Source organism: Helianthus annuus, chromosome 16, assembly GCF_002127325.2.
Source record: "Helianthus annuus cultivar XRQ/B chromosome 16, HanXRQr2.0-SUNRISE, whole genome shotgun sequence".
Lineage (NCBI taxonomy): Eukaryota > Viridiplantae > Streptophyta > Magnoliopsida > Asterales > Asteraceae > Helianthus > Helianthus annuus.
Genome location: NC_035448.2, coordinates 87,488,545 through 87,632,723, shown reverse-complemented (window position 1 = coordinate 87,632,723; position 144,179 = coordinate 87,488,545).

The window sequence follows — 144,179 nt, the reverse complement described above, 5'->3', positions numbered from 1 at the left end:
AAGGAGATGTTTCTCAATTACTCCAGTGGTTCGACGCCATCGAGGTTACCCTTCGTCAGAGTGGGTGCCCCGAGGACCTTCAAACTACTTGCGCCACCGGAGTATTCCAATCCCGAGCACTCGATTGGTGGACCGCCGAACGCAACAAACGTGGGATCTCCGCAGCTTACGCCCTCTCATGGGACGAGCTGAAGGAACTCATGAAGGAAGAATATTGCCCTCCTCACGAAGTCCAGAAGCTAGAGAACGAATTTTGGGAAATCAAGCAAACCGAAGGTGACAATGCGAGCTATACAGCAAGGTTCAAACAGCTCAGCATAATCTGCCCAAGTCAAGTCGACACTCCGAAGAAAGCTATCGCGAAGTATATTCGTGGCTTACCAGAGTGTGTGGGTGATTTTGTCGAAGCTGCAAAACCTACTACCATCGAAGAAGCCTACCGTCTAGCCGCAGAGCTCAACAGCAAACGAGTCGTGGACGGATTCTTCTCCAAGAAGCCTGTCAAACGAGCTCATCAAGCAATCATCATCCACTCATCCGACGGTTCCGCTGGAGAATCGGTCGGTGGTTCATCTGACAGCTCCTCGGAGGATTCTTCTAAGGATTGCTCCGACAAGGTCTCCGTCAAATCATCAGGCGAATCCAAAGACGACACTGCATCAACTCAAGAAGCCCAACCGAGCCGCAAACGAAAGACCGTGAGCCCAGACTCTTCAACAACTGGACTGCCGCAACCCGAACCTCTCCGCTCAGTCCCAGTTCAGTCAAAACGTGCTTACAATGGATCTCATCCCCTGTGTTTCACATGCACGTATCATCACCCGCTAGAAGCAAAATGTCGCTATTGCGCAAATTGCAACTGGTATGGGCATTATACGTCGCAGTGCCGTACAAGACCGTAACCTGGAAGTAAGTCATCAGCAACCGCCGTCTCCGCAAGGATCCACAACAACGTTATTTTGATCCTAATGTTGTTGTAATAATCCGACTTATCGCTATCATTTCTGGAACTTATTTCATGTATCATCGTGTGTGGATTCTATTTCTCTTACAATCGAGCACTATCTAGACGCTAGCACTGTGTACTATATTATGTATTTTATCCCTATAACACTCTTAGAATGAGCTACGGTATACGTGCAAGGGACAACTAATCACGGGTGCACACGGGATTACCTTGGTCAGTGCACGGAGATCGTAGTGAAGTTCTAATGGTGCCATAACGTTTAAAAGCACGGTCAAGGGTCTTGGTCGTGTCAACAACGTGTGACACCAAAGCACGGGGCATAAGTAGTAGGGGTGACGCGGGGGTACGCTTTACCATACTACCGAAACTTCGTGAAGAAAGTGCCATAACGTTTAAGAGCACGGTCAAGGGTCTTGGTCGTGTCAACAAAGTGTGACACCAAAGCACGTGGCATAAGTAGTAGGGGTGACGCGGGGGTACGCTTTACCATACTACCGAAACTTCGTGAAGAAAGTGCCATGTGGAGTTGGACGTTATTAGACCTATTATACTATTATGGTTAATTTGACACTCTACCATCAATCACAAGGCGTAACAAAACTAAATCGCATCACTGCGAGGCTTCTCGTAAGTCCGCGTACACAAATTGCCACATCGATGAACTTAGGTAAGTTCACCCCGAAGAGCAATTGGAGCAACGCGAGACTGGTCGTAAAGTCTAGAACGCAACTCAATCGCAGTTTTGCCGAATCAATCTCGCAATCAAATCATTCGATAAGTGGCTCGAAATCGCAATCGCATCATGTGTTTGTCTAGAAATCTCTAACGCTAGTTGTTGTCAATTGTGTGAACTTCTATCAGCTGGTGTGGATCGTCTATTGTGGATTCGCTAGACGAGTATCGAGAATCACTCGCCGCCTTCCACTCTTAACGCGCCTCGCACCTAATCCACCAACTCGATACTCTTATCATGGTTCGCTATTACTTATCAATGCACGCATTCTACGTGTCATGTTAGCGCACAAGACCTCGCTTCACGAGACGAAACTAACAAGGTTGAAACATGGTGATGTTTTGACCATAATAGTTGACCTTGTGGAAAAAGGCCGTGTGGGCTAGCCTTAGTACTACTCGTGGTGTAATCAGTGCAATCAATCGTCTATCACTCGCAACGCAACAATCGTCGCTTATCAATCTGTTGAAATCTATTGTCAATCGATGTTCGAATGTTACTTGGAAGTCATCGCAGGTGGTGTAATGTAGGGTGCATGACATTGCTTCACAAGATAAAACTAATATGGAAACATGGTGTTTGTCATATTAGCAAGTCTTGTGGAAACGTGCCATGCGAACTTCGTATGGAATCGAATCGAAATCTCATTTACCCGAATCAAAATCGTGTCATTCGTTGCCCAACCAAGCATACCATATCAGCGTTGTGCAACCGGACTACTCGCACCCGCTGCCTACGCTTGGTTTGCATCCAACTTATTTCTATTCAAAACTCGGTCTAGCACCTCATCGCTAGGATCAAGGGAATCGAAATTCTATCGGTGTCTTATCGGCACGCATGACACTGCCTCATGAAACAGAGTTAATATGGGTAAAGCATGGTGGATACGCCGCTGGTACTTCCTATATATAAGTGTTTTAACCATATTAACGAACTTTTGTGGGAAGGTGCCACGTGGGGCCCGATGTAAGTTATTTTTCCATAGTATTAAGGAAAACCTATTTTTATAAAATTTTTACTAAAACCGTTGGACAAATGAAATTCCTTACAACATGGAGAAAACATTGAATCAGTTTGGCTCCGTGCCCAATGAAAATTTCATAAGTCCAATTCTTTTCTTAAAAACCTTTGCAATGACCGACAGGAATCTTCCCGAGAACGAGGGTTCGGCAGTCGAGTTCCGCTCGAACCCACGTTGTAGGAAAGTTTTCTTAAAACTTATTTTGCCACCTGATTCTTTTAAAAAATGTAAAACTCAAAACCTGTTATCAAATAACAAAACCCTCCACATAGCGCTGGTATGGACATCAAAACGGTCGACACCGCGCCATGAGGAGATTTTTCTTAATTAACTTCGGAAATTAATCGAGTATTGGTAAGTTTAAAACGCTATAAAATTGCTTTTTGTATGTGTTATCACTTCTAAGTAATCGAATCGTATGCTCTCTCTATTTTCACTCGCCAAATCTTAATCGATCGCTCGTTATCTAGACGCTATTAATCTCTACTCTCAATCGCATCAACCCTTACGACCCTACTATTGGATTAATTTCGGGACGAAATTTCCTAAAGGAGGGGATACTGTAACAACCCGCACCTTTGTGCGTTGTTACTACTCGATACACTCGTTACGCCTAGCACCGGAGATTCGGATCATAATGTAACTATATCAATTATATCGCTAAATCGAAGTATAATCGAATAATTACGCATATTCTATCATTAGTACAAACCTATTTTGCATAACACTCACGATGATGTCGAATATGGGCCTAAACTACCCTTCTCGATGAGCGTGAGGTGTCAAAATGTGAGTAATCAACGCTAACGAGGGTTATCGGGTGAGTACTATGACTCTAACCGTCATGACGATGATGGCAATATGAGTAAGTGGTGCCCCGATAATCATTGTGGCACATCACATCGAAGAACGCACTCGAAGGCACGCGTAACTCGATCACCGCACTGAGAATTGGATACATAAATACGTATATACGGCCCTTTTGTGATTAATAATAATAAATAATTTAATAATTATATAAATATATGAAAATATGGCCAAAACAATCGAAATCGCACCAAAAACGGGATCGAAAGGCTTCCGAACGGACCAGTCCAATCAATCAGACCAGTCCAATCGATCAGACCAGCCCAATCAGATGGGCCAGTCCGATCGATCGACTGGGCTGATCGATCGACTGGGCCGATCGATCGAACAGGCCGATCGATCGAGCAGGCTGCTCGATCGACTGGGCTGATCGATCGACTGGGCCAGCCGATCGACTGGGCCAGCCGATCGACTGGGCCAGCCGATCGACTGGGCCAGCCGATCGACTGGGCCAGCCGATCGACTGGGCCAGCCGATCGACTGGGCCAGCCGATCGACTGGGCCAGCCGATCCAACTGCAGTTTTGCCTTCCTTTCTCCTTCCTTGCCTATAAATACCCCTCCATTCCCTCCCAAACACTTGTGTTGCTGCTCCTAACCGACCAAGACGTTCCAGCCCTCAAATCTCTCGATTTCTTCCGATTCTTGTAAGTTTTCAACCCGAATCTTGTACTTTCTTGATCCAAATGCAATTCTCCATCTTTCTATCTTTCAAAATCTGAATTCCAACCGTGAAATCAACGGATTTGGGGTGTTCTAAGGTGATGTCACCACAAAGTTCTCCAAAGGTGATGTCATCCCATGAAGAACAACTCAGATTCGGATGATTTACATACGATTTTTCATGAATCTCAACCAAATCAGTGTTTTCCTATCAAGATGGTCATGGATCTGAGATGTTCTGACTGATTTCATCACAAGTTCTTATGAACTTCAAGGTGTTGACCTCATATCATCAAGAACAACTTAGATCTAGGGCATTTCCTAAGTAAAATCAAGGTTTTTACATCATATCTATACATAAAAATGGTAAAACCAGAACTTAGACCAATCTCCTACACATTTCTAGTGATAAAATGATCGATTTCGAGTTAAACACTGAAAAACCGACAAAAACGACCAGTTCCGACGAACGGGGTGATTCCCGGCCGATGAAACAGGTTGGAATTGACGGGATTTCAGTTGCTTAACACCTCATCGTAACGTCTCGACCCAAAACGCCGAAAAACGCTCGAAAAATCATCGAAAACAGCCGAACAGAATGGCCTAATCGATCGAACAGGCCCATTCGATCGAACAGGCCCAATCGATCGAACAGGCCCATTCGATCGAACAGGCCCATTCGATCGAACAGGCCCATTCGATCGAACAGGCCCAATCGATCGAACAGGCCCATTCGATCGAACAGGCCCATTCGATCGAACAGGCCCATTCGATCGAACAGGCCCAATCGATCGAACAGGCCCATTCGATCGAGTGGCCTGTTCGACTGGGCCAGCCCAATTTCAATTTTTATCCAATTTTAACCCAATTTTCGCCCAAGTTCACGCAATTCGACACCGTTTAACACGTAATCCAATACTCACGTAAAATGTCTGAAATCAGGACATTCTCAGGCACCGATCCATCAATCCAACCGATTACGCACTGTGAGTATACTTGACCCCTTTTATCGAATTTTGGGTGTAACATACGTTCCATAAAAACCAAACTTATCAAACGAATGATTTAATTGGACTATTTATCACTTGCGAATAACTGTTTGCATAGATATACGTGATGCCAGTACATGTATGCTAGGACTTATACTCGTGACGTCCCACCAAGACTAGTATAGTACTATTTCGCCCGACGGGGTCTAGTTATGCCATCAAGAGTCGAGCATCGAGGACTTAGCTGGTAGTATCAGTTTTGTGAGTATATATGTTGTGTATTACGTTTATGCATGTGGAAATTCGCAGCACTTTTAATCTATCACACTATCACATATCAAACCTGTATACTCGCCAATACTTTTGTATTGACAAAGTTTCAACGTATGTTGCAGGTTTAGCCGAAGTTTACAACAAATCAAGCTAGGAAGTCTAGAAACTCATCTAAAGTCTAGGTTGTCGGATTTGAATTGTTCGAGAGGACAAGAAATCTGTGATGACTTACGTGATTGTATTGTTTGTTAGTATGGGATGACAAATGTAATAAATATTATCGCAATATAGTTGTTATGGATTCTCTTGAGCAATCTGATTCGCCTAGTGCCGCGCCCCGATGATTCCGCCATCGGTTGGGGTGTGACACTGTCATTGCTCCTTTTGATCCTGTACCCATTGAGCCTGAGCACGCTCTATTTGCAGAGCATATGGATCCACCCGATGAGGAGGCTCAGCACGGTTGGATACCGGCTGACGAGGATGTTCCACCGCTTCCACCACATCACACTGAGGCACATCATACTGATTTTTCGTTTCAGATCCCACCGTTTGTACCTCCAGCAGGGCCTGGAGAGGGCTCTTCAGCCCACCCCTTTGGGCACATACCGATGCCTATGCCTTTCATGCCTCAGATGACACCTGTTCCATCTTCTGTTCATGTAGCACCATTCGATCCCACCAGCACGCCACTGCTTTGGTCATCTTCCTCACCTATGCCACCCACTGATCCATATCATCCATTCCATATGGGACATACCATAGAGGACGTCTTGATGTCCTTTGTCCATCAGCATGATTCCCATACACAGCGACTCCAGGAGCTCGAGAGAGCTCAGCTATCTTTTGGTCCATATCTTGGTCAGACATCTTCATCTTTTCAGCCTTTTCGATCATTACCTCCTGATTATGCTGCCCGACTTACGACCTTGGAGCAGCAGATTGCATCTGTTATTCGCACTCAGCAGGCGATGGAGGAGGATTGGCTTCATTTACGCCGCTTACTTTACACTCACTTTCCCCCTCCTCCACCCCCATCCGCATAGGGCTCATTGGTGCCATAGTGGTAGGCGATGGTGAGACGACCGCGATTGTGACTGCACAGCCTTTTTGGAGACCATCTGACGATACTGATTTTTGTTGATATTGTTGATGTACTAGATGTATGTGACACTGATGTGATATTGTTTTTGACAGGGGTGATGTAGCCCCTAATTGATTTGTGATTGTATGATACAGTGACGTACTGATACCCTTACCACATTATGGTCTCGATATATATAACAATCGCCGTATTCTCACCATATCTGATTCACTTGATTGTTTATTTATGTTTTGTGACATGGGATGTTGGGACATGGGATGTTGTATGTATGATATTTGCAACATGGGATGTTGGGACATGGGATGTTGTATGTATGATATTTGCAACATGGGATGTTGGGACATGGGATGTTGTGTGTATGATATTTGTGACATGGGATGTTGGGACATGGGATGTTGTGTGTGATATATAGATAACATGAGATGTTATATGCTATTATTATTACTATATACGCTTTATTATGGCCTAATCGACGTACGCATCTTTAGAAGATGGCACCAAGACGTCAACCGCAGCCGATGCCCACTACTCCTGAAGAACTACAGCAAGTTATTGCTGCCGCCATTGCTCAATATGCTGCCTCGCAAGGAGGACCAAGCGGAAGTAGCTCGAACATTAACGGCAACCAAAATCCTCCTCATGGGTGCACCTACAAACAATTCTTGGACTGTAAGCCCATAAACTTCGACGGCACAGGTGGTGCTGTTGCTTTCGTCCGCTGGGCAGAGAAGACCGAGTCCGTACTTCGCATGAGCAAGTGCGCTGTGGATCAGCAAGTCACTTACATCTCAGGGCTATTTGTGGATGGAGCCCTATCCTGGTGGAATCTACAGGTCCAGACCCTTGGCGAAGTTGCAGCTTACGCACTGACCTGGACAGAGTTGAAAGAGCTCATGCGCAAGAAGTACTGTTCTCGTGCTGAAATTCAGAGGTTAGAGACCGAATTCTGGCACCTAAAGATGGAAGGATCCAAGATAGCTGAGTATGTTCAGAGGTTCCACGATTTGTCGCACGTGGTACCCTATATGGTTACACCGGAGTTCAAAAGGATTGAACGCTTCATCTGGGGATTGGCTCCTCAGATAATCAGCATGGTGACTTCTTCCAAACCTGCAACCATCACAGAAGCCATTGATCTGAGTGTGGCTCTCACCGAAGAAGCGATTCGGTTGAACAAGTTTGATGGGGTTGAGCCCAAGAAGAAAGAGACTCATGTGGAGTCATCTGGTGGTAATAAGCGAAAGTTTTCGAATTTCAAGCAAAGCACCGGGATGGTGGTTAAGAAGGGAGAATCGAGTGCGCCAGCTCAGGATTCAGCTGGTGGTAGAAAGAAAGGGAAGAGATACATGGGTGCACATCCCAAGTGCAACTCATGCCAAAAACATCACTCTGGTCGTTGCAGCCTGAGAGTTTGTGAATCATGTGGGAAGACTGGTCATACGAAGGATTTCTGTTGGGCTAATGCTGGCCGGGGAGGCCTAGGAGGAAATGGGAATAGGAATAACCGTGGTGGTGCTGGGAGCCGCCCACAAGGAAACCAGGGAGGTGATGGGAACCGTGTTAATAATGCTAACCAAGCAGGCGCCATGAATCGGAACCAGGGAAACCATCAAGCTGGAAACAATGGTGGACACGGGCAGAGGCCCGGATGTTTCAATTGTGGAGATCAAGGGCATTACAAGAGGAATTGCCCAGAATTAACCCAGGCACGCGGAAGAGTGTTTAACATGGAAGCCAGGGAAGCGCGCCAGGATCCCAACGTTGTCACTGGTACGTTCCCTGTAAACCAACGCTATGCATCCGTTTTGTTTGATACTGGTGCCGATTATAGCTTCGTATCGCTAGAATTTAGAAACATGCTTGGTTTAGCCGCTAGTAAGTTAGATATTCCATACTCGATCGAATTAGCGAATGGGAAGTTAGTAGAAGCTAACGAAGTGATTCGAGGTTGCGTAATCGAGCTGGGAGAGCGTGAGTTTGCTCTCGATCTACTACCAGTCCAGTTGGGAAGCTTCGATGTGGTAGTAGGGATGGATTGGTTATCGAGTAACAAAGCAGAGATAGTTTGTCACGAGAAGATTATTCGTATCCTGATCGATGATGGTGAGATCATTGTTGTTCATGGGGAGAAGCGTGAGACGCCGTTAAGGATGATTAGCTGTCTGAAAGCAAGGAAGTGCTTGAGGAAAGGATGTGTTGCTTTTCTAGCACACATTGTGGATAAGAAGGCTGCTGAGCCGAAGATCGAAGACATCCCTGTCGTGAGGGAATACCCAGAAGTCTTTCCAGAAGACTTGCCTGGATTGCCGCCTCAGAGACAAGTGGAGTTTCGCATCGACTTAGTTCCAGGCGCCGCGCCTGTGGCTAAGGCACCCTACAGACTTGCTCCGTCTGAGATGCAAGAACTGTCGGCACAACTTCAAGAGTTGTTAGATAAGGGATTTATCCGACCAAGCTTCTCGCCTTGGGGAGCTCCAGTTTTGTTTGTAAAGAAGAAGGACGGTAGTTTTCGGATGTGCATTGACTATAGAGAGTTGAACAAGCTGACGATCAAGAATAGGTATCCCCTGCCAAGAATCGACGATCTGTTCGACCAGCTTCAAGGTTCAAGCTTCTATTCAAAGATCGATCTTCGATCCGGATACCATCAGCTACGGATACAGGAGGAGAGTATCCCGAAGACAGCTTTCAGAACTCGATATGGGCACTACGAGTTTCTGGTTATGCCGTTTGGTTTGACAAACGCACCTGCAGTGTTCATGGATTTGATGAACCGAGTTTGTAAGCCATACCTGGATAAGTTCGTGATCGTATTCATCGATGACATCCTGATTTATTCAAAGACGAAGGCCGAGCACGAGCAGCATCTTAGAGCCATTCTGGAGCTACTAAAGAAGGAACAATTGTACGCCAAGTTCTCTAAGTGTGAGTTTTGGCTACGTGAGGTGCAATTCCTTGGGCACGTGGTGAATGGAGATGGAATTCATGTGGACCCGACCAAAATCGAGGCGATCAAAGATTGGGAAACGCCAAAGACGCCAACCGAGATTCGGCAATTCTTGGGTTTGGCTGGCTATTATCGAAGGTTCATCGAGAACTTTTCAAAGATCGCTCAACCATTGACACTCCTCACGCAAAAGGATAAGAAGTTTGATTGGGGAATCAAACAGGATGAGGCGTTTCAGATATTGAAGGATAAGCTTTGCAACGCGCCGATCTTAGCTCTACCGGAAGGTACCGACGATTTCGTGGTATATTGCGACGCATCGCGTCAAGGATTGGGTTGTGTGTTGATGCAACGTCAAAAAGTTATTGCCTACGCGTCACGCCAACTAAAGGTGCACGAAAAGAACTATACCACTCATGATTTGGAGCTAGGCGCAGTGGTCTTTGCTTTGAAGATCTGGAGACACTACCTTTACGGTATGAAGTGTACAATTTTCACAGATCACAAGAGCCTCCAGCATATATTCAATCAGAAGGAGTTGAATATGAGGCAAAGACGATGGGTCGAGTTGTTGAACGATTACGACTGCGAGATCAAGTATCATCCAGGGAAGGCGAATGTGGTCGCTGATGCCCTAAGTCGTAAAGAGGGAATCAAGCCCATAAGGGTTAGGGCTATGGAGATGATAATTCAAACCGACCTTACCTCGCGCGTTCCTGCAGCACAGAAGGAAGCTCTCAAGGAGGGAAACCTTGAGGCAGAATATCTCCGTGGGATGGAGAAGATATTTGTGCCAAACAGGGAAGGAACGTTGTGTTTTGGGAAAAGGATTTGGGTTCCTCTGTTTGGTGGTTTAAGAGAGGTTATCTTTGATGAAGCTCACAAGTCGCGGTACTCTATCCACCCTGGAGCGGATAAGATGTACCAGGATCTCAAGGATTATTACTGGTGGCCCAGGATGAAGGGCGATGTTGCTATTTACGTGAGCAAATGTTTAACTTGCGCCAAAGTTAAGGCGGAATACCAGAAGCCTTCAGGACTTCTGCAGCAACCGAAAATTCCCCAGTGGAAGTGGGAAGAAATCTCCATGGATTTTATTACGAAGTTGCCAAGAACGCCAAAAGGCCATGACACTATCTGGGTGATAGTGGATCGCTTAACGAAGTCAGCACACTTCTTACCTATCCGCGAGAAGGATAATACAAGTAAATTGGCTGAAATCTACATGAGAGAGATTGTTACACGCCATGGAGTACCTCTCTCAATTATTTCTGATAGAGATGGGAGATTCGTATCGAGGATATGGCAATCCTTCCAGGAAGCTTTTGGCTCAAAGCTGTATATGAGCACAGCTTTTCACCCGCAGACCGACGGTCAAAGTGAGCGGACGATTCAGACGTTGGAGGACATGCTGAGAGCATGTGTGATGGATTTAGGTGGTAGCTGGGATAAACATTTACCCCTGGTTGAGTTTTCCTACAACAACAGCTACCACACCAGTATTGGTGCCGCACCATTCGAAGCTTTATATGGACGCAAGTGCAGGTCGCCGCTCTGTTGGTCTGACGCAGGTGATAGACAATTGGTAGGTCCCGATGTAGTTCAGGAAACTACAGATAAGATCGTGCAAATCCGAGATCGCATTAGTGCGGCTCGTGACCGTCAGAAGACCTACGCAGATCTGAAAAGGAAACCTCAGGAGTCTGAGGTTGGGGATATGGTTTTGTTGAAGGTATCACCCTGGAAGGGTGTGGCACGCTTTGGGAAGCGTGGGAAGTTGAATCCGCGCTACATTGGTCCTTTCAAGGTTTTGGAAAGAATTGGGACCGTAGCATACAAGTTGGATCTACCTGCCGAACTGAATAATGTTCACGATACATTTCATGTATCTAATCTGAAGAGAAGTCCAACTCAAGTTAACGTTGCCATTCCTACCGACGAAATTCATATTGATGACACGCTCCACTTCGTTGAAGAACCTGTCGAGGTCACAGATTGGAAAGTTAACAAGACCCGCCGGAGCAGTGTCAAGCTCGTCAAGGTTCGCTGGAATGCTAGACATGGTCCTGAGTTCACCTGGGAGCGTGAAGACCGAATGAAAGAGAAATACCCCCACTTATTTCCTGAGAACCCTGCTTCTACAAGCAGAATTTAAAATTTCGGGACGAAATTTATTTAACGGGGGGAGAATGTGACAACCCTCACTAAACCAGGTATCCGTACGACTTAATTAACTATTAATTGTTGCCTAATTACTGTGCTTAACTGAGATTTCTGATAAACTGCTACTTGATTGTTGATACTTGTACCTATCTTCATCATACTTTGATATTTCCGTCACTACATTATTACTTACTGAACTCTAGTGACAAACATGATGCACAAAAGCACAGTAGCACTTGAACAGATAACCTATTTGACATGCTGATATAGCCAGCATCAGGCAGACACTGCCTCTAAAGGCCTGAATGAGCCAGAAATATTTTACTACACCCATAGTGTGTGTAGGAATACAAGGGTTGTATAACTGCGTCTCTAGGAATAAGATATAGAGATTGGATGTGCCTAAAACGTACCTTAAGCACAAAACATAGCACTTTTATCTACATACTAGCTTCTAGCTAATTAATAAAGTGCCAAAACATGAGGAAATATTCCTGACACTTTGCAGAATAAATTGTGTCGCTAAAAATATTATTTACAACGCTTAAAGGATTACTTAAGCACTTTAACGGATTACTATCCGACCGAACAACCGGACTATACCCGGAACATAAAAATATTACCGGAAATATTATTGGTAATTTTCTGAGCCAGTTAGGGTCCCTGATTACCCTAACACCCGCTTTATAACGCATTAAACAACTAACGGGGTTAGTCCCTAAAGTAACCGACTTAAAGTAACTAAACTCTAACTGAACGATCAAGATCCAACCGGGTGACCCCACCCCCCTTAGGGCCGGTTTGGTCCCTTTGGAACTAGAGGGTACAAGCTTTTATTATTTTATTAGTTTCGTGGATATCTAGACGACTTGAAACCGTTGGACGATGATCTCACTTTTCTCTATAAATACACACACTCTCACACACATAGAACACACACACCACCCAACTCCACTCTCTCTCTTGCTCCCTCTCCCTCTCTCGGCCGTGAACCACCACAACCATCCATCCATTTTTCGGTTCTCGTCTTGCCATTCCAAGTGTACTCAAGTGTTGGGGATCTCGTGTTAGGAGTCGTGAAGCAAGCGGAAGTTGGAGGACCACGTTCATTTGCTTTTATCCACGCCATTTTCGCCAAAGATCTTCCCTAGCCCCGAGCTAGAGGTATAACATTTAAAACTTATTCTTGAACATATCTAAAGTGGTTAAAAGGATTTTTAACGGTTAAAAGTCGGTAACCCACCTTTTGAATCTAAAAAGTCTACTAAAACATGAAAATCGTTGGATAAAAGGTCACGTCTTGTGTAAATGTCGTAGTATTTGAATATGTTGATTGTAGAGACCCGATCTACGATGTGGTGGCTCTTATCATCGTTTAACCCGACTTTGTTAAGATCCCGAATCTTGACATACACTTGTTTCTTTTGTACAAGGGTTAAAAGGTGAAACTCCACCACACGGGAAACATGAACTTGTGTAAAAGTGTTTTGACATGAAAAATGGTATTTAAAACGAGCCGATCTACGTATGTATAAGTGGTACATTCGTAGAACCAAGTGTCGAGAAAATCATGTTTTTATATAAGTTGGATAACATGTTTACAAAGGTGATTTTTATAAACTACAAGTGTATGAACACTTGTGAAACGAAAGATCCGACAAAATAACAATTTTTATAAAAATTGTCGGGAAGTTGTAAAGAGTGATTTGTTCTAAAAACGGGGTTTTTACAAGACTAAACTATTTTATATATAGATCCACTAAATATAACGAGATCTACACAATAGTTTTAGAAAAACTACAAGTTCATGTAATATTGTGATTTTACATACTAGTCTACGAGTTTAATGTGTTGAAACTAGTTTGAAGTATCGGAAATTGATTTGGTTGATTTGAAGAAATTGTTGAAATGATTTTGTAAAAGAAAATGATACGCTTAAAAGCGTGGCCACCTCCAGTTACAGGGGAAACTCTGGCGAAATTTTCTAAAAATCTAACACTTAGAATTATTTACAAGTGTTAAACTATTTTGAGATGTTTTCAAACTATATTTCGCCATGACTTTATTTATTAAATAATCGGAGGTGGGATTTTCACAAAAACTAAACGTGATAAATATTTATTCGATAAATATATTTTTCATCACACTGTTTATGATTATTTTGTGAAAATATATAAATATTATTTTTAGAGTAAAAATAATATTTACTAACTTTGTCGAACCCAAAATAATACAAACGCTTATACGACAAACATATAAGTCACAACGGTAATTACTATTACCACTTAATCGCCAAAACGTAACTTACGCCTTATACGGAAATATTCATAAATACGGATATTGTCAACGTATTATTTTGGAAAGTATTATGCGAAGAGAAAATATATTATTTTTGAGAAAAATAATTATATTTTGGAATGAGAAATAAAATATATTAAGTGAGACTTAATATTATAAACGCACATGTATTAATTCCCCCATCCTTGGGAAGGAGATTTACTACCAAATATATACAAGGAACGGTTGTCTAACTGTTTCCCAAAAATTAAACTATGAAGCTAAAGCACGGCCATCCGTCTAATAGAATTAGCACATGTAGGTCGTTGCGCAGCAGTTGGATATTTGGATTACTTGGTATTGTGACGCACTCACTGTGAGTTCATGTCCCCCTTTTCTCTTAACTGTTTTCAGTTTTATAAACTGCGGGGGTGAAATACATGTTACTATGATTATGAATACTTGATACATGGTATGGTTAGCGTAAGGAGGGTTACTACTTAGATCATGTGAGTGGGTAGGCGCAACTTGAGGCCATTAATCCTCGTAGTAGGACCGAGGGACAGGAGCGGTAGATCTATCTGGGTGTAGCGAGCCCAGCCCCAGGTCCAGCATAACGGACCTCGGGGTGACTTAGTGCCCGACGCATAAATCCGCTAGGTTTGAGTCATCCCTACTTGCACTTCACACATATCAATGGCCTTGCAAACCATTGGTGATCTCTTTTTCCTTATTTGCTACATACCAGGTTTTTGATAAAGATAAAGGTTTATATACTCACTTTCGCATGAACTCGCTCAACATTATTGTTGATTTTTCAACTTACATGTATTTCAGGAAATTAACGATCTGGCGCGGTATGGCTTGTTTTCCGCTGCATTAGGCCCGAGGTCATCCAGGGTTCGAGGCTTGTGACTCTTTCCTGGACAAGTCACAGTCCTTGAATCATATTTATGTTAAGTTTGCATTTGTAATGTTTAGACAAGTTATGGTTGTTGGGTGTTAACCCGTTAAGACAATGTTTTACTATTTTACTTTTAATGGATGATCTTGCATATTTTTATTTCATATAGCTTTGTTATGATTAAGCTATGGTATTAAGAAGTCACACCAAATTAACCACGCTTCCGCAAAGCCAGGGTGTGACATGAGGGAACGATGCCTAATGCATTGCACCTTTCATCCCACAGCGTACCTACTTTGTAATCAATCTTCTTGAAGTTTGCGTGGACAGGCCTGAAGGCTTCTATTAATTTATCATCACGATTTTTATACTGATCTGACAACTCTTCATGTTTCTGCCTTAGTGCTTTTGCCTCATTCTCCAACACAGTACTATGCCTTTTCATTATCTCGACCTCCCTATCACGAGCCCTGTTGGCTTCTTTCAACCTTTCAATCTCTAAAGCCTATGCATTTATCTTAAGATTCTGGGCATCAACAATTGAGACTAACTTGTTGTGTGCCTCCACATCCCATGTTCGCTGCACACAATACTCTTCAATCGTTCTTGTATGCCGACCGACTATGGAACCCAATTCACTGACTTGTTCGATCAGGAATTGAATCTTTTCTGCTTCAGATAAGACAGACAAAGTTTCTGCCAGAGTCGGCCGTGAAGGCTCAGGTCCTGAGGAGCCAGACTGACCAGCCTGACTAGAAGCACCTGTTGGACCAGTAATAACAAGAGGAGGTCGGACATGTGTACCTGAGACGGGAGTTGCAGGCGGCTGTTGATCAACAGTCACCGTGCGCGTCCCAGAAGACGTCTGAGAAGAAGACATCAGCTCCAGCATCTCTGATGCAGTCAATTGATCACTAACTGGAGGTAGCTGTTGCTCTGGAGCCGTTGAATGCTGAATAGAAACAGGAATAGGAGTATCACCAGCAGTTTTCTTTGAAGCACGAATACCCTGTCTTTTTGCTTTCCTTTTTCTAATCAAACCAGGAGCGGCAGGGATATAATCCTCATCTTTGTCAGATTCTCCGGTTCTAGCTGTCTTCTCTATTCGTTCAAGACCACGGAGATTCCCGCGATTATCATAGACCTTTCGCATCCCTGGAGGAGGAGGATTATCATCCTCAGACGACGAACCATCATTACCAGAACCGCCTTCATCTTCAGAAGACGAACTACTTGCATCCACCAATCTCCTCAGCTCATCTGCCTTTCCTTTACCTTTGTCAGTCGCAACATCGCCTGACTGACTTGCAGGGCCACCATCTCCACCTGCACTACCGCCTGTCTCACCAACTACAGTACCACCAGTCTCACCAGCCGTAGAACCAACCACATTACTACGGACATCAGATTCGATGAATACACCCTGAACTTCTTCCGCAGCAACATTAACATCAACTTCAACATGTGCTGCAGCACTAGAACTGCCAGCAGATCTCTTGCTTGATGCTTTGATTCCGTGCTTAGCCCCGAGCTGCGTGTTAGCCAAAGCGATTAACCTTGGCTCTTCATCATCAGAATCACTCGCATCTCGACGCCATTTGTTGTTCTGCGGTGCCTCGTAAGTCGGAACATCGAGATGACCAATAAGCTTTCTAATTGGATCCGATTCCTTATACTTGGACATGGACTTGAAAATCAGCAGTGTACGTTCGTTCATCGGATTGACAGGTAGAACATCTGCCTCAGCCTTTGGAAGATCAGGAATCTGATCATCAATCATCATCTGCAGAAATCTAGGATATAGCCAAAACTTGGTAGATGTTCGTTGGGTTGCTGACGGGAGTGGCCTTCGAGCATTTTCTTTCAGATTGTCGAAAATATAACGTGATATGTTGAACGGCTTGTTCAGAATCAAAGCCGTAAACAATCCCGTTAATTCAATCGGCGACAGATCATATCCAGATCGTTTGTTGGTCAGGCAGTGGATGAGAATATGCAGCAAGAACTTGTATCGAAGCGGCATAAACCCTTTGTTGATCTGATTTGCAAGAACGTTATCGCTGTACCGTAGCCTCATCAGTAAGCCCCGCTGACATTGTAAATCAATAGAAGTAGAATCTTCTGGTTGATCTCCTAGTTGCAAACGTGCTCTGATGGTGTTCTCTGTGATCACCACGGGTTTCTCAGCAACTGATCCACTAATCACTTCCTTGTTATCCACTGTTTCAACCACAGCCGAATTCCAGAACTCCTTGATATGAGACTGATAAGCAGTGTGCTGTGTAGTGATGGCATAATTGATACGAGCGCGATGAAGATACTCCATTATTCCCGTGAATTCCGGACTGATCTTGCCTTCAGGTTGTAGATAAGCAGCCATGTTATGTCTAGGTTCGGACATAGCTTCAACCTCAGATTTTTCTTTCTTCGTTGGCTTTGCCCGTTCCTTCCTCACTTTCGGTGCCATTTCTGTTCATCAAAACAATGACACGTAATGAGAAGACAGTCAAGCAGACAACAAGGATTTCACACTTAGAAAAATTTCAATTTCTTGAAAAATTTCTAAGTGTTGAATCCTCGAAGGATGCCATTTAGCCATGAAGGATTGAAACATGGCTCGAAGGATGACAGACTGTTCAAAAGATGTTACTTTCCTCGAAGGATGAAATTCCTTATCGAAGGATCATCTTTCTAAAGATCATAAATTTGAAAGATATCTTGATCATTCGAAAGGTCTGATCAATCGAAGGATGAATCCTTCGATAAACTTAACATCTTTCGAGTCTCAATTCGAAAGATATTTTGCAACACATCTTTCGAAGTTAAGAATCAACATCCTTCGTGTTGATTTCCGGCAACACAGTTCATCGGAATATTTTCCAGTGGGGATTTTTAAGATTGTTTTAAGTAGGTTTCAAAACATTCAAGCATCAACATTAATCCGTTTAACTACACCAGTCTCAAAACCAACTCGAACACTAAACCCAACCCCGGATACTAATCCATACACATCCACTGATTTAAACCAAACACCCAAACAAGACTCTGTTTAAACAAAATCCAAAACCCTTGACATCAAGATTCAAACCAAACATCTGAACACAAAGAAACAGATAAAAAGAAAACCATATGATCATCAAAATCTACCATTGACCCATTTACAACATATTCACATTTCAAATTTTATCCTATCATAGAAATAAAAATTAGAAAAATAAGAACACATGATCATGTTGATGTTTGAGTCGTTGTATGTTAAGATGATTATGATTATCCTACCGTGAATGTTATATAAAAATCCTGATTTTAACTTGTTTTGATTTTGGCAGAGTTTCGGTACAATCAGAGGGTTTTGTGTGATGAAATTTTGAACAGTTATGTTGAAATGAAGAAGATGACCACTTTTTATACTCTGACCTCGAAAGTCGAACCGTCTCGAAGGATCAATGACCTTTCGAAAGATGAAAAGGTGTTTCGAAAGATCAGCTTTGGGTCGAAGGATCCATATCTGGATCGAAAGATACCAGATATTTGAAAGATCTGGATCGAAGGATACCAGATATTTGTGGGAATCCTCGAAGGATATCTTTCAACCTTATCCATCTTTCAACAAGGTCTGATCAGCTCGAAAGATCAAATTGGTCAAATCCTTCATTGACCAATTCATCTTTCGACTGAGATGATTGACTTTCATTGACTTTCATTGACCATCTGATCTTTCGAGGGCCATTGCTTTCTCGAAGGATCAGATTTCCACCAACACTTTGGATTTTGGGAATTTCCAATTCAAACCCTTCAAAAATTTAGAGGTTTTCAGAATTGACCATTTGAAAAATTGTCCGTTATGAAGTTCTGCAAAGGTTAGTTTTATGAAGTATCTCGGCTTGCCAGGTATCGGATCGAGCACCAACATCAGTTAATCAAAAATAATATTAAATTGAAAATCTTTTTGGATTTTAAGTTTTGATAAAATAAAAGACAACAATTTTAATATGCTTTGAATGTTATCAAACGACATCACCGCTAATGTCGTGCTGATATGCACCAAACGACAAAACTGTTTAAAATAAGACAATAAAACTAAGCAGTAAATAAATATGTACAAACACAACAATATTTTTGCGAGTTTCTGGCGAAGAGAATCATATCAGCTTGCGGTCTTTTGTCAAAACACATTTCCTTTTAAAATTCTTTTACAGACGCGGATAAGTATTCTACCACAATTACCGATATTGTTATCCACTTAAACTCAGCGATCAAGTGTAATCATAATACAATGAGATACATTTAAGGTATGATTTATACTTACCGACCGGTGTTCATCCACTCACGACACATTCCCGTATCAAGGTATGCACGAGAGTTCATCTTACTGGGGAGTATACCATTTATCATCCGTTTTTAACGTATATAACATGTGAACAAGTCACTTATTTGAGTTGAAAACAAGCCCTATGTGATAGAATCACTTATTGATGAGGAACTTGATTTTCGATGCATGAGGGCACAAGAGCAAGTCCGTGAACAGGTCAGTACTTCCGTACAGCAGAGAGACGAACTTGACTCCCGGATAAATGTGATATTTTATCACTTATTTTGTTTGGACATGTGATTGTTTATCACTTATTGAGGTCGAATGCAGTATGAGATATGTACACGTATGTATGGTATCATGGAAGAACTAGACTTTGTCTTTTATAGAAACAACCATGATACCCAGATGATAAATAGCATAAACCCCGAATATCTCAGAACCTCGGCAATCTATCAAACGAAATTTCGGTACCAAGACCATATGCCAATGAGCGGTTCCCACGCGGTTTTCAGTTCGTTATGTTTATATCTCCTGCATACTTTTAAATGATCGTGAGTCTACCGGTACATCATTAGTAGAGCTACTTATCATTTTCTTTTCTTTTGATTTCTAGAAACATGTTTCGACCGACCTCTGATGTAATATCATTTTCTCTTATATTACCAAGAAACTCATTTTTGATTTTCTATTGTTTTTGTGTTTTTCTGAATTTTCTCCCCCTTAGATGCAGAAAGTAAATAAATTAAAGACATATTTTTGTATTTTTGTGGTTTTTCAGTGTTTTTGTATTTTTCTTGAAACTTTCTCCCCCTAAAATTCAAAAATAAAATAAAGTAAAAACATATTTTTGGATTTTTGGTTTTAGAAAAATATTTACAAAAACGATTTCCTGATGTCGGTTACTCTTGCTTCACCTTTATGCCGTTTACCAAAAGTAAATAATCGAATCTTGATTTATCAAATGCTTTGGTAAAAAGGTCGGCACGTTGGTGATCGGTATGAATGTGAACCACATCGATAAGTCTCTTTTCAAAGCAATCACGTATGAAGTGATATTTAATATCGATGTGCTTCGTTTTTGAGTGCTGTACAGGATTTCTAGTGATCTGTAAAGCAGCTTCATTATCAACATAAATAGGAGTAGTTAGGAATTCAAAACCGTAGTCCCACATCTGTTGTTGGATCCATAGAACCTGGGAGCAGCAACTAGACGCAGCAATGTATTCCGCTTCACATGTAGATGTAGCCACACATGTCTGCTTCTTGCACTGCCAAGTGACTAGGCGATTGCCTAAGAACTGACATCCTGCTGTAGTTGATTTTCCATCTTTCTTGCAGCCGCCGAAATCAGAATCACTGTAAGCCTTGAGATCGAAGTTATCATCCTTAGGGTACCATAACCCGGTGTCAGGGCAACCCTTTAGATAACGAAAAATCCTTTTGACAGCAGCATAGTGAGAGACCTTCGGATTTGCTTGGTATCTGGCGAGAAGGCACGTTGGATACATAATGTCGGGTCTTGATGCGGTGAGATACATTAAAGATCCAATCATAGCACGATAAAGTGAAGAGTCTACAGCATCCCCGTTTTCATCCGGAGTAATCCTGTGATTCTGCGGAAGAGGAGTAGAAATTGGCTTCGAATCGGACATCTGGAACCGGCTCAAGATGTCTCCGACGTACTTGGTTTGATGGATAAAAATTCCAGATTCGGGCTGATTAACTTGCAAACCCAAGAAGAACGTCATTTCACCCATCGCACTCATCTCGAATCGATCTTGCATCACCTTTTCAAATTCCTTGCATAACATATCATCGGTAGAACCAAAGATAATGTCATCGACGTACACTTGTACCAACAGAAGATCTTCACCTTTTTCTTTGATGAAGAGGGTACAATCGATCAAACCCCGTCTAAACCCGTTGTTCAGCAGGTAGGTAGACAGTGTCTCATACCAGGCTCGAGGCGCTTGATGAAGACCATATAACGCCTTGTTAAGCAGTAAAACTCTGTCAGGATGTAATGGATCTTCAAACCCCGGTGGTTGCTCGACATATACTTCCTCTTCGACTACTCCGTGAAGAAAAGCACTTTTAACATCCATCTGGTACACCTTGAATTTCTTGAAGGATGCGTAGGCTAGAAAGATTCTAATAGCCTCCAGACGTGCAACAGCTGCATACACTTCATTGTAGTCAATACCTTCGATCTGACTGAAGCCTTGAACAACTAACCTTGCTTTGTTTCGGACAACAATCCCACGGTCGTCCTTCTTGCACTTAAACACCCAACGAGTTCCGATCTTTTTGTAGTTGTCGGGCCTATCAACCAATTTCCATACGCCCAACTTCTCGAACTGCTGAAGTTCTTCTTGCATGGCTTCCACCCAGGAATCATCTTTCAATGCCTCCTTCCAAGATCTAGGCTCTTCTTGGCTAACATAGCAGGCGAAAGACCAATCATTTTGTTGTCCCGATTCTCGTATCTCAGCATACAAGCCAGCATTTTCGTTATTTCTGATTTGATTCCTTGTCCTTACACCACTGAGAACATCACCTATAATATTCTGCTGAGGATGAATGTTATGAATTCGGGTTTCAGAAACTGGAGGAATTTCAACATTTGACCTCAAGTTATTGATATTTAAATTCCCGATATCATTCTGAAGCTGTTGAGTTGTAGAAGATGATGCATTTTCTTCTTGGATAATTGGCGCAGATACTGGATCCGTTGCTTCTGAAGTACCTTGAACCGGACGCGGTGCTTCACCATCATTTGCATCAACATACTCCTCATCTTCCGATGACAAATTGTAATCGACAGCATCATTAAACACCTCATTTGAAACGAGATTGTTGACAGAAGAAGCTGCTTGTGAATCAACAATGATTGGACGAGCTAACTGAGAGCCAGTCGCATTCTCGCTTTCAGACAACATTTGAGCAATTGCATTGTCATCATCAAATGTCGGCAGAGTCGAAAAGACCATCATAATCGAACATCCATGGATCTCCAGAAGGCTTCGGTGGATTAGAATATCTTTGAACTCTTACTTCACCCCATTCTTCAATCTTCTTGGTAGTCAGGTTCCATACTCGCAGATTAGGAGTAGCATACCCAAGGAAGTAACCTTCGATAGCTTTGGCACCAAACTTCCCGTCAGGCTCAATCATGGTACATGGTGCACCAAAAGGTTCTAGATATTCCAAGTCAGGAGTCTTCTTGTGTAGGAGTTCGAAGCACGTTGCCATGTCTTTTCACTGTGAGAACCCTGTTTAACGTGTAGCAAGCCGAGGCAACAGCTTCAGTCCAGAATCGAACTGGAAGCTGAGACTCAACCAACATGGTTCTTGCAGTCTCAATTAAGGTTCTGTTCTTTCTTTCAGCGACTCCGTTTTGTTGTGGCGTGTACCGAGAGCTGTATTCATGAAGGATTCCTTTTGCAGTGCAAAATTCATCCATAACCCTGTTTTTGAACTCGGTTCCGTTGTCGCTTCGAATTCGCCTCACCTTTAGATTATAAAGATTTTCCAACAAGGTGATCAAATTCTTTAGAATTTGTGGAGTCTCGCTCTTGTGAACCATGAAGTCAACCCATGAAAATCTTGAATAGTCATCAGTGACTACTAAGCAGAAAACCTCCCCGTGCACACTCTTGTGTTTGACTGGGCCGAAAAGGTCCATATGCAGACGTTCGAGTGGCATGTTTACAGTGTTAACCTTTTTCAATGGATGTGATTTCTTGATTTGCTTCCCTTTCTGACATGGCACACAGACATCTTGAAGTTGAAAATTCTTCATATTGACACCTCTCACCAAATTGTTTTTGACAAGGTGATTCATTTTTCTGAGGTGAATATGACCCATCCGTCTGTGCCAAGAGATCGTCTCCTTTTCAGTGGCTTTTGAAATAAAGCAAGTAACTTGTTTGGACTGAGTTATTGCTTGGCTCATATCAAGGACATACAAATCATTAACTCTTGGTGCTGATAAGAGAATCCATTCTGCGGGAATCTTGAATCCTGGCTTCAGCACATAACAACCGGCATCATCAAAATGCACGGTGAACTTCTTGTCGCAGATCTGAGAAACACTCAGGAGATTGTGATCCAACTGTTGCACATAATTGATTTTGTCGAAACTCATAATTCCATTTGAGATCATTCCCTCGCCAGTGATATACCCTCCTTTGTCTCCAGCAAACGCAACATATCCCCCTCTTATACTTCGCACATCAAAAAGAAGACGATAGTCGCCCGTCATGTGCCTGGAAGCCCCACTATCAACAATCCAATGACTATTAATAGTTCCTCCTGGAGCCGCCTGCACATGCAACTAACTTATCAGTTTGAGAGGGGGACCCAAGCCTTTGTGGACTTGGGTCGTCCTTGATCATCAAGGAAGGTGATCTCAATCACTTGATGATTAGGAAAAAGAACCTGTGGTGAACCCCCTGATTGAATTACCTGCTTTTGCTTCCAAGCTGTTTGTCGTTTACCAGTATTTGAATTTATTGTTTTAGCATTTACTGGTTTTACAGTTTCAGGTTTTACTTGTACAGGTTTTTCTTCTTTGACCTCTGATTTTAAGGCCTTTTCAATTACCTTTTGATTCTTTTGCTTTAGCTTCTTTTCCCTTTCTTTCAAGACACGTGGGTTCTGTTTCGGGGAAACTGGTCGTTTTTGGTAATTGATTTCTTGGGGAGCACTCGTTTTTCACTTCAGCTTTTGCAGGTATGGGCAATATCTTACAATATGCCTAACTGTGCCACATTCAAAACACGTTCTCCGCTCTACAAACCTCGGAGAAACATGTTGATGACCAGACGAAGAACCAGACAATGAACTTTGTGATCTAGACGTACTAGGACCTAAATCACATCCGTTGGTGTGTTGAGTGTAATTATTTTGATCATTTCGTTTTAAAATTCTAACTTGTTTTACAAAATCAACGTTAGATTTATCCTGAAATGTTTCAAGTTTGTCTGAACCAGTTGATCCAACAAAGTTCATTTTTGGTTCTTGTTTCTTAACAGGAGCTCTTTTGTTTTGCACCTTTTGTTGTTGAACCTTAGGTTGCTCAACCCTTGATTGTTGAATTTTAGGTTGTGCAGCCTTAGGTTGAGTAGCCTTAGACTGTTCAACTTTAGGTTGTTGAACCTTTGGTTGTTCAGTCTTAGGCTGCTGAACTTTAGGTGCTTGAACATTCTTGTTCTGAGCCTTCTTTCCCTGTACCTTACCCTTTCCGGAGTTGACTTGTTGTTTTCGCTCAATTGGTAGTTTTTGGTTTCTGTATTGTTTTCTAATTTGTTCACACGGAATTGGATCACATTGAGTGACTGTAACTTTGCCACTTTTGTTCCCCAAAAACTTATCAGTGCATCCTTCAAAAATTTGCTCAATTAAATCTTGATTTACATTTTTAATTGGAAAATCTTTGTTAGAGTAGATTTTGCTATCTCCTTTGAGCGTATACAACAAGTTATTCCCTTCAGAGCTAATTACAAGGGATTCCATTGCTTTTGACATTTCAGTCTTACTCGGTTTCACTGGTGGATCACACAGAATGTGATTCTCGATAGGAATATCTGTTGTGACCGAGTTAGACTGTTGTTTCACAATTTCTTCAGATTCATCGTCTGAAGAATCAGCATCCTCAATAATGGGAGGACTCTGTTCCTTAACACACGATGAATCTGTCACATTCTCAGATTCTGATTGACCCGAGGATGATGTACCAGTTGTGAACCCGAGGCCTGCTGCAAAGTCATCTAGACCGAGTGGCACAGTAGGTTCAAAATGGGGCATATCCTCGTCATCAGGCAATTTGGAGTAATTGTGATTCATTGGGGGAGGACATGATTTGAAACCAATACATTTTGCATCCCCCTTTTTCCTTTGAACGTCAATGATGTGATCCTATACATAGCGGGAATTGGAATAGCTTTCCAATTTCTGCTTAATTGTCTCACATTCACATCGAGCTGTTGCTAACTCTACCATTTGCTTTTCAATTGTGTCAATAAGATTATTGTTAGCATGTTGTTTTCGCAAAACAGCCTTTTGTAATTCTGAAACATCATGTCTTAATGACGCAATTGTTGCTTTAAATTCCTTTTCATTTCTGGTTAAAAACAAGTTAGCTTCAGTTGCTTTAGAAAGATCTACAATTAATTCTTGATTGTGTTTGTGTGTGATTTCAAACTGAATTTCCTTTTCTGCATATTCTAAACACTTTGCACATTCAATAGGAACAGAAATAGAGTCAGAATTAGTATCACATACCTGAGAAGTTTGACCTTCTACGTGAGCCATAAAGGCTGTATGAAAAGAAAAAGATCCATCTTCAGAGAAAAACTGAGCAAGCTTCTCGGAAGTTCCAGCAGATTTCTGGCAAAGAATAGATCTCCTCTTGCATAATGCTTTAGCTTCAGCCAAAAGCTCATCAACCTCCAAATCTAAAGCATCACTTGATAAATCACCAGCATCAAGTGATTCCCCATCCATGCTCCCACTATAACCCGAACTATCTTCATCTTCTGAAGATTCACCAGGAGACACGAGTTCCACTACCTTCTCAATCACTTTAGCATAGCATGCTGTTCCACCATTTCCTCCTTCTCCAAGCTGAAGGTTCCAGTTACAGATTTCATCAGCTTGAACAACCAATCCTCTGTGGGGATTAGTGTTTGTGGATCCAGATGCATTTCCTCCAACAGGAACTATTGATCTGACAGAATTGTTGTTCTGTTGCTGTTGTGGCTGTCCTTGATTCCTGAAGGGATTCTGATTTCCTTGCTTAGGTGGCTTCTGACACTCCCGCTTGAAGTGACCCTTTTCACCATAATTAAAGCAAGTGACAACATTCTTATCAAAACCATACTTGGTGTTGTTATTGCTTTCCAAGTTGGTTCTCCCCGTCCTTTCCATAAACTCCTTTGCTCTTCGAATTGCACTAGCAAGAGCCCATTTGATATCCATCATTTCAAACTCTTCTTTATCCACTTGCTGATAATCTTCATTTGTTAGATTGATATTCCCAATCTGACCTGCAACCAATCCACAATAGGCACTAACCAAGGTGTTCAACATCTCCATATGCTCCTTGGCTATTTCGACAGTGACTTTTGAAAAGTTGGAAGTGTCTAATCTGACTGTGTTCGGATTGGAAGTGGCTTGATAGTTTGCAGAGCTTCCATAAAACCCTTGCTGTTGCGGTTGTTGCTGCTGAGCTCTTGTTGGGTCTAAGAAAGACGGTGGTGTGAATTGCTGAGCTGTCTGTTGTTGTTGAGAAGAAGAATCTGGTCTTGAATACATCATCGTGTATGCTGAAGGATCAAACTGATTTGTTGTGAAAGGTCCGGTGTTTGAGATGAAAGCTGTTTGAAGCTTCGCGTGTTGAGAGGCTAGTTTTTCTCCACTGATACCTCCTACAATCCCATAGTACATCTCTGGATTTTGAGGAGTTAGTGTTCTTTTTGCCTTAAGCTTTTCTTCTACATCCTTGTTCTCCAATCTTTGAATTAACTCATAAACGGTGATTGTGTCTAGAACACCATTTTCTTTAAGAATTTCAAGAAAACTGCTCCACTTTGATGGTAAGCTATCAGCAAATCTCTTCACCATTTCTTGTGAAGTGGCAGTGACTCTAAAAGCAAACATCTCGCTCAATAAGTGATGGAATCTTGTAGATAACTCTGCCAAAGTCTCATTCTCCATACACGTGAATCCTTTAAACTCTTTCTTCAGTAATTCTTGCTTGATCTTTCTAGATTGAGCATTTCCTTCACATCGTAACGTGAGCATATCCCACAAGCTTTTAGTAGTCGTGCAGTAAACAAACTGGTGGTAAATGTCTCTGTGAAGAGCTTGTGTGAGAATCATGAATGCTTTCTTTTCTAACTCAAATTTCTTCTTATCATCATCAGACATAGTGCTGTAAGTTTCTGGATTGGATCCTGCAACTTCCAACTCATTTTCAAATGGGGTGAAGAAGCACATCCATAGATCTTGAACTTGCCCCTGAACATAAGTTCTCAGCCTTTCTTTCCACCATCCCCAATCATTGATGTGATTTAGCTTTGGCGGTTTTGTGCTTGTACCAGTTTCACTGTCGTTCTGCATTATTGCTTGAATGCTGCTGCTTTGATTTGTGACCAATGCCCATTGATTTGCAGTTATCATTGCAGCTTGAGGTGGGGCAATAGCCTGCATCCATGCAGTTTTGTTGAAATCTGACGCAGATTGCGTGGCTGATGATTGCGTAGCTGATGATTGTGGAGTCAAAGTTGTTGTAGTCCACGCGGTTGGATCCCACTGACCATTTGTTCCCATTTTTAAAAAAAATTAATATATTAAGTGAAAATTGATTTAAAATTTGAAAAACAAGTTTTTCTTTTTGAAAATTCAATGTTCACAAACTATGTTAATATGTTGAAAAGAAACAAACAGCCGAAAGATCCTGGATCGAAAGACCTGAAAAACACAACTGTTAAACTTAAATAGATAAGGATCGAAAGATAAGACTTGTTCGAAGGATCAACAGTGTTCGAAAGATCACTGTTGAATTTTGAACTATAATTTCGAAAGATTCTCCAAGACGAAGGATCCTTATCTTTCGAATAGTAACAGTAGCTCGAACAATATATCCTTCGAAAAGATTCCTTGGCTCGAAAGATAACTCACAGACTTCGAAGGATGTTCGAAGGATGAATATCTGTCGAACCTCCTTTGATCGAAAGATAGTCTTTCGACTTCGAAGGATATCTTTCGAACAGATCTGACACAGTTGACAAAAGGTGACAGGTTGGTGAAAAAGGTGATTGGTTGGTAGACAACTTTCGGCAGAAGGTATGTTCAGACCTTACCTTTTCACCAACTCAGATTTGACTAATAAAAAAATTGCCTAAAATAGAAGGTTCTTATCCAGAAACCGGTCACCGGAGTTAGCCGGAATTTTGGCCGGAAATTACCAAACCTTCCTTTAACACACCGGGTTAGTTTAGAACACGTTTTTACGTCAAGGAATCCAAGAAAAAACACTAAAAACTGTGACAACTCGAGTTTTTGACTTTCACCTTCACATTAAATGCGCATTGACTTTGACTGTTTAGTTGTTTGGATTGTAGACTTAAATTGTACGAATTGTGTGTTACTGAAATGTATTGTCATTTTTGCCTATATGTGATTATTTGCTGTGATAGATAATAATATTAGAATTATTATTATTGTTATTATCATAAATATCATAATAACATTTTGGCCGAAAGATAAAATACAGTCGAAGGACTTGAAGGACCTCGAAGGATAACCTTCGACTCGAAGACTCCGAAACATATCCTTCGACCTTGTTTCGGTCCGAAGGATCACGAAACATATCCTTCGATATGTTTCGGCCCAGTTGTTCTGTTGGGCTTGGCCCATTACTGTGATACGTATATATAAGGATGCATGTAAACTGATAGTTATTATTCTAAGAAAAACCCTAGAACACTTTTGATCTGTGACGGCAAGCTAGTAACCACAGGAGACCCTTGCGACCAAACCCTCATTTCGGTTAGTAAAATCTATTTGATTCGATCGTTCGTTTATATGCGTATGTGTTCACGTGTAGTGTGTTCTTGATTGTTGATGTAACCTGAACTGATACATGCCTGAATATTATGATTTTGAATACGATTGAATATCGATATAGATTTCACATAGGGTTTGATGATGTGTTAATGTGCGTTAACCGGTTTCGTGATACGTTTAAACTAGGTTCATGCTAGACAATGATTTCTGGATGATTGCGTTATGATTAGATGTGCTAAATGATTCTGATGTTTTGGTAATGATGATGACGGCTGTACAGATGATTAGGGTTGCTGTTCCTGTGAAAACGTAACTGATTGTGAAAACGTAACTGTTGATTGATCGAAAGATGCTTGTAGTCGAAACATAACATTGACCGAAGGATAGATATGACCGAAACATAATTAAGTTGACCGAAAGATACCTTAGGTCGAAAGATGACTGATGGTACGAAACATACCAACTAGTCCGAAAGATAACTGTGAAAACTTGTAAGTGTCGAAAGATCACTGATGTGTCGAAAGTTAACAGTGGATCGAAGGATAGTAGCAATTATAAACATCCTTCGAAGGATGGAATGTATACATGAACTATTTGACATGCCATGCTTGATGATGAATGTTTACATTTGTAATTGTGTGCACTAGCTGATGAGTAACTAGGAAATGGTACGTGTTGCGCCGATGTACAAACTGACTGTTACGTGAACATTATATTGCATGCGAATCATTGTGAACATGAACTGATTTGTTATACGTGCGTACAGTAGGACGTGATCAATTACTAGTGAGCGCATAACTTAGCATACCGAGCAAACCAAGGTGAGTTCACACTCTTACCAAGGCATGGGGTTCCCGGGGTGTTGGGAATGGGATTGAAAGGTTGATTAGATACTCTATTGACACTATGACTAGACTACCACATCACTATCCTCGGTTGTGAAGGATACCTATAGTTACGAGTAGTCTAGTGGTTAGGAAACGTGGAACACCACCACAGGAAAACGTGGAACACCACCACAGGAAAACGTGGAACACCACCACAGGAAAACGTGGAACACCACCACAGGAAAACGTGGAACACCACCACAGGAAAACGTGGAACACCACCACAGGAAAACGTGGAACACCACCACAGTAAAATATACAAACGGCCCTGTAGAGCCACCTAATACAAATGAACTTACTATTACGCATTTCCTTTATGTGAACTCGCTCAACTAGTTTGTTGATCATTCTGTTACATGCCTTGCAGATCGTTAGGTACTTGGAGCTTGCACACGGAGGAGCTGGTCGTTGTGGGGCTTGGATCGTGATCACCTTGTTAAACACTTTTGATGTCTGATACTTATTTGCTATGGGTTTTACAATAATACGCTTCCGCTAAACAATGTTAACTTACTTATGTTTTGGAAACACCTTTCATATGGAAATGGTTTGGATTATAATGTGATTACTTTTACTTTATACAATGTTCTGTATGATTGGTGGCTTGATCCTGGTCAGTCACGCTCCCAAGCGGTGATACTCCGCAGGTGGATTTTTGGGGGTGTGACAGATTGGTATCAGAGCCAGGTTATAGAGAACTTGGTTTTAATAAGGGGAAAACGTTTTTATTAAAACCAGACTATAACCAGAACAGTGCTCTCAACGATCCACAACGACGCTTCGCTCCACGTGCAAGACTCAACTTCTTAGGTAATAAGGTTTATGTTTATTGTCTACATGCTAGAATTTGCTTAGAACTTTGCTCGTAGTATGCTTACATTACCTTGCTCACAACTTGTCATAGCATGAGAATACTTATGTGCTTACACTCTTCTGTCATCGCACTATTCGCGAACCTTTCTCACTTATGTTGCCTTTGATGTGAAGATCAATGGCCGCACGAATTACCATGACTCAAGCCCAGCTAGAGGCTCTTGTTGCTGCGGCAGTTGCAGCCGCCCAAGCAGGTAGTATACCCTGCAGTATAGACACTAGGATCTTTAGATCCTACATTAATTCTCGTACTTAACTTTGCCCTATTCGTACACAATAGGTCAACCCGCTCAGCAACAACCTGGGTGCACATTCAAGAATTTCATGGACTGTCGTCCTAGCTCGTTCAGTGGCACGGAGGGGGCAGTTGGACTCCTCCACTGGTTTGAAAAGCTCGAGTCGGTTTTTGAAATGTGTGAATGCCCTGAGGCTCGCAGGGTGAAGTTCGCCACTGGCACTCTTGAAGGGATTGCGCTCACCTGGTGGAATGCGCAAGTACAGATCTTAGGGTTGGCAGCTGCTAACGCCACACCCTGGAATGAATTCAAAGAACTGATTAAGAGGGAATATTGCACAAGAGAAGACATCCACAAGTTGGAGGATGAGTTGTACAATTTGAAGATGGTGGGTTCAGAAATCGAAGCTTACACCAAGAGGTCGAATGAGTTGGCTGTGCTGTGTCCAACCATGGTAGACCCACCATACAAGCGCATTGAGTTGTATCTCAAGGGTTTGGCGCCAGAAATCCAGAGCCACGTGACGTCGGCTAACCTCAACAACATTCAAGAAATTCAGCGCCTCGCTCACCGCATCACAGATCAGGCAGTAGAACAGGGCAAGCTGCCAAAGCGTATCGGTGCTACCGCTACCACTACTGCTACTACTACACTTGCTACTCCCAGTGAAAGTAAGAGAAAATGGGAGGGGGATTCTAGCAAGGGATCAGCATCGGTACAGTCACAGTCTCAGCAGCGAAAGACGGATAGTTACCAGAGTCCCAGTCAGCACTCATCGAGCAGCCACAGACAAGGAGGGTATCGAGGAAACCTTCCAAAGTGTAACACCTGCAACAAACATCACAGTGGCCAGTGTAATAAGGTTCGTTGTCAAAGATGCCTCAAGATGGGTCATGAGGCCAAAGACTGTAGGAGTCCACGGCCTGCAAATCAGAACCAGCAACTCCCACCGCCAGCTCCACAGAACCAGCAGCAGCAACCACAGCGTGGAAACCGGGGATGTTTCCAGTGTGGGGCAGAAGGACACTACAAACGCGATTGTCCTCAGTTGAACCAGAATCAGAACCACAACAATAACCAGGGCAACGGGAACAACGACAACAACGGGGGAAACAACAATAACAATGGCAACGAGGCAAGAGGTCGAGTTTTCATGTTAGGAGGAGGAGACGCAATGAACGATATTTGAACTTATAACTTCTTTTTGGGTTTTTCATTATTATGTTTCCGCTATTCGAACAAAGTTTGGTTTGAACATCAAATGTCTTGGGTTTTATGAATTATTTTAACTACTATATTTTATGTTTGATGTGATGGATGGGTTGATATTATTGAACACACCTGCCGTATTTACGGACTTTACGAACAGGGTGCGCAAACCTTATCTTGACAAGTTCGTTATTGTCTTTATCGACGACATTCTGATCTACTCCAAGAGTCAGGAGGAGCACGAGCAACACTTACGTCTTATCTTGGAACTTATTCGAAAGGAGCAACTGTACGCAAAGTTTTCAAAATGCGACTTCTGGCTTCGTGAAGTCCACTTCTTAGGCCACGTAGTGAACAAGGATGGGATACATGTCGATCCATCCAAGGTAGATTCGATCAGAAACTGGCCTGCACCGCGTACACCGACAGAAATACGTCAATTCTTGGGTCTGGCAGGTTACTACAGACGGTTTATTAGGGACTTTTCAAAGATCACGCAACCACTTACGCTACTGACACAGAAGGGTGTTACCTATCGCTGGGGAGAGCCCCAGGAGACTGCTTTTCAGCACCTAAAGGATAGACTTTGCAGTGCACCTATCCTCTCATTGCCAGAGGGCACAGACGACTTCGTGGTTTATTGTGATGCATCCATTCGGGGACTGGGATGTGTGTTAATGCAGCGCGACAAGGTTATCGCTTACGCCTCTCGTCAACTCAAGGTTCACGAGCGCAACTACACGACGCACGATTTAGAGCTGGGAGCTGTTGTTTTCGCGCTTAAGATATGGCGACACTACCTGTACGATACCAGGTGCACGATTTACACCGATCACAGGAGTCTCGAGCATATCCTTAAGCAGAAGGATTTGAATATGCGTCAACGACGATGGGTCGAGTTACTTAACGATTACGAATGCGCTATCAAGTATCATCCAGGCAAGGCCAATGTTGTGGCTGATGCCCTTAGTCGGAAAGACACTCTACCTAAGCGCGTGCGAGCGCTACAGCTTACTATTCAGGCCAGTCTTCCTGCACAGATACGAGCTGCTCAGATGGAAGCTCTGAAACCCGAAAACATTAAAGCTGAAGCCTTACGCGGTTCAAGGCAACGCATGGAACAAAAGGAAGACGGTGCTTACTATGTAACGGGGCGTATTTGGGTCCCACTTTAGGGCGGTTTACGCGAACTTGTAATGGATGAAGCTCACAAGTCTCGCTATTCGGTACATCCAGGGTCGGATAAAATGTACCACGACATCAGCACTGCATATTGGTGGCCTAGTATGAAGGCCCACATTGCTACGTACGTTGGAAAATGCTTGACCTGTGCGAGAGTCAGGGTCAAATATCAGAAACCAGCTGGCCTACCTCAACAGTCTACGATACCACAGTGGAAATGGGAAGAAATTTCCATGGACTTTGTTACAGGCCTACCGAGATCTCAGCGTGGGAACGACACAATATGGGTGATCGTGGATTGACTCACCAAGTCTGCACACTTCTTAGCTATTAAGGAAACGGATAAGTTCTCCACTCTCGCAGATATCTACCTCAAGGAAGTTGTTTCGAGGCACGGGGTGCCCATTTCTATTATTTCGGATCGCGATGCACGATTCACGACAGAGCTTTGGCAAGCGATGCACAAATCCTTCGGCTCAGAATTAGACATGAGCACAGTATATCACCCTCAGACGGATGGGCAGTCTGAGCGAACTATTCAAACTCTAGAAGACACGCTTCGAGCGTATGTTATCGATTTCGGCAACGGCTGGGAAAAGCACCTCCCTTTGGTGGAGTTCTCGTACAATAATAGTTATCACACCAGCATTCAAGCCGCTCCATTCGAGGCATTGTACGGGCGTAAATGCCAGTCACCTCTCTGTTGGGCAGAGGTGGGGGATAGTCAAATCACGGGTCCAGAGATTGTATTGGACGCCATAGAAAAGATTGCGCAGATACGACAACGCATGACGGCAGCACGCGACCGTCAGAAAGCCTACGCGGGCAAGCGTAGCAAGCCTTGGAATTTCAGGTCGGGGACCGGGTTTTATTGAAAGTCTCACCCTGGAAGGGTGTGGTTCGATTTAGTAAACGAGGCAAACTCAATCCACGGTATGTTGGACCATTTGAAATCACTGAAGGAATAGGCCCAGTAGCCTACAGACTGAACCTACCAACTGAACTCGGTGCAGTTCACTATGTATTTCACGTGTCGAATCTGAAGAAGTGTCTGTCAGATAAGACCCTCATAGTTCCTTTAAGGAACTGACTATCGACGAGCGGTTGCAGTTCGTCGAGGAACCAGTTGAAATCACGGACCGGGATGCTAAGGTCCTCAAACACGAGAGAATCCCTCTTGTGCGAGTTCGTTGGAACTCCCAGCGTGGTCCAGAGTATACCTGGGAACGCGAAGATCAGATGAAAGAAAAGTATCCCCAGTTATTCGAAACCAATGCATCCACTGCTGAGGCTGAAGCTACTACTACTGAATTTCGGGACGAAATTCCAAATCAACGGGGGGATGATGTGACACCCCAGGAAAAACCAGTGAACGATGTAACTTGCCTAGCTTCCTCAGTGAGTGCGTACCAAATTTCGGGACGAAATTTCTTTTAAGTTGGGGATAATGTGACAACTCGAGTTTTTGACTTTCACCTTCACATTAAATGCGCATTGACTTTGACTGTTTAGTTGTTTGGATTGTAGACTTAAATTGTACGAATTGTGTGTTACTGAAATGTATTGTCATTTTTGCCTATATGTGATTATTTGCTGTGATAGATAATAATATTAGAATTATTATTATTGTTATTATCATAAATATCATAATAACATTTTGGCCGAAAGATAAAATACAGTCGAAGGACTTGAAGGACCTCGAAGGATAACCTTCGACTCGAAGACTCCGAAACATATCCTTCGACCTTGTTTCGGTCCGAAGGATCACGAAACATATCCTTCGATATGTTTCGGCCCAGTTGTTCTGTTGGGCTTGGCCCATTACTGTGATACGTATATATAAGGATGCATGTAAACTGATAGTTATTATTCTAAGAAAAACCCTAGAACACTTTTGATCTGTGACGGCAAGCTAGTAACCACAGGAGACCCTTGCGACCAAACCCTCATTTCGGTTAGTAAAATCTATTTGATTCGATCGTTCGTTTATATGCGTATGTGTTCACGTGTAGTGTGTTCTTGATTGTTGATGTAACCTGAACTGATACATGCCTGAATATTATGATTTTGAATACGATTGAATATCGATATAGATTTCACATAGGGTTTGATGATGTGTTAATGTGCGTTAACCGGTTTCGTGATACGTTTAAACTAGGTTCATGCTAGACAATGATTTCTGGATGATTGCGTTATGATTAGATGTGCTAAATGATTCTGATGTTTTGGTAATGATGATGACGGCTGTACAGATGATTAGGGTTGCTGTTCCTGTGAAAACGTAACTGATTGTGAAAACGTAACTGTTGATTGATCGAAAGATGCTTGTAGTCGAAACATAACATTGACCGAAGGATAGATATGACCGAAACATAATTAAGTTGACCGAAAGATACCTTAGGTCGAAAGATGACTGATGGTACGAAACATACCAACTAGTCCGAAAGATAACTGTGAAAACTTGTAAGTGTCGAAAGATCACTGATGTGTCGAAAGTTAACAGTGGATCGAAGGATAGTAGCAATTATAAACATCCTTCGAAGGATGGAATGTATACATGAACTATTTGACATGCCATGCTTGATGATGAATGTTTACATTTGTAATTGTGTGCACTAGCTGATGAGTAACTAGGAAATGGTACGTGTTGCGCCGATGTACAAACTGACTGTTACGTGAACATTATATTGCATGCGAATCATTGTGAACATGAACTGATTTGTTATACGTGCGTACAGTAGGACGTGATCAATTACTAGTGAGCGCATAACTTAGCATACCGAGCAAACCAAGGTGAGTTCACACTCTTACCAAGGCATGGGGTTCCCGGGGTGTTGGGAATGGGATTGAAAGGTTGATTAGATACTCTATTGACACTATGACTAGACTACCACATCACTATCCTCGGTTGTGAAGGATACCTATAGTTACGAGTAGTCTAGTGGTTAGGAAACGTGGAACACCACCACAGGAAAACGTGGAACACCACCACAGGAAAACGTGGAACACCACCACAGGAAAACGTGGAACACCACCACAGGAAAACGTGGAACACCACCACAGGAAAACGTGGAACACCACCACAGGAAAACGTGGAACACCACCACAGTAAAATATACAAACGGCCCTGTAGAGCCACCTAATACAAATGAACTTACTATTACGCATTTCCTTTATGTGAACTCGCTCAACTAGTTTGTTGATCATTCTGTTACATGCCTTGCAGATCGTTAGGTACTTGGAGCTTGCACACGGAGGAGCTGGTCGTTGTGGGGCTTGGATCGTGATCACCTTGTTAAACACTTTTGATGTCTGATACTTATTTGCTATGGGTTTTACAATAATACGCTTCCGCTAAACAATGTTAACTTACTTATGTTTTGGAAACACCTTTCATATGGAAATGGTTTGGATTATAATGTGATTACTTTTACTTTATACAATGTTCTGTATGATTGGTGGCTTGATCCTGGTCAGTCACGCTCCCAAGCGGTGATACTCCGCAGGTGGATTTTTGGGGGTGTGACAAAAACGGTTGCTAAACCAAGTGAGTTTTGTCCAAACACACCAAGATCTTGTATAAACTCGGTTTTTAACAAGGAAAAGAGCCACGGCTCTGATACCACTTGTAGGTCCCTCGGAGGTTGAGGTTAAACCTTATCCTTGTTATGTTTAACACACTAGCAAGTGCGGAATCCAAGCTAGAGTGCAAACCGTAGTTTATATGAGAACACAAGCTACAAAGAGAAAGAGTAGACACGCAAGATATCAAAGTTTTCTCTTGTATTTCAGTGGACACGGTTACAGCCCTTGACCAAACTGAAAATGCTCTCTACAAGACTTAGTTCACTCACACTCGTATGTCTAAAATGTCTTGAATGTCTAACTGTGAAATGAACCCACACATGGGTATATATACCCATAACAGATTGATTGTGTTGAAGGATCAGAATGTCTGTCGAAAGATCATCTATCGACCAGAAACCTTCCGAAGGATCCACATATACCTCGAAGGATGGTATATCCTTTGAGGTCCATTTATATCCATCGAAGGTTATCCTTCGAGGTCATCGAAGGATATGAACAATCCTTCGATGACATCCTTCGACACAACATATGTTACAAACTAAGTGTTGACTGTTTGGCCAAGTCAAACCAGGAGGATGGTTGACTTGGTCAAACTTACATTCAAACACATATACAAATCAACAAAAGACGTAAACACGACAGACAAAAGACATCGTTTTATAACATTACAAAATACAGACAAAGTACAGACACAAGTGCACCAACATAGCTTTCAAATCAATACAAACGACAGGTAAAGTCATTCGAAGTGTTAAACAAGCTGCAATTATGTCCGAATCATTGGATTCCGCCTTTGGTTTGGATTAGAACTCTTCTGATCGACTCATTAGATCGAGTCGACGATCCTACAAGTGGTATCAGATCTCAGGAGGAGTTCTTACCATTTCAGCTTGTTTTCATCTATAATTCTAATTTCTACTCATTCTTCTACAAATTTTTTCAAAATCAGATCAAATTCACAAATAAAATGACCCGATTTTCACATATAACACGTAAAACACTGTTTTAATCAATCCTTGAACAAATCGGACCTAAAATCAACCTAAATCTTGTTAAAATTGACCAAGCCGCGTGAAAAGTATAACAGATCGTTCGAAAGTATGTCAGGTCACACGAGTTGAACATTAAAGTCGCACGGTTTGAAGCAATCAGGTCGCACGGATTGAAGTTTTGAACCAATCCGTTTGGAAGCTGAATCAGTTCGCATGAGGTGGTTCAAATCGTGTGAAATTACTTCCAGTTTGCACGAGGTCGCTTGGAATTAAATTCAGGTCGTTTGAATTCACTCAGTTTGCGCGAAGTGTCTCCAGTTCGCACGGGGTGATCCAGACCGTGTGAAACCTCAGTTCGTGTGTAAATCCATCTCGTTTGAAATTCTGATTTTGTGAAACTTTTTCATTGAAACATGGACAACGAATTTTACAACGCCTTTGCTACTGCTCCAGCTGCTCCAGTTACTGTTGCCGAAACTATTGGAATTGAAAATGAAACGGGAACTTTCCAAAAGCCTCTAAAGCTTATGTACATTGAGGACTTTAAAGGATGGCAAGATCGTTTTGAAAACTGGGTGCAAGCTAATAAGTTTGATGCATGGGTTTTGTTAGAAAAAGATTATACTAGACCGAAAGATGATCTTGAAAATGAAAAACCATTAAGTGAATTTACACCGAATGAAAAATTAAGATACACCAGTGAAAAGATGATGATTAGCCTTCTCCAAGAAGCGGTAAAAGAAGATATTTTCGTTTTGCTTCAACATGAGGGAACTGCTAGATCAATTTAGTTAGCGTTGATTAAAAAGTTTTAGTGTTGGTGCATATGTCTGTCGACTTCGTCTTGTATCGAGTCTTGAAATAGATTAGATAGATCAGGGCATGATATACGAGAAAATTGAGAATCATGTAGGTAGTGGCCATTTCGCACGAAATGGTTGTGGCCATTTCGCACGAAATGAGAAGTCCAGTTCACATGAAATGGATGTGTCCATTTCGTACGAAATGGCATTGGCCATTTCGTACGAAATGGGCTGCCTATAAATACGTGCCTTGGTGATTTCATTTGTAACTTTGTGATTCCGGTGCCGAGGTGCTGCCGAAGTGTCTACAGCCTGTAAAACGTTGTTATATCAATAAACAAGACAATTAAAGTGTATATCAAGCTGATTCAAAGTTGATACGTTTGTTTCCGCCCCTCGTATTGATTAGAACTCTTCTGAACGACTCGTTTTGGTCGTGCAAACGATCCTACAAGTGGTATCAGAGCTCAGGAGGAAGAGTTCTTACCGATTTCAGCTTAATTTCATCAAAATTCTGATTTCTACACCTTCTTTTACAAGTTTTTTTCAAAATTAAATGAGATTTAACGGTTAAAATGGGCTAATTTTCACATATAACGTGCGAAACACTGTTTTAACAAATCCTTGAGAGAATCAGACTTAAAATCTGTTGGTGCATGCGTCTGTCGACTTCATCTTGTATCGAGTCTTGTATTAAGAATGTTCGATCAGGGCACGTAGTTTGAGAAAATAGGATGTTTATGTAATTTCGCATGAAGCTATGTAATTCCGCTTGAAAGTATGCCATGGGTAATTCCGTGTGGAATTAGATTCCGCTTGGAATCTAATTTCGTTTGTGTCTGTTCAAGCGGAATTAGAACCCTATAAATAGGTTCCATGCGAAATCATTTGTAACTTTCGTAATTCCGGTACCGAAGTGCTGCCGATGTGTCTACTGATCTGAAAAGCTGTGAAATCAATAAAACAAGACATTTAAGTGTGAAACAAGCTGTTTTCCAAGTCAATTCATCTGTTTCCGCCTTTTGAATTGACTAGAACTCTTCTAATTGACTCCTTTGGGTCACGGATCGATCTTACAAGTGGTATCAAAGCTCAGGAGGAAGAGTTCTTGCCAAAACAACCATAATTTCTGACTTCTACACCTTCTTTTCGAAATTGAACTAGTTTTCACGGTCAAAATGTCGTGAATTTCACATATTAAGTGCGAAACAGTATTTTAATGAATCCTTGAGAAAATTGGACCTGAATTCAACATAAAATTGATAAAATCATTAATTCCGTTTGAAAATTAGATCGAATTTGATGACGTCAGCATAATTCCGTACGGAATCACAGCTTGATTTCAAACGAAATTACCTATTTTCGCTTGAAATTTCTAATTTCGCATCTAAGTGTAATTTCGTTTGAATCGTTCCATACGAAATTAGCTAATTCCGCACGAGATTAACTAATTCCGCTCGAATCTGTAATTTTGTTTGATATTTTCACACGAAATTACCTGATTTCGCTTGAAATAGTTAATTTCGTTTCAAAGTGTAATTTCGTGTGAGTAATTCCACGTGGAATTACTATTTCCGTTTGAGAGTGGTATTTCATTTGAAACTTATAATTTCCTTTGAAACTGTTGTGCAGGTAATTTCGTTTCAGGAGTATTTTCGCTTGGATTGATATTTCGTTTGAACTTGTGACTTTGTGAAAAATTTGCCAAAACATGGACGAGGAATTTTACAATGCGTTTGTGACACCGATTTCTCCTGTTACTGCTGCTGAAACATTGTACAGTGAGAATGAGACAGGAACTTACCAAAAACCACCTAAGCTAATGTTCATTGAAGATTTTAAAGGTTGGCAAAATCGATTTGAGAACAGGGTGCAAGCATATAAGTTTGACGCATGGTGTGCCTTAGACAAAGATTACGAGAAACTGAAAAACGAGCGTGGGCTTGAAAAAGCTTTTTGTGATTTTTCAGAGAGTGATAAATTGAAGTATACAAGTGAGAAAATGATGATTAGTGATGTGTGTAAAATGCAACATATAAATTACATCAAATGAGGCATAAAACTAACCCTTTTTAAGTACTAATGTTGGAAAAAGAGTGTTTTTGTCTTCCTTTTGTATTTTCAGGATTAAATGAGCTCAACTTCACAAAAGAAGCAAAAAGACAGCTAATTCTAACATAAATACAAGAAAAGGAACAAAAGTAGACTGCCCGAACCCTCAACGGCATCCTCCCAAGAAAAGAAGAGAAAACAGAAGCCTGAACACGCCCCGTGCTCACCCAGCACGGGGCCGTGCCCAAGAAGCAGTAGAAAAGACAAACCTGTAGAAGCTTCTATTGCCCACCACGGGGCCGTGTCCAATGAGCACGGGGGCGTGGCGAAAGTACAGCAGGCGCATTAATTGTAATTGCGAATTACAATTAATGAAGAGAGAGAGTGTCAGACGGGCACGGGGCCGTGCCCAGCCCTCTGTTTAGCCTATAAATAGGAGTGCTTGGTTTCATTCCAACTCATCCCTTGGCACACCACCTCTCTCACACTTCATCCACCACCCACCACCACCATAACACCATCATCCACCACCATCATCCATTGTCCATCGTAGAGTGTGTGAGTCGTCTCGGGATCCATGATTGATCGTAAGAGTTCTTGACAATCAAGGCCATGTTTGCCTAAGTCTCTTACATCACTTGGTGAAGACAAGTGTTTAGTATAATACTTTTTATTTTTAATCTTTTGCACTTTTTATTTGGTTTTGTATTAATGACTTTAATAACTAGTTGCTTATGTTGAAGGTGATCTTTCCTTATCGTTTGTCCGTGGTGTCTTGGCATTATTTTACTGTGTATATAAAATAAAAGATTTTCACCATTCATATCTCCACGGTCTATATGGAGGTATGTTGGCTAACTGGTCGGGGGTTAAGGGAATGGTTTGGTAAGGGTCTTGCCCTTGTTCAGCGTTTAGAGGTCCTGCAAGGGACCTGGGTCAAATTTAGTAGGATCTCCTTCAATGCCCATAGGTATTGGATGGCGGGGATCCAAACTCTTTGACCCCCTCATAAGTTAACTACTATTAATACTATAACCCGGCTATTTAGGACTGTATCCCTGCTGACTCAGACTACTTAGCCGAGGGTAACGTCACCGCCAAAAGCGGGGCCTACCACAATTTGCATTAATAACTTAATTCATTATCTTCCAATAATCCAACCCTTTAGGATTGTATCCTTGCTGACTCAAACTACTGGGTTGAGGGTAACGTCGCCTTCAAAAGAGGGGCCTACTACAATAACTAAGATAATCTCTTAAACAAGTGCAAAAGTGCGAAAATAATCAAAGGTTATACTAATACACGAGTCGGATCCAAGTGATTCATCTTGTCTATCTGTTTTTATTTTATTTTTATTTTTCAGCATTTAGTTAGTTTTTATTTTCTTAGTTTAAAAACCTTTTCTAACTTTTTGATTTGATTAGACGTTGAGGATAAACCGGTACTAAAAGCTCTTGTGTCCTTGGACGACCTCGGTATCTTACCAACACTATACTACGTCCACGATGGGTGCACTTGCCCATATGTGTGTTTAGTGTTAGTAAATATCGTGTTTTATAAATTTAAAACTTGGCTAAAAGTGTAAAAGGGCTTAAAATATACATAAAAAATATAACACACTTCACGCACATCAAGTTTTTGGCGCCGTTGCCGGGGACACAAGGATTTTAAGAAAGCTTAAAATCGACGGCCTAATCAGTTTTTCAAAACCTTTTTAAAATGCACGCACAATTTTTCTGCATTTTAGTTTAGTTTGCATTTACAGTAGCCTGAACACGGGGTCGTGCTCGCTGAACACGCCCCCATGCTGCATATTTTTAGTTAGATACCCAGATACAGAGTCTGAACACGGGGCCGTGCTCACTCAACACGCCCCCGTGTCCAACGTGACCAGTAACTTTAATTAAAACGCCCAGATACAGACCCTGAACACGGGGCCGTGTTCACCCAACACGGGGCCGTGTCCAGCCTCTGTTTCCGTCTTTATTTTTGTTTTCTGGTCCCGAGACTCAGTTGTGGTCTGTTGAGTGATTCTTATGGATCAATACTCAAGAGGCTACAACTACACCGATGATGAGGATGATTATAGGGGTAATTATTGCACTAATTGTCGTAACGCACGCTCGGTTCAATATAATAACTCATATCAACCATCCAATTCATACAACCATTATGAGGAGCCTAGGTACGAGCCATCAACTTCATACACATCCTATGAAGACCAAAGGTATGAACCTCCTCCCTCATACTCATATTTTGATGAACCAAGGTATGAACCTTCATACTCATACTTTGAGGATTCAAGATATGAGCCACCACCTTCATATTCTTATTATGAGGAACCATGGCGTGAACAACCTACCTCATATGAGTACTATGAAGAACCAAGTTTCGACCCTTATCCATCATATGCTTACAATGAAGAACAATAGTGTGAACCATCTACTTCATATGAGTACTATGAGGAGCCAAGGATCGAACAACCGGATTCAAGCTTTGAGGATCCAAATTCTTTTTCTCTCACCGAAGTGACCAATAGGATATTAGAACACATTAAAACTATCGAACGTTACATGAAAGAATCTCGCGCAAGGGAAGAGGAGTCCCGCGCAAGAGAAGAATTAAATTGTAATAATAACATAAAGATAGTTGAAAGTGTAAAAATGGAAGAACAAGAAAGTGAAAAACCGACACATGAGTTAAACAACGAAAAAGGTGAGTCCGATAATGTCAAAATACAAGAAGAGTCTAATTTTGAAGAAATTAACCTCTTGTCACCTACTTACGAAAATCATTGTTTAGTAACCCCTCATGCAAAGTTTTTAAAAGAGTTAAACACTAGTGCTAAAATCAAAGAAATAGTGAGTGTTAAGTTAACTAATGATCAAACTTCACTAATAAAAGAAGACCCTTTTGAAATTAACATTACACCGGTTCCATGTTTCTTTCAAAATTCATTTATTAGTAATATCACCATTGATAAAGATCTTTGTGTTAACATAATGCCCAACTACATTTTTGAAAAATTAAGTATTAGTGATTTTACTCCACTTCAAATACCCATTTTTCTATCCGATCGAAAAGTGATAAAATCAATCGGTGTAGTTGAAGATGTTTTGGTTCAAACAAATCAAATGGTAATCCCAACCGACTTTGTCATCCTCGATGACGCTCCTTTAGTCTTGGGAAAACCTTTTGTACAAACTCATAAAGCTTTGAAAAACCGGAAATTCAACAATCTACCTCTTCAGTTAGGGGCATTCAAAAGGAGCATAGATCTTGAGCGTTCAATGAAATATCCTTTTGGCAATAATGACCCCCTAGTTGAAGATGAAGCTGAACCACCCGATACAACTAAAGAGGATGACCACTTTGTTGAAGAAGAGATCGCCATAGAACAAACCTTTAAGGTTCTTGATCTAGATGAGCCACAAAATAAGGTGTCTTCTAAAGACCCACCCATTGAGCTCAAAGAACTTCCTAAAGGTTTGGAATATGCTTTTCTAGACAAAGATGGTAGTTTACCTGTAATTATTTCTTCTAAGTTATGTAGCATGGAAAAAGAGAAATTAGTTAATCTTCTTAAAAAACACAAAAACGCGATCGCTTGGATGCTTGTAGATATTAAAGGAATAAGTCCTTCCATGTGCACACACAAAATTTTAATGAATGATGACTACAAAACAGTAATTCAACCACAACGAAGAGTGAATCCTAATGTACAAGAAGTGGTTAAAAATGAAGTCATCAAGCTACTTGACGCCGGACTAATCTACCCTATCTCCGATAGTCCGTGGGTAAGTCCCGTCCAAGTAGTCCCAAAGAAAGGAGGTATGACGGTAATAACTAATGAGAAAAATGAATTAATACCAACAAGAACCGTCACAGGATGGAGAGTTTGTATAGACTATAGACGATTAAATGAAGCGACAAGGAAAGACCACTTTCCTTTGCCCTTCATTGATCAAATGTTAGAACGACTATCCGGTAATAAATTTTATTGTTTCTTAGATGGTTTTTCAGGTTACTTTCAAATACCGATAGCACCAGAAGACCAAGAGAAAACAACTTTCACATGCCCCTACGGAACTTTCGCATATCGACGCATGCCATTCGGTCTATGTAATGCACCTGCAACATTCCAACGTTGTATGGTAGCCATTTTCCATGATATGATAGAAAAGACAATGGAAGTCTTCATGGACGACTTTTCTATCTTTGGAGACTCATATGACCAATGCCTCGATAATCTTGAACGAATGCTATCCCGATGTGAGGAAACTAACCTCGCCCTTAACTGGGAAAAATGCCATTTCATGGTAACAGAGGGAATAGTACTCGGTCACAAAATCTCAAGCGAAGGAATGGAAGTCGATCGAGCAAAAATAGAAACTATTTCTCGATTACCTCCACCATCCTCCGTAAGAGCAATCAGAAGTTTCTTAGGGCATGCCGGATTCTATAGAAGATTTATCAAGGAGTTTTCGAAAATTTCAAGACCTCTAACAAAATTACTTGAAAAAGATGCACCTTTCATCTTTGACAAGGAATGCAATCAAGCATTTCTAACCCTCAAGGAAATGCTAGTCAATGCACCTATCATGATAGCGCCCGATTGGAAATTTCCTTTCGAGATCATGTGTGATGCAAGTGACTTTGCCGTTGGAGCAGTCTTGGGACAAAGAAAAGAAAAGCATTTCCACCCAATTTATTATGCTAGTAAAACGCTTAATGATGCACAAGAAAATTATACAACTACAGAAAAAGAATTACTAGCAGTGGTGTTTGCTTTTGATAAATTCCGTTCTTACCTTGTTCTTTCTAAAACTGTAGTCTATACAGACCATGCAGCTATCAGGTACCTCTTCAAGAAACAAGACGCAAAACCCCGTTTGATCAGATGGATTCTACTCCTCCAAGAATTCGACATCGAAATCAAGGACAAAAGAGGAGCAGAAAACACTGCTGCAGATCATCTCTCACGCCTAGAAGACCCAGCTTTGGAAGCAACCAGGGACGAGCAAATCAACGAAAAATTTCCCACAGAGTCCTTGGAGATGATGGAGAGTAGACAAGAACCATGGTATGCCGACTATGCTAATTATCTAGCTAGCGGTATAGTCACCAAAGGATGGCCGCATCATCAAAGAAAGAAATTCTTTGCTGATGTAAAGCATTACTTTTGGGAAGACCCTTATCTTTTCAAAATGTGTGCCGACCAGCTCATCCGAAGGTGTGTCCATGGTAATGAAGCACGAAGAATTCTCCGTCACTGTCATGAAGGTCCATACGGAGGACATCATGGTGCTGCGAGTACCGCACGAAAGGTATTTGATTCAGGATTTTATTGGCCAACCATTTACAAGGATGCGCAAAACCTTGTAAAGACATGTGATGCTTGCCAAAGATCAGGTAATATTTCTTCCAAAAACGAAATGCCTCAAAATGGCATTCTCGTTTGTGAAATCTTTGATGTGTGGGGACTCGATTTCATGGGACCTTTCCCACCGTCAAAAGGAAACAAATATATACTTGTGGCAGTCGATTACTTGTCTAAATGGGCAGAGGCCGAAGCTCTTCCTACAAATGATGGAAGAGTAGTGGTAAAATTTCTGAAAAAATTATTTTCTCGTTTCGGAACACCAAAAGCTTTGATAAGTGATAGAGGTACTCATTTTTGCAATCATCAACTCGAAAAAATATTAGCAAGGTATGGGGTCTATCACCGGGTCTCGACAGCGTATCACCCTCAAACAAATGGGCAAGCCGAAGTGACTAATCGAGGTTTAAAACGAATACTTGAAAAAACCGTAGGACTAAATAAAAAGGAATGGGCTGACAAATTAGACGACGCTTTATGGGCCTTTCGAACTGCTTATAAAACCACTATAGGCACAACCCCATATAAGCTCGTCTATGGAAAAAGTTGTCACTTGCCAGTAGAAATAGCTCATAGAGCCTACTGGGCAATAAAAAATGTAAACTTAGACTTATAAACTGCAGGTAAAAATCGATTTTGTCAAATGAATGAATTAGACGAACTAAGGAACTATGCATATTCTAAGTCCGAAATTTATAAAGAAAGAATGAAAAATTTACATGATAAATATATTAAGTCTAATGAATTTCGGGTAGGAGATCAAGTTCTATTGTTTAATTCACGACTTCGATTATTTCCTGGTAAACTAAAATCTAGGTGGTCAGGACCTTTTTCCGTCACCCATGTTTTTCCTCACGGTGCAGTAGAAATTAAAGCTCGAAATGGGATACCATTTAAAGTCAATGGCCAACGGCTAAAACTCTACCGAGGATCCATTGAGGATGAGGAAGAGGAGATCTCGCTTCAAACGGTTAACGAATAAAATCAAACATCATACCCGACATGTTACGAACAGGCAAGTGTACATCAAAAACCGGTAAGTCTTCTAACCATTTTCGGAAAAAAAGGGGCATGCACACGAGCACAAAAAAAATATATAAAAAATAATTTTAAATTTTTGCTCGGCACGAGGCCGTGTCCGCTGGACACGGGGCCGTGCCGAGGCAACTGTCGGGATAAAACCCTCTTTTCATAACAGTTACCTCATTCCACACTCCCCGTTTTGCCGAAAACGCTCTGGTTCCAGGCGATTTTCCGCAGATTTTCGACGTCACTACCACGTTTAACAACATCAAGGTATGATTCTATCATCTTTAATAGTTAGATTAGTTACTTGCATGTAGTTAAAACATCAAAAATTGGGGAAAAATCTAGGGTTCTTCGTGTTCATCCGGATCAAACTTCAAATTTTTGATGCAATCTGTTAGTAGTAGTTTAGATTAGTGTAGTAGGAAGTAAATAAACATGTATTGTTGATAGATTCGTTCGATTTCCTACTAAAACCTCAAACCCTTGTTTTTGAACCGAAAAAGACGAAATTGGAAGGGTAAACGGTTTGTTTTGGGAAAAACGACACTTAGGGTTTCATTTTCGGGGGAAACCGCAACTACTTGGCTAAAAATTTTCAGGTTTTCGGAACCGGGACGAAAAATGAAGTTTTTAGGTTAAAGACGCCTGGACACGGGGCCGTGTCCGCTGAACACGGGGCCGTGTCCAGCCCACTGTTTGTAGTTTCTTTAAAAATTTCTTTGTTTCGTACTGACTTTTGGTGTATTCTTTCAGATGTCAAAGTTCACGAGGTTCAATGCAAGCGAACTCGATGCTAGGGCGAGATATGAAATACTCCAAACAAGACCCGAGGAGTATCTTAGGCGAGCATGTACGGAATTGTTAACCATGGTGAACCAGCTAGACCGATTCAACAACATTGTGACAGGGCCACTAGCAGTGGCATTGAACACTCGGCTTCGGTCGGTGCATCAATGCACAATGGAGTTTTACAGTACTTTCTCTTTTAATTCGAGGTGTGACCCGTTTGACAATGAAGGGGTCGCATTTCAGTGTGGCGGTACAAAGTACTCGATCTCCATGGCACAGTTTGGAGCTATAATAGGACTATACAGTGAAGAGGAATCGGGAAATGAGGAAAACACCGGGGGATTACGAGACTTGGATGAGACCGAACGTCAAGCCGCATGGGCCCAAATCGGTGAAGGAATCTACAACCCTAGCAGCACCAAGAGTACCAAACTGAGGGACCCGCTATACCGCTACATTCACAGGCTCCTCACCTACTCGCTAAACCAGCGCCACGACAGTAGTGGCGTTGTAGGGTTGAAAGATTTGGTTGTCCTTCACTGCATCCACAACCGGAAGCCTCTCGATGTTCCATGTCACACCCCCAAAATCCACACGCGGAGTACCACCGCTTGGGAGCGTGACATGACCAGGATCAAGCCATCAATCATATCAAACATAGCATTTAATAATAAAAGTAATCAATGTAAGTCATCATGACATGATTGATGTTCCAAAACCAAACATCGTTTAAATAGCGGAAGCATAGTATGTAATCTCAAAATAGTTATAAGTTCAGATAAAGTTCATAATCCATATCCCACAACGCCCTGCTCCTCCCTGTGCAAGCTCCATAATGTACCTAAGGTCCTGCAAGGCATGCAGCAAATAATCAACAAACTAGTTGAGCGAGTTCACAGAAAGTAATTTCGTAACATAGTGCATAAATATAACTAGTGGGGGCTTCCCATACTAGTGTGTACTAAAGGTGGGGGCTTCCCAAACCTTGTGTTCATATTACTGGTGGGGGCTTCCCATGTTTATCCTGGCTAATGAGGGCTTCTCATTAACGGTACTTACTAGACTAACTTCCGACCATGTGTTCTTCTTTACCGAGAACAGGAATACGTACTGGGTCACGTAGGCTTTACCGACCCGGGAGACAAATGGCAAATAAACTGGGTTACGCAGGCTTTACGTAACGTGTCCTGACTAACCTGAGGACGATGGTCTATAGTCTAGAGTATGCGTAAGTACGAGTAATCCTTTTCCAACATATCCAACCCAATTCCCAACCCGGGAATCCCATGACTTGGCTGTGTGAACTCACCTTGGTTTGCTCGGCAGATACACAAATAAAAGACTCTTGAACTAAAGGTGGTCAACCACGTCCTAACAGGGTTACCACACAAGTCAGGTTCGTATAAAACACGTAGGTTACTAACACGTAGTGATCATGGCAACGAACACGTATTCCAATAGCAGCCCAAAACAAACAGTTAAACAAATAGCCAAGTGTCCGGCCCAATCAGTTGGGCCTGTAATAGTAAAAGTCCAATAGAAAACAGTCCACAAATCAAATCATTGGGCCCGTGACAGTGAAGGCCCAAACAGTGTGCGTGTAAATGGTGGTCTCGAGTCGCAACCGGCGATCTCGAGTCGCAACCGAGGATTACGAGTCATATCAGGAGATTACGAGTCGCAACAGTAGGTTGCGAGTCGCAATGGTTGGTCTCGGTTCATCATGGTCCGGTTACGAGTCGCAACGGGACTCGCAACCGTGGTCTCGGCTTGTGCTGTTGTGGTCTCGAGTCGAGACTGTGAGGTTTCGAGTCGCAATCTGAGTCGCAACCGTGTGTGTAACTGGTTTCCATAATTCCTGCATTGACTTATCCGTGATTCTAGCAAACATCTAAGGCAGTTTCGAAATCAGATCAATCACAGAAATTTATCAACAGTTTCATATCAACAATAGATCATGTTCATAGCAATTTCATATTATTAAGAACAATAACAATCCATTCAAACCACATGCAATCGGAATACCACACAAGCCTTATACCGAATCCTTAACTATCATGCATCCTAGCCGATTAACAACATATTCTCGGCAATTCAATCAGTAATCAGCCCATGAACATCATTAACTTATGAACCGTATCTTCATACTAACATGCCACTTAAAACACATGTGCAAATAGAATCATCACAGCCGGTTACAAACATCAATACGGATCGAATAACAAATCACTCATGCAACCTATTACGTATGTAATCATGATCACCATTTACAGAAGTCGATTCACAAGAACACAATCAACATACACACAAACAATTTCAAACATGACAAGTACTAACCGAATTAGAGAAGAAAAGAGGGTGATCCGAATTGTGGAGGCTCTTGCCGTCGGGTTCCAAGCAAACGAGAGGGAGATAGAGAGCAAGTAGGGTTGTGTGTGTTTTTGTTGCAAAACAATAAACAAAACCCTTAAACTCGGTTTTGTGTTGCGAGTGGGGGAGTGGGCCGAGCCCATCCGGTTATCTAATGGAGTCCGATTTCAAAGTGTGGCCCAAAGGGCTTGTGTGACCGGTTATAATGTGCAATCGGGTTTTAGTGTGTGGTTTGGGTTCGTGTACACACAACATACATACACACATAAGGCACATAACATCATAACATTCAATAGCATCAAAGTTTGTAAAATCATAACACGTTCACGTATGTTACACAATGATAGGTCTAAAGTTCGAGTTGTCACATTATCCCCAACTAATTGGAAATTTCGTCCCGAAATTTGGTATGCACTCACTGAGGAAGCTAGGTAAACTGTATTGTTCACTGATTTTCCTGGGGTGTCACATCCTCCCCCCGTTGATCTGGAATTTCGTCCCGAAATTCCGAAGTAGTAGCTTCAGTCTCAGTAGTGGTTGCCTTGTTCCCGAATAACTGGGGGTACTTTTCTGTCATCCTGTCTTCGCGTTCCCAAGTGTACTCTGGACCACGTTTGGAGTTCCAACGAACTCGGACAAGAGGGATTCTCTTGTGTTTGAGGACCTTCACATCCCGGTCCGTGATTTCAACTGGTTCCTCGACGAACTGCAACCGCTCGTCGATAGTGAGTTCCTTAAAAGGAATGATGAGGTTTTCATCTGATAGGCACTTCTTTAAGTTCGATACATGAAAGACATTGTGAACTGCCCCGAGTTCAGCTGGTAGGTTCAACTTGTAGGCTACCTTGCCAATCTTTTCGATGATTTCGAATGGTCCGACGTACCGCGGATTCAGTTTGCCCCGTTTGCCAAAATGTACCACACCCTTCCAGGGTGAAACTTTCAATAAAACCTGGTCCCCGACCTCAAATTCCAATGGCTTTCTACGCTTGTCCGCGTAGGCTTTCTGACGATCGCGTGCTGCCGCCATGCGTTGTCGTATCTGTGCAATCTTTTCTGTGGCGTCCACTACAATCTCTGGACCCGTGATTTGACTATCCCCCACCCCTGCCCAACAGAGAGGTGACCGGCATTTACGTCCGTACAATGCCTCGAATGGAGCGGCTTGAATGCTGGTATGGTAACTGTTATTGTACGAAAACTCCACCAATGGGAGGTGCTTTTCCCAGCCGTTGCCGAAATCGATAACGCATGCCCTAAGCATGTCTTCAAGTGTTTGAATCGTTCGCTCAGACTGCCCATCTGTCTGAGGATGGTATGCTGTGCTCATGTCTAACCGTGAGCCGAAAGATTTGTGCATCGCTTGCCATAGTTCTGACGTGAATCGTGCATCGCGATCCGAAATTATAGATGTGGGCACCCCGTGCCTCGAAACAACTTCTTTGAGATATACGTCTGCGAGAGTGGAGAACTTATCCGTTTCCTTTATAGGTAGGAAGTGTGCAGACTTAGTGAGTCGATCCACGATCACCCATATCGTATCGTTCCCACGCTGGGATCTAGGTAGGCCTGTAACGAAATCCATGGAAATTTCTTCCCATTTCCATTGAGGTATCTTAGGCTGCTGAAGTAGGCCAGCTGGTTTCTGATATTCAACCTTGACTGTCGCGCAGGTCAAGCATTTTCCAACGTACGTAGCAATGTGGGCCTTCATGCTAGGCCACCAATAAGTAGTGCTGATGTCGTGGTACATTTTATCCGACCCTGGATGTACCGAATAGCGAGACTTGTGAGCTTCATCCATCACAAGTTCGCGTAGCCCGCCATAAAGTGGGACCCAAATCCGGCCCGTTACATAATAGGCGCCGTCTTCCTTTTGTTCCATTTGTTGCCGTGAGCCGCGTAAGGCTTCAGCCTTGACGTTTTCGGGCTTCAGTGCTTCTACCTGAGCATCTCGTATCTGTGCAGGAAGGCTAGACTGAATCGTAAGCTGTAGCGCTCGCACGCGCCGTGGTAGAGTGTCTTTCCGACTGAGGGCGTCAGCCACAACATTGGCTTTGCCTGGATGATACTTGATAGCGCATTCGTAGTCGTTCAGTAACTCGACCCATCGTCGTTGACGCATGTTCAAATCCTTCTGCTTAAGAATATGCTCGAGACTCCTGTGATCGGTGTAAATCGTGCACCTGGTACCGTACAGGTAGTGTCGCCATATCTTAAGCGCGAAAACAACAGCTCCCAGCTCTAAATCGTGCGTCGTGTAGTTCCTTTCATGAATCTTGAGTTGACGAGAGGCATAAGCGATAACCTTGTCGCGCTGCATTAACACACATCCAAGTCCCCGAATGGATGCATCACAATAAACCACGAAGTCGTCTGTGCCCTCTGGCAATGAGAGGATAGGTGCACTGCAAAGTCTATCCTTTAGGTGCTGAAAAGCAGTCTCCTGGGGCTCTCCCCAGCGATAGGTAACACCCTTCTGTGTCAGTAGCGTAAGCGGCTGAGCAATCTTCGAAAAGTCTCTAATAAACCGTCTGTAGTAACCGTCTGTATTTCTGTCGGTGTACGCGGTGCAGGCCAGTTCCTGATCGAATCTACCTTGGATGGATCGACATGGATCCCATCCTTGTTCACCACATGGCCTAAGAAGTGGACTTCACGAAGCCAGAAGTCGCATTTCGAAAACTTAGCGTATAGCTGTTCCTTCCGAAGGAGTTCCAATATCAGGCGAAGATGTTGCTCGTGCTCTTCCTGACTTTTGGAGTAAATCAGAATGTCGTCGATGAATACTATGACGAACTTGTCAAGGTAGGGTTTGCACACCCTGTTCATGAGATCCATAAATATGGCAGGCGCGTTCGTTAATCCGAATGGCATGACAAGAAACTCGTAGTGGCCGTAACGAGTTCTGAAGGCTGTCTTGGAGACGTCCTCATCCCGGACTCTCAGCTGATGGTAACCAGACCTTAAGTCTATCTTCGAATAATAGCACGACCCTTGCAACTGGTCGAATAGGTCGTCGATGCGCGGAAGAGGATAACGGTTCTTCACCGTCACCTTGTTGAGTTCACGGTAGTCGATGCACATCCTGAACGTACCGTCCTTCTTTTTCACGAAGAGTACTGGAGCTCCCCAAGGCGAAGAGCTTGGACGAATGAAACCCTTTTCCAAGAGTTCTTGCAGTTGCTTTGACAGTTCCTCCAATTCTGATGGAGCTAGACGATATGGTGCGCGAGCTATGGGTGCTGCTCCTGGAGCGAGCTCGATCTGAAATTCAACCTGACGATGAGGCGGTAAGCCAGGTAAATCTTCAGGAAACACCTGAGGGTAATCGCGTACGATAGGAATATCCTCCAATTTCTTTTCTTTTGCTGATGCGTCTGTAACAAGAGCCAGAATGGCTGTGTGCCCCTTTCGTAAGCATTTCTGAGCCTTCAAGAATGAGATGATGCCAACCACAGCACCACTCTTGTCGCCTTGAACTTCTAGAGGTTCTTGACCCGAGCGAGGAACGCGAATAACCTTCTTGCTGCATAAGATTTCTGCCTGGTGTTGGGATAACCAATCCATCCCAATCACGACGTCGAAGCTACCCAAAACTATGGGAATGAGATCGATAGAGAAAGCTTGACCAGCTAGGATAAGATTACAACCCTGAACTACGTGCGTGGCTTCTAGACTTTTACCGTTAGCTAACTCTACTACATGTTTGGTGGGTAAAAGTGTTGGTGCACGTTTTAGCAGTTGACACATTTTCACAGACATATAGCTTGTATCCGCACCCGAATCAAACAAAACAGTAACGTAAATATTGTCGAGGAGAAACTTACCCATAACCACGTTGGGATCGTTCACTGCGTCGCCTCGACCTAGCACAAAAGCGCGACCACGAGCTTCATTACCGATGTTGTTGTTGTTTCCACCGTTGTTGTTGCCGTTGCCCTGGTTGTTGTTGTTGTTGCGATTCTGGTTCAACTGAGGACAATCGCGTTTGAAGTGACCTTCAGCCCCACACTGGAAACATCCCCGGTTTCCACGCTGTGGCTGCTGTTGTTGCTGCTGGTTCTGTGGAGCTGGTTGCTGAGGTTGCTGATTCTGATTCGCAGGACGAGGGCTCCTACAGTCTTTAGCCTCGTGGCCCATCTTAAGACACCTTTGACAGCGACCCTTGTTACACGGGCCGTGGTGATGCCTGTTGCAGTTGTGGCACCTAGGTTGACTACCCTGATATCTCCTCTGTCTGTGACTACCAGAGGATTGCTGACTAGGACTCTGGTAATGGTCAGTCTTCTGTTGCTGAGCTTGTGGCTGAACAGTCGCTGAACCCCTGCTGGAATCTCCATCCCATTTTCTTTTACTGTCACCAGACGTAGCAGGAGTAACTGAGGTGGTGACGTTAGCAGTAGCATTAACACGCTTGGGCAGTTTATTCTGATCCACTGCCTGATCGGTGATGCGATGAGCGAGACGCTGGATTTCCTGGATGTTTTCGAGATTAGCCGACGTCACGTGGCTCTGAATTTCTGGCGCCAATCCCTTGAGATACAACTCAATGCGCTTGTATGGAGGGTCCACCATAGTTGGACACAGAACGGCCAGCTCATTCGACCGTTTAGTATACGCTTCGATCTCTGATCCAACCATTTTCAGGTTATACAGCTCGTCTTCCAGCTTGTGAATATCTTCACGCGTGCAATACTCACGCTTGATGAGTTCCTTAAAGTCGTTCCATGGGGTGGCGTTAGCAGCTGCCAACCCTAAGATCTGAACTTGGGCGTTCCACCAAGTCAGTGCTATCCCTTCCAAAGTGCCGGTGGCAAACTTGACCTTGCGAGCCTCAGGGCACTCGCACATTTCGAATACCGATTCTAGCTTTTCAAACCAATGGAGGAGTCCCACTGCCCCCTCAGTGCCGCTGAAGGAATTTGGACGACAGTCCATGAAGTTCTTGAATGTGCAGACAGGCTGCTGCGCGTGTTGACCTATTGTGTACGAATAGGACGAAGTTAAATACGAGAGTTAATGTAGGATCTAAAGATCCTAGTGTGTGCCTATACTGCAGGATATACTACCTGCTTGAGCTGCTGCAACTGCCGCAGCAACTTGAGCTTGAACAAGAGCCTCTAGCTGGGCTTGTGTCATGTTGATTCGTCCAGACATGATCTTCATTGTAACAAGTAGCATAGGTAAGAATGGTTCGCGAGTAGGGCGATGACAGAAAGAGTAAGCACGTAGGGATTCTCATGCTATAGTATCATGTGTATCTAAGCGTAATGCGAGCAAAGTTCTAAACAGTTCTAGCAAACAGGCAATAATCATTAACTTTATTACCTAGGATGTCGAGTCTTGCACGTGGAGCGAAGCGTCGTTGTGGATCGTTGAGAGCACTGTTCTGGTTATAGTCCGGTTTTAATAAAAACGTTTTCCCATATTAAAACCAAGTTCTCTATAACCAATGGCTCTGATACCAATCTGTCACACCCCCAAAATCCACACACGGAGTACCACCGCTTGGGAGCGTGACATGACCAGGATCAAGCCATCAATCATATCAAACATAGCATTTAATAATAAAAGTAATCAATGTAAGTCATCATGACATGATTGATGTTCCAAAACCAAACATCGTTTAAATAGCGGAAGCATAGTATGTAATCTCAAAATAGTTATAAGTTCAGATAAAGTTCATAATCCATATCCCACAACGCCCTGCTCATCCCTGTGCAAGCTCCATAATGTACCTAAGGTCCTGCAAGGCATGCAGCAAATAATCAACAAACTAGTTGAGCGAGTTCACAGAAAGTAATTTCGTAACATAGTGCATAAATATAACTAGTGGGGGCTTCCCATACTAGTGTGTACTAAAGGTGGGGGCTTCCCAAACCTTGTGTTCATATTACTGGTGGGGGCTTCCCATGTTTATCCTGGCTAATGAGGGCTTCTCATTAACGGTACTTACTAGACTAACTTCCGACCATGTGTTCTTCTTTACCGAGAACAGGAATACGTACTGGGTCACGTAGGCTTTACGTGACGTGCCCTTCCCCGAGGACATGGTACGCGTGGGGGCTACGTTGGCTTTACGCAGCGTGGCCTTCCGACCTGGAAGCCAGTAGATGGTATTGGGTTACGTAGGCTTTACGTAACGTGTCCTCCCGACCCGGGAGACAAATGGCAAATAAACTGGGTTACGCAGGCTTTACGTAACGTGTCCTGACTAACCTGAGGACGATGGTCTATAGTCTAGAGTATGCGTAAGTACGAGTAATCCTTTTCCAACATATCCAACCCAATTCCCAACCCGGGAATCCCATGCCTTGGCTGTGTGAACTCACCTTGGTTTGCTCGGCAGATACACAAATAAAAGACTCTTGAACTAAAGGTGGTCAACCACGTCCTAACAGGGTTACCACACAAGTCAGGTTCGTATAAAACACGTAGGTTACTAACACGTAGTGATCATGGCAACGAACACGTATTCCAATAGCAGCCCAAAACAAACAGTTAAACAAATAGCCAAGTGTCCGGCCCAATCAGTTGGGCCTGTAATAGTAAAAGTCCAATAGCAAACAGTCCACAAATCAAATCATTGGGCCCGTGACAGTGAAGGCCCAAACAGTGTGCGTGTAAATGGTGGTCTCGAGTCGCAACCGGCGATCTCGAGTCGCAACCGAGGATTACGAGTCATATCAGGAGATTACGAGTCGCAACAGTAGGTTGCGAGTCGCAATGGTTGGTCTCGGTTCATCATGGTCCGGTTACGAGTCGCAACGGGACTCGCAACCATGGTCTCGGCTTGTGCTGTTGTGGTCTCGAGTCGAGACTGTGAGGTTTCGAGTCGCAATCCGAGTCGCAACCGTGTGTGTAACTGGTTTCCATAATTCCTGCATTGACTTATCCGTGATTCTAGCAAACATCTAAGGCAGTTTCGAAATCAGATCAATCACAGAAATTTATCAACAGTTTCATATCAACAATAGATCATGTTCATAGCAATTTCATATTATTAAGAACAGTAACAATCCATTCAAACCACATGCAATTGGAATACCACACAAGCCTTATACCGAATCCTTAACTATCATGCATCCTAGCCGATTAACAACATATTCTCGGCAATTCAATCAGTAATCAGCCCATGAACATCATTAACTTATGAACCGTATCATCATACTAACATGCCACTTAAAACACATGTGCAAATAGAATCATCACAGCCGGTTACAAACATCAATACGGATCGAATAACAAATCACTCATGCAACCTATTACGTATGTAATCATGATCACCATTTACAGAAGTCGATTCACAAGAACACAATCAACATACACACAAACAATTTCAAACATGACAAGTACTAACCGAATTAGAGAAGAAAAGAGGGTGATCCGAATTGTGGAGGCTCTTGCCGTCGGGTTCCAAGCAAACGAGAGGGAGATAGAGAGCAAGTAGGGTTGTGTGTGTTTTTGTTGCAAAACAATAAACAAAACCCTTAAACTCGGTTTTGTGTTGCGAGTGGGGGAGTGGGCCGAGCCCATCCGGTTATCTAATGGAGTCCGATTTCAAAGTGTGGCCCAAAGGGCTTGTGTGACCGGTTATAATGTGCAATCGGGTTTTAGTGTGTGGTTTGGGTTCGTGTACACACAACATACATACACACATAAGGCACATAACATCATAACATTCAATAGCATCAAAGTTTGTAAAATCATAACACGTTCACGTATGTTACACAATGATAGGTCTAAAGTTCGAGTTGTCACATTCCATATCTCCTGTTACGAAACACGCATCTCAACCGCCTTGCTCGCGCTCCAACACCTATCTTCTTTAGGGGATGGGTGTACCGTCTTTTCAAGCACTTCACGAACATTCCAAGGTCCTTTGAAAGAAGTCCATGGTCGGGACGAGTTGATTACCACATTTGCCGAGCCATGAACTTGCTTTATGAGGCGGAAGACGGGACGGTGAGCTTCCAAAGAACACAAGGCTATGCATGGAACCCACAGGAGGCCCTAGTTCTTCATGCACCACCTCCCCAATACCAATACCAACCCCATGGCGATCCGGGTCAATCCTCCTCACAAGGAGGCGGTTTTCCTAACTTTCAAAGTTTACATGATCTTTTGCAGGAAAACCTCATGTGTACCAGGAACACCTACAATCTCGCCAACAACACATATCACCGGGTCGGAGCTATTGAGCGCAACATCAACGATATACAAGATGATATCGGTAGCATCCGGGAGTATATGGCGGGGCATGGGGGTGGAGGTGAGGACAGTGATGAAGACATGGAGTAGGAGGTTTGAAGGAACAAGGAGCGGGTTGATGGTGAGCCCACAGCTTTAAGTACCCTTTTCTATCGAACAATTTATGGCATGCGTGCCAAATGTTGAACAATTTACTTTCGTTGACTACTTTTTATTTCCGTTTTATTTTTTCTTTTACTTTATGCTTGGAGATAATTAACTTTGGTAATGTAGGATGTTTATGTTGCTTGGTGTGGTATTGAGTGATGAAACAGGTACAAATCAAGGGTTGGAGTGCTAAACCTTAGCACTTACAGGCCCAAAATGGAGAAACCAGGAGACGAAACCTGTTTTTCAGGCTCACAGACTGCCCACACGGGGACGTGTCCAGCCGACACGCCCCCGTGTTCATCACCCAGACCTGCTGTTTGGTTACTGACCTGCAATTATTTGCCAGACACGGGGCCGTGTCTAACCAACACGCCCCCGTGTTCACCTTCTGTAAGTTTTCGTTACTGGCAGTTCACCACGGGGTCGTGTCCAGCGGACACGGGGCCATGTCCAGAATGCCAGTAACATAAATCTTTGCTTTTTAACACCACATTACACATCCAATCAACCTAAAAATTTATTTTTGGGACACATTGAGGACAATGTGTAATTTAAGTGTGGGGGGGAAGCTAACACCTTGAAATTTTGCAAGTCCTAACAGCAAGCCTTACACAAAACTCTATTGGAACCGCTAAACACCCCAAATTTTTTTTCAAAAACATTCATTTTTTTTACTTGTCTAAAGTTTAAGTTAGGAATCCTAAGATTAATAAGGTTATATTTTTACAAATTTTACAACCGAGAGCATCGTGATAACAAGAACCAACATAAGAAAATTATGAAACGACATAACAAGTCTAGTTAAAATTTGATTATATATACTTGATCACATTAAAAACCCATTCCCACAAAAGTGAGTTTTGAGCCTTTATTGAGCACACAAATTTACATCCTTAGACTAAATGCTCATTTTTCGTTTCTTGTGTGAATAGCCGCTTGGTTCTTACAACTCTAGAACTTGCCACGACGATTCATTCCCGGTCCTTACCAACTTAAACCCAAGTAAGTAAATGATGGAGGCATTAGGACTAACCATTTTTCTTTCCACACCATTATTTTTCAATTTTTTTTACCACCTACCCAAAACCCCCCTAGTTAACCCCTTTGAGCCTAAACCTTTCGTTTCTTTACCCTAAACCCTTTTTACCCACCAAAAACCCTTTTTATTTTTACCCTTTATTTTAGTAACAAGCTCGGTTTTTTTCGCAAGCTCGTTCTTTTGTGTGACATCAAAAAAAAAAAAAAAAAAAACGATGAAGTTAAAAACAAATAAAGCTATGCAAACAAAAGCTTGTTTGGAGAAATACTTCAAAATAAAAAGTCACTAAAAACAAAATGTTTTACGAAAACCGACGCTTTTTACGCTTTTCGCCCTTTTACTAACCACTAACCCAACCACCCACCTTTAGCCCAAGCCTAACCCCTCACCCAAAAAGTCCTCTTGATATTTACAAAGGTATAAAGTTAAAAAGGAGGAGGATTGATTGCTTGGCAAGCCTATGGTAGGCGTAAGTTCCATGCCGCTCTCGAGTGATTCACTAAAAAATACACATTCGGCCGAGTGTTGAGTGATTTCTCCCGTGAGGTATGTGAACTTGTATATAAATGAAATTTTAAAAAGGCATGTTATGCCCAAATAAGTAATTTATCTTACGAAACGTTCTAAATAAATCATAACGAATAGGATTGTAAATAGATAAAAATAAAACCCAAAAAAATCTTGGATTCCCGACATTCTATGACAAGCCAAAAACCTTCTCTTCTACCCATTCCATTTGGGAGTGTAAGCCACATTTAAAGAGTTTTGCTTGAGGACAAGCAAAAGTTCAAGTGTGGGGGTATTTGATGTGTGTAAAATGCAACATATAAATTACATCAAATGAGGCATAAAACTAACCCTTTTTAAGTACTAATGTTGGAAAAAGAGTGTTTTTGTCTTCCTTTTGTATTTTCAGGATTAAATGAGCTCAAATTCACAAAAGAAGCAAAAAGACAGCTAATTCTAACATAAATACAAGAAAAGGAACAAAAGTAGACTGCCCGAACCCTCAACGGCATCCTCCCAAGCAAAGAAGAGAAAACAGAAGCCTGAACACGCCCCGTACTCAGCCAGCACGGGGCCGTGCCCAAGAAGCAGCAGAAAAGACAAACCTGTAGAAGCTTCTATTGCCCACCACGGGGCCGTGTCCAGTGAGCACGGGGGTGTGGCGAAAGTACAGCAGGCGCATTAATTGTAATTGCGAATTACAATTAATGAAGAGAGAGAGTGTCAGATGGGCACGGGGCCGTGTCCAGCGGACACGGGGCCATGCCCAGCCCTCTGTTCAGCCTATAAATAGGAGTGCTTGGTTTCATTCCAACTCATCCCTTGGCACACCACCTCTCTCACACTTCATCCACCACCCACCACTACCATAACACCATCATCCACCACCATCATCCATTGTCCATCGTAGAGTGTGTGAGTCGTCTCGGGATCCAAGATTGATCGTAAGAGTTCTTGACAATCAAGGCCATGTTTGCCTAAGTCTCTTACATCACTTGGTGAAGACAAGTGTTTAGTATAATACTTTTTATTTTTAATCTTTTGCACTTTTTATTTGGTTTTGTATTAATGACTTTAATAACTAGTTGCTTATGTTGAACGTGATCTTTCCTTATCGTTTGTCCGTGGTGTCTTGGCATTATTTTACTATCTATATAAAATAAAAGATTTTCACCATTCATATCTCCACGGTCTATATGGAGGTATGTTGGCTAACTGGTCGGGGGTTAAGGGAATGGTTTGGTAAGGGTCTTGCCCTTGTTCAGCGTTTAGAGGTCCTGCAAGGGACCTGGGTCAAATTTAGTAGGATCTCCTTCAATGCCCATAGGTATTGGATGGCGAGGATCCAAACTCTTTGACCCCCTCATAAGTTAACTACTATTAATACTATAACCCGGCTATTTAGGACTGTATCCCTGCCGAATCAGACTACTTAGCCGAGGGTAACGTCACCGCCAAAAGCGGGGCCTACCACAATTTGCATTAATAACTTAATTCATTATCTTCCAATAATCCAACCCTTTAGGATTGTATCCTTGCTGACTCAAACTACTGGGTTGAGGGTAACGTCGCCTTCAAAAGAGGGGCCTACTACAATAACTAAGATAATCTCTTAAACAAGTGCAAAAGTGCGAAAATAATCAAAGGTTATACTAATACACGAGTCGGATCCAAGTGATTCATCTTGTCTATCTGTTTTTATTTTATTTTTATTTTTCAGCATTTAGTTAGTTTTTATTTTCTTAGTTTAAAAACCTTTTCTAACTTTTTGATTTGATTAGACGTTGAGGATAAACCGGTACTAAAAGCTCTTGTGTCCTTGGACGACCTCGGTATCTTACCAACACTATACTACGTCCACGATGGGTGCACTTGCCCATATGTGTGTTTAGTGTTAGTAAATATCGTGTTTTATAAATTTAAAACTTGGCTAAAAGTGTAAAAGGGCTTAAAATATACATAAAAAATATAACACACTTCACGCACATCAATTAGTCTTCTACAACAAGCGATAAAGGAAGATATCTTTGTTTTGCTTCAACATGAGGGTACTGCTAGATCGATTTGGAATGCATTGATTCAAAAGTTCAAAGGAAGTGCAGATATGATTAAAAACAGAAAGGCGTTACTGAAGAAATCATTTGATATGTCTGTATCTTTCGAAGGTGAATCAACAAAAACAACCATTGATAGATATTGTCATCTTGTTTTGGAAATGGGAAGATTGGATATAAAGAAAGATGATGAGGAGTGGGTTGATAAACTAGCTGAAGCGCTACCACAGCATAAGTGGGGAACTTATTTGATGATTTTGAAACACATGAGAAAGTCTGAGAATATGAATTTGGCTCAGTTCATTCAGAAAATTGAAGAGCATGAATTGGATATTCAGAAAACTGCTATCATGACGAATCCGAATGCTCAACAAGATGTCAGTTTGTATTATAGGGGAAACAAATTTGAGGCTTTACAAGTCCTAAGATTCAGACTGGTTTCAGTGCTGATAGTTCGTCTGGAACAAAGGGTAGTAATGTGACTCAAAGTGATGGAAAGTTGTCTTCGTATTCAAGTTTTGATCCGAATTTTACAACTTCAAGTTCTCAGTCAAAAACTTCAACAAATTTCAACGGTCAAAATTTGCAATGCAATGTCACTTTGAATTTTCAAAATGGTTACAATCTTTCTCCAGAAGTTGCAAAACAACATATGGCATCACTTGCTACTATGTTAGAGTCATATGAAAGTTTGATTACAGGAAGAATTGGAAATCCTATGCTTACCAAAGAGGATTATGACCAAATTGATGCAGAAGAGCTTGATTTGATGGATATCAAGTGGTGTTTAGCCAGTGCAGTTAGAAGAGCAGAAAACTTTACTCAAGTTACTGATAGAGATAATCTTCGTGATGTTGGTAAATCTCCATTAGGATTTGATAAATCAAAAGTTACGTGTTTCCGGTGCAGAGAAAAAGGACATTTTAAGCGGGAATGTAACAATGAAGCCGGAAGACAAGATCAGAGTGAAAAGAACAATTATTATCAAAAGTCAACTTATCATCAACATCCACAAACTGCACATGCTCAGGGCATTGATGATGGAAAAAAGAAAATGATCGAAGATGCAAATAAGAAAGCTTATTTTGGTATCATTGATCAAGATGATGAGAAAATGGCTGCAGGTTTTAGCTGGGATAAATACATTCAAGAAAATCCACACTTAAGCTCGGCTTTTGTTGCTCAAATCTTGGAGGAAACATCTGTCAAATCTAAACCAAAAAGAATACCGATTTTTCTAGAATTGGGAGTTGATGCAGATACCGATGATGAAGAAGAATATATTGAAAAAGCTAGAAGAGGTTTAGATACTGATAGTTTTAATTTGTTTTTTGCAGAAAAGATTGAGATGCTGAAAGAAAAAAGAGCTGCTCGATTGAAAATAGAATGGGAAGAGACAGAAGCAAGAAAACCTGCAGAAGAAAAAGAAAAAGTAGAAGATGAGAAAGCAGAAGTTGAAGAAAGGTCAACAAAGGAAGCTGAGGGACAGAAAGCTGAAAAAGAATCTGAAGAACCAGTGGTTGAAAACATTATAGAGAAAATCATTGAAGTTGAGAAAATCGTCGAGGTTGAAAAGATAATTGAAAAAGTAGTTAAAGTTGAAAAACCATGTTTGAAGTGTTTAGAATCTTGCAAGGCTTGCGAGGAGAAAGATAAGAAGATTGCTGAATTAGAGAAGATTAAAGAAGATTTACTGTCTGATGTGAAGTATGTGAAGGAATCATATGATGTGCTGAACAAAACAGTTGATAATCTGAAAAAGACGAATTCGGAAATTGAAAATGCAATGACAAAAATGAACTCAAATTTAATGATGAAGCAGAAGGTCATCAATGAGTATACTGAAGATTGAGCTAAGCTGAAGCAGGATTTAGAGCTTGAGAAGATTGAGAGTGAAAGGATTAAGCGATTACTGTTGAGTTATACAACATGTGATTATTTGATTGACAGAGTTTATCCTACTGTTGCAGGTCTTGAAGCATTCAAGGAGGAAAAGACTGAAGATACTGATACTGGTAAGAAACAAAGTGTCAAGTATAACAGATGTCCGCCCCCGATCTATGAAAGTTATTCTCCCAGAAAGCCAAATGAGGAACGAGTAAATAAGGCTCTCAACATCAAGTTAAAGTCTGAAATCATTGATGAATTACCAGACAATATTGATGTCACATTCACAGCGTCTGACACTGATCATGAGTCTGAGTTGTTAAAGAAAGTGGTTGATCAGGTGTTGGATATGGATGAGGAGTCAAAACCGGAGTCTAAATCTGAAAGTCCGAGTTCGTCAGAAAAGAGTCCGAGTTCACCAGTCAAACAGGTTTACAACAAAGAATTCTTGCTATCAAAATCTAATTTGAATGATGGACCAATCAAAGTGGCTTATACTTTGAATGATTCAGACAAATTATATTCTGATAAGGAAGTTCCAATAAGAAGTGTCAAAACTAAAATGATCAAACAGGTTTTCAAATTAACAGAAATTAACATTTCTGAAATAAAAGATTTAAATCTTGATACACTTCTTCAAGAATTTAACAAAGAGTTAACAAGAAAATGGGTTACGGTTCTACTTATGGTTTTCAAAAGAAACCAAATCATAACAGTAATTTCAAAAAGAAAGGTCTTTGTGACATCTGTACCTCCACGGCCATCAAACAAATACCAAATCAATGAAATATTGTATTTCATACTTGGGATTTGTATAAATATGTGTATCATTTGCACATATCAATTCTTGTTCGATTTCGAGCTCTAAATCGCTTTCTGGAAAGTTATACGCGAACTGATGCGTAAACGTAATCAGTTTAACACGACAAACACTCTGGAATAGTGACATAGGCTTAACATACCTTAAATAACCTTTACATAACTTAGAAATAAGTTTTGGAAGGTTTGGTGTGTCGAAATCAAGTTTATTTGCTTACAGGGACTAATTTCGACAAACTGCGAAAGTATGCCGATTCGTACTGTAACGAACATTCTGGAACTTGATCATAAGTTAAATATGCCCTAAATATCCTTTACATAGCTTAGAAATAGGATTTGAGGTGTTTGGTGCGCAAAAATAAACTTATTGGTCATTCAGGGACTAAAAGCGTCAAAAAGTGCACAAGTTTGCATTTTCGCGCATATCTTACGTTCTGAATATATCCGGACTTCCAAAAATTTATGTAATCATTAAAATATTATATTTTAGTGATTGGCATGATAAAATTCCATTCGTCGCTCAATTTGGATTGTTTTTGCGTTCATTACGACTTCCGTCGTAATTAACCGAACAACACAACCGTACGACCAAACGAACCGACATCCGAGATATTTTTGAGCATGTTTTGAGTTCCCAATACTTTAACTTCATTTTAGAGCCTTGAAATGAGTTTAACGGGGCTAAAACCTGTCAAAAATGGACCAAAATGCATGTTTCTAAGCTGCAGGGACTAAAACTGACATTCTGTCAAAGTTCTCCAGGCGGGGCGCGTAAGTCTTAGCCATGACTTATGCGGGGCGCGAGAGTCCATCAGACAGAAACATTGAATTTGGTCATTTAGCTCGTTTTTGCTGGTTTTGATCTCTAGTTTTCAATGCTAGGGGCTGGTTTGTGTGGGGAACAAGTCCCCCAATCAGTCCTTAACAATTGTATGGCCTAGATCATGCTCTCCTTTCCAAGAAATGATCTTAACGGTTTGCGAAAAACTATATATAGGCCATGCTTTCATTCCATTTTCCTTGCATTTGGTCTGAGATTTCTCTAAGTGGTTGTGATATTTCACTACCTACCTGAGAATACTTGGAACCAAATCTCTTTGGACCCTTTGTAAGTCCTCTTTCATTCTTTTATTGCTTTCCTAGCTCGAAAGTAAAACTTTGTTTGACTTTCAGCTTTGATCACGAGATGGTCAACGAGAAGTTCGTTTGAACTTCGCAACATGAGCGTAATCACGTTGGTTATAATCCTTAGTGACTATACCAATTGATTACCACGTTGACTAGGTGTAGTGACGAGTCGTAGTTTCGGTCAAAATGCGCATTTAGGCGTATTTTGCAACCAAACTACTCTTGATATCAAAACACTTTGTTTTGATATCGAAACCTGTTTTCTAACTTAGTTAAGCATGTTTTAACATGCTTAACTCGTCACTTTTAGTTTAGTGCTTGTTTAGAGTCGTAAGTCAAGCGGTCTAAACCACCGCTTAGACTTTCGAACTCGACCCGTTTAGTCGATCTTTAGGATCCGACCAAGCATGTTTAGTGACCATAGTTGTATAGGGAATAACCTTCCGAGGTTATACCTTATGGTCACCGAGTTTAAGTAGTTGTATGATAGGTAGATTATATGCTTTAGGTAAATTACCAAAATGCCCTTTTCCTGCATAATCGGATTTTAAGCATATGTAACCTAAAATTTAGTTACTTAACTGATTATACAACATATTTAAACATGTTTAGGCATATAATACCTGTCATAGGACTAGTTAGACGTCTCGAATGCGCTTTTACGCGAACGACGCGTTAAAGTAGCGTAAGCTACCTTAATGGGTCGTAACGGGTCGAAAGCACTTAGGTTAGGTTTCAATTTAGTATGAAGGCATTGTTAAACCATGTCATATGAGTTTCAATAACTCATTTGGTTTACAAGACCTCATCCTATCTGATCCTCCGACTTAGGTGCGGTTTATTTATATAGTTATTAGGTTGCCGATTGATTCCGTGCTCCCTCTAGCTTTGCTTGGTTGTTGTTTAAAGACTGCTAAGCATTCTCAGGCGAGTACATAGTTCCCCTATTTTACTGTTTCGATTGTTTTGGGGTGATCCATATGTGTTAAATGATTTCAATGTTTTAACGATGGTTTTTGAAAAACGATTAAAATGGTTTATATTAAATTAATAACGATTTTGATAAAGTGAACAAATTTGTTGGTTGTAATTACATAACGAATAACATTCATTAATTTTGGCCAAACCGACCAGTATTAGGTTATGGTACCATAGGATCTGACAAATCCCGATATCAGACTGCACCCATTGTTATGTGTGGGTTAGGTGGGTAGCGACCGAATCTTTGATTGTTAATTTACCCTTTGGTGGTTTATTAATGCGAAAGGCGATGTAATCGAGTCACGAAGGTTTGAATGTTATTAGCGAGACGACCAAAAGTAGTTTCACTACTAAAACGAGTTAAACGATTTTGGGATAAGTTACACGATTTGAAACGACTGAAACGAGATAAACGATTTGGTTAAACGATTGGTTTTGGGATGTGATTAGATAATGGGACAGGTGTAGCATGACAAAAGCATGGTAGATACGCCGCTGGTACATCTTATATATAAATGCTCTTATCATATTACATTTTGTGTCATTATTTTGTTCATTGGGGAAAACGATTTTAAAACGATGTCACACAACGAGGTTTTTGAAATGATATAAACCATACGAATTTTGTTAACGAGTTTTTACGAGATTTTGTTTTTACAAATTGATTTAACTAAATGTTTTGGGTTAAGAATCAAGGCTACAAGATTTTATAACAAACTATACCAATTTGATTTGAGTTGGTTATTTATGTTGTAATACACTTTTCAAAACAAGGTATGTATTTTGACTCTAGGAGTCTAACGAGGTACTACAACATATAAACTAGCCATGAATCCGACACTCTCATAAAACCTATATACTCGCCAACATTTCTTTGCTGACTTTGTTTTTCACATATGTTTCAGGTATTGTTGAATTATGTTGATTGCTAGGATGCATACTCACCTAGGACGGGACGAGGCCTTAGTGACTTAATAACAATGATAGACTATGTTTAACTTGTTTGTTAGATTTCAAGACGATCTAAATGTTTAATGTTTAATAAAACGAAACTTCAAATTTCCGTGTGTTTGAAACAATGGTTCTGTTATAACACTCCCCGATGTTTCCGCCACGTTTTGTTGTTTTATCTTGGTCGGGGTGTGACAGAAAAGTTGGTATCGGAGCTCATGGTTATAGGGAATTAGGTTATTAGTAATGCTTTGACCTAGTCTATAACCTTCCTAGGACCCTAACACAAGATTCTTGTGTTTAGATCTTAAAACAATACCGTCACCTATCCTTAGGTGATAACCATAACGAGAACACAATAATAAATCCGCTAATTAACCATCTGTTCTAGGATGATTGATTACTAGGTTTTGAACCCTCTGTTATATGGTTTTGAACCCTTCTAATTTGATTCATCTTTGGCTTTGTGCCATCTGTGTTTTCAAAATCATGTCAAAGTTTGGGTCTAAATAATGTGAACACGTGCAAACTGGAAGAGTGAATGCCTGTACCCTGAGTTTTCTGTCTAAGGCTAGAATGTTCGTACAAATCCGCAGTATCGGACCAGTCACTCTTACCTGGGAACTCTTGGGGTGAGTGTTCACTTATAGGCGAGCATGTCTTCGGTGATACATTAATATGACCTATTTACTTTGATTGGTCACCGTCTCATTTGTTTGCCTTAGGTAACAAACAAATGATCGCAATTTTTATGCGTTGTCATTCTGTTGATTACCCGATAGCATTTCATTCATTTCTTCCTATGTCTTCCATTTCCTCTAGAATGTCACTTCATCGAAACGACGCTCAGATGTCCGAACAGGCTACTAAAGTTGCCCAGCGAATAGGCGAAGTAATCCTGAAGACTGCTGAATTAGCTGTTGCCATGTCCCGTCTCCAGGATGAAACCACCCGAGAAGCATCAAAGGAAGCAAAAGCCAAGCCTTCAAAAAGGTCAAAGAAGCGTAAGACCTCAAAGAATCCTCCAGCCGTTGCACCAAATCAAGCAGAACCTGGTCAGGTGGCAACACCACTAGCCAAGAAGCGGTACTTGGGAACTGCTCCTTTTTGCAATCAATGCAATGGCCACCATCCGAATTAAGCACCTTGTTTCAAATGTACCCACTGCGGACGATGGGGACATTTGGTTAACATGTGCTGCTTTGTCATCCAAAACAAAGCTGTTGCAGGTCCTACTGTTGCTCGAGCACCATACGAAGGAACAGCCTCTTTGTGCCATCAGTGTAACCTCCATCACCATGCTAGTGTCAAATGCCAAATATGCTTCAAGTGTGGACTTGTTGGTCATTTGGTAAGAGACTGTCGTTCAGTCGCTATGTTAAACCAAACTATTCAGAACCCTGTTCAACTTCAAGCAAATCCAGCACAAGCTCGTTTTCCTCCTGGAACTTGCTACTTCTATGACGAGACGAGTCATTTCAGGGACGAATACCCGAAGTTTGTCAATGCAAATCTGACCCACGGATGAGCATTGGGCTGATTAGAAGAAGCTGCTGCTTGAAATGATTGGAAACTTATGCTTTTGTTTCTTTTGTTGAACTCTGAAACAACCTGTTTGGTTTATAAATAATCGTTGTTCACAATTCTGATGTACAAGTGTAGTTACATGTGTGTATGGCATACCCCTATAATACCTACACCAAAGAACTATGTTCTTTACAAACTACTCTTGTAGTTCTTCCATTCATGTGATCGCTCATGATTTCCTCAAAAATTGGAAGTACTCGTTTCAAGAAACGAAGTACAGAATATAAGTGACATTTTGAGTAATCACTTTAAATCCTTGGTTAGATAACTAAGAGTATTTTTTCGATCTTATACCCAACCTCCAAATTCTGCTTCATATGTCGCCTTGGCATAGCTAGCACCTCAACTTCATGAGGATTCTACCTCGTGTGTCGACTTAAGCATGTCTATTGAAAGGTTTCAAAGCATCTCCTGCTATTCGAATTCCGAAATCCATATAAGATCTTATTTTATCTCTGCAATTAGATCCATGTGGATGATTATCGCTCAAATCGGAACCCTTGATTGGATTCTTTGTACGCCTTAATACGTACATTACAATTCAATAAGGACAAGCCGAAATTCTTATTAAGATCTCTCTATCTTCATAGTTAGATTTTTGAAGATGTTTAAAGTGCCAAATGAAATCCACGGATTGGATTCCTGGTATGCTTTAAATAACCCGTGTCCAAAGATAACAAATTAAAGGTAAAGTTAAACGATTATGTGATTATGTGTTTCTTTTATGTTTTTGTGTAATCCGAGTTATTCGTCATCCAAATCCCCGTAGAACTTTCCATATCTTCATATGAGGGATTCATAGTAGGATATCCAAAGGTACTACCTTAAATCCTTAATGGGCTTCTACATGGTAGTTAAGACCCTTGGATTTTATAGTACCATTCCATAATTTGAAAAAGACCCTTTGGGTGGTCTAGTAAAAAGATTGATTCAAATCTGGTTAGGAATGACATGTGATGATATAGTTGGAAAGACTCCTTGGTGGTCTTTTTTAAAAGATCATTTATTGATCTAAAGGACTCTATGGTGGTCTAGTCACACTCATCACAGGTTTGTTTATTGGGTTTTCCCCTACACATTATAAAGTGCTGTGTGGACTATGCAAGGAATTGCATAATTATGGATGCATACATAATTATGAAATTTAGTGCACAGAAACCATAGTAAGATTTATCATGTGAAGAACCAATAGTGGCAACAATAACGGAACGTGAACAATATAATGGAGGTACGGTGGACGCACCAATGACGCTTCATATACTTGTATATAAGTGTCCCTCTTATATTGCAAGCATAATGTTATTAAAGTTACTAGAAGTTCAGAACCCTAACCAGTGCTGTCTTATCTTTTCGACTTCATGTTTCGAAATGCCTAACTTATCTCAAAGTCAAGGCTGAACATCAACGACCTTCTAGTTTGCTTGTACAACCAGAGATACCGGTTTGGAAGTGGGAGAACGTTGTTATGGATCTCATCACTAAATTACCGCGTACATCTAAAGGTCACAATGCTATATGGGTTGTTATCGATCGATTAACGAAGACAGCTCATTTTATTCCGACTCGCGAAGATCTATCTGCTGATAAACTTACACCCCGATATGTTGGACCATTTAAGGTTGTTGAAAGAGTTGGAAAGGTTGTCTATCGACTAGAGCTACCTCCAGAGCTTGGAAATATTCATTTGACTTTTCACGTGTCCAATTTGCGAAAGTGTTTAGCTGACGCTGATCTTCACATTCCTCTCGACGAAATCTGAATCGATGAAACGATGCACTTTGTCGAGAAACCTGTGGAGATAGTGGACCGTACATTCAAACAATAGAAGAACAAATGGATTCGTTTGGTCAAGATTCACTGGGAATCTAAGCGTGGCGCAGAATTTACTTGGGAACGTGAGGACCAAATGAAGGCGAAACATCCACAATTGTTCTCACAAGTTTCCTCTAGTTAAAACTTCGGGACGAAATTTCCTGAAGTAGGGGAGACTGTGACATCTGTACCTCCACGGCCATCAAACAAGTACCAAATCAAAGAAATATTGTATTTCATACTTGGGATTTGTATAAATATGTGTATCATTTGCACATATCAATTCTTGTTCGATTTCGAGCTCTAAGTCGCTTTCTGGAAAGTTATACGCGAACTGATGCGTAAACGTAATCAGTTTAACACGACAAACACTCCGGAATAGTGACATAGGCTTAACATACCTTAAATAACCTTTACATAACTTAGAAATAAGTTTTGGAAGGTTTGGTGTGTCGAAATCAAGTTTATTCGCTTACAGGGACTAATTTCGACAAACTGGGAAAGTATGCCGATTCGTACTGTAACGAACATTCCGAAACTTGATCATAAGTTAAATATGCCCTAAATATCCTTTACATAGCTTAGAAATAGGCTTTGAGGTGTTTGTTTCAGGGACTAAAAGCGTAAAAAAGTGCACAAGTTTGCATTTTCGCGCATATCTTACGTTCTAAATATATCCGGACTTCCAAAAATTTATGTAATCATTAAAATATTATATTTTAGTGATTGGCATGATAAAATTCCATTCGTTGCTCAATTTGGATCGTTTTTGCGTTCGTTACGACTTCCGTTGTAATTAACCAAACAACGCAACCGTACAACCAAACGAACCGACATCCGAGATATTTTTGAGCATGTTTTGAGTTCCCAATACTTTAACTTCATTTTAGAGCCTTGAAATGAGGTTAACGGGGCTTAAACGTGTCAAAAATGGGTTAAAATGCATGTTTCAAAGTTGCAGGGGCTAAAACTGACATTCTGTCAAAGTTCTCCAGGCGGGGCGCGTAAGCCTTAGCCATGTCTTACGCGGGACGCGAGAGTCCATCAGACAGAAACATTGAATTTGGTCATTTAGCTCGTTTTTGCTGGTTTTGATCTCTAGTTTTCAATGCTAGGGGCTGGTTTGTGTGGGAACAAGTCCCCCAATCAGTCCTTAACAATTGTATGGCCTAGATCATGCCCTCCTCTCCAAGAAATGATCTTTACGGTTTGCGAAAAACTATATATAGGCCATGCTTTCATTCCATTTTCCTTGCATTTGGCCTGAGATTTCTCTAAGTGGTTGTGATATTTCACTACCTACCTGAGAATACTTGGAACCAAATCTCTTTGGACCCTTTGTAAGTCCTCTTTCATTCTTTTATTGCTTTCCTTGCTCGAAAGTCAAAATTTGTTTGGCTTTCAGCTTTGACCACGAGATAGTCAACGAGAAGTTCGTTTGAACTTCGCAACTTGAGCGTAATCACGTTGGTTATAGTCCTTAGTGACTATACCAATTGATTACCACGTTAACTAGGTGTAGTGATGAGTCGTAGTTTCGGTCAAAATGCGCATTTAGGCGTATTTTGCAACCAAACTACTCTTGATATCAAAACACTGTGTTTTGATATCGAAACCTATTTTCTAACTTAGTGAAGCATGTTTTAACATGCTTAGCTCATCACTTTTAGTTTAGTGCTTGTTTAGAGTTGTAAGTCAAGCGGTCTAAACCACCGCTTAGACTTTCGAACTCGACCCGATTGGTTGATCTTTAGGATCCGACCAAGGATGTTTAGTGACCATAGTTGTATTGGGAATAACCTTCCGAGGTTATACCTTATGGTCACCGAGTTTAAGTAGTTGTATGATAGGTAGATTATATGCCTTAGGTAAATTACCAAAATGCCCTTTTCATGCATAATCGGATTTTAAGCATATGTAACCTAAAATTTTGTCACTTAACTGATTATACAACATATTTATACATGTTTAGGCATATAATACTTGTCATAGGACTAGTTAGACATCTCGAACGCGCTTTTACGCGAACGACGCGTTAAAGTAGCGTAAGCTACCTTAATGGGTCGTAACGGGTCGAAAGCACTTAGGTTAGGTTTAAATTTAGTATGAAGGCATTGTTAAACCATGTCATATGAGTTTCAATAACTCATTTGGTTTACAAGACCTCATCCTATCTGATCCTCCGACTTAGGTCCGGTTTATTTATATAGTTATTAGGTTGCCGATTGATTCCGTGCTCCATCTAGCTTTGCTTGGTTGTTGTTCAAAGACCGCTAAGCATTCTCAGGCGAGTACATAGTTCCCCTATTTTACTGTTTTCGATTGTTTTGGGGTGATCCATATGTGTTAAATGATTTCAATGTTTTAACGATGGTTTTTGAAAAACGATTAAAATGGTTTATATTAAATTAATAACGATTTTGATAAAGTGAACAAATTTGTTGGTTGTAATTACATAACGAATAACATTCATTAATTTTGGCCAAACCGACCAGTATTAGGTTATGGTACCATAGGATCTGACAAATCCCGTTATCAGACTGCACCCATTGTTATGTGTGGGTTAGGTGGGTAGCGACTGATATGTGATTGTTAATTTACCCTTTGGTGGTTTATTAATGCGAAAGGCGAGGTAATTGAGTCACGAAGGTTTGAATGTTATTAGCGAGACGACCAAAAGTATTTTCACTATTAAAACGAGTTAAACGATTTTGGGATAAGTTACACGATTTGAAACGACTTAAACGAGATAAACGATTTGGTTAAACGATTGGTTTTGGGATGTGATTAGATAATGGGATAAGTGTAGCATGATAAAAGCATGGTAGATACGCCGCTGGTACATCTTATATATAAATGCTCTTATCATATTACATTTTGTGTCATTATTTAGTTCACTGGGGAAAACGATTTTAAAACGATGTCACACAACGAGGTTTTTGAAATGATATAAACCATACGAGTTTTGTTAATGAGTTTTTACGAGATTTTTTTTTACAAATTGATTTAACTAAATGTTTTGGGTTAAGAATCATGGCTACGAGATTTTATAACAAACTATACCAATTTGATTTGAGTTGGTTATTTATGTTGTAATACACTTTTCAAAACAAGGTATGTATTTTGACTCTTCGAGTCTAACGAGGTACTACAACATATAAACTAGCCATGAATCCGACACTCTCATAAAACCTATATACTCGCCAGCATTTCTTTGCTGACTTTGTTTTTCACATATGTTTCAGATATTGTTGAATGATGTTGATTGCTAGGATGCATACTCACCTAGGATGGGACGAGGCCTTAGTGACTTAATAACAATGATAGACTATGTTTAACTTGTTTGTTAGATTTCAAGACGATGTAAATGTTTAATGTTTAATAAAACGAAACTTCAAATTTCCGTGTGTTTGAAACAATGATTCTGTTACAACACTCCCCGATGTTTCCGCCACGTTTTGTTGTTTTATCGTGGTCGGGGTGTGACAGTCTTGGTTTTAGGTCTTCAGAAAATTATAAAAATGAGAAAAATTATAAACCAAAAACAAAATTTGTTGCAGGAGGTAGTTCTGATGAAGAGCAGAAGAAACCATTCTGGAAACAATCAAATCAAGAGTTTCTTGCTGAAATAAAGAAAAATGTGAAGAAATTTGCTTCAAGAGTTGACAGAAGAACCTGTTTTAAGTGTCAAAGAGCTGGACACATTGCTTGGAATTGCCACGAGTCCACTTATTCAAAACAAGGAGTTTCTTCTAACTCTAAAATGAGAAAAAAATATGTTGAAAAATCTGAACAATTCAAAGGAAAGGTCAAAATGTTTGATAAATCAACCTTGGAAGTTGGTGAAACTTCAAAATGGTTTTACAAAAGAAAAGGTGATTTGAACAAGCAAAAATGGGTTGTTAAAAGTTCAGAGAGTAGTTCTGACAATGAATCTGATTCCATAAAATCAGAGGAGTCATTTGTTGAGAAAAAGAATGAGAATTCTGTTCCAGAGTTGAATGATGAAAACTTTCCACCATTAAGGGCAGAAAATCTGAAATCAAAAGGTAGGTTTGAAATTTTAGATCATTTCTTTGCTGGTAAGAAAGAATTTGATGCTGAAAAGGTATTTAATGGAAAAGTTAAACATATTTTTAGAAAGATGGTTGATGGGAAGGTGAAGGGTGCAAAAGAATTTTACAAATTTAAATGTTGGGGGGATAGATGTGTACCAAAATCACCCAAGGCTAGTCAGGCTTGGGTGACAACATTTTCATTGTAAAATCCTGACTTGCCGGAGCTCCCGGGTTGGTAAAAGTGGAGCAGGAATCGGCATCTTTCTTGAGAAATTCACGTTTGTGATATTTCGATCTTCAAGTGGTGATTGTGCATACATACAAGTGGTAAATCAGGGACATTAAGTTGTACTTAATTTTCTACATATGGTAATTGTTGGAAGAATTTAAAACTGTTAAACTTTATAAGTGGTTGAAAGAGCAATGTGATGAATTGAACCCCTAACCTACAAGTGGTAAATTCAACAAAACTTATTTTCTGGAAAAAACATTTTGATTAAAACAAACTTAAGTGTTTTGAAATCTTAATGGTAAAATAGTTTGTTGAAAGGGGGAGTTCTGATTGTTTAAGCGTGTGAATGGCGAATTGATGTAATTCACAACAGTTGTCAGTTTCTTGTACAGTTTGTTTTCAAATTCTCTTTAGATGGTTTTGAATCTTACGGGGAGTAAGAAAATTTCTGAAAAACCAAAAACATTAGAAAATTTGAAAAAGTCAAAAACATGATAAAATCAAAAATTGAGTTTTGTTGTGAAAAAGAGGAAATGATAGTACATCAGTGGACTATCACAACACGCTAAAGAATTGAAAAGGTAAAATGTGATAAACGATCTCACTGCGGATGTGTCAGTAGGTTTTTACACATTCAGTAAATTGTTTTCGAGATATAAACATAAATTCAAATACTTGCTTATTTCGTGGGGAACATCTCTCGGATATATAGGTAACCCCTGAAATCCTGTTTGAAAGACGCTATTTCTGACATACTAGGTCTTTCTACGTGATGATATCTGGGGTATTATGTCACACCCCCAAAATCCACCTGCGGAGTATCACCGCTTGGGAGCGTGACTGACCAGGATCAAGCCATCAATCATATTGAACATAGCATAATATAAATAAAGTAATTCGTAAAACCCCGTTCAATACAATTGACGTTTCAAAACAATCATAGTATCAGTAGCGGAAGCATAAGTAAATAACCCAAGTAAACCATAAGTTCAATTATTCGAAATGTTTAAACATAGCGTTCTTAACCCACTGCCCACAACGTCCCGCTCCTCCAGTGCAAGCTCCATAAGTACCTAAGGTCCTGCAAGGCATGCAGCAGATAATCAACAAACTAGTTGAGCGAGTTCACAGTTTATAGTTTAGTTTGAGTAATAGTGCGTTTGTTCAATTAAGTTTCGTATCGTATCAGTTCCATCGCGGCCTCACCGGCATGTGTGCGAAGATTATGTTCGTTAGTTCGCGACCGTAGTCTTTACCGACCAGGGTGTGTGCGAAGGCAATTGATCAGTTTGTTCGCGACCATAGTCTTTACCGACCAGGGTGGGTGCGAAGGCAGTTGAGTAGTTCGTAAGCATCAACAGTTTAATCGTTCGTTACAGTATCAAAGTATGCACAAGTAATCATCCAACCCATTCCCACCCTGGGAACCCATGCCTTGGCTGTGTGAACTCACCTTGGTTTGCTCGGTATGCTAAGTTATGCACTCACAAGTAATTAATCACGTCCTAGTGTATGTACGTATAACAAATCAGTTCATGTTCAAAATGATACGCATGCAATTAATTGTTCACATTGCAGTCAGTTTGCATATCAGCACGGCACGTAGTATTGCACGTTCATCACTAAGCATGGCATGTCAATTAAATCAACGTATGTTCCACTGTTCAAACATTATTCAAAACCCTAGTATCCTTCGACTCATACTATCATCTTTCGAAAACAAGTGTCACAATGATCCTTCGGGCCGAATGTCATGTTTCGGACCATGACATCTTTCGGTCCTAACTATCCTTCGGTCCAACTATCTGTCGGTCAACCAGTATCCTTCGGTCAACTATGGTTCGATCAGATTATGGTTCGGTCAAACTACCATGGTTCGGGCCATTGATATCTTTCGGTCATGGCAGTTACGTTTTATCCATTAACACAATTTCACTAATCAGTTATTGTCAACAGGATCAAACAAGCATAATCACAAGGTTTCACTCAAGAACCCTAATTTGATTAACAAGCATAACACTTTATCCTATACGATTCCGTTTTCAAGAACAGTGAACAATAACAATCCGTAGTGTATACATCACAACCAATCCACAAGCCTTATCATTAACCCTAATCACAACAGATCCAATTTGCATACAAATCCGATGAACATCCAAATCCTACCAATATGCACAACCGATTAACATACAACCCTAGTATCTTTCAAAACATCCATACTGACCGATCATAAAAACACATATTGCAAAACGATTAGGCAATTATAACATTCATATCCCATTAACATACATAATCGATTAGCATACAAGTCCGATCAACAACATATTGTAAGGCGATCGATAAATCATGAAAGCATATACATTAAACACTAACCGATATTGAAAACAGGGAATTGATCAGCAAGAAGTCTCCGTAAGTTTGTGGTTGCCGTCACAAGTAAAGATGCTCTAGGGTTTTTAGAAAAATAACCACTGATTTCATGCATTCCCATATATACGTATCACAGTAATGGGCCAAGCCCATTGGAAAGACTGGGCCGAAACATATCGAAGGATATGTTTCGTGCTCGAAGGATATGTTTCGGGGTCGAAGGTTATCCTTCGTGGTCCTTCGAATCCTTCGAACTACATGTCATCCTTCGAGGGCTAGGTTAAAGTTAATATTATAATAATAACAATTCTAATATTATTTTCTATCACCACAAATAGTAACATATAGGCAAACAACTCGTATAATTCAAGTCCACAATGCAACAACTAAACAGTCAAAGTCAAAGTCAACGCGCAATAAATGCGAAAGTGAAAGTCAAACACTCGAGTTGTCACATTATCCCCAACTTGAAAGAAATTTCGTCCCGAAATTTAGTACGCACTTACTGAGGAAGCTAGGTATCGTTCACTGGTTTTCCTGGGGTGTCACATCATCCCCCCGTTGGTTTGGAATTTCGTCCCGAAATTCAGTAGTAGTAGCTTCAGCCTCAGAAGTGGATGCATTGGTTTCGAATAACTGGGGGTACTTTTCTTTCATCTGGTCTTCGCGTTCCCATGTATACTCCGGGCCACGCTGGGAGTTCCAACGAACTCGAACAAGAGGGATTCTCTTGTGTTTGAGGACCTTAACATCCCGGTCCGTGATTTCAACTGGTTCCTCGACGAACTGCAACCGCTCGTCGATAGTGAGTTCCTTAAAAGGAATGATGAGGTTTTCATCTGATAGGCATTTCTTCAGATTCGACACGTGGAATACATTGTGAACTGCACCGAGTTCAGCTGGTAGGTTCAATCTGTAGGCTACTTTGCCAATCTTTTCTAAGATTTCGAACGGTCCGACGTACCGCGGATTGAGTTTGCCCCGTTTACCAAAACGTACCACACCCTTCCAGGGTGAAACTTTCAATAAAACCCGGTCCCCGACCTCAAATTCCAATGGCTTTCTACGCTTGTCCGCGTAGGCTTTCTGACGGTCGCGTGCTGCCGCCATGCGTTGTCGTATCTGTGCTATCTTTTCTGTGGCGTCCACAACAATATCTGGACCCGTAATCTGACTATCCCCCACCTCTGCCCAACAGAGAGGTGACCGGCATTTACGTCCGTACAATGCCTCGAATGGAGCGGCTTGAATGCTGGTATGGTAACTGTTATTATACGAGAACTCCACCAAAGGGAGGTGCTTTTCCCAGCCGTTGCCGAAATCGATGACACACGCTCGAAGCATGTCTTCTAGAGTTTGAATAGTTCGCTCAGACTGCCCATCCGTCTGAGGATGATATGCTGTGCTCATGTCTAATCGTGAGCCGAAAGATTTGTGCATCGCTTGCCAAAGTTCTGACGTGAATCGTGCATCGCGATCCGAAATAATAGAGATGGGCACTCCGTGCCTCGAAACAACTTCTTTCATGTAGATGTCTGCTAGGGTAGAAAACTTATCCTTTTCTTTGATAGCCAAGAAGTGAGCAGACTTTGTGAGCCGATCAACGACCACCCAGATAGTGTCATTCCCACGCTGGGATCTAGGTAGGCCAGTAACAAAATCCATGGAAATTTGCTCCCATTTCCATTGTGGTATTTCTGGTTGCTGAAGTAGGCCTGATGGTTTCTGGTACTCGATTTTAACCCTTGCACAAGTTAAACACTTGCCGACGTAAGTTGCGATAAGAGCTTTCATGTTTGGCCACCAATAAGTTGTTCTGATATCGTGGTACATCTTATCCGACCCTGGATGTACTGAGTAGCGAGACTTGTGCGCTTCATCCATCACAAGTTCGCGTAAGCCGCCATAAAGTGGGACCCAAATACGCCCCGTTACATAGTAGGCGCCGTCTTCCTTTTGTTCCATTTGTTGCCTTGAACCGCGCAAGGCTTCAGCCTTGACGTTTTCGGGTTTTAGTGCTTCTATCTGAGCAGCTCGTATCTGTGCAGGAAGACTGGACTGAATGGTAAGCTGTAGCGCTCGCACGCGCTTAGGTAAAGTGTCTTTCCGGCTGAGGGCATCAGCCACAACATTGGCCTTGCCTGGATGATACTTGATGGCGCATTCGTAGTCGTTCAGAAGTTCAACCCATCTTCGTTGACGCATATTCAAATCCTTTTGCCTAAGAATATGCTCGAGACTCCTGTGATCGGTGTAAATCGTGCACCTGGTACCGTACAGGTAGTGTCGCCATATCTTAAGCGCGAAAACAACAGCTCCCAGCTCTAAATCGTGCGTCGTGTAGTTGCGTTCATGAACCTTGAGTTGCCGAGAAGCGTAGGCTATCACTTTATCCCGCTGCATCAATACGCAACCCAGACCCTGTATTGATGCGTCACAATAAACCACGAAGTCATCCGTGCCCTCTGGCAATGAAAGAATAGGTGCGCTGCAAAGCCTATCCTTTAAGTACTGAAAAGCGGTCTCTTGAGTATTACCCCATCTGTAAACGACACCTTTCTGTGTAAGCATAGTGAGTGGTTGCGCGATCTTGGAGAAGTCTTTAATGAATCGCCTGTAGTAACCCGCCAAACCCAAGAATTGGCGTATTTCTGTTGGTGTACGTGGTGCTGGCCAGTTTCTGATCGAATCAACCTTGGATGGATCGACATGAATCCCATCCTTGTTCACCACATGGCCTAAGAAGTGGACTTCACGAAGCCAGAAGTCGCATTTTGAAAACTTTGCGTACAGTTGCTCTTTTCGAAGAAGTTCCAAGATAATACGTAGATGCTGCTCATGCTCCTCCTGACTCTTGGAGTAAATCAAAATGTCGTCGATGAAAACGATGACGAACTTGTCGAGATACGGTTTGCACACCCTGTTCATGAGATCCATGAAGACTGCAGGTGCGTTTGTAAGCCCGAATGGCATGACCAGAAACTCGTAGTGACCGTAGCGAGTTCTGAAAGCAGTTTTGGAGACGTCCTCATCCCGGACTCTCAGCTGATGATACCCTGACCTCAAATCGATCTTGGAATAGTAACACGACCCTTGCAACTGGTCGAATAAGTCATCTATGCGTGGAAGAGGATAACGGTTCTTCACCGTCACCTTGTTGAGTTCACGGTAGTCGATACACATCCTGAACGTACCGTCTTTCTTCTTCACAAATAACACTGGAGCTCCCCAAGGCGAAGAGCTTGGACGAATAAAGCCCTTTTCCAAGAGCTCTTGTAGCTGCTTCGACAGTTCTTCCAGTTCGGTTGGAGCTAAACGATACGGTGCGCGGGCTATTGGTGCTGCTCCTGGAGCTAATTCAATCTGAAACTCAACTTGACGATGAGGAGGTAAACCAGGTAAATCTTCAGGAAACACTTGAGGAAAATCACGCACAACTGGTATATCCTCCAGCTTCTTTTCCTTTGCTGATGCGTCAGTGACAAGTGCCAGAATGGCGGTATGTCCCTTTCGTAAACATTTCTGCGCCTTTAAGTAAGAGATGATGCCAACCACAGCACCACTCTTGTCACCTTGTACTTCGAGAGGTTCCTGACTGGAGCGAGGAATACGAATAACTTTTTCTTTGCATAAGATCTCCGCATGATGTTGGGATAACCAATCCATACCGATGACGACGTCGAAACTACCCAAAACTATGGGTATGAGATCAATCGAGAAAGTCTGACCCGCTAGAACAATACTACAACCCTTGACTACCTGTGCGGCTTCTACACTTTTACCATTTGCTAGTTCTACGACGTGTTTGGTGTCTAGAGGTGTTGGTGTACGTTTTAATAATTTACTCATTTTCAATGACATATAACTTGTATCAGCACCCGAATCAAATAAGACAGTAACGTAAATATCGTCGAGAAGAAACTTACCCATAACCACATTGGGATCATTCACTGCATCTCCTCGACCCAACACAAAAGCACGACCACGAGCTTCATTGCCGTTGTTGTTGTTGTTTCCATTACCCTGATTGTTGTTATTCCCGTTGCCCTGGTTGTTGTTATTGCGATTCTGGTTCAACTGGGGACAATCGCGTTTGTAGTGACCTTCAGCCCCACACTGGAAACACCCCCGGTTTCCACGCTGTGGCTGCTGCTGCTGATTCTGTGGAGCTGGCGGTGGAAGTTGCTGGTTCTGATTCACTGGTCGCGCGCTTCTACAATCTTTGGCCTCATGGCCCATCTTGTGGCACCTTTGACATTGACTCCTGCGACATCTTCCACTGTGGTGTTTGTTGCACCTGTTACACCACGGGTGATTTCCCTTATAACCACTATGTCCCTGACTGCCCGATGACTGCTGACTCGGACTCTGGTAATCGTTGGTGCGACGTTGCTGAGTTTGGGATTGAACAGACGCTGATCCCCTGCTGGAATCCCCGTCCCACTTTCTTTTATTCTCGCTGGGAGTGGCAAGTGTAGTAGTAGCAGTAGCGGTAGCGGTAGCACTGATACGCTTCGGCAGTTTATTCTGATCCACTGCCTGATCGGTGATGCGATGAGCGAGACGCTGTATTTCCTGGATATTGTTGAGGTTAGCCGAGGTAACGTGGCTCTGTATTTCTGGCACCAAACCTTTGAGATACAACTCGATACGCTTGTAAGGAGGGTCCACCATAGTTGGACATAACACAGCCAACTCATTCGATCTCTTGGTGTAAGCTTCGATCTCCGAACCAACCATTTTCAAATTATACAACTCATCCTCCAACTTGTGAATGTCTTCTCTAGTGCAGTATTCCCGCTTGATCAGTTCTTTGAATTCATTCCAGGGTGTGGCGTTAGCAGCTGCCAACCCTAAGATCTGCACTTGTGCGTTCCACCAAGTGAGCGCAATCCCTTCAAGTGTGCCAGTGGCGAACTTCACCCTGCGAGCCTCAGGGCATTCACACATTTCAAAAACCGACTCGAGCTTTTCAAACCAGTGGAGGAGTCCAACTGCCCCCTCCGTGCCACTGAACGAGCTAGGGCGACAGTCCATGAAATTCTTGAATGTGCACCCAGGTTGTTGCTGAGCGGGTTGACCTATTGTGTACGAATAGGGCAAAGTTAAGTACGAGAATTAATGTAGGATCTAAAGATCCTAGTGTTTATACTGCAGGGTACACTACCTGCTTGGGCGGCTGCAACTGCCGCAACAACGAGAGCCTCTAGCTGGGCTTGAGTCATGGTAATTCGTGCGGCCATTGATCTTCACATCAAAGGCAACATAAGTGAGAAAGGTTCGCGAGTAGTGCGATGACAGAAGAGTGTAAGCACATAAGTATTCTCATGCAATGTCAAGTTGTGAGCAAGGTAATGTAAGCATACTACGAGCAAAGTTCTATGCAAATTCTAGCATGTAGGCAATAAACATAAACCTTATTACCTAGGAAGTTGAGTCTTGCACGTGGAGCGAAGCGTCGTTGTGGATCGTTGAGAGCACTGTTCTGGTTATAGTCTGGTTTTAATAAAACGTTTTCCCATATTAAAACCAAGTTCTCTATAACCAATGGCTCTGATACCAATCTGTCACACCCCCAAAATCCACCTGCGGAGTATCACCGCTTGGGAGCGTGACTGACCAGGATCAAGCCATCAATCATATTGAACATAGCATAATATAAATAAAGTAATTCGTAAAACCCCGTTCAATACAATTGACGTTTCAAAACAATCATAGTATCAGTAGCGGAAGCATAAGTAAATAACCCAAATAAACCATAAGTTCAATTATTCGAAATGTTTAAACATAGCGTTCTTAACCCACTGCCCACAACGTCCCGCTCCTCCAGTGCAAGCTCCATAAGTACCTAAGGTCCTGCAAGGCATGCAGCAGATAATCAACAAACTAGTTGAGCGAGTTCACAGTTTATAGTTTAGTTTGAGTAATAGTGCGTTTGTTCAATTAAGTTTCGTATCGTATCAGTTCCATCGCGGCCTCACCGGCATGTGTGCGAAGATTATGTTCGTTAGTTCGCGACCGTAGTCTTTACCGACCAGGGTGTGTGCGAAGGCAATTGATCAGTTTGTTCGCGACCATAGTCTTTACCGACCAGGGTGGGTGCGAAGGCAGTTGAGTAGTTCGTAAGCATCAACAGTTTAATCGTTCGTTACAGTATCAAAGTATGCACAAGTAATCATCCAACCCATTCCCACCCTGGGAACCCATGCCTTGGCTGTGTGAACTCACCTTGGTTTGCTCGGTATGCTAAGTTATGCACTCACAAGTAATTAATCACGTCCTAGTGTATGTACGTATAACAAATCAGTTCATGTTCAAAATGATACGCATGCAATTAATTGTTCACATTGCAGTCAGTTTGCATATCAGCACGGCACGTAGTATTGCACGTTCATCACTAAGCATGGCATGTCAATTAAATCAACGTATGTTCCACTGTTCAAACATTATTCAAAACCCTAGTATCCTTCGACTCATACTATCATCTTTCGAAAACAAGTGTCACAATGATCCTTCGGGCCGAATGTCATGTTTCGGACCATGACATCTTTCGGTCCTAACTATCCTTCGGTCCAACTATCTGTCGGTCAACCAGTATCCTTCGGTCAACTATGGTTCGATCAGATTATGGTTCGGTCAAACTACCATGGTTCGGGCCATTGATATCTTTCGGTCATGGCAGTTACGTTTTATCCATTAACACAATTTCACTAATCAGTTATTGTCAACAGGATCAAACAAGCATAATCACAAGGTTTCACTCAAGAACCCTAATTTGATTAACAAGCATAACACTTTATCCTATACGATTCCGTTTTCAAGAACAGTGAACAATAACAATCCGTAGTGTATACATCACAACCAATCCACAAGCCTTATCATTAACCCTAATCACAACAGATCCAATTTGCATACAAATCCGATGAACATCCAAATCCTACCAATATGCACAACCGATTAACATACAACCCTAGTATCTTTCAAAACATCCATACTGACCGATCATAAAAACACATATTGCAAAACGATTAGGCAATTATAACATTCATATCCCATTAACATACATAATCGATTAGCATACAAGTCCGATCAACAACATATTGTAAGGCGATCGATAAATCATGAAAGCATATACATTAAACACTAACCGATATTGAAAACAGGGAATTGATCAGCAAGAAGTCTCCGTAAGTTTGTGGTTGCCGTCACAAGTAAAGATGCTCTAGGGTTTTTAGAAAAATAACCACTGATTTCATGCATTCCCATATATACGTATCACAGTAATGGGCCAAGCCCATTGGAAAGACTGGGCCGAAACATATCGAAGGATATGTTTCGTGCTCGAAGGATATGTTTCGGGGTCGAAGGTTATCCTTCGTGGTCCTTCGAATCCTTCGAACTACATGTCATCCTTCGAGGGCTAGGTTAAAGTTAATATTATAATAATAACAATTCTAATATTATTTTCTATCACCACAAATAGTAACATATAGGCAAACAACTCGTATAATTCAAGTCCACAATGCAACAACTAAACAGTCAAAGTCAAAGTCAACGCGCAATAAATGCGAAAGTGAAAGTCAAACACTCGAGTTGTCACATATTATACCAGGACTTCTGATTTTGCGGAAGCAATAGCCTAGTCCTCGTATAATACTTTGCAATAGCTTTAATCTTTAAAGCCAGCCCTCTTCTAAAAAATTGAATAATATCAAAAGATATATATCAATGGCAGTTGAAGAAAAGATCCCCAAACGGGACACACCTGAAAGTCGAGCCGTCATCTCTCTGCACGAACGGAAGTTCTGATCTGAGCTCTCACGGTTTCACATTTACCCATTTACAGATCGTTAATGTACATTCACCTGTAAGACTGAATATAGAAGTCTGGATACGGGAGTATATTATGAGGTGGGACACACGAATAAGTTCAAGTGCTTAAAACGTTAATCTCGTATCTTGAAACAATTGAACTTTGTGTAGAAATTTAAGTGGATCAGTATACTGACAATCTAAGTGAATCGTTTAGAACTTAAAATGTTTAATGCTTAACGGTGTTAGTGATATGTCTCAAAAACTGATATGATCCTCTTACACAAACTCGCAAAAATAGTGTCTGTAAATATTTCTGTACTGCATTTCATCTATTAAAAAAATCCAAAAAGATTTTCGGAGTGTTTTAGCATAAGTTTTCAAAAATGCAAAAAGATTTTCGACAACTGATGATGAATAGCTGATATTCAAAATTCCAAGTGCTAAACATGATGAATACTAATTTGAGGGGGAGTTTGTTTAAAAGATAAGCAAAATGTGTGTTGGATGACAAGCTGTCATCAGATATTGTTAAAATGATAAAACATTCTGCGTTTATTTCTACAAGTGGTATTCTAAGAATAAAATTTGTCAAATTGTTAAATTTGTAAATCTTATTTTGAGGTAGAGGATGTGCAGGATAGCCAGGATTCTGACCCTGAGCAGACAGAGAGCCAGGTTACGATCCTGATCCTGTGAGAGACAGACTACGATCCCTGCACAATTTGAGGGAGAGTTTGTTAGAGAAAGAGAGTCTGAAGATGCAAGAGCTAGGAGTTTGATTCTGGACAATACAAGAGAGTGTTAGAGCGACGCCCGAGGAGGAGATTAGATCAAGAAAGTTAGAGTGAGGCAAGAGCCAGGTCGAGATCCTGGAGAAAGCCCAAAGACTAATCAAGGCTAAAGATGTTGAAGACTCGACACTTAAGACTCGTCAACATTCGAGGGAGAGTCTGTTGGTGCATGCGTCTCTCGACTTCGTCTTGTATCGAGTCTTGTACTAAGAATGTTAGATCAGGGCACGTAGTTCGAGAAAATAGGATGTTTATGTAATTTCGCATGAAGCTATGTAATTCCGCTTGAAAGTATGTCATGGGTAATTCCGTGCGGAATTAGATTCCGCTTGGAATCTAATTTCGTTTGTGTCTGTTCACGCGGAATTAAAACCCTATAAATAGGTTCCATGCGTAATTCCGGTACCGAAGTGCTGCCGATGTGTCTACTGATCTGAAAAGCTGTGAAATCAATAAAACAAGACATTTAAGTGTGAAACAAGCTGTTTTCCAAGTCAATTCATCTGTTTCCGCCTTTTCAATTGACTAGAACTCTTCTGATTGACTCGTTTGGGTCACAGATCGATCCTACAAAATCAACCTAAAACCTGATCAATTGTGCCAAAATCATGTCCGATTGTATGACATCAGCATCTCATTTCGCACGAATTGGACCATAAAGTCATCATTTCGCTCGAATTGAACTATAGGGATATCATTTCGCACGAATTGGGCTTCCAGGTTACTCCAAAAGTGTCATTTCGCTTGAAAATTGCCAATTCGTTTGAAAGGAACTCTCATTTCGCAAGAAATGGTCTGTTAGAGAACCATTTCGCTTGAAGTTGTTCATTTCGCACCAAATCATCTAGTTCGCATCAAGCCATTTAGTGTGAACCAGTTCGCTTGTCCATTTCGTTTGAGACATCACTAGTTCGTTTGAAAGCAAGTTTGTGAAATTTTTGAAACCGAAACCGTTATGGGTGAAATTCTGAGCCCATATCCTGGGAAATATCTTGAGTTGTATCTTGATTATGTAATGTCTGTTCATATCTGGGATGCTCATTCAGGATATTGGTAACATCCTGAATGGTATTCTCAGGATTACTAACGGATTGTGTGCAGGAGTACAAGTTCAAGTGCCCAATGTTCGCGAAGACCCTTTCTCCGGGAGACTCGGTCTAAGTCGTTCAAATAAAGACGTTGAAGCCGCTTTTCCCGACCTGCAACGTTATTAATGGAATAATCGGGAGCATCCCATATTTATAGGAATTTTAGTTTGTATTTAGTAACTATAAATAGGTGGGTATACCAGATCGAATAGGGCATCACATCTACACTCACTACTCTCTCACACTTATTCTTCCGCAACTTTCACTTTCACAAAAAGCATTGTAACACTTAGTGATCTGGTCGATATCATGCACTGTATCCTGAAGTTGAAAGAAATAAGAAGAACAAGGCAGCTACGATTGTCAGCTCCCGAGGTTTTATGCCGGCGATCTAGATTGATCAAGGGCTTTCCTTGTACATCTCATGTCATTTCCTTTACTTTTTGCTCATAGTTTGATCTTAGATATAGCTCAATATCCTGAGCCATATCCTGAGAACTGTTTTTCCTAAACAAGTTAACCAGCATATTTCCGACACACTTTTTAGCACACTACCTCACTTAACTAATTTGATCACTTAATTGTTTCGGTAATGTTTTGGTCAAAAATTACACAAGGATAATGCAACCAAACTCTATGTAAACGGGGTATGATGCTTGGTTTATTGAAAAAGTGAAGGATCACTTCAGCATGAAATATGCAAAGACACAATGATTTATACGAGGAAAAAGCCCTTGATCAATGTATGATCTCCGGCATAAAAAACCTCGGGTGATGGCAACTACCGATCACCAAACTTCAATATAAGAAAAATGGTTACAACTTCGGATGATAATGAGCTGAGTACAAGGATCACTATAGTTTCGAGTGTCTAAGCGTGTGAGAATTGTGTTGTGTGTTCTTCCGAATGGGGAAGAGTGTTATATATACAAGTGTAGGTGACCTATTTTAGGTAAAAAGACTAATAATCAGCTCATTACCCCTTTAGAAATAAAAGCAAATCTAGCCTAAATTGGCGCCCTTAAATCATGCCAAGTTTCCATATCCTTTGCAACGTTCATCTCCGATTAAGCACATGCTATAATTGTAAATACGCGTCCTTTGATCGTGATGCTAAGAGCGGATCCTGCTAGACATTCCTGCAAAATGACATTAAGTTCAACGAAAGCAACTGTTAGCATGAGGATCCTATGATGGTCCGTGATCCTGATCCTGGAACTCTGCTGAGGATCACTATCTGCCAAAGAAACAAGGATCACTGGTTAGGATCACACGTAAGGATCATGTATTGTAAAAATCCAGCCCTAACAATTGCCCCCAAAATATAAGGAGTTTATTGTAAATTAACGAGTTATATTTTGCTTTGATCTTATCTGCGACGAACAACTCGGATAACTAGCCGTTAATCTCGAACTAGCCGTTGCAACCCTTACGTCATAGATGTGACAATCCTGCAGATCATCATTATAAATAGGAGATATAGTTAGGATCAATTTGCATTTAAATTTAAGAGCTACTCCCTTTATAATCTCATCCGAAAGATCGATCAGGTATTCTTCTTCTTTTCTTTCCCTCTCTTACTCTGTTTTCCTTTCTCTTTCTATTCTTCCGTGAATATGTTGCTCCGGAACTCTCCTCACAAGGATCACCAGAGGAATAGCCCCTTGAAAGGTCAAGGGATTATTAAAGACTCTCCTACCGAGAGATGCTGCTTCACCGATGCTCATGTTGATAGGATCCGTCACTGTTTTCCGGCGGATGCTATCTTCAAGTCATTCACTTCCACCGCTTTAAGCGATTTTGTTTCCGACACCTGGGTAGCCTTTCCTGCAACTCCGTTTATCATAGGATATTCGTATCCTTTTCCAGCCTTCACCCAATCCTTCTTTTCCTTGACCGACATATCTTATATCCAAGCCATGCCGATGATCTGGAGGGTTCTGTATACCTTCGAGAGGATCATCGAGCAGGAGGGGATTGACTTAGGGATGGCAGAGCTAGCTGATCTTTATGATCTTACCACGTTTGGTTCCTATCGATATTTGCTGAAACGGAAAGCTGGAGAGGATCACCCTGTTTTTAAGGTCACCAAAAATGATACCAAATGGAAGCGACGATTCTTCTTTGTTAGGAGGGATACCATCCCTAACGGGGAGGATCTGCCCAAGGAGTGGGCTACTCATGGTAGGATAGAGGATCCTGGAAGGATCACCATCAGACTTGTTTCTTATGATGAAGATCACTAATGTTTCCTTTGTCTTTTGTGTTTTTTCAGCTATATCCGTTGCTCATCTCAAGTTAACCCCTGCTGCAAGAGAGAGAGTTTTAGCTTTCAAAAAGCTTGATCCTGAGACCAGAAGTTTTCAAGTCACCATCCAAGATTCACAAGAAGTATCCTCTGCATCTGCCACAATGTCAAGTAAGTATCCTTACCAAAAAGTAAGTTCTATGCAAGACTGTTAAATTAGTTAGGAAACTTATCTTGTTTTGATTGTGTAGGCGCTGGGAAATCTGCTAAGTCTGCCAAGTCTGCCTCCAAGTTCGGGATTGATGATCTTGCCAATGTCAAGTCTTCAAGAAAGAAGACTTCTGTTGCTAGTCCCTCTGCTTCGGCCCCTAAAGCACCTGTTAGGGGTAAGGGGAAGAAGAGAAAGACTTCTGAGGATCTCCAAGGATTTCCCCTGCTCCGCCAGCAGTTTCTTGATTATGTTAATGAAGTAAGGATCATTGCCCCTGTTTGCTATCCTACTTGAGTATCCTGTCTGTATATTCTGTTTCTTTGAGGATCACCTTGTCCTGATCTTACCTTTTTCCCTTTTTGCAGAAACTTGCTGAAGTAGAGACCTACCTTGGCCATGTCGAAGATCAGGAAAGCCAAATCGCCGACCTTCAACAAATGGGCGTGTTGAAGGATCTTAAGATAGCTGATCTTGAGAAGGAGCTTCGGGCTACAAAGGATGAGGCTGCTCAGATGCTGATCAACATGGATGCCGAAAAGCAGGAGATCACCCAGGATGCCAAGGTCTCTGCCGCAATTTCTATGTATAAGATACAATTGCAGATGGCTGCGGAGGCTCAGGATCCTGCCTTCGACAAGAGCTCATGGGATGTGGAGGGTTGGAAGGCAAGGCTGGCGGAATTGGAGGACGATGATGAAGCTGAGGATATCCCTATGCTTGAAGGTGGTGATGCTGGCATGGATCAGGGTGGAGAAGCTGGTGGCGATGGAGCAGCGAAGGTTTAAGCTGCTGGATTGGGCGATGATGGATATTTCGAGACTAGGCCGGAGCCCAATTTTTTTAAAATTTGGTAGTGGTTTTTGTGGTTGTTGATGTTTGAAACAATTTATGGTCTGTACTTAAACAATAGTTTTTAGGGTTAAGGATCCTGGATCCTTAGGACAATAGGTAGGATCGCAAATGGTGGAGGGATCCTCTGTTTAGGGGATGAAGCCTTTGTGATCCTGCTGCCTTTAATTTCCTGCACCTGCTAAGACCGCATAGACAATGGACACCCTTTGCCAACCCATGTGGACGGGCCACGTTTTGCTGGTAGAAATGTGGGTTGGCAATTTTGACAACTTTTTTGAAAGGGTTTAAGATCCTTTTGTTAATAATATAAGTTTAATCTTTCTGGCTTATCTCGTGTTGTTATCCTTTATTTATCCTCTTTATTTTCCAGTTGTTTTAGAAATATATTTGTTAGAGTAACAAGAGTTGAGCAAACCATGTTTAATAAATTTAGGATATGGTCCCAGATCAAATATCCTGACACTGAAGATTTTTGAAGCAATCAATTTCAAGGATCATAGGTTTAGTTGTCAAAATGTAAGGGTTGTTCAGTATAATCAGAATAGTTAAGGATCATACCTGAGGATCCAAGTTAGGATCCTAACCTTTAATCAAGATAACCAAAAGTGAAATTTTAACGGATAATAAGGATTAAGGATCCTTATTTGTTTAACTTCGAGAACCTGAAAAACGGAACATAACTTGGGACTAAGCCAATGTAAAAGATAAATTAATAACTGGGGACATGCCCAAAGGATAACTGGGGATGATCCCAAAGGATCACTGGGGACAAGCCCAAAGGATAACTGGGGACAAGCCCAAAGGATAACTGGGGACAAGCCCAAAGGATCGTATGTAAACTGGAGTATGGCCCTTACTGGCGACTATCCAAACTTAGTGACATGAAAATGTCAAAACCTTAGCTAACGTGAAAACGTTAGAAACCTTAGGAACGGATGTATGGTACGTCTACCATTATACGTAGGATCCTGGGTATAGCCAGTACGATGAGGTTGTCAGCCCCGGAAGTGGGTACTGGTCCCAAAGACGTGAACTATATCAGGATCATCGTGCGCTGCTGGCGGAAACTGGGGATAATCCCAAGGATAACTGGGGTTGAACCCAAGGATCTGCGTTGCTTTTGAAGATCTTTGACGATATGCTGTAGATACCTGAACTATCATAACTCAAATGGTTCGTGAGAAGAGGATGAAGGATACAGGATCCTTATCCTTTGGTAAAAAGTAAGGAAATGTAATAGTTTTAAGATAAGGACATTACCAGAGTAAGGATCACTGACATCACCGGGATCCTTCGAGGATACTTCAATGTAAGGATCACATGCTTGAAGGATCATGTTCACATAAAGTACTTCTTTAAGTGAACAACATTCCAGGCTCTTGGTAACAAATTTTCTTCCATGGTTAGCAATCTGTGTTAGGGCTGGATTTTTATTATAGGTGATCCTTACACATGATCCTAACCAGTGATCCTTGTTTCTTTGGCAGACAGTGATCCTCAGCAGGACTTCAGGATCAGGATCATGGGACATTATGGTGATCCTCATACTAACGGCCACTTCGACTTAATACAATATTGTTTCGCAGGAACATCTAGCAGAATACGCTCTAGGCGTCATGATCCAGGGACGCGTCTTCACAATTATGGCAAGAGCTTAATTGAAGAAAGACGTTGCACAGGATATGGAAACATGGCTTGATTCATGGGCAGCAATTTAGGCTAGATTGTCTTTATTTCTAAAGGGGTAATGAGCTGATAATTAGTCCTTTTACCTAAAATAAGTCACCTACACTTGTATAAATACCACTCTCCATCATTTGGAAGAAAACACACGACATACAACGCAACTCTCACACACTTAGACACCAAAAGCAATAGTGATCCTTGTACTCAGCTCATTATCATCCAAAGTTGTAATCATATTTTTGTTATATGGAAGTTGGTGATCGGTAGTTGCCATCACCCGAGGTTTTTTATGCCGGAGATCATACATTGATCAAGGGCTTTTTCCTCGTATAAATCATTGTGTCTTTGCACCTTTATCACAGAAGTGATCCTGTACTTTCATAATTAACCAAGCATCATACCCCGTTTTCATAAAGTTTGGTTACATTATCCTTGTGTGATTTTTTGACCAAAACAATCTGTATGCCCCCTTTCCTGCTTCAGCTTCAATCAAGTAAGGACCTTCCCACTTTGGTGCTAACTTCCCGTCAGCAGGATTGATAGTGTTTTGGAATGCTTTTCTCAACACCATATCTCCGACTTGGAACTTCCTTATCCTAACATTTTTGTTGTAAGTACCAGCCATTCTTTGTTGATAGCTTGCCATCCTTATCCTAGCCAGATCCCTGATTTCCTCAATAGTATCCAAATCCTGAGCCAGGATTGTAGCATTCTCTTCAGGATCACGAGCACTTATTCTAGCAGTTGGGATCACCATCTCTGTTGGGATCACTGCTTCTGCCCCAAATACTAAAGAGAAAGGTGTTTGACCAGTGGCATTCTTGGGAGTTGTCCTATCAGCCCATAGCACATAAGGTAACTCCTCTGCCCATTTCCCCTTCTTAGATCCTAGCTTCTTCTTCAGATTGTTGATGATGATCTTGTTGGATAATTCTGCTTGACCATTGGCTTGTGGATGAACTGGTGTTGATGTTATCATCTTAATTCCCCAACTGTCACAAAAGTTAGTAGTTCTGCTTCCAATGAATTGGGAACCATTATCACATATAATTTCAGAGGGAATGCCAAATCTAGTTATAATGTTTCTTTTGATAAAGGATATAACTTCTTTTTCTATGACTTGAGCAAAAGCTTCAGGTTCTATCCACTTAGAGAAGTAGTCAGTCATGGCAAGCATAAATACTTTTCCACCAGGTGCTTTAGGGAGCTTGCCAACTATATCCATCCCCCATCTCATGAATGGCCAAGAGGATGGTATAGGATGTAGCAATTCGGCTGGCTGATGGAGGATATTGCTGTGTCTTTGACAAGGATCACACTTTTTAGCATATTCTACAGCATCCCTTTTCATAGTTGGCCAGTAGTATCCTGTTCTAAGGATCCTTGAGAATAATGCTCTGCCCCCAGTGTGGTTTCCACAATCTCCTTCATGGAAGTCTCTCAACACTTCTTCAATTTCAGGATCCTCGATACATCTTAAATATGGTCCTGCAAGAGATTGCTTATATAATACATTTTTCAAAATTGTGAATTGAGATACCTTGATCCTGAAAGCTCTAGGATTTTCTCCCATCGGAATCTCCCCGTATTGCAAGTATCTCATGATTGGTGAGATCCATGATCCTGAACAAGATTGAGCTTCTTCACTAGGGATCACTGCAGTATCCTCTTCTATTTCCATGGCCACCTGATTTTCAATAGCAGGAGCCAGGATATGGATGATAGGGATACTTATATCTTCTGGAATCTTTAAGGATGATCCTAGGTTGGCCAATGCATCAGCTTCCGTGTTATCCTCCCTTGGTACCTGTGTTAAGCTGAAAGAGACAAAAGAGAGTGCCAATTCCTTGACTATCTCTAAATATTTGGTTAGTTTTTCTCCTTTAACAGCATAGGATCCATTAAAGTGATTGGTTATCAATAATGAGTCCACATATACTTTAAGATATTTCACCCCCATATCCTTAGCAATTTGCAAGCCAGCAATTAAGGCTTCATACTCAGCCTCATTGTTAGTTGCTTGGAACTCACAGGCTATGGAGTGGGGTATTATGTCCCCCTGTGGCGATTTTAGTAGTATCCCGAGCCCTATGCCCTTGACATTTGAGGATCCATCAGTGTGTAGTATCCAAGGATCCTTGGTCTCATCCAGCTGCTGGACTTCCAATTCTGCTTCCTTTTGTAGATCACTACTGAAATCAGCCACAAAGTCAGCTAGTGCTTGGGATTTGATGGCTGTTCTAGGCTCATATCTTATATCATGGGCACTAAGCTTTACTGCCCACTTAGCCATTCTTCCGGACATCTCTGGTTTCCTGAGGACATTCTTGATTGGAAAATTAGTTCTAACAACAATAGTATGGGTTTCAAAATAATGCCTTAACTTAGTTGATGCCATGATTAATGCAAGAATAAGTTTTTCGAGGTGTGAGTACCTGGATTCGGCATCAAGTAAACTCTTACTTACATAGTAGATAGGATATTGTGTACCTTCGTGATCCTTAACAAGGACAACACTTACAGCGGTTGAGGATACCGCCAGGTATAAGGATAACACATCTCCTTTTTCGGGTTTTGATAATGCTGGTGCTGAGGACATATATTCTTTAAGGGCTTGTAAAGCATTCTCATGTTTCTCAGTCCATTCAAACTTCTTGTTCTTCCTTAGGATATCGTAAAATTCTTTACATTTTTCTGAGGATTTTGATATGAACCTGTTCAGAGCTGCTATCCTGCCTGTTAGCCTTTGCACATCCTTAGCATTGGCAGGGGACTTGATGTTCACTAGTGCTTTAATTTGCTCCGGACTCGCTTCAATGCCCCTCTGAGTTACCATATATCCTAGGAATTTACCTGCCTTAACACCAAAGTGGCATTTTGAAGGATTAAGCTTCATGTTATAATTATCAAGGATATCAAATGCATCTTCCAAATCCCTTAGGTGATCCTCAGCTTTCTTTGATTTGACTACCATATCATCTATGTATACTTCCATAGTTTGTCCAATTTGATCTTTGAACATCATATTCACCAGCCTTTGATATGTTGCACCTGCATTTCTTAATCCAAAAGGCATGGCAATATAACAATACAAACCGGTTGGGGTCATAAAGGCTGTATCCTCTTGGTCAGATGGTTCCATCTGAATTTGTTGGAATCCAGATGATGCATCCATAAAGGTCAACAGTTCATGCCCCGCTGTTGCATCCACCATGGAGTCAATGTGGGGTAATGGGAAAGGATCCTTGGGACATGCCTTATTCAGATCAGTGAAATCGACACATACCCTCCACTTTCCGTTTTTCTTTTGGACAACGACCACATTGGCTAACCATTTTGGATATTTTACCTCTCTGATCATACCTGCTCGAAGTAGTCTCTCTACTTCTTCTTGGATAATGGCATTCCTTTCTGGTGCAAACTTCCTCCTTTTTTGATGGATTGGTTTGATAGACCTGTCAATGCCAAGTTTATGAGTTATGATATCCTTAGATATACCTGTCATATCTTCGTGCTTCCATGCAAAGGTAGACTTTCTTCTTTTGAGGAAGGATATCATGTCTTCTTTCATCTTGCCAAGGATCCCTGATCCGATATAGATTTTTGATTCAGGATCACTAGGATCCAAGAGGATTTCGTCCACATCTTGTTCCCTTGCCTCCAAGACATTCCTCGGAGGATACTGTAATTGCTATTGCTCCCTTGGCTTCGAGGTTGGCTTCATGGATGAGGTATAACAATCCTTAGCCTCCTGCTGATCACTGTCGATCTTGATTATCCCCCATGGGCTAGGGAGTTTCACACATTGATGATAGGTGGATGGGACTGCTTTCATATCGTGTATCCAAGGCCTGCCAAGGATAACATTGCAACAAGATAAACAGTCAATAACACAAAATTTTTGATAATTATGTAATCCTTCCACGTAGATTGGGAGTTTGATGTCCCCCAGAGTTTTCTTCGTTTCTCCACTGAATCCTACAAGCACGGAGGATCTTGGTGTGATGTCTGATTCTGGGATACCCATTTTCTTCAGAACATCAAGCTGGATAATGTTCACTGAGCTTCCTCCGTCGATAAGGATCCTGCGGACAAAATGGTTAGAGATAAAGAGAGTAATAACTAAACTATCATGATGAGGATCCTGGATGTTAATGCGATCATTCTCATCAAACGTTATCGTCTTTCCTTCCGAGACACTTGATGTTCGAATAGGTCTCTCTCCATTATCCATTTTTGCTTCCTTTGCATGCCTTTTGGCCGCCGAGAAGGATGTGCCACAGATGTCTGATCCTCCGGAAATAAAGTTGATCACTTGTGCATTCGCCGGAGGGGCTGGAGCCTTTTCAGGGATCCTCTCAGGATCCTGAGTCCTTTGCTTTTTTCTTCCCAACAATTCTTTTAGATGCCCCTTGCTTAACAGATATCCAATTTCTTTTCTTAAAGCTATGCATTCTTCAGTTAGATGCCCGAAATCCTCATGGTATGCACACCATTTTGACTTGTCTTTAGTCCCGGATGGTTTATCATTCTTCCTGGGCCACCTAGCTTTTTCTCCTAGATTCTGCATTGCAAGGATTAGTTCATGATTATCAACGGAAAAACAATATTCTGAGATTGGAGGATAATCTTCATCATCCTCTTCTTGGTCAACAGTATGCACATTCTGGTTGTCATTTCTATGGTAGGATTTGAATTTATTGTTCTTGAAGGAGGATCCTTGCTTCTCCTGTTTTGAGGATCCTACTTGTCTCTCCTGGATCCTCTTGTCATCCTCTAGCCGGATGAACCTGAGTGCCCGAGTTCTTACTTCATCTAGATTCCTGCATGGTGTCATAACAAGATCATCATAGAATAATGAATCCTTAAGCAGTCCCATTTTGAAGGCTTCAACAGCCGTAGCCATATCCAAGTTGGGAATGTCCAAGGATTCTTTACTAAATTTAGTTATATAATCCCTTAATGATTCATTATGACTTTGAGTTACCCTATATAAATCACTAGTTAATCTTTCAAATTTTCTACTACAAGAGAATTGGTTATTGAATAAATTAACTAAATTAGCAAATGAAGTAATAGAGTAAGGGGGAAGACTTAGCAGCCATTTAAGAGCTGATCCGGTAAGAGTGGATCCAAATCCTTTACATAGGCATGCTTCCTTTAGCTTTTCGGGGATTGGATTGATCTCCATCCTCTCCCTGTATTGTGCTATGTGCTCCTCAGGATCCGTTGTACCATCATACAGCTTCATAGTAGGGATATGGAACCTTTTGGGTACCTCTGCATCACAAATCGGTGGTGCAAAACGAGACACCTTATGGCTTCCATCTGCAATCTCCGGGATAGGCTTGACTACCCCTGGAACACTTGAGATCATATCTTTTAGCTTCTGCAACTCCCTGGCCATAGCATGATTGACACCTGTATCCTGCATGAATCCATGGTTAGTGGTAAGATAATTATTTAAAGTGTTACCTCCCATTGAGTTCAAGTTAGGAACATTGGGTGTGAATCCATATTGCTGGGATTCTGGGATAACGGAGGGACCAGTGGAAGCAATGGTCTGCATTGGAATGAAGTCCCCTTGATGGACATCTAGACTTCCTGTTTGCAAACTTTTTAGGGATCCTGGCATCTGGAAGGATCCTGGTATCTGGGATGATCCTGGAACGAAGGAGGATCCTTGAACCTGGGACGATCCTGGGACAAAGAAGGATCCTTGAACCTGGGATGATCCTGGAACAAAGGAGGATCCTTGACCCTGGGATGATCCTGGAATAAAGTAGGATCCTTGAAACTGCTGTGCTCCCGGATAGGCTCCTGAATTCATGAAGGATCCCATATGCTGGGGATAGGATCCTGCCGGCTGAAAGTGTGAGCCTGATGCCTTAGTCATTGCTGCCGATCCGAGGTGCAATCCTCTTGATTCTCCCACAATTTGCACGTCTGGGACTCCCGATGGCTGAGAAGTGATCATTGGAGTATCAAAGCTCAAGGATTTGGGCATCAGTGGGGAATGATCCTCTGCCGCTTTCTTTTGTCTTTTGAGATCTCCAATTTCCCTGAGGATCCTTTCATTAGTTTCATCTTGCCGCTGCATACGATCCTTCATCTGCAAAATCAAAGTAAATACGTCACTAGTACTGGGAGTATAAGAATTCATAGCAGAAGAAGATGGAGGTTTAGAGTTAGTAGGAGTTGGTCTCTTCTCAGCATTCTTCTGGGATCCTGCCGGTGGAGGAGGCAGAGTGTTCTGAGACGAGGTGACTGCAGACATCGCCGTGGACGTGTTTTTCAATGATGAAGCTATGTAATTCTTTGAAATGATTTCGAACAGAAAGTTTTCTTATAAATGAAGCACCAATTGCCCCACGGTGGGCGCCAAACTGTTTTGGTCAAAAATTACACAAGGATAATGCAACCAAACTCTATGTAAACGGGGTATGATGCTTGGTTTATTGAAAAAGTGAAGGATCACTTCAGTATGAAATATGCAAAGACACAATGATTTATACGAGGAAAAAGCCCTTGATCAATGTATGATCTCCGGCATAAAAAACCTCGGGTGATGGCAACTACCGATCACCAAACTTCAATATAAGAAAAATGGTTACAACTTCAGATGATAATGAGCTGAGTACAAGGATCACTATAGTTTCGAGTGTCTAAGCGTGTGAGAATTGTGTTGTGTGTTCTTCCGAATGGGGAAGAGTGTTATATATACAAGTGTAGGTGACCTATTTTAGGTAAAAAGACTAATAATCAGCTCATTACCCCTTTAGAAATAAAAGCAAATCTAGCCTAAATTGGCGCCCTTAAATCATGCCAAGTTTCCATATCCTTTGCAACGTTCATCTCCAATTAAGCACATGCTATAATTGTAAATACGCGTCCTTTGATCGTGATGCTAAGAGCGGATCCTGCTAGACATTCCTGCAAAATGACATTAAGTTCAACGAAAGCAACTGTTAGCATGAGGATCCTATGATGGTCCGTGATCCTGATCCTGGAACTCTGCTGAGGATCACTATCTGCCAAAGAAACAAGGATCACTGGTTAGGATCACACGTAAGGATCATGTATTGTAAAAATCCAGCCCTAACAGGTAATTTTTGACCAAAACATTTTGGCGCCCACCGTGGGGCAAGTGGTGCTATCTTTACTAAAAGCCTTTGTGAAATCATTAATTGGCTTTCTATTTTCAAAACTTTTGCTACATTATTTGCAATGGCCACAAGATCAAGCATGAGCTCCTCCACTGTGTCTGCTACAGCTTCTGCTACTACTGGTTCGGTGCTCCTGCCACCTCCTCCAAGAATGCCCGCTTCTTCACAACCTCAGGATATTATCCGTACTCGGAGTATTCAGGGATCTGCTCCCGTTTTAGCTTCTAATGATGAAATTTTAACCTTATTTGGAAGTGTGCAGGAACAAATGAGGCAGCAACAGGAAACAAACCAAATGCTGTTAAGGGAAATACAACTCTTAAAATCTAGTTCGAGCAGATCCACTGAGGATATCGTCACTCCTTTACAACCCAGAACTTTGAACTTCAATTCGGCTGTGTATACTGAGGATAATAGGGGAAATATTGTACCTAGCCATCCCCAGAACCATACTCCTGAAATACCCTCCTCGGTCAGGATGTCAACAGTGAGGAGCTCAGGATTTGCTTCAGGATATGGCCAGAATCCTCAAACTGGTAACATGTCAAATAATAATACACTTGCTACTAACAGTATTGGATCTTTGCAGGATGCAGGTGTGACATCAGCATTGTCTAGGGAACTTCAGAAGCTAAAGGATATGATATCCAGTGTACCTGGGGTGGTTCAGCCGATTCCTGAAGTATCCCAGGATAGCCACAGGATATCTCGGTTTGTGCATCCTATTTGTGATGCTGAAATCCCAAAAAGATTCCAAACTCCCAACATGAAGCTTTATGATGGAACCACAGATCCTGAGGAGCATATTGCCCAGTATAGGGAAAGGATGGAAATCAATCATATCCCTCCAGATCTTAAAGAAGCATGCTCGCGCAAGGGCTTTGGTTCTACCTTAACAGGATCAACCTTGAAATGGCTCTTGAATGTTCCTCCGCACTCAATTACATCATTTGCTCATTTAGTGAATTTATTTAATAGTCAATTTTCTTGTAGTCGGAGTTTTAAAAAACTAACAAGTGATCTTTACAGGATAACTCAAGGACCTCAGGAATCCCTAAGGGATTATGTGAACAAATTCAGCAGGGAATCCTTGGATATCCCACACCTTGATGTTGCTACAGCGGTCCAAGCGTTCAAGATGGGATTACAAAAGGATTCCCAATTTTATCAGGATCTTGTGATGAATCCTTGCAGGAACTTGGATGAAGCTCGAAACAGGGCCTTGAGATATATCAGGCTGGAAGATGATAAGAAAATGCAAGAGAGGATGAATTCATCCACCACCTATAATTCAACTAATAGGAAGTCAGAATCCTCATATAAACCATACCGCTCTAAGCCGTATGGTAGAAATGACAATAAAAGAGTGAATGTTGTTGAAGACGAGGATCCTGAAGAATATCCTGAATTATCTGAATATTGCTTTTCTGTTAACATTGCTGAATTAATGTATGCAATGCAGGGTTTGGGAGATAAAGCTAAGTGGCCTCGAAAGAATCAACAAAAAGCCGATTGGAAGGATAAATCCAAATGGTGTGCCTTCCACGAAGACTTCGGACATGTAACAGAGGATTGCATTGCTCTAAGAAAAGAAATAAGCTACCTTCTCAGCAAGGGATATCTGAAGGATCTTCTAGGAAGAAAGAAGAACAAGGGTCAGGATACTGAGAAGAATCCTGAACGGGCGACATCACCTCCTGCGGATGCCAAGATAATCAACTTTATTTAAGGAGGATCCGACATTTGTGGGACTTCCTATTCTGCGGCCAAGAGGCATGCAAAGGAGGCTAAGACCGAAAGGGGAGACAAACCAGCCAGGATGACTACCCTCACAACTGATAAAGTGATCACTTTCGACAGTGATGACAGGGATACAGTCCAGGATCCTCACCATGATGCTCTTGTAATAACATTATATGTGGCTAACCATTTTGTACGCAGGATATTGGTGGACAATGGCAGCTCTGTCAAAATAATCCAACTAGAGACTCTGAAAAGAATGAATGTATCTCCAATGGATATCACTTCGAAATCCACCATGCTTGTTGGGTTCAGTGGAGAGGCTAGAAACACAGTGGGAGAAATAAAGTTACCAGTATATGTTGAAGGGGTCAACTCGATACAACGTTTCTGTGTGATGGACTCCCTATCCTGCTATAACATCATACTAGGCAGGCCATGGATCCATGACATGAAGGCTGTGCCGTCAACTTATCACCAATGCATCAAGATTCCTACCCCTTGGGGGGTTGTTAAGGTTGATAGTGATCAGCAAGAGGCAAAAGAATGTTACTCATCCTCAATGAAATCCTCAACCAAGCCTAATACAGCATAGCAATTAAAGATGCGGGCCCAGGATATCGTGGAGGCTTCAGAACAGGATATGAAGAAAGTTATCTTGGATCAGGATAATCCTGATATCTCGGTGCTCGTAGGAACCAATATCCCTCAGGATATTGAAGAACAATTAACTAACTTTTTGAAGTGCAGGATGTCAACATTTGCATGGAAGGATGAGGATATGACAGGTATACCCAAAGACATTATCACTCACAAGCTTGGAATCGACAGGTCGTTCAAGCCCGTACATCAAAAGAGAAGGAAGTTCGCCCCTGAACGAAATATAATTATCCAAGAGGAAGTTGAAAGATTGTTGAAGTCAAGAATGATAAGAGAAGTCAAGTTTCCAAGATGGCTAGCAAACGTAGTGGTGGTACAGAAGAAAAATGGGAAATGGAGAGTCTGTGTAGATTACACAGACTTGAACAAGGCCTGTCCCAAAGAACCATTTCCGCTTCCTCATATTGATGCAATGGTGGATGCTACTGCCAGGCACGAGATGTTAACCTTCATGGATGCATCCTCAGGATTCCAGCAGATCCAAATGGAACCTTCGGACCAGGAGGATACTGCCTTCATGACACCAACAGGTATTTATTGTTATACTACTATGCCTTTCGGTTTGAAAAATGCAGGTGCAACATACCAGAGATTGGTAAACATGATGTTCAAAGATAAGCTGGGGGACACAATGGAGGTATACATCGATGACATGGTGGTAAAATCTAAAAGAGCTGAGGATCACCTCCAGGATATTAAGGGAGCATTTGATATCCTGGATCAGTATAACATGAAGCTAAATCCTGATAAGTGCCATTTCAGAGTGGGAGCAGGAAAGTTTCTAGGATATATGGTGACCAAAAGAGGAATAGAGGCAAGCCCGGAGCAAATTAAATCCATCTTGGATATCAAATCACCTTCAAATATGAAGGATGTTCAACGGTTAATAGGATGAGTTGCAGCATTGAACAGATTTATTTCAAGATCCTCCGAGAAATGCAAAGAATTTTACAATATCCTGAAGAAGAACAAGAAGTTCGAATGAGGAGAGAAGCATGAAGCAGCCCTGCAGGATTTGAAGCGGTATCTTTCAACTGCACCGCTGTTGATGAAGCCTGAGAATGGTGAACCACTATCCCTATACCTCGCAGTATCAGGGAATGCTGTAAGTGCCGTCCTTATAAAGGATCATGAAGGTCAGCAATATCCTGTTTATTATGTTAGTAAAAGTTTGTTAGATGCTGAAACTAGATATTCCCATTTAGAAAAGTTGATACTAGCACTAGTTATGGCATCAACAAAACTTAGACATTATTTTGAGATACATAGAATTCATATTAAAACCAATTATCCTGTAAAAAATGTGCTTAGGAAACCCGAGATGTCAGGCAGGATGGCCAAGCGGTCAGTAAAGTTAAGTGCTTATAACTTAGTGTATGAAACTAGAAATGCCATAAAATCATAGGCTCTAGCTGATTTTGTGGCTGATTTCAGTAGTGACATTCAGGATGAGGTAGACCTAGAAGTACAACAATTAGGAGAATCCTCAGGATCCTGGACATTGTACACTGATTGAGCATCTAATGTTAGAGGAGTAGGATTGGGAATACTACTAAAATTGCCACAGGGGGACATATTACCCCAGGCCATTAGGTGTGAATTTCCCGCTACTAATAACTGTTTTGGTCAAAAATCACACAAGAATAATGCAACCAAACTCTATGTAAACGGGGTATGATGCTTGGTTTATTGAAAAAGTAAAGGATCACTTCAGTATGAAATATGCAAAGACACAATGATTTATACGAGGAAAAAGCCCTTGATCAATGTATGATCTCCGGCATAAAAAACCTCGGGTGATGGCAACTACCGATCACCAAACTTCAATATAAGAAAAATGGTTACAACTTCTGATGATAATGAGCTGAGTACAAGGATCACTATAGTTTCGAGTGTCTAAGCGTGTGAGAATTGTGTTGTGTGTCCTTCCGAATGGGGAAGAGTGTTATATATACAAGTGTAGGTGACCTATTTTAGGTAAAAAGACTAACAATCAGCTCATTACCCCTTTAGAAATAAAAGTAAATCTAGCCTAAATTGTCGCCCTTAAATCATGCCAAGTTTCCATATCCTTTGCAACGTCCATTTCCGATTAAGCACATGCTATAATTGTAAAGACGCGTCCTTTGATCGTGATGTTAAGAGCGGATCCTGCTAGATGTTTCTGCATAATATCATTTTATTCAATGAAGGTAACCGTTAGTATGAGGATCCTATAATGGTCCATGATCCTGATCCTGTAGTCCCGCTGAGGATCACTATCTGCTAAAGAAACAAGGATCACTGGTTAGGATCACATGTAAGGATCATATATCATAAAAATCCAGCCCTAACAATTGCCCCCAAAATATAAGGAGTTTATTGTAAATTAACGAGTTATATTTTGCTTTGATCTTATCTGCAACGGGCGACTCGGATAACTAGCCGTTATAACCGGACTAGCCGTTGCAACCTTTACGTCACTGAAGTGACATCCCTGCAAATCATGATTATAAATAGGAGATAGGGTTAGGATCAATCTGCATTTAAATTCAAGATATTCTCCCTTTACAATCTCTACCGAAGATCGATCAGGTATTCTCTTCTCTTTCTTCCTTCTCTTGCTCTGTTTTTCTGCTCCCTGTTTTTATTCTGCCAAGAGTATGTTGCTCCGAAATTCCCCTCACAAGGATCACAAGAAGAGCAGTCCCCTGAAAAGCCAAGGGATCGTCAAACACTCTCCTACGGAGAGGTGCTGCTTCACTGATGCTCATGTTGATAGGATCCGTCACTGTTTTCCGGCGGATGCTATCTTCAAGTCATTCACTTCCACCGCTCTAAGTGATTTTGTTTCCGACACCTGGGTGGCCTTTCCTGCAACTCCGTTTACCATAGGATATTCGTATCTTTTTCCAGCCTTCACCCAATCGTTCTTTTCCCTGACCGGCATGTCTTATATCCAAGCCATGCCGATGATCTGGAGGGTTCTGTATACCCTTGAGAGGATCATCGAGCAGGAGGGGATTGACTTAGGGATGTCGGAGCTGGCTGAGCTATATGATCTTACCACGTTTGGTTCCTGTCGGTACTTGTTGAAACGGAAAGCTGGGGAGGATCACCCTGTTCTTAAGGTCACCAAGAATGATACAAATTGGAAGCGATGATTTTTCTTTGTTAGGAGGGATACCATCCCTAATGGGAAGGATCTGCCCAAGGAGTGGGCTACTCATGGTAGGATAGAGGATCCTGAAAGGATCACCATCAGACTTGTCTTTTATGATGAGGATCACTAATGTCTCTCTTTGTTATTTGTTTATTATGCAGCTATCTCCATCTCTTATCTGAAGCTGACACCTGCGGTAAAGAGAGGCTTTTGGCCTTCAAGAAGCTTGATCCGGAGACAAGAAGTTTTCAAGTTGCCATTCAAGATTCACAGGAAGTATCCTCCGCATCTGCCACAATGTCAAGTAAGTATCCTCATTAAAAAGTAGTTCTATGTAGGATTTTTTGAATTAGTTAAAGTACTTATCTTATTTTGATTGTGTAGGCGCTGGGAAATCTGTCAAGTCCGCCTCCAAGTTTGGTATTGATGATCTTGCAAACGTTAAATCTGCAAGGAAGAAGGCTCCTGCTGCCAGTCCCTCTGCTTCAGCCCCTAAAGCTCCTATCAGGGGTAAGGGAAAGAAGAGAAAGGCTTCCGAGGATCTTCAAGGATTTCCCCTGCTCCGCCAGCAGTTTCTTGATTACGTTAATGAAGTAAGGATCATTGCCCCTGTTGGTTATCTTACTTGAACATCATGCCTGTATATCCTGCCTGTTTGAGGATCACTTGTGTCTGACGTCATATCTTGTTTTTCTTGCAGAAATTTACCGAAATAGAGACTTATGTCAACCACGTTGAAGATCAAGATCGCCAAATTGTCGACCTTCAACAGATGGGTGTGCTTACCTCAAGATAGCTGATCTTGAGAAGGAGCTCCGGGCTACCAAGGATGAAGCTGTCAAAGCATTGATCAACTTTGACTACGAGAAGCGTGATATCACCCAGGATGCTAAAGTCTCTGCTGCGATAACCATGTATAAGATCCGGCTACAGATGGCTGTGGAGGCTCAGGATCCTTCCTTCGACAGAGGCACATAGGACGTGGAAGGCTGGAAGGCTAGGCTGGCAGAGTTGGAGGATGATGATGAGGCCGAGGAGATCCCTATGCTTGAAGGTGGTGATGCTGGCAAGGATCAGGGGGAAGCAAGTGGAGCTGGTGGTGAAGGTGCGGCGAAGGTTTGAGCTGCAGGATTGGGCAATGATGGAAATTTCTAGACATAGCCGGAGCCCAATTTTTTTTAAAATTTGGTAGTGGTTTTCATGGTTGTTGATGTTTGAAACAATTGATGGTCTGTACTTAAACAATAGTTTTTAGGGTTAAGGATCCTGGATCCTTTGGACAATAGGTAGGATCGCAAATGGTGGAGGGATCCTCTGTTTGGGGGATGAAGCCTTTGTGATCCTGCCGCCTTTAATTTCCTGCACCTGCTAAGACCGCATAGACACTGGACACCCTTTGCCAACCCATGTGGACGGGCCACGTTTTGCTGGTAGAAATGTGGGTTGGCAATTTTGACAACTTTTTGAAAGGGTTTAAGATCCTTTTGTTAATAATATAACTTTAATCTTTCTGGCTTATCTCGTGTTGTTATCCTTTATTTGTCTTCTTATTTTCCAGTTTGTTTTAGAAACATATTTGTTAGAGTAACAAGAGTTGAGCAAACCATGTTTAATAAATTTAGGATATGATCCTAGATCAAATATCCTGACACTGAAAATTTTTGAAGCAATCAATTTCAAGGATCATAGGTTTAGTTGTCAAAGTGTAAGAGTTGTTTAGTATAATCAAAATAGTCAAGGATCATACCTGAGGATCCAAGTTAGGATCCTAACCTTTAATCAAGATAACCAAAAGTGAAATTTTAACGGATAATAAGGATTAAGGATCCTTATTTGTTTAACTTCGAGAACCTGAAAAACGGAACATAACTTGGGACTAAGCCAATGTAAAAGATAGATTAATAACTGGGGACATGCCCAAAGGATAACTGGGGATGATCCCAAAGGATCACTGGGGACAAGCCCAAAGGATAACTGGGGACAAGCCCAAAGGATAACTGGGGACAAGCCCAAAGGATCGTATGTAAACTGGAGTATGGCCCTTACTGGCGACTATCCAAACTTAGTGACATGAAAATGTCAAAACCTTAGCTAACGTGAAAACGTTAGAAACCTTAGGAACGGATGTATGGTACGTCTACCATTATACGTAGGATCCTGGGTATAGCCAGTACGATGAGGTTGTCAGCCCCGGAAGTGGGTACTGGTCCCAAAGACGTGAACTATATCAGGATCATCGTGCGCTGCTGGCGGAAACTGGGGATAATCCCAAGGATAACTGGGGTTGAACCCAAGGATATGCGTTGCTTTTGAAGATCTCTGACGATATGCTGTAGATACCTGAACTATCATAACTCAAATGGTTCGTGAGAAGAGGATGAAGGATACAGGATCCTTATCCTTTGGTAAAAAGTAAGGAAATGTAATAGTTTTAAGATAAGGACATTACCAGAGTAAGGATCACTGATATCGCCGGGATCCTTCGAGGATACTTCAATGTAAGGATCACATGCTTGAAGGATCATGTTCACATAAAGTACTTCTTTAAGTGAACAGCATTCCAGGCTCTTGGTAACAAATTTCCTTCCATGGTTAGCAATCTGTATGCCCCCTTTCCTGCTTCAGCTTCAATCAAGTAAGGACCTTCCCACTTTGGTGCTAACTTCCCGTCAGCAGGATTGATAGTGTTTTGGAATGCTTTTCTCAACACCATATCTCCGACTTGGAACTTCCTTATCCTAACATTTTTGTTGTAAGCACCAGCCATTCTTTGTTGGTAGCTTGCCATCCTTATCCTAGCCAGATCCCTGATTTCCTCAATAGTATCCAAATCCTGAGCCAGGCTTGTAGCATTCTCTTCAGGATCACGAGCACTTGTTCTAGCAGTTGGGATCACCATCTCTGTTGGGATCACTGCTTCTGCCCCAAATACTAAAGAGAAAGGTGTTTGACCAGTGGCATTCTTGGGAGTTGTCCTATCAGCCCATAGCACATAAGGTAACTCCTCTGCCCATTTCCCCTTCTTGGATCCTAGCTTCTTCTTCAGATTGTTGATGATGATCTTGTTGGATGATTCTGCTTGACCATTGGCTTGTGGATGAACTGGTATTGATGTTATCATCTTAATTCCCCAACTGTCACAAAAGTTAGTGGTTCTGCTTCCAATGAATTGGGAACCATTATCACATACAATTTCAGAGGGAATGCCAAATTTAGTTATAATGTTTCTTTTGATAAAGGATATAACTTCTTTTTCTCTGACTTAAGCAAAAGCTTCAGCTTCTATCCACTTAGAGAAGTAGTCAGTCATGGCAAGCATAAATACTTTTCCACCAGGTGCTTTAGGGAGCTTGCCAACTATATCCATCCCCCATCTCATGAATGGCCAAGAGGATTGTATAGGATGTAGCAATTCGGCTGGCTGATGGAGGATATTGCTGTGTCTTTGACAAGGATCACACTTTTTAGCATATTCTACAGCATCCCTTTTCATAGTTGGCCAGTAGTATCCTGTTCTAAGGATCCTTGAGAATAATGCTCTGCCCCCAGTGTGGTTTCCACAATTTCCTTCATGGAAGTCCCTCAACACTTCTTCAATTTCAGGATCCTCGATACATCTTAAATATGGTCCTGCAAGAGACCGCTTATATAATACATTTTTCAAAATTGTGAATTGAGATACCTTGATCCTGAAAGCTCTAGGATTTTCTCCCATCGGAATCTCCCCGTATTGCAAGTATTTCATGATTGGTGAGATCCATGATCCTGAATAAGATTGAGCGTCTTCACTAGGGATCACTGCAGTATCCTCTTCTATTTCCATGGCCACCTGATTTTCAATAGCAGGAGCCAGGATATGGATGATAGGGATACTTATATCTTCTGGAATCTTTAAGGATGATCCTAGGTTGGCCAATGCATCAGCTTCCGTGTTATCCTCCCTTGGTACCTGTGTTAAGCTGAAAGAGACAAAAGAAAGTGCCAATTCCTTGACTATCTCTAAATATTTGGTTAGTTTTTCTCCTTTAACAGCATAGGATCCATTAAAGTGATTGGTGATCAATAATGAGTCCACATATACTTTAAGATATTTCACCCCCATATCCTTAGCAATTTGCAAGCCAGCAATTAAGGCTTCATATTCAGCCTCATTGTTAGTTGCTTGGAACTCACAGGCTATGGAGTGGGGTATTATGTCCCCCTGTGGCGATTTTAGTAGTATCCCGAGCCCTGTGCCCTTGACATTTGAGGATCCATCAGTGTGTAGTATCCAAGGATCCTTGGTCTCATCCAGCTGCTGGACTTCCAATTCTGCTTCCTTTTGTAGGTCACTACTGAAATCAGCCACAAAGTCAGCTAGTGCTTGGGATTTGATGGCTGTTCTAGGCTCGTATCTTATATCATGGGCACTAAGCTTTACTGCCCACTTAGCCATTCTTCCGGACATTTCTGGTTTGCTGAGGACATTCTTGATTGGAAAATTAGTTCTAACAACAATAGTATGGGTTTCAAAATAATGCCTAAACTTAGTTGATGCCATGATTAATGCAAGAATAAGTTTTTCGAGGTGTGAGTACCTGGATTCGGCATCAAGTAAACTCTTACTTACATAGTAGATAGGATATTGTGTACCTTCGTGATCCTTAACAAGGACAGCACTTACAGCGGTTGAGGATACCGCCAGATATAAGGATAACACATCTCCTTTTTCGGGTTTTGTTAATGCTGGTGCTGAGGACATATATTCTTTAAGGGCTTGTAAAGCATTCTCATGTTTCTCAGTCCATTCAAACTTCTTGTTCTTCCTTAGGATATCGTAAAATTCTTTACATTTTTCTGAGGATTTTGATATGAACCTGTTCAGAGCCGCTATCCTGCCTGTTAGCCTTTGCACATCCTTAGCATTGGCAGGGGACTTGATGTTCACTAGTGCTTTAATTTGCTCCGGACTTGCTTCAATGCCCCTCTGAGTTACCATATATCCTAGGAATTTACCTGCCTTAACACCAAAGTGGCATTTTGAAGGATTAAGCTTCATGTTATAATTATCAAGGATATCAAATGCTTCTTCCAAATCCCTTAGGTGATCCTCAGCTTTCTTTGATTTGACTACCATATCATCTATGTACACTTCCATAGTTTGTCCAATTTGATCTTTGAACATCATATTCACCAGCCTTTGATATGTTGCACCTGCATTTCTTAGTCCAAAAGGCATGGCAATATAACAATACAAACCGGTTGGGGTCATAAAGGCCGTATCCTCTTGGTCGGATGGTTCCATCTGAATTTGTTGGAATCCAGATGATGCATCCATAAAGGTCAACAGTTCATGCCCCGCCGTTGCATCCACCATGGAGTCAATGTGGGGTAATGGGAAAGGATCCTTGGGACATGCCTTATTCAGACCAGTGAAATCGACACATACCCTCCACTTTCCGTTTTTCTTTTGGACAACGACCACATTGGCTAACCATTTTGGATATTTTACCTCTCTGATCATACCTGCTCGAAGTAGTCTCTCTACTTCTTCTTGGATAATGGCATTCCTTTCTGGTGCAAACTTCCTCCTTTTTTGATGGATTGGTTTGATAGACCTGTCAATGCCAAGTTTATGAGTGATGATATCCTTAGATATACCTGTCATATCTTCGTGCTTCCATGCAAAGGTAGATTTTCTTCTTTTGAGGAAGGATATTATGTCTTCTTTCATTTTGCCAAGGATCCCTGATCCGATATAGATTTTTGATTCAGGATCACTAGGATCCAAGAGGATTTCGTCCACATCTTGTTCCATTGCCTCCAAGACATTCCTCGGAGGATACTGTAATTGCTATTGCTCCCTTGGCTTCGAGGTTGGCTTCATGGATGAGGTATAACAATCCTTAGCCTCCTGCTGATCACTGTCGATCTTGATTATCCCCCATGGGCTAGGGAGTTTCACACATTGATGATAGGTGGATGGGACTGCTTTCATATCATGTATCCAGGGCCTGCCAAGGATAACATTGCAACAAGATAAACAGTCAATAACACAAAATTTTTGATAATTATGTAATCCTTCCACGTAGATTGGGAGTTTGATGTCCCCCAGAGTTTTCTTCATTTCTCCACTGAATCCTACAAGCACGGAGGATCTTGGTGTGATGTCTGATTCTGGGATACCCATTTTCTTCAGAACGTCAAGCTGGATAATGTTCACTGAGCTTCCTCCGTCAATAAGGATCCTGCGGACAAAATGGTTAGAGATAAAGAGAGTAATAACTAAACTATCATGATGAGGATCCTGGATGTTAATGCGATCATCCTCATCAAACGTTATCGTCTTTCCTTCTGAGACACTTGATGTTCGAATAGGTCTCTCTCCATTATCCATTTTTGCTTCCTTTGCATGCCTTTTGGCCGCCGAGAAGGATGTACCACAGATGTCTGATCCTCCGGAAATAAAGTTGATCACTTGTGCATTCGCCGGAGGGGCTGGAGCCTTTTCAAGGATCCTTTCAGGATCCTGAGTCCTTTGCTTTTTTCTTCCCAACAATTCTTTTAGATGCCCCTTGCTTAACAGATATCCAATTTCTTTTCTTAAAGCTATGCATTCTTCAGTTAGATGCCCGAAATCCTCATGGTATGCACATCATTTTGACTTGTCTTTAGTCCCGGATGGTTTATCATTCTTCCTGGGCCACCTAGCTTTTTCTCCTAGATTCTGCATTGCAAGAATTAGTTCATGATTATCAACGGAAAAACAATATTCGGAGATTGGAGGATAATCTTCATCGTCCTCTTCTTGGTCAACAGCATGCACATTCTGGTTGTCATTTCTATGGTAGGATTTGAATTTATTGTTCTTGAAGGAGGATCCTTGCTTCTCCTGTTTTGAGGATCCTACTTGTCTCTCCTGGATCCTCTTGTCATCCTCTAGCCGGATGAACCTGAGTGCCCGAGTTCTTACTTCATCTAGATTCCTGCATGGTGTCATAACAAGATCATCATAGAATAATGAATCCTTAAGCAGTCCCATTTTGAAGGCTTCAACAGCCGTAGCCATATCCAAGTTGGGAATGTCCAAGGATTCTTTACTAAATTTAGTTATATAATCCCTTAATGACTCATTATGACTTTGAGTTACCCTATATAAATCACTAGTTAATCTTTCAAATTTTCTACTACAAGAGAATTGGTTATTGAATAAATTAACCAAATTAGCAAATGAAGTAATAGAGTAAGGGGGAAGACTTAGCAGCCATTTAAGAGCTGATCCAGTAAGAGTGGATCCAAATCCTTTACATAGGCATGCTTCCTTTAAATTTTCCGGGATTGGATTGATCTCCATCATCTCCCTGTATTGTGCTATGTGCTCCTCAGGATCCGTTGTACCATCATACAGCTTCATAGTAGGGATATGGAACCTTTTGGGTACCTCTGCATCACAAATCGGTGGTGCAAAACGAGACACCTTATGGCTTCCATCTGCAATCTCCGGGATAGGCTTGACTACCCCTGGAACACTTGAGATCATATCTTTTAGCTTCTGCAACTCCCTGGCCATAGCATGATTGACACCTGTATCCTGCATGAATCCATGGTTAGTGGTAAGATAATTATTTAAAGTGTTACCTCCCATTGAGTTCAAGTTAGGAACATTGGGTGTGAATCCATATTGCTGGGATTCTGGGATAACGGAGGGACCAGTGGAAGCAATGGTCTGCATTGGAATGAAGTCCCCTTGATGGACATCTAGACTTCCTGTTTGCAAACTTTTTAGGGATCCTGGCATCTGGAAGGATCCTGGTATCTGGGATGATCCTGGAACGAAGGAGGATCCTTGAACCTGGGACGATCCTGGGACAAAGAAGGATCCTTGAACCTGGGATGATCCTGGAACAAAGGAGGATCCTTGACCCTGGGATGATCCTAGAACAAAGGAGGATCCTTGAACCTGGGACGATCCTGGAACAAAGTAGGATCCTTGAAACTGCTGTGCTCCCGGATAGGCTCCTGAATTCATGAAGGATCCCATATGCTGGGGATAGGATCCTGCCGGCTGAAAGTGTGAGCCTGATGCCTGAGTCATTGCTGCCGATCCGAGGTGTAATCCTCTTGATTCTCCCATAAGTTGCACGTCTGGGACTCCCGATGGCTGAGAAGTGATCATTGGAGTATCAAAGCTCAAGGATTTGGGCATCAGTGGGGAATGATCCTCTGCCGCTTTCTTTTGTCTTTTGAGATCTCCAATTTCCCTGAGGATCCTTTCATTAGTTTCATCCTGCCGCTGCATACGATCCTTCATCTGCAAAATCAAAGTAAATACGTCACTAGTACTGGGAGTATAAGAATTCATAGCAGAAGAAGATGGAGGTTTAGAGTTAGTAGGAGTTGGTCTCTTCTCAGCATTCTTCTGGGATCCTGCCGGTGGAGGAGGCAGAGTGTTCTGAGACGAGGTGATTGCAGACATCGCCGTGGACGTGTTTTTCAATGATGAAGCCATGTAATTGTTTGAAATGATTTCGAACAGAAAGTTTTCTTATAAATGAAGCACCAATTGCCCCACGGTGGGCGCCAAACTGTTTTGGTCAAAAATCACACAAGAATAATGCAACCAAACTCTATGTAAACGGGGTATGATGCTTGGTTTATTGAAAAAGTAAAGGATCACTTCAGTATGAAATATGCAAAGACACAATGATTTATAAGAGGAAAAAGCCCTTGATCAATGTATGATCTCCGGCATAAAAAACCTCGGGTGATGGCAACTACCGATCACCAAACTTCAATATAAGAAAAATGGTTACAACTTCGGATGATAATGAGCTGAGTACAAGGATCACTACAGTTTCGAGTGTCTAAGCGTGTGAGAATTGTGTTGTGTGTCCTTCCGAATGGGGAAGAGTGTTATATATACAAGTGTAGGTGACCTATTTTAGGTAAAAAGACTAACAATCAGCTCATCACCCCTTTAGAAATAAAAGTAAATCTAGCCTAAATTGTCGCCCTTAAATCATGCCAAGTTTCCATATCCTTTGCAACGTCCATCTCCGATTAAGCACGTGCTATAATTGTAAAGACGCGTCCTTTGATCGTGATGTTAAGAGCGGATCCTGCTAGATGTTTCTGCATAATATCATTTTATTCAATGAAGGTGTTTTGGTCAAAAATCACACAAGGATAATGTAACCAAACTTTATGTAATTGGGGTATGATGCTTGGTTAATTATAAAAGTAAAGGATCACTTTCGTGATAGAGATGCAAAGACACAATGATTTATACGAGGAAAAAGCCCTTGATCAGTATATGATCTCCGGCATAAAAAACCTCGGGTGATGGCAACTACCGATCACCAAACTTCAATAGAAGAACAAAATGGTTACAACTTTGGATGATAATGAGCTGAGTACAAGGATCACTATTGTTTCGAGTGTCTAAGTGTGTGAGAGTTGTGTTGTATATCGTGTGTGTTCTTCCGAATGAGGAAGAGTGGTATTTATACAAGTGTAGGTGACCTATTTTAGGTAAAAGGACTAATAATCAGCTCATTACCCCTTTAGAAATGAGATACAATCTAGCCTAAATAGCCGCCCATAAATCAAGCCAAGTTTCCATATCCTGTGCAACGTCTATCTTCAATTAAGCTCTTGCCATAATTGTGAAGACGCGTCCCTTGATCATGATGCCTAGAGCGTATCCTGCTAGATGTTCCTGCAAAACAACATTGTATTAAGTGGAAGTGGTCGTTAGTATGAGGATCACTATAATGTCCCATGATCCTGATCCTGAAGTCCTGCTGAGGATCACTGTCTGCCAAAGAAACAAGGATCACTGGTTAGGATCACGTATAAGGATCACCTATAAAAATCCAGCCCTAACAATTGCCCCCAAAATATAAGGAGTTAATTGTAAATAGACGAGTTATATTTTGTTTCGATCTTATCTCTAACGGGTGACTCCAAGAAACTAGCCGTTACACCCGGACTAGCCGTTGCGATCGTTACGTCACAGATGTGACAATCCCTGCAGATCATGATTATAAATAGGAGATAGGGTGAGGATCAGTTCGTATTTAAATTCAGGATATACTCCCTTTATAATCTCTAGCGAAGATCGATCAGGTATTCTCTTTTCTTTTTCATTTTTCCTTCTCTTGCTCTGTTTTTCTGCTCCCCTGTTTTATTCTGCTGTGAGGATGTTGCTCCGAAATTCCCCTCACAAGGATCCCGAGAGGAACAGCCCCTTGAAAGGTCAAGGGATCATTAAAGATTCTTCCACCGAGAGGTGCTGTTTCACCGATGCTCACATCGATAGAATTCGTCATTGTTTTCCGGCGGATGCTATCTTCAAATCTTTTACTCCCACTGCCTTAAGCGATTTTGTCTCTAACACTTGGGTAGCTTTTCCTGTTACTCCGTTCACCATCGGCTATACGTATCCCTTTCCGGCTTTCACTCAATCTTTCTTTTCCTTGACCGGCATATCTTACATTCAAGCCATGCCGATGATCTGGAGGGTTTTGTATACCCTGGAAAGGATCATTGAGCAAGAAGGGATTGATTTAGGAATGACGGAGCTGGCTGAGATATATGATCTCACAACGTTTGGATCCTGTCGATATCTGTTCAAACGGAAAGCCGGAGAGGATCACCCTGTTCTTAAGGTCACCAAGAATGACACGAATTGGAAGCGACGATTCTTCTTTGTTAGGAGGGATACCATCCCTAATGGGAAGGATCTGCCCAAGGAGTGGGCTACTCATGGTAGGATAGAGGATCCTGAAGGATCACCCTCAGACTTGTTCCTTAGACTGAGGATCACTAACACTTTCTTTGTTTTTTGTGTGCAGCTATATCCGTCGCTCATCTCAAGTTGACCCCTGCTGCAAGAGAGAGAGTTCTAGCCTTCAAAAAGCTTGATCCTGAAACCAGAAGTTTTCAAGTTGCCACCCAATATTCACAGGAAGTATCCTCTGCATCTGCCACAATGTCAAGTAAGTATCCTTATTTAAAAAGTAGTTTTATGTAAGATTTTTAATTTAGTCAGAATACTTATCTTATTTTGGTTGTGTAGGCGCTGGGAAATCTGCTAAGTCTGCTAAGTCTACCTCCAAGTTTGGTATCGATGATCTTGCTAACGTCAAACCTGTGAGGAAGAAGAATCCGGCCAGCCCGAGTACCTCTGTCCCCAAGGCACCTGTGAGAGGGAAAGGAGGGAAGAAGAGGAAGACTTCTGATGCTGAGGGTCTCCAAGGATTTCCCCTGATTCGCCAGCAGTTTCTTGATTCTGTCAATGAGGTTAGGATCACTGCCCCTGTTGGTTATCCTGATGGTTTTTGAGGATCACCTATGCCCGACGTCATATCTTGTTGTTTTTGCAGAAACTTACTGAAATAGAAACTTATGTTAGCCACGTTGAAGATCAGGATCGCCAAATTGCCGACCTCCAACAGATGGGTGTGCTGAAGGATCTCAAGATAGCCGATCTTGAGAAGGAGCTCCGTGCTACCAGGGATGAAGCTGTCAAAGCATTGATCAAGTTTGACTACGAGAAGCATGATATCACCCAGGATGCTAAGGTCTCTGCTGCGATAACCATGTATAAGATCCAGCTGCAAATGGCTGCAGAGGCTCAGGATCCTTCCTTTGACAAAGGCACATGGGACGTGGAAGGTTGGAAGGCAAGGCTGGCAGAGTTGGAGGATGATGATGATGCTGAGGATATCCCTATGCTTGAAGGTGGAGATGCTGGTAAGGATCAGGGTGAAGCGAGTGGAGCTGGTGGTGATGGTGCAGTGAAGGTTTGAGCTGCAAGATTGGGCAATGATGGAAACTTCTAGACATAGCCGGAGCCCAATTTTTAAATTTTGGTAGTAGTTTTTGTGGTTGTTGGTGTTTTCAAACAATGATGGTCTGTACTTGAACAATAGTTTTTAGGGTAAAGGGTCATGGATCCTTCGAACAATAGGTAGGATTACAAAAGGTGGAGGGATCCTTTGTTTGGGGGATGAAGCCTTTGTGATCCTGCCGCTTTTAATTTCCTGCACATGCTAAGACCGCATAGACAATGGACACCCTTTGCCAACCCATGTGGACGGGCCACGTTTTGCTGGTAGAAACGTGGGTTGGCAATTTTGACAACTTTTGAAGGGTTAATCCTTTCGTTAATAAATAAAATCTTAAACTTTTGTCGCTTATCTTGTGTTATTATCCTTTTTATTTTCAATTGTTTTGACACAAGTTTGTTTAAGTAAGAAAAGTTGAGCAAATTATGTTTAGGAAATTTAGGATATGATCCTGGATCAAATATCCTATAATCGAAAATTTTCAAGGCAGTTTAATTTAAGGATCATAGGTTCAGTTGTCAAGGTCTAAAGGTTATTCAAATGAATAATGAAATAAAAAAAATAGTTAAGGATCATACCTGAGGATCCAAGTTAGGATTCCAACCTTTAATCGGGATAACCATAAGTAAGACTTTAATGGATAATAAGGATTAAGGATCCTTAATTGTTCAATCCTCGAAAACCTGAAAAATGGAACATATCTTGGGACTAAGCCAATGTAAGAGATAAATTAGCAACTGGGGATATGCCCAAAGGATAACCGAGAATGATCCCGGAGGATCACTGGGGACAAGCCCAAAGGATAACTGGGGATGATCCCGGAGGATCACTTGGGACAAGCCCAAAGGATCGTATGTAAACTGGAGTATGGCCCTTACTGGCGACTATCCAAACTTAGTGACATGAAAATGTCAAAACCTTAGCTAACGTGAAAACGTTAGAAACCTTAGGAACGGATGTATGGTACGTCTACCATTATACGGAGGATCCTGGGTATAGCCAGTACGATGAGGTTGTCAGCCCCGGAAGTGGGTACTGGTCCCAAAGACGTGAACTATATCAGGATCATCGTGCGCTGCTGGCGGAAACTGGGGATAATCCCAAGGATAACTGGGGTTTGGACCCAAGGATCTGCGGTGCTTTTGAAGATCTTTGACGATGTGCTGAAGATACCTGAACTATCATAACTCAAATGTTTCGTGAGTAGAGGATGAAGGATACAGGATCCTTATCCTTTGGTAAAAAGTAAGGAAATGTAAATGTTTTAAGATAAGGACATTACCAGAGTAAGGATCACTGACATCATCGGGATCCTTTGAGGATACTTCAGTGTGAGGATCACATGCTTGAGGGATCATATTCACATAAAGTATCTCTTTAAGTGAACAGCATTCCAGGCTCTTGGTAACAAGTTTCCTTCCATAGTTAGCAATCTGTATGCCCCCTTTCCTGCTTCAGCTTCAATTAAGTAAGGGCCTTCCCATTTTGGTGCTAACTTCCCGTCAGCAGGATTAATAGTGTTTTGGAATGTTTTTCTCAACACCATATCTCCGACTTGGAACTTTCTTATCCTAACATTTTTGTTGTAGGCACCAGCCATTCTTTGTTGGTAGCTAGCCATCCTTATCCTAGCCAGATCCCTGATTTCCTCAATAGTATCCAAATCCTGAGCCAGGATTGCAGCATTTTCTTCAGGATCACGAGCACTTGTTCTAGCAGTTGGGATCACCATCTCTGTTGGGATTACTGCTTCTGCCCCAAATACTAAAGAGAAAGGTGTTTGACCAGTGGCATTCTTGGGAGTTGTTCTATCAGCCCATAGCACATAAGGCAACTCCTCTGCCCATTTCCCCTTCTTGGATCCTAGCTTCTTCTTCAGATTGTTGATGATGATCTTGTTGGATGATTCTGCTTGACCATTGGCTTGTGGATGAACTGGTGTTGATGTTATCATCTTGATTCCCCAGCTGTCACAAAAGTTAGTGGTTCTGCTTCCAATGAATTGGGAGCCATTATCACATACAATTTCAGAGGGAATGCCAAATCTAGTTATAATATTTCTTTTGATAAAGGATATGACTTCCTTTTCCCTGACTTGAGCAAAGGCTTCAGCTTCTATCCACTTGGAAAAATAGTCAGTCATGGCAAGCATAAATACTTTTCCACCAGGTGCTTTAGGAAGCTTGCCAACTATATCCATTCCCCATCTCATGAATGGCCAAGAGGATGGTATTGGGTGTAAAAATTCAGCTGGCTGATGGAGGATATTGCTATGTCTTTGGCAAGGATCACACTTCTTAGCATACTCTACAGCATCCCTTTTCATGGTTGGCCAGTAGTATCCTGTTCTAAGGATCCTTGAGAACAATGCTCTGCCCCCAGTGTGGTTTCCACAATCTCCTTCGTGGAAATCTTTCAATACTTCTTCAATTTCAGGATCCTCGATACATCTCAAATATGGACCTGCAAGAGATCGCTTATATAACACATCATTTAAGATTGTAAATTGAGAGACCTTGATCCGGAAGGCTCTAAGATTTTCTCCCATTGGAATCTCTCCGTTTTGCAAGTATTTCCTGATTGGTGAGACCCATGATCCTGCACAAGATTGAGCTTCTTCACTAGGGATTACTGCAGTATCCTTTTCTATTTCCATGGCCACTTGACTTTCAATAGCAGGAGCCAGGATGTGGATGATAGGGATACTTATGTCTTCTGGAATTTTTAAGGATGAGCCTAAGTTGGCCAATGCATCAGCTTCCGTGTTATCCTCCCTTGGTACCTGTGTTAAGCTGAAAGAAACAAAAGAGAGTGCCAATTTTTTGACTATCTCTAAATATTTGGTTAGTTTTTCACCTTTAACAGCATAGGATCCGTTAAAATGATTGGTGATCAATAATGAGTCTACATATACTTTAAGATATTTTACCCCCATATCCTTAGCAATTTGCAAGCCAGCAATCAAGGCTTCATATTCAGCCTCATTGTTAGTTGCTTGGAACTCACAGGCTATGGAGTGGGGTATTATGTCCCCCTGTGGCGATTTTAGTAGGATCCCGAGCCCTGTGCCCTTGACATTTGAGGACCCGTCAGTGTGTAATATCCAAGGATCCTTGGTTTCATCCAGCTGCTGGACCTCCAATTCTGCTTCTTTTTGTAGATCACTACTGAAATCAGCCACAAAGTCGGCTAAGGCTTGTGATTTAATGGCTGTTCTTGGTTCATATCTTATATCATGGGCACTAAGCTTCACTGCCCACTTAGCCATTCTCCCTGACATCTCCGGTTTCCTGAGGACATTCTTAATTGGAAAATTAGTTTTAACAACAATAGTATGGGTTTCAAAATAATGCCTTAACTTAGTGGATGCCATGATTAATGCAAGAATAAGTTTTTCGAGGTGTGAGTACCTGGATTCGGCATCAAGTAAACTTTTACTTACATAGTAGATAGGATATTGTGTACCTTCATGATCCTTGACAAGGACAGCACTTACAGCGGTTGAGGATACCGCCAGGTATAAGGATAACACATCTCCTTTTTCCGGTTTAGCTAATGCTGGTGCTGAGGACATATATTCTTTGAGGGCTTGTAAAGCGTCTTCATGCTTCTCAGTCCATTCGAACTTCTTATTCTTCCTTAGGATATCGTAGAATTCTTTGCATTTTTCTGAGGATTTCGATATGAACTTGTTCAAAGCTGCTATCCTGCCTGTCAGTCTTTGAACATCCTTGGCATTGGCAGGAGATTTGATATTTATTAATGCTTTGATTTGTTCCGGACTTGCTTCAATGCCCCTCTGGGTTACCATGTATCCTAAGAACTTTCCTGCCTTAACACCAAAATGGCATTTCGAAGGATTAAGTTTCATGTTGTAACTATCAAGGATATCGAATGCTTCTTCCAAATCCCTTAGGTGATCCTCAGCTTTCTTTGACTTGACCACCATGTCATCTATGTACACTTCCATAGTTTTTCCAATTTGATCTTTGAACATCATATTCACCAGCCTTTGATATGTTGCACCTGCATTTCTTAGTCCAAAAGGCATGGCAATATAACAATATAAACCGGTTGGGGTCATAAAGGCTGTATCCTCTTGGTCAGATGGTTCCATCTGAATTTGTTGGAATCCAGATGATGCATCCATAAAGGTCAACAATTCATGCCCCGCCGTTGCATCCACCATGGAGTCAATGTGGGGTAATGGGAAAGGATCCTTGGGACATGCCTTATTCAGATCAGTGAAATCGACACATACCCTCCACTTTCCATTTTTCTTTTGGACAACAACCACATTGGCTAACCATTTTGGATACTTTACCTCTCTGATCATACCTGCTTGAAGTAGTCTCTCTACTTCTTCTTGGATAATGGCATCCCTTTCTGGTGCAAACTTCCTCCTTTTTTGATGGATTGGTTTGATAGACCTGTCAATGCCAAGTTTGTGAGTAATAATATCCTTAGATATACCTGTCATATCTTCATGTTTCCAAGCAAAGGTAGATTTTCTTCTTTTGATGAAGGATATCATGTCTTCTTTCATCTTGCCAAGGATCCCTGATCCGATATAGATTTTTGATTCAGGATCACTAGGATCCAAGAGGATTTCATCCACATCTTGTTCCCTTGCCTCCAAGACATTCCTTGGAGGATACTGTAATTGCTATTGCTCCCTTGGCTTCGAGGTTGGCTTCATAGATGAGGTATAACAATCCTTAGCCTCCTGCTGATCACTATCGATCTTGATTATTCCCCATGGGCTAGGGAGCTTCACACATTGATGGTAGGTAGATGGGACTGCTTTCATATCATGTATCCAAGGCCTGCCAAGGATAACGTTGCAACAAGATAAACAGTCAATAACACAAAATTTTTGATAATTATGTAATCCTTCCACGTAGATTGGGAGTTTGATGTCCCCCAGAGTTTTCTTCGTTTCCCCACTGAATCCTACAAGTACGGAGGATCCTGGTGTGATGTCTGATTCTGGGATTCCCATCTTCTTCAGGACATCCAGCTGGATAATGTTCACTGAGCTCCCTCCATCAATAAGGATCCTGCGGACAAAATGGTTAGAGATAAAGAGAGTGATGACTAAACTATCATGGTGAGGATCATGAATGTTAATGCGATCATCCTCATCAAATGTTATCATCTTCCCTTCTGAGACACTTGATGTTCTAATAGGCCTTTCTCCATTATCCATTTTTGACTCTTTTGCGTGTCTTTTGGCCGCCGAGAAGGATGTACCACAGATGTCTGATCCTCCGGATATAAAGTTGATCACTTGTGCATTTGCCGGAGGTGCTGGAGCTCTTTCGGGGATCCTTTCAGGATCCTGGGTCCTTTGCTTTTTTCTCCCCAGCAATTCTTTTAGATGCCCCTTGCTTAGCAGGTATCCAATTTCTTTTCTTAAGGCTATGCAATCTTCAGTTAGATGCCCGAAATCCTCATGGTATGCACACCATTTCGACTTGTCTTTAGTCCCGGATGGTTTATCGTTCTTCCTGGGCCATCTAGCCTTTTCACCTAGATTCTGCATTGCAAGGATCAGTTCATGATTATCAACAGAAAAACAGTATTCTGAGATTGGAGGATAATCTTCATCATCCTCTTCTTGGTCAACAGCATGCACATTCTTGTTCTCATTTCTATGGTAGGATTTGAATTTGTTGTTCTTGAAAGAGGATCCTTGCTTCTCCTGTTTTGAGGATCCTACTTGTCTTTCCTGGATCCTCTTGTCATCCTCTAGCCGGATGAACCTGAGTGCTCGAGTTCTTACTTCATCTAGATTCCTGCATGGTGTCATAACAAGATCATCATAGAATAATGAATCCTTAAGCAGTCCCATCTTGAAGGCTTCAACAGCCGTAGCCATATCCAGGTTGGGAATGTCCAAGGATTCTTTACTAAATTTAGTTATATAATCCCTTAGTGATTCATTATGACTTTGAGTTATCCTGTACAAATCACTAGTTAATTTTTCAAATTTTCTGCTACAAGAGAATTGGTTATTGAATAAATTAACTAAATTAGCAAATGAAGTGATAGAGTAGGGGGGAAGACTTAGCAGCCACTTAAGAGCTGATCCAGTAAGAGTAGATCCAAATCCTTTACATAGGCATGCTTCCTTCAACTTTTCTGGGATAGGATTGATCTCCATCCTTTCCCTGTATTGTGCTATATGCTCCTCTGGATCCGTTGTGCCATCATACAGCTTCATGGTAGGGATATGGAACCTTTTGGGTACCTCTGCATCACAAATTGGTGGTGCAAAGCGAGATACTTTGTGGCTCCCATCTACAATCTCTGGGATAGGCTTGACTACCCCTGGAACACTTGAGATCATATCTTTTAGCTTCTGCAATTCCCTGGCCATAGCATGATTGACACCTGTATCCTGCATGAATCCATGGTTAGTAGTAAGATGATTATTTAAAGTGTTACCTCCCATTGAGTTCAAGTTAGTGAATCCGTATTGCTGGGATTCAGGGATAACGGAGGGACCAGTGGAAGCAATGGTCTGCATTGGAATGAAGTCCCCCTGATGGACATCTAGACTTCCTGTTTGCAAACTTTTCAGGGATTCTGGCATCTGGAAGGATCCTGGTATCTGGGATGATCCTGGAACGAAGGAGGATCCTTGAACCTGGGGTGATCCTGGAACGAAGGAATATCCTTGACCCCGGGATGATCCTGGAATAAAGTGGGATCCTTGAAACTGCTGTGCCCCCGGATAGGCTCCTGAATTCATGGAGGATCCCATGTACTGAGGATAGGATCCTACTGGCTGAAAATGTGAGCCTGATGTCTGAGTCATTGCTGCCGACTTGAGATGTGATCCTCTTAACTCCCCTATGATTTGCACGTCCGGGATCCCTGATGGCTGGGAAGTGATCATTGGAGTATCGAAGCTCAAGGATTTGGGCATCAGTGGGGAATGATCCTCTGCCGCTTTCTTTTGTCTTTTGAGGTCTCCAATTTCCCTGAGGATCCTGTCATTAGTCTCATCCTGCCGCTGCATACGATCCTTCATCCGCAAAATTAAAGCAAATACATCACTAGTACTGGGAATAGAAGAATTCATAGCAGAAGAAGATAGAGGTTTAGAGAAAGTGGGAGTTGATCTCTTCTCAGTATTTTTCTGAGATCCTGCCGGTGGAGGAGGCAAAGTGGTTTGTGATGAGGTGACTGCAGACATCGCCGTGGACGTGTTCTTCAATGATGAAGCCATGTAACTCTTTGAAATGATTTCGAACAAAAGATTTTCTTATGAATGAAGCACCAATTGCCCCACGGTGGGCGCCAAACTGTTTTGGTCAAAAATCACACAAGGATAATGTAACCAAACTTTATGTAATTGGGGTATGATGCTTGGTTAATTATAAAAGTAAAGGATCACTTTCGTGATAGAGATGCAAAGACACAATGATTTATACGAGGAAAAAGCCCTTGATCAATATATGATCTCCGGCATAAAAAACCTCGGGTGATGGCAACTACCGATCACCAAACTTCAATAGAAGAACAAAATGGTTACAACTTTGGATGATAATGAGCTGAGTACAAGGATCACTATTGTTTCGAGTGTCTAAGTGTGTGAGAGTTGTGTTGTATATCGTGTGTGTTCTTCCGAATGAGGAAGAGTGGTATTTATACAAGTGTAGGTGACCTATTTTAGGTAAAAGGACTAATAATCAGCTCATTACCCCTTTAGAAATGAGATACAATCTAGCCTAAATAGCCGCCCATAAATCAAGCCAAGTTTCCATATCCTGTGCAACGTCTATCTTCAATTAAGCTCTTGCCATAATTGTGAAGACGCGTCCCTTGATCATGATGCCTAGAGCGTATCCTGCTAGATGTTCCTGCAAAACAACATTGTATTAAGTGGAAGTGGTCGTTAGTATGAGGATCACTATAATGTCCCATGATCCTGATCCTGAAGTCCTGCTGAGGATCACTGTCTGCCAAAGAAACAAGGATCACTGGTTAGGATCACGTATAAGGATCACCTATAAAAATCCAGCCCTAACAGAAGGTAACCGTTAGTATGAGGATCCTATAATGGTCCATGATCCTGATCCTGTAGTCCCGCTGAGGATCACTATCTGCTAAAGAAACAAGGATCACTGGTTAGGATCACATGTAAGGATCATATATCATAAAAATCCATCCCTAACAATAACGAAGCATATTATGAGGCTTTAATTTCAGGGTTAGAACTAGCTAAAAATATGAATGTCAAGAATTTGCAAGTATATGTTTACTCCTTGTTAATCACTAATCATTTTAATGGATCCTATGCAGTTAAGGGTGAGAAGTTAATCGAATACCTTGATATTCTCAAAAAATTAGCAGGATATTTCGATGTTTTTACACTTGAACAGGTACCAAGGGAAGATAATGCTGAAGCAGATGCCTTAGCAAATCTGGGATCATCGGTCAGGATACCAGAAGGAACCCAAATACCAATATTGCATATCTTGTATCCTGCTACGAATCCTCAGGATAAAGAAGTAGCAAGTATCCAGGATCCTGTTGCTGAATATATCCTGAGGAGGATTCAAAATCCTAGACGGCTCCAATCATAAGATATCTCAAGGAAGGACACATCCCTAGAGACGAAATTCCTAAAGCATTTAGGATGAAGGTATCACGATTCACTATTATAAATAATGTTTTGTATAAGAAATCTCTTGCAGGACCATATCTAAGGTGCTTGGACGATCCCGAAACTAAAGAAGTACTTTAGGATATACATGAAGGGGATTGTGGTAACCATACTGGGGGCAGATCTTTATTCTCGAAAGTATTGAGAACAGGATACTATTGGCCGACAATGAAGAAAGATACTGCAGAATATGCTCGAAGGTGTGATGCATGTCAGAGGCATATCAACATACTCCACCAACCAGCTGAACCACTATATCCTATAGCTTCCCCTTGGCCATTCATGAAATGGGGAATGGATATAGTGGGAATATTGCCGAAAGCTCCGGGAGGAAAAGTTTTTATGCTAGCAATGACTGACTATTTTTCTAAATGGGTTGTCTTAGGGGAGGATTTTCTAGTAGCCTGTGATCCTCATGTGTTATCCTTTTAGTGATCCTTACTTCTGTGACAGATAGTGATCCTCAGAAGTGCTTCAGGATCAGGATCATGGATCACCCTAAGGATCCTTATACTAACGACTGTTCACTTTGAATTTTGTATTGTTTTGCAGGAGTAACAAGTTGGACTTGGTCTTGGCAACGTTACTAAGGAATATTCCACGGTTATTTCGCACGTGTTTGACTGAAAATGGATGTTGTGGAGAACGTGGGAGCAAGGCACGAATTGCGGACAATTAGTTAGGCTAGTTAACTTCTATTTTTAAAGGGGTAGCGAGCTAGTTTTAAAAACACTTGGCTAATTTTGGCTATACACACTCGTACAACAGCACTCTTGAGCATACATCAAAACACTTAGCAATTTTTACACATTTCTGCATGATACACCATAGTGATCCTTGTACCTAGCTCGCTATTATCCGGAGTTGTAAAGAGTTATTGTTCAATTTGAAGTTGGTGATCGGTAGTTTCCATCACCCGAGGTTTTTTATGCCGGAGATCATTCATTGATCAAGGGCTTTTTCCTCGTATAAATCTTTGTGTCACTTGTGCAATTCATATCTAAGTGATCCTTATTGTTGTTTACCAATTCAAGCATCATACCCCGTAACAAAGAGTTTGGTTGCATTATCCTCGTCTGATTTTTGACCAAAATAGTTTGGCGCCCACCGTGGGGCAATTGGTGCTTCATTCCTAAGAAGTTCTTCTATTTGTGATCATTCCGGTTCATTGCATTCAAGTACATGGCTTCATCATCAAAGAATGCTTCTACTGCAATGTTTGTGGTCAATTCATCTCAGGGCATTCCACCTTTGCCTCCACCACCTGCTGGACCTAAGAAAAATGCTGAGAAGAAACCAACTCCCATTTTCTCAAAACCTCCAACTTCTTCTGCTTCTTACACTCCTACTACTAGTGACTTGTTTACTCTGATTTTGCAGATGAAAGATCATATACAGCAGCAGGATAAGACCAAAGAGAGGATTCTTAAAGAAATTGGAGACATCAAGAAACAAAAGAAATCGGCAGAGGATCATTCCCCACTGGTACCCAGATCTTTGAATTTTGATACTACGGTGATAACTTCTCAGCCTTCAGTGATTCCAGACGTTCAATATGTGGGAGGACCAAAAGGAGTGCACTACGGTTCAACAACAATGACTCAGGCCTCAGGATCGCACTTCCAACCAGCAGGATCCCATCCTCAGCATGCAGGATCCTTCACAAGCTCAGGAGGATACCCAGGAGCGCAGCAGATTCAAGGGTTCTGGCCGTTTCAAGGATCCTCGCAGGTTCAAGGATCCTACTATGTTCCAGGATCCTCGTAGGTTCAAGGATCCTCCTATGTTCAAGGATCCTCGCAGGTTCAAGGATCCTCCTATGTTCCAGGATCCTCGCAGGTTCAAGGATCCTCCTATGTTCCAGGATCCTCGCAGGTTCAAGGATCCTCCTATGTTCTAGGATCCTCCCAGGTTCAGGGATCCTCCTATGTTCCAGGATCATCCCAGTTTCATGGATCCTTCCAGATGCCGGGATCCTTAAGGAGTTTGCAATCAGGAAGTTCAGATATCCATCAGTGAGATTTTATTCCAATGCAGACCATTGCTTCTACTGGTCCTTCGATCATTCCAGAGTCCCAACAATATGGGTTCACATCCGGTGTTCCTAATTTGAACCCGGTGGGAGGTAACACTTTTAATAATTCTCTTACTACTAACCACGGATTCATGCAGGATACAGGTATCAATCATGCCATGGCCAGAGAATTGCAAAAGTTAAAGGATATGATATCAAGTGTTCCAGGAGTGATCAAACCTATCCCGGAGATTGCAGATGGGAGCCATAAGATATCTCGTTTTGCACCACCAATCTGTGATGCTGAGATACCCAAGATGTCACACCCCCAAAATCCACCTGCGGAGTATCACCGCTTGGGAGCGTGACTGACCAGGATCAAGCCACCAATCATATTGAACATGTAATTAATATTAAGTGAAATAAATGTAAATCATCCATCCAATACGATAGGTGTTCAAAACATAACCATAGTTTCAAAATGTAGCGGAAGCATAGTAAATAATCCAACAATAGTTAATAGTTTTAAATGTCATCATAGTTCAACGTAGAAACCACGATCCTTGTCCACAACGACCCGCTTCTCCAGTGCGAGCTCCAAGTACCTAACGATCTGCAAGGCATGTAACAGAATGATCAACAAACTAGTTGAGCGAGTTCACAGTAAGTAAGTGCGTAACAGTAAGTAACGGGTGGCTCTACTGGGCCAATAGTAAGTTATACAGGTGGGGGCTTCCCATGTTATGTGACCACTAGACTATTCGTGTCAACTACTCGTATCATCCCTGTTCTTCGTCCGAGAACAGTAGCGCGTATGAGGTGTGCGTAGGTTTTACGCACGTATCCTTCACAACCGAGGATAGAAGTAAGTAATGCGTACACGTAGGTTTTACGTGCGTGCCTGACATCCGAGGCAGTAATTGGCATATGACCACGTAGGTGTTATCCTAACCTACGGAACCGTCCTTTGTACCGAGGATAGAAGTAATGCGTACACGTAGGTTTTACGTGCGTGCCTGACATCCGAGGCAGTGATTGGCATATGACCACGTAGGTGTTATCCTAACCTACGGAACCGTCCTGACATCTGAGGACCATGGTAGGTGATAGTCTAGGAAAAGCATATATATGTTCTTAGTCAATGGTAACCTTTATCCCATTCCCACGACCCGGGAATCCCATGCCTTAGTAGGAGTGTGAACTCACCTCGGTTTGCTCGGTATGCTATGCTCTAGGGTTTAACAATTGCCTAAGTCCGTTACACACGACCTTGAATGATTCTAGAGGAAGAGGAATCAAGTGTGATGATTATCTAGTGCCAATGATGATGGTGATGATTGCTAGGGAGCCAAAGAAATGAGAGTACGTGCTTGAATTCTTGTGTAAAGTGATTAGTGAAGTTTAGATTAGGGTTAAGTATCTAGGATTTCACTAATTACCATTTACATCCCTAAGTATTATAATTTACAAATGCACGCCATCTCATAACTGTTTCATAGTTCCACCACCAAGTTTACACATTTGACAAGTTTCACAAATAACCAACAACTATACACAATCAAACAATCAAAACATATATAATTTCATGGCAATCAATACATGATCGTGCAATAAATACGAAATAGAAATCTTGGAAATTTGAGTTGTCACATTATCCCCAACTTAAAAGAAATTTCGTCCCGAAATTTGGTACGCACTCACTGAGGAAGCTAGGTAAGTTACATCGTTCACTGGTTTTCCTGGGGTGTCACATCATCCCCCCGTTGATTTGGAATTTCGTCCCGAAATTCAGTAGTAGTAGCTTCAGCCTCAGTAGTGGTTGCATTGGTTTCGAATAACTGGGGATACTTTTCTTTAATCTGGTCTTCGCGTTCCCAAGTATACTCTGGGCCACGTTGGGAGTTCCAACGAACTCGAACAAGAGGGATTCTCTTGTGTTTGAGGACCTTAACATCCCGGTCCGTGATTTCAACTGGTTCCTCGACGAACTGCAACCGCTCGTCGATAGTGAGTTCCTTAAAAGGAATGATGAGGGTTTCATCTGATAAGCACTTCTTTAAGTTCGACACATGAAAGACATTGTGAACTGCTCCGAGTTCAGCTGGTAAGTTCAACTTGTAGGCTACTTTGCCAATCTTTTCTAAGATTTCGAATGGTCCGACGTACCGCGGATTCAGTTTGCCCCTTTTGCCAAAACGTACCACACCCTTCCAGGGTGAGACTTTCAATAATACCCGGTCCCCGACCTGAAATTCCACAGGCTTTCTACGCTTGTCCGCGTAGGCTTTCTGACGGTCGCGTGCTGCCGCCATGCGTTGTCGTATCTGTGCTATCTTTTCTGTGGCGTCCACTACAATCTCTGGACCCGTAATCTGACTATCCCCCACCTCTGCCCAACAGAGAGGTGACCGGCATTTACGTCCGTACAATGCCTCGAATGGAGCGGCTTGAATGCTGGTATGATAGCTATTATTGTATGAAAACTCCACCAAAGGGAGGTGCTTTTCCCAGCCGTTGCCGAAATCGATAACACACGCTCGAAGCATGTCTTCTAGAGTTTGGATAGTTCGCTCAGACTGCCCATCCGTCTGAGGATGATATGCTGTGCTCATGTCTAATCGTGAGCCGAAAGATTTATGCATTGCTTGCCATAGCTCGGACGTGAATCGTGCATCGCGATCCGAAATAATAGAGGTGGGCACTCCGTGCCTCGAAACAACTTCTTTAAGATAGACGTCTGCGAGAGTGGAGAACTTGTCCGTTTCCTTAATCGGCAGGAAGTGTGCAGACTTGGTGAGTCGATCCACGATTACCCATATTGTATCGTTCCCACGCTGAGATCTCGGTAGGCCTGTAACGAAATCCATGGAAATTTCTTCCCATTTCCACTGAGGTATCTTAGGCTATTGAAGTAGACCAGCTGGTTTCTGATATTCAACCTTGACTCTCGCACAGGTTAAGCATTTTCCAACGTACGTAGCGATGTGGGCCTTCATACTAGGCCACCAATAAGTAGTGCTGATGTCGTGGTACATTTTATCCGACCCTGGATGTACCGAATAGCGAGACTTGTGAGCTTCATCCATTACAAGTTCGCGTAGACCGCCATAGAGTGGGACCCAAATACGCCCCGTTACATAGTAGGCGCCGTCTTCCTTTTGTTCCATTTGTTGCCTTGAACCGCGTAAGGCTTCAGCTGTGACGTTTTCGGGTTTTAGTGCTTCTATCTGAGCAGCTCGTATCTGTGCAGGAAGACTGGACTGGATGGTAAGCTGTAGTGCTCGTACACGCTTAGGTAAAGTGTCTTTCCGACTGAGGGCGTCGGCCACAACATTGGCCTTGCCTGGATGATACTTGATGGCGCATTCGTAGTCGTTCAGTAGTTCCACCCATCTTCGCTGACGCATATTCAAATCCTTTTGCTTAAGAATATGCTCGAGACTCCTGTGATCGGTGTAAATCGTGCACCTGGTACCGTACAGGTAGTGTCGCCATATCTTAAGCGCGAAAACAACAGCTCCCAGCTCTAGATCGTGCGTCGTGTAGTTTCGTTCATGCACCTTGAGTTGCCGCGAAGCGTATGCAATAACTTTATCCCGCTGCATCAATACACAACCAAGCCCCTGTATCGATGCGTCACAATAAACCACGAAGTCATCCGTGCCCTCGGGCAGTGAGAGAATAGGTGCGCTGCAAAGCCTATCCTTTAAGTACTGAAAAGCGGTCTCTTGCGTATTACCCCATCTGTAAACGACACCTTTCTGTGTTAGCATAGTAAGTGGCTGCGCGATCTTGGAGAAGTCTTTGATAAATCGCCTGTAGTAACCCGCCAAACCCAAGAATTGGCGTATTTCTGTTGGTGTACGCGGTGCTGGCCAATTCCTGATCGAATCTACCTTGGATGGATCGACATGAATCCCATCCTTGTTTACCACATGGCCTAAGAAGTGGACTTCACGAAGCCAGAAGTCGCATTTTGAAAACTTTGCGTACAGTTGCTCCTTTCGAAGAAGTTCCAAGATAAGACGTAAGTGCTGCTCGTGTTCCTCCTGACTCTTTGAGTAGATTAGAATGTCGTCTATGAAGACAATAACGAACTTGTCAAGATAAGGTTTGCACACCCTGTTCATAAGATCCATGAAGACTGCAGGCGCGTTCGTAAGCCGGAATGGCATGACAAGAAACTCGTAGTGTCCGTAACGAGTTCTGAAAGCGGTTTTGGAGACGTCCTCATCCCGGACTCTCAGCTGATGATACCCTGACCTTAAATCAATCTTGGAATAGTAACACGACCCTTGCAACTGGTCGAATAGGTCGTCTATGCGTGGAAGAGGATAACGGTTCTTCACCGTCACCTTGTTCAGCTCCCTGTAGTCTATACACATCCTGAACGTACCGTCTTTCTTTTTCACGAAAAGCACTGGAGCTCCCCAAGGCGAAGAGCTTGGACGAATGAAGCCCTTTTCCAAGAGCTCTTGTAGCTGCTTTGACAATTCTTCCAATTCTGATGGAGCTAGACGATATGGCGCGCGAGCTATGGGTGCTGCTCCAGGAGCCAACTCAACCTGAAACTCGACTTGACGATGAGGCGGTAAACCGGGTAAATCTTCAGGAAACACCTGAGGGAAGTCACGTACAACTGGAATATCCTCCAGCTTCTTTTCCTTTGCTGCTGCATCAGTAACGAGAGCCAAAATGGCTGTGTGCCCTTTGCGTAAACATTTCTGCGCCTTCAAGTAAGAGATGATGCCAACCACAGCACCACTCTTGTCGCCTTGTACTTCGAGGGGTTCTTGACTGGAGCGAGGAATACGAATAACTTTTTCTTTGCATAAGATCTCCGCGTGATGTTGGGATAACCAATCCATACCGATGACGACGTCGAAACTACCCAAAACTATGGGTATGAGATCAATCGAGAAAGTCTGACCCGCTAGAACAAGACTACAACCCTTGACTACATGAGCGGCTTCTACACTTTTACCATTGGCTAGTTCTACGACGTGTTTGGTGTCTAGGGGTGTTGGTGTACGTTTTAATAATTTACTCATTTCCAATGACATATAGCTTGTATCAGCACCCGAATCAAATAAGACAGTAACATAAATATCGTCGAGAAGAAACTTACCCATAACCACATTGGGATCATTCACTGCATCTCCTCGACCCAACACAAAAGCACGACCCCGAGCTTCGTTGCCATTGTTGTTGTTGTTTCCCCCGTTATTGTTGTTATTGTTCCCGTTGCCCTGATTGTTGTTGTTGTTCTGGTTCCTGTTTAGCTGAGGGCAGTGTCTCTTGATGTGACCTTCAGCACCACAATTATAGCACCCCTTGTTGCCCTGTTGCTGATTCTGCTGTGCCGGTGGCTGCTGCTGATTCTGATTCGCAGGACGAGGGCTTCTACAGTCTTTGGCCTCGTGACCCATCTTGAGGCATCTTTGACAACGGCCCCTGTTACACTGGCCGCTGTGGTGCCTGTTGCAGTTGTTACACTTTGGAAGGTTTCCGCGATACCCACCCTGCCTGTGGCTACCTGACGACTGCGGGTTAGGGCTTTGATAGTTGCCAGTCTTTCGCTGCTGATTCTGGGACTGAACCGAAACTGATGCTTTGCTTGAATCCCCCTCCCATTTCCTCTTGTTGTCACTGAGGGTAACGGGAGTAGCTGAAGGAGTGACTGTAGCAGTAGCGCTGACGCGCTTAGGCAGTTTATTCTGATCCACTGCCTGATCGGTGATGCGATGAGCGAGACGCTGGATTTCCTGGATGTTGTCGAGGTTAGCCGAGGTAACGTGGCTCTGTATTTCTGGTGCCAAACCTTTGAGATACAACTCAATACGCTTGTATGGAGGGTCCACCATAGTTGGACATAACACAGCCAACTCATTTGATCTCTTGGTGTAAGCTTCGATTTCCGAACCAACCATTTTCAGGTTATACAACTCGTCTTCCAACTTGTGAATGTCTTCTCTAGTGCAGTATTCCCTCTTAATCAGTTCTTTGAAATCATTCCAGGGTGTGGCGTTAGCAGCTGCCAACCCTAAGATCTGCACTTGTGCGTTCCACCAAGTGAGCGCAATCCCTTCAAGTGTGCCAGTGGCGAACTTCACCCTGCGAGCCTCAGGGCATTCACACATCTCGAAAACTGACTCGAGCTTTTCAAACCAGTGGAGGAGTCCAACTGCTCCCTCCGTGCCACTGAACGTGTTAGGACGACAATCCATGAAATTCTTGAAGGTACACGCAGGTTGTTGCTGAGCGGGTTGACCTATTGTGTACGAATAGGACAAGGTTAAATACGAGCGTTAATGTAGGATCTAAAGACCCTAGTATGAGTCTATACTGCAGGATATACTACCTGCTTGAGCGGCTGCAACTGCCGCAGCAATGAGAGCCTCTAGCTGGGCTTGAGTCATGTTAATTCGTGCGGCCATTGATCTTCACATCAAAGGCAACATAAGTGAGAAAAGTTCGCGAATAGTGCGATGACAGAAGAGTGTAAGCACGTAAGTGTTCTCAAGCAATAACAAGTAGTGAGCAAAGTAATGTAAGCATACTACGAGCAAAGTTCTATGCAGTTCTAGCATGTAGGCAATAAACATAAACCTTATTACCTAGGATGTCGAGTCTTGCACGTGGAGCGAAGTGTCGTTGTGGATCGTTGAGAGCACTGTTCTGGTTATAGTCTGGTTTTAATAAAAACGTTTTCCCATATTAAAACCAAGTTCTCTATAACCAATGGCTCTGATACCAATCTGTCACACCCCCAAAATCCACCTGCGGAGTATCACCGCTTGGGAGCGTGACTGACCAGGATCAAGCCACCAATCATATTGAACATGTAATTAATATTAAGTGAAATAAATGTAAATCATCCATCCAATACGATAGGTATTCAAAACATAACCATAGTTTCAAAATGTAGCGGAAGCATAGTAAATAATCCAACAATAGTTAATAGTTTTAAATGTCATCATAGTTCAACGTAGAAACCACGATCCTTGTCCACAACGACCCGCTTCTCCAGTGCGAGCTCCAAGTACCTAGTTGAGCGAGTTCACAGTAAGTAAGTGCGTAACAGTAAGTAACGGGTGGCTCTACTGGGCCAATAGTAAGTTATACAGGTGGGGGCTTCCCATGTTATGTGACCACTAGACTATTCGTGTCAACTACTCGTATCATCCCTGTTCTTCGTCCGAGAACAGTAGCGCGTATGAGGTGTGCGTAGGTTTTACGCACGTATCCTTCACAACCGAGGATAGAAGTAAGTAATGCGTACACGTAGGTTTTACGTGCGTGCCTGACATCCGAGGCAGTAATTGGCATATGACCACGTAGGTGTTATCCTAACCTACGGAACCGTCCTTTGTACCGAGGATAGAAGTAATGCGTACACGTAGGTTTTACGTGCGTGCCTGACATCCGAGGCAGTGATTGGCATATGACCACGTAGGTGTTATCCTAACCTACGGAACCGTCCTGACATCCGAGGACCATGGTAGGTGATAGTCTAGGAAAAGCATATATATGTTCTTAGTCAATGGTAACCTTTATCCCATTCCCACGACCCGGGAATCCCATGCCTTAGTAGGAGTGTGAACTCACCTCGGTTTGCTCGGTATGCTATGCTCTAGGGTTTAACAATTGCCTAAGTCCGTTACACACGACCTTGAATGATTCTAGAGGAAGAGGAATCAAGTGTGATGATTATCTAGTGCCAATGATGATGGTGATGAATGCTAGGGAGCCAAAGAAATGAGAGTACGTGCTTGAATTCTTGTGTAAAGTGATTAGTGAAGTTTAGATTAGGGTTAAGTATCTAGGATTTCACTAATTACCATTTACATCCCTAAGTATTATAATTTACAAATGCACACCATCTCATAACTGTTTCATAGTTCCACCACCAAGTTTACACATTTGACAAGTTTCACAAATAACCAACAACTATACACAATCAAACAATCAAAACATATATAATTTCATGGCAATCAATACATGATCGTGCAATAAATACGAAATAGAAATCTTGGAAATTTGAGTTGTCACACAAGAGGTTCCACGTGCCAACCATGAAGTTGTATGATGGTTCAACGGATCCTGAAGAACATATAGCACAATACAGGGAGAGGATGGAGATCAATCCAATCCCAGAAAGGTTAAAGGAAGCATGTTTGTGCAAGGGATTTGGATCCACTCTTACTGGATCAGTTCTCAAATGGCTGCTAAGTCTTCCCCCCTACTCTATTACCTCATTTGCTAATCTAGTTAACCTATTTAATAATCAGTTTTCTTGTAGTAAAAAAATTGAACGTTTAACTAGTGATCTATATAGGATAACCCAGGGTCATAATGAATCATTAAAGGGATTATATCACTAAATTTAGTAAAGAATCCTTAGACATTCCTAACCTGGATATAGCCACGGCTGTTGAGGCCTTTAAAATGGGATTGCTTAGGGATTCATTGTTCTATGATGATCTTGTTATGACACCATGCAGGAACCTAGATGAGGTAAGAACCCGGGCACTCAGGTTCATCCGACTAGAGGATGATAAGAGGATCCAGGAGAGATTAGCAGGATCCTCAAAACAAGAAAAGCAAGGATCCTCGTTCAAGAACAACAAATTCAGATCCTATAACAAATCTGATAACCAGAATGTGCATGCTGTTGATCAAGAAGAGGATGACGAGGATTATCCTCCAAATTCTGAATATTGTTTTTCTGTTGATAACAATGAACTAATCCTTGCGATGCAGAATTTAGGTGATAAAGCTAGATGGCCCAGGAAAAATGACAGACCAGCTGCAACTAAAGATAAATCAAAGTGGTGTGCATACCATGAAGATTTTGGGCATCTCACAGAAGAGTGCATCGCACTGAGAAAAGAAATTGGATACTTGTTGAGCAAGGGGCATTTGAAAGAATTATTGGGGAGAAAAAAGTCAAGGACTCAGGATCCTAAAAGGATCCCTGAGAAACCTCCGGCCCCTCTAGCAGATGCACAAGTAATAAACTTTATTTCTAGAGGATCAGACATTTGTGGCACATCCTTCTCAGCAGCTAAAAGGCATGCAAAGGAAACCAAGATGGATAGTGGAGGTAGACCCATTCGAACATCAAGTGTCTCCAAAGGAAAGTCATAACCTTTGATGAGGATGATCGTGTTGATATCCAGGATCCTCATCACGATGGTTTGGTTATTACTCTCTTTATTTCTAACCATTTTGTTCGCAGGATCCTTATAGATGGAGGGAGCTCTGTGAACATTATCCAGCTTGATGTTCTCAAGAAGATGAATATCCCTGAGTCCGATATCATACCAAGATCCTCTGTGCTCGTGGGATTCAGTGGCGAAACTAAGAATACTCTGGGGGACATTAAACTCCCAATCTATATCGAAGGCCTACATTCTTATCAAAAATTTTATGTTATTGACTGTTTATCTTGTTGTAATGTTATCTTTGGTAGGCCTTGGATACACGATATGAAAGCAGTCCCATCCACCTACCATCAATGTGTGAAGCTCCCTAGTCCTTGGGGAATAGTGAAGATTGATAGTGATCAGCAGGAGGCTAAGAACTGTTACACTTCATCGATGAAACCAGCCTCAAAATCAAGAGAGCAATAGCAATCAAAGTATCCTCCAAGGGATGTCTTGGAGGCAAGAGAGCAGGATGTAGTAGAAATCCTTGTGGATCCTGATGATCCTGAATCTAAGGTCTATATAGGATTAGGGATCCTTGGGAAAATGAAAGAAGACCTCATATCCTTCCTCAAAAGGAGGAGAACTACCTTTGCATGGAAACATGAAGTTATGACAGGTATATCTAAAGATATCATCACTCACAAACTTGGCATTGACAGGTCATTCAAACCAATCCATCAAAAGAGGAGGAAGTTTGCACCAGAAAGAAATGCCATTATCCAGGAAGAGGTAGAGAAATTGCTCCGAGCAGGTATGATTAGAGAGGTCAAGTATCCAAGATGGCTGGCCAATGTGGTTGTTGTTCAAAAGAAAAACGGAAAGTGGAGGGTATGTGTCGATTTCACAGATTTGAATAAGGCATGTCCCAAGGATCCTTTCCCATTACCCCACATTGACTCCATGGTGGATGCAACGGCGGGTCATGAACTGTTAACTTTTATGGATGCTTCATCTGGATTTCAACAAATTCAGATGGAACCATCTGATCAAGAGGATACGGCCTTTATGACTCCAACCGGTATATATTGTTATATTGCTATGCCATTTGGACTAAGGAATGCAGGTGCAACTTATCAAAGGCTGGTGAATATGATGTTCAAGGATCAGATTGGACAAACTATGGAGGTTTACATAGATGATATGGTGGTAAAATCCAGAAAGGCTGAGGATCACCTAAGGGACTTGGAGGAAGCATTCGATATCCTTGACAAATATAACATGAAACTTAATCCTTCAAAATGTCACTTTGGTGTTAAAGCAGGTAAATTCTTAGGATATATGGTGACGAAGAGAGGCATTGAAGCCAGCCCAGAACAAATCAAAGCTTTAGTGAATATCAAATCTCCTGCCAATGCTAAGGATGCCCAGAGGCTAATAGGCAGGATCGCAGCTTTGAACAGATTTATATCCAAATCCTCAGAGAAATGCAAGGAATTCTATGATATCCTAAGGAAGAACAAGAAATTTGAGTGGACTGAGAAGCATGAAAGTGCCTTAAGAGCTCTCAAGGATTACCTATCCTCAGCCCCGGCCTTGATGAAACCAGAAAAAGGAGATGTGCTATCCTTATATCTTGCAGTATCCTTAAAAGCAGTAAGTGCAGTCCTTGTTAAGGATCACGAAGGTACACAACATCCTGTCTATTATGTAAGTAAGAGTTTACTTGATGCCGAATCCAGGTATTCACACATAGAAAAGCTTATCCTTGCTTTAATTATGGCATCTACTAAATTAAGACATTATTTTGAAACTCATGTTATTATTGTTAAAACTAATTTTCCAATTAAGAATGTCCTTAGGAAACCTAAAATGTCAGGAAGGATGGCTAAGTGGGCAGTGAAGCTTAGTGCATATGATATAAGATATGAGCCTAGGACAGCCATTAAATCCCAAGCATTAGCTGACTTTGTGGCAGATTTCAGTAGTGATTTGCAAAAGGAAGCTGAATTAGAAGTCCAGCACCTAGAGGAGACCAAGGATCCTTGGATACTCTATACTGATGGATCCTCAAATGTCAAAGGTACAGGGCTTGGAATACTACTAAAATCGCCATAGGGGGACATAATACCCCACTCTATAGCTTGTGAGTTCCAAACCACTAACAATGAGGCTGAATATGAAGCCTTGATAGCTGGTTTGCAAATTGCTAAGCATATTGGGGATCAGGTATCTTGAGGTACATGTAGATTCATTGCTAATCACTAATCACTTTAATGGATCCTATGCTGTTAAAGGTGAAAAGCTAACCAAATATTTGGAGATAGTCAAAGAATTGGCACTCTCTTTTGTTTCCTTTAGTTTGACACAGGTACCAAGGGAAGAAAATACAGAAGCTGATGCATTGGCTAATTTAGGATCATCCTTGAAGATCCCGGAAGATATAAGTATCCCCATTATCCATATCCTGGCTCCCGCCATCGAGGATCATGTGGCTATGGAAATAGAAGAGGATTCTGCAGTCATCCCTAGTGAGGATACCCGATCTCGTTCAGGATCATGGATCCTCCCAATTATGAGATACTTACAACATGGAGAGATTCCTACAGGAGAAAACCCTAGAGCTTTCAAAGTTAAGGTATCTCAGTTCACAATTTTAAATAATATGTTGTATAAGCGATCTCTTGCAGGACCATATTTAAGATGCATTGAGGATCCTGAAATCCAAGAAGTTTTAAAAGACTTCCATGAAGGAGATTGTGGAAACCACACTGGGGGCAGGGCATTATTCTCAAGGATCCTGAGGACAGGATACTATTGGCCAACTATGAAAAGAGATGTTGTGGAGTATGCTAAGAAGTGTGATCCTTGTCAGAGACACAGCAATATCCTTCATCAGCCGGCCGAATTTTTGCATCCCATATCCTCCCCTTGGCCATTTATGAGATGGGGTATGGATATAGTTGGTAAGCTCCCTAAGGCACCTGGTGGAAAAGTGTTCATGCTTGCTATGACTGATTACTTCTCCAAGTGGATAGAGGCTGAAGCTTTTGCCCAAGTCAGAGAAAAGGAAGTTATATCCTTCATTAAAAGAAATATTATAACTAGATTTGGTATTCCTTCTGAAATTATATGTGATAATGGTTCCCAATTTATTGGGGGCAGAACTACTAACTTTTGTGACAGCTGGGGGATTAAGATGATAACATCAACACCAGTCCACCCACAAGCTAATGGTCAGGCAGAATCATCCAACAAGATCATCATCAACAATTTGAAGAAAAAGCTTGGATCCAAAAAAGGGAAATGGGCAGAAGAACTACCTTATGTGCTTTGGGCCGATAGGACAACCCCCAAGAATGCTACAGTCCAGACTCCATTCTCTTTGGTATTTGGGGCAGAATCAGTGATCCCTACAGAAATGGTGGTTCCAACCGCTAGAACAAGTATTCGTGATCCTAAGGAAAATGATGAGAACTTGGTTCAAGACCTGGATACTATAGAAGAAATCAGGGATCTGGCTAGGATAAGGATGGCCATTTATCAACAAAGAATGGCTGGTGCTTACAACAAAAATGTCAGGATCAGGAAATTCCAAGTTGGTGATATGGTACTAAGGAAAGCATTTCAGAATACCACCAATCCTGCTGATGGAAAGTTGGCTCCAAAGTGGGAAGGCCCTTATTTGATCGAAGCTGAGGCAGGAAAAGGGGCATATCGATTGCTAACAATGGAAGGTGATTTGCTACCTAGAGCCTGGAATGCTGTCCATTTGAAGAAATACTTCATGTGAGCAGAACCCATGATCCTCACATCATAAGTATCCTTGAAGGATCCTGGAAGCACAGATGATCCTTACTTTGGTAACATCCTAAATTCGAACTATTTCATTCTCTTATTTTCTCATATAAGGATAAGGATCATGTGTCCTCTATCCATCTTTCACGTGATTCTGAGTTTTGAAGGTTCAGGTATCCTTAGCAAAATGTTGGTTATCCACAGAAGCAATCAGTTCCTTGGGTTTGACCCCAGTTATTTGGGCTTGACCCCAGTTCCGCCTGTAGCGCATGATGATCATGGTATAGTTCATGGCAGTGGGACCAGTACTCGCTTTAGGGGCTGATAATTCCATTGTACTGGCTATACCTAGGATCCTACGTATAATGGTAGACGTACCATACATCCGTTCCTAAGGTTTCTAACGTTTTCATGTTAGCTAAGGTTTTGGCATTTTCATGCCACTAAGTTTGGATAGTCGCCAGTGTTAGGGCTGGATTTTTACAATACATGATCCTTACGTGTGATCCTAACCAGTGATCCTTGTTTCTTTGGCAGATAGTGATCCTCAGCAGAGTTCCAGGATCAGGATCACGGACCATCATAGGATCCTCATGCAAACAGTTGCTTTCGTTGAACTTAATGTCATTTTGCAGGAATGTCTAGCAGGATCCGCTCTTAGCATCACGATCAAAGGACGCGTATTTACAATTATAGCATGTGCTTAATCGGAGATGAACGTTGCAAAGGATATGGAAACTTGGCATGATTTAAGGGCGACAATTTAGGCTAGATTTACTTTTATTTCTAAAGGGGTAATGAGCTGATTGTTAGTCTTTTTACCTAAAATAGGTCACCTACACTTGTATATATAACACTCTTCCCCATTCGGAAGAACAGACAACACAATTCTCACACGCTTAGACACTCGAAACTATAGTGATCCTTGTACTCAGCTCATTATCATCCAAAGTTGTAACCATTTTTCTTATATTGAAGTTTGGTGATCGGTAGTTGCCATCACCCGAGGTTTTTTATGCCGGAGATCATACATTGATCAAGGGCTTTTTCCTCGTATAAATCATTGTGTCTTTGCATATTTCATACTGAAGTGAACCTTCACTTTTTCAATAAACCAAGCATCATACCCCGTTTACATAGAGTTTGGTTGCATTATCCTTGTGTAATTTTTGACCAAAACAGTTTGGCGCCCACCGTGGGGCAATTGGTGCTTCATTTATAAGAAAACTTTCTGTTCGAAATCATTTCAAAGAATTACATGGCTTCATCATTGAAAAACACGTCCACGGCGATGTCTGTAGTCACCTCGTCTCAGAACACTCTGCCTCCTCCACCGGCAGGATCCCAGAAGAATGCTGAGAAGAGACCAACTCCTACTAACTCTAAACCTCCATCTTCTTCTGCTATGAATTCTTATACTCCCAGTACTAGTGACGTATTTACTTTGATTTTGCAGATGAAGGATCGTATGCAGTGGCAGGATGAAACTAATGAAAGGATCCTTAGGGAAATTGGAGATCTCAAAAGACAAAAGAAAGCGGCAGAGGATCATTCCCCACTGATGCCCAAATCCTTGAGCTTTGATACTCCAATGATCACTTCTCAGCCATCGGGAGTCCCAGACGTGCAAATTGTGGGAGAATCAAGAGGATTGCACCTCGGATCGGCAGCAATGACTCAGGCAGCAGGCTCACACTTTCAGCCGGCAGGATCCTATCCCCAGCATATGGGATCCTTCATGAATTCAGGAGCCTATCCGGAAGCACAGCAGTTTCAAGGATCCTACTTTGTTCCAGGATCATCCCAGGGTCAAGGATCCTCCTTTGTTCCAGGATCATCCCAGGTTCAAGGATCCTTCTTTGTTCCAGGATCGTCCCAGGTTCAAGGATCCTCCTTCGTTCCAGGATCATCCCAGATACCAGGATCCTTCCAGATGCCAGGATCCCTAAAAAGTTTGCAAACAGGAAGTCTAGATGTCCATCAAGGGGACTTCATTCCAATGCAGACCATTGCTTCCACTGGTCCCTCCGTTATCCCAGAATCCCAGCAATATGGATTCACACCCAATGTTCCTAACTTGAACTCAATGGGAGGTAACACTTTAAATAATTATCTTACCACTAACCATGGATTCATGCAGGATACAGGTGTCAATCATGCTATGGCCAGGGAGTTGCAGAAGCTAAAAGATATGATCTCAAGTGTTCCAGGGGTAGTCAAGCCTATCCCGGAGATTGCAGATGGAAGCCATAAGGTGTCTCGTTTTGCACCACCGATTTGTGATGCAGAGGTACCCAAAAGGTTCCATATCCCTACTATGAAGCTGTATGATGGTACAACGGATCCTGAGGAGCACATAGCACAATACAGGGAGAGGATGGAGATCAATCCAATCCCGTAAAAGCTAAAGGAAGCATGCCTATGTAAAGGATTTGGATCCACTCTTACCGGATCAGCTCTTAAATGGCTGCTAAGTCTTCCCCCTTACTCTATTACTTCATTTGCTAATTTAGTTAATTTATTCAATAACCAATTCTCTTGTAGTAGAAAATTTGAAAGATTAACTAGTGATTTATATAGGGTAACTCAAAGTCATAATGAATCATTAAGGGATTATATAACTAAATTTAGTAAAGAATCCTTGGACGTTCCCAACTTGGATATGGCTACGGCTGTTGAAGCCTTCAAAATGGGACTGCTTAAGGATTCATTATTCTATGATGATCTTGTTATGACACCATGCAGAAATCTAGATGAAGTAAGAACTCGGGCACTCAGGTTCATTCGGCTAGAGGATGACGAGAGGATCCAGGAGAGACAAGTAGGATCCTCAAAACAGGAGAAACAAGGATCCTCCTTCAAGAACAATAAATTCAAATCCTACCATAGAAATGACAACCAGAATGTGCATACTGTTGACCAAGAAGAGGATGATGAAGATTATCCTCCAATCTCAGAATATTGTTTTTCCGTTGATAATCATGAACTAATCCTTGCAATGCAGAATCTAGGAGAAAAAGCTAGGTGGCCCAGGAAGAATGATAAACCATCCGGGACTAAAGACAAGTCAAAATGGTGTGCATACCATGAGGATTTCGGGCATCTAACTGAAGAATGCATAGCTTTAAGAAAAGAAATTGGATATCTGTTAAGCAAGGGGCATCTAAAAGAATTGTTGGGAAGAAAAAAGCAAAGGACTCAGGATCCTGAGAGGATCCCTGAAAAGGCTCCAGCCCCTTCGGCGAATGCACAAGTGATCAACTTTATTTCCGGAGGATCAGACATCTGTGGTACATCCTTCTCGGCGGCCAAAAGGCATGCAAAGGAAGCAAAAAT